Here is a 111,448-nt window from a genome sequence, read left to right as displayed (position 1 = left end):
GGTCCGGCGTACACGCGATCCTATGCTCCCAACCCCGCTTCTCAAAGCATTGCCACAGCCATTGGCTAGAGGCGGATCGACAGCTCCCAGATCTCCACCTTAGCTCCTCCCTAGTCTTGGCAGCCACGTATTGCCTTCCGAAGCCCTCCAGCCCACGAGTGCGCCTGCGCGTCTCTATCCTGCTGAGCTGTCTCAGGGACATGCTGGCAGGAAGTGGCGCTTGGGCAGGAAGTAGAGCTTCAGAGATACGCACAGGCAGAGGGAGTCCTCTTGACGTTTCGAGTCAGTGGTGCTCCCCTCCCAGGGTTCTTTTCCTTCTTTTCCCAGGATCTCCCCCTCCTTGCCTTGCTAGGTCTCCTCTTCCTAATCTAGGATCTCCATTTCCAACTCCTCCACCGCCCCTGCACACACAGGGACAGGATGCTGAAGAAGTTTGATAAAAAGGACGAGGAATCGGGTGAGTGGCGGACCCTGTGCAGAGGAGGGGCAAGGGATGGGGTGATGACAGGCTACGTGCTGTTCAGTGGTTTGGGTTTGCCTGTACTGTGGAGCCCGTATTCAGCTCTGCCTGACTGCTTGCCTTTCCCAATTAATGGTGTGCAGTTATAGTTTCTGTAGAAGCCCCTTTATGTGAATTACGGTGTGAAGGCTGTGTGAGAGAAGGGACCCGTCGTGGTTCATACAAGTTGTGTGTGGAGTTCTTTTTCTTTCTTTCTTCTCTGCTGGCTGTTGTTTGCACCAGAGAAACCTGTCTCCTAAGGCCAGCATCTTTTCTTTGAACCAAGTGCAATACAGTATACACTTTATGTGTGTTTTATTTTAAAGAAAAATGTGACAAAGGTGTCAAGCTTTGATCTACTTTATTTCCACAGTCACTTATGGTTGCAGTTCACAAACTGTTTAATCTCAATGAGCAGGAGTCCATTGGAAGATCATTAAGGCTATTCTAGAGTAAAGGGAAATATGGGATTAAATCAGATTAAATTCATTTGAATATTAGTGTTTTGCCTTATAGAGGTAAAACAGAGCATGCTGTGCAGCTGCAGTTGTGCAGCAATTAAAGCAATCCTGGTTGCAGAATGATGATTTTAAGTACTGTACACTGCTCCTTGTCAAGGCAAATACAATTCAGAGTGCTGTCTATACAAATACTGCAGGATCTCTACCACATTTGTGTTCTAGAGATATTGTATGTATTAGCAACCTGCCTGTCTCTAGCCATTGGTTCCAAAATACCACAAAAATGTTAAAAACATAATATTCACAAGTGCTGTTGGTTGACTTTACCAAAGAATACACATGGCATGTATATAGCATTGTTCTATCAAATCACATGGTAACACCTGGAGGAGGTAATGGGCTGGATGAGAGATGGAATAACAAACTGAAATTGAATCCCAATAAGATGGAGGTAATGATTGTGTGGGGTCAAGACTCGAGAGATGGTTTAGATCTGCCTGTTCTGGATGGGGTTACACTCTCCCTGAAAGATCAGGTACGTAGCTTGGAAGTGCTCCTGGATCCAAAGTTCTCCCTGGTTTCTCAGGTTGAGGCAGTGACCAGGAGACCTTTTTATCAGCTTTTGCTGCTACATCAACTATGGCCATTTCTAGAGGTAAAAAGGTAAAGTGTGCCATCAAGTTGATTTCAACACCTGGCACCCACAGAGCCCTGTGGTTTTCTTTGGTAGAATACAAGAGGGGTTTACCATTGCCTTCTCCTGTGCAGTATGAGTTGATGCCTTTCAGCATCTTCCTATATCGCTGCTGCCCAATACAGTAGCAGCGGGGCAACCTTCTGCTTGTTAGTCAAGTATTTCCCCGCTGTGCCACTTAAGGTGTGTAAATGACCTTAAAACAATAGTACATTTTTATGCTGGTAACCTCCAGGTTTGACTGCTATAATGCACTCACATGGGGCTGCATTTGTATGTAGTCTGGAAACTACAACTGGTACAGAATGCCTCAGCCAGGTTGGTCTCTGGGAGAACCCAAAAGGACCCTAACGCCAATTCTGAAATAACTGCACTGGGGAACTGGCTTAAGAGTGCCTTCTTTGTCATGAACTCTGCCACCTATTAAGATCATCCGGGGAGGTCGAATTACAGTTGTTACCAGCTCATCTGGTGGGGCAACTTGGGGCCAGGCCTTCTCTGTGGCTGTCCCAGGGCTTTGGAATGCACTTCCTGTCAAAATAAGAGCTTCTCCATCTCTGATTGCTTTTTAAAAGACCATTAAGACAAACCTATTTTCTTAGGTTTTTAGTTCACACTAATTGTAAACCGTTTTTCTTCTGTGAAATTGTCTTACTCTGCGAATTGTTTTTAACTGTTTTTGCTTTTATATTGTAACTTGTACAGTGCCTAGAGATAAATGTGCCAGGTGGTATATATATAAATAAATAGATTTAGCTTCCATGTATCTTGCCATTGCCTTTCTAATAAGGTGAATATTGTCTGTCTCAAGGCTGTCCAACATAACATTAAAAATAGGTGTTTATCGTATGTCCCTCATGATGAACACTGTGAGAGTTGAAGGGGGGGTATGTGACTGTGAGCATGTAATAAGGATGCCCACAGGATGCCCAGTGCATCCAGAAGCCAATTTTGGATTTTGTAGGTGTGTTATCTGCTCTGACAATGACTCTCTTCAGGTCTCAGGTAGCGGTCATACTACCTGATGCTTTTAACTGCAGATACCAGGGACTGGACCTAGAACCTTCTCCACACAAGACATGCACTCTAAGTGTCAAGCTATGCCATGTCCTCAAACCCATCCTGACTTACAGATGTTTCATCTATGTTATGTGGCGTTTTAAAACAGTTTTATCTATTTCTATTATTCCTCCTCTTCACTTGCGCCCCGTTCCCTCATCATTTGTGTAAGTCATTGCTGGAGACTTGTGCTTGTTTTTAATTGGATCACCCCAAATGCAACATTAGGTCACTTTACAGATGAATAAATAATACTGCATTGGTATGACTACTGGTGAAATACTTAACTTGCTGTTTTGCTTGACATCTCTCCTTGCCTCTGTCTGTGTAAGTGAAAATGCCTGCCACTGCATATTTCTGTCTCCATCATGGTTAAAAAAACATGGTGCCACTATATTGACTGGCTTTCTGCATGCCATCCGCTATAATTCATTGAAACAATTGGAATGCTGGTTGTATGGAGTTGTCCTGAGAACATAAAGGGACAAGTAATAAATTTGGATAATCAGGGCACCAATAATGGCGGTTTTATTGTAAATCTATAAGGTATTCTGTAGTATCTCCTCCTATCATGGGTTTTTCTGTACAAAATATTTTTCCCCGAGAGATGGGGAATCTTCAGTTGTCAAGGTAGCTAAACATTTGATACCAGTGTTTAAAGATTTTGAAATGTTTCCTTCCCTTGCACAGGACTGGTTTTAAGAACATACTTTTAATTTATGAAATCTGTCAACATCAATATTTGTCCTGATATGCACTGGGTTTTTACCTATACTGGGTGGGGAGGCTACAAATGTGGATTTAAATCCTTCTTGAGAATACCAAGGATGCTAAGAACTGGCCTTAATGATGTCGGTGCTGACTCACATGAAGTTTAGCCCATGGAGTAATATTCATGTTCTTCTTATCCCTTGCATCCACAAATCAGACTAAACAATTAATTTTATTTGTTACTCAGATCCACCATGGAGAGTAGGATAGAGAGAAATATGACCAGCAAACCCAATGGCTTCCTTAGCTCAATACAGGTAGCATAGAAGATTCCATACTAGGACCTGATTTCCTTATGTGCAAGCTACGCATCTAATCGGTAGGCTAAAAAAAGCATGATGCATTGTTTCATGCTAAGTAGGACATGTGGGAGGAAGTTCCTGCAAGGGAATTTCTGTGCCCTCTCCTCCCCACTGCAGCCCTCTGTGCCCCCCTGAAACTAGGCAGAGCAAAGCTCCACTCACACAAGGTGCCTCTGCTCAGTTTTTAGTCGTCCCCCCCGTATCCCACACTGTTCCTGAAGGTCTCCCAACTCTTAGGGGATGCAGGGGACAGCTGGGCAGGGATGGGAAACTTTCTTCCTCAGGCACTACTCAGAATACTGGCCTTTAATGGATATATTCTGAAATATGAATACATAAGCCTGTGTTAGACCATGTTTTACATGGATGATCAAAAAGCCAACCCAGCTTCAGCTCTGGCCACTTGATTAACAAAGGTGATGGGAGCAGTGGTAGACTATCTGCTTTGCATGCAAGGAGATGCTAGGTCCCTCATACCTCCAATTAAAAGATATCTGCTCGCAGCAGGAGTCACTGGAGAAGATCTCTGCTTAGGTCCTGAGAGAGCAATTTAGCATCCTTGGACTCTAGATACTGAGCCAGATTAACCAATATCTGACTCCATAAAGTAACTTCACTTACTTATGTCCAAAACCAAGGGTAAAGCCTCCTAAGTTGTTGTTGCTGAAAGGGTAAAGGATAATATAAACCAGAGCTCCTCAACTTTGGCCCTCTTGCATGTGTTGGCCTACAATTCCCATAATCCCTGGCTGTTGGCCACTATGGCTGGGGATTATGGGAGTTGTTGAGCCTGATATAAACAGATCATTATTGCATTAAAAGGAGACAGATTGCACTCCCTCTGCCACCCAGCATAGAGATAAAACTGACAAAATAGTCTGTGCTTGCCCTAGATATATTGGTGCTGGGGCGGAAGCTGACTATGTTGCTGCCAAGCCTCCATTGTTTCTCTCCCTTGTTTTTCTTTCCTTCTCTCTGCCCCTCATTTTTCCTTCATAAATGCAGTTTTCATCTTCCTTTCATCCACCACCATGTGGATGTCCTCTGCCCCTAGCCATCATGCCTTCTCCTTGTTCCCCTTCTCTGTCTTTAGATACACAACATTTTTCTCACTCTCTCCCACTCTCTCTCTCTCTCTCTCAACTGGCCAGTGTGCACATTGTCTATGAAGATGCAGAAACTGCCCAGTGGAGCAGGTATCCCTTGTATGGTACTAAGGAACAAACGCCCCTCCCTGTCATCTTGTGGATGGACTGGCCTTAACTGCTCATTGCATCATGCAGTGTTTAAAGCATTTATAATCCTATATTTTAGGGATTACAATCTTTACTGGACACGCCCCTGCACTGAGTATGAGAGGGGCCTTTATAGAAGTCTGTAGGTTATGTCTGATCATGGATCACAGTTGTACCACCCTCATGTAAGGTAGAAGTGACCGTCACAAATCAACAAATGTCTTTTTTTCCTACTGGTTTCAGTTCAAAACGCACCTTAGATGGGCCCATAATAGATGCCAATATAACTGTATTTCTTCTCTTCTGATCATTCTAGCCTTAACTACTGATCTCTTTCCTTCAGAAACATTTGTATTAAACAGACTGATTCAAATAAAGAAGCTGACTAGGGATGATTTCAAGAGGACACTTGGTAAGGACTCTGAGTTAGGGCCCAGTAGTGCAAGATAAATTGGTCTCAGGTCCTGCTCTTCCTCCCCAGTTCTGGAGGTTCAATTCCATACTGCTTCTTCAACTGCTTTAGGAGTGATTCGGTCCTCCAGAAAGTCCCAGTTCTCCCAGTTATTTCTCAGCTCCCTTTCTAGCACTCACTAACCAACTCCTTCACTTGCACTCTTCAGCTCTCCAACTTGCACTGCACTAAACTCTGCTGAAGGCAACCTCCTTATGTTCATTCATTCATCCGTTCAGTCATTCATTTGATTTCTATACCGCCCTTCCAAAAATGGCTCAGGGCGGTTTACACAGAGAAATAACAAATAAATAAGATGGCTTCTTGTCCCCAAAGGGCTCACAATCTAAAAAGAAACATAAGACAGACACCAGCAACAGTCACTGGAGGTACTGTGCTGGGGGTAGATAGGGCCAGTTATTCTCCCCCTGCTAAATAAAGAGAATCACCACGTTAAAAGGTGCCTCTTAGCAGGGTTCTCTTTTTCCTTCCAATTTTTTTCAAACAACTCAACACAACCCAAGCTCTCTCCATTATTTTAAAACATACCCAATAAATCAAACCCTCTCTTCCCTCCAAAATTAAATCCATATATTTCTTTTACCGCCAAACCAAACTGTAGAACAGGAGCTGTGAACCTGTGACCCCTGAACAGCTTTTTGACATAGGGAGTAAGCAAAGCCATTGCAATACAGAAAGATTATACTGTATGCAAAAAGTGGTGGCTCAGGCCTCATTCTTTCACACAGGCTTTCCACTCTGTTGACTTTTGCATATCCTGGGGGTGCATCTGTTGAAAATCCTTGGTCCTAATTGAGTTTAATGATCTTGTGTCACAGGTGGGGGTTCCAATCCATTCCAACACCTGGAGAAAAGTGCTGTGCTGCAAGAAGTAAGTGCCTAAAGTGTGCTGCTCTTTGTAGAGGGGAAGCCACTTTGTCATCTTTCTGAGGTCTCATTTGTGCACCTCTTTGCTCCTAGGCTCGAGTATTCAACGAGACACCCATAAACCCTAGGAAATGTGCTCATATCCTCACCAAGATTTTGTATCTCATAAACCAGGTAATGGGGGAAATTATTTTTAAATTTACCGTGACTTACTATATGAGTTAAAGTCAGACAGCCTAGTCTGCTTGTTAATTGAAATGTGAGTACCTTACATAGTATGGCTGGAGGAAATGACTTTTTCAGTCGTATCAGCAGCAGGTTGTGAATTACTCAAAAGCGACTTCTGGTTTTCCTCTAGACAGGCTGGGTGATGAAGTAGGTGGCAGCTGTGTGTTGTCACCAAACTGCTCCCACATGGTCTGAGGCAGTTCTGAAAGTGATTCTTTATGGAGAGGTAGTTGGCTCTTGCTGACCCTTCCTCTCAGCTGAGGTGAACTATTGACATGAGTTTTCTCTCTGTTGCTTAAGGCAATTGCTGACACTGTTGTGCTTTCTGAAGCAATGTTAAATGTTATTTATTCCATCTACTAGAAAATGTTTTTTCCCCATTCCAGGGGGAATACCTCGGAGTAATGGAAGCTACAGAATCCTTCTTTGCGATGACCAAGCTGTTCCAGTCCAATGATGTGAGCCCTGAGCTTATGCATGAAGCATGTCTGTGTCTATATTTATGTCTGTTTAGGAAGATAGAAGTGTGTGGGAACCCTGCCCTTAGTCAGTAGTCGTGGCCAATAACTAAGTTTGCCAGACAATCGCTTTGACTGTGGAATAGGGGGTGATGAGCCAAAACACGATGTTCCCCCCTCTTCAAAGGGTGTGGTGTCATTTCCCATTGCACGCCCCTCTTTTGCCTCCTGAGTGCGTCATTGTGGATGGGTCAGATAGCTCCTTTGACAGGGACAGATTTGGCCAAAGGGTCACCAGTTACTAAGTCCTAGTCTAGAAACTTCCCTCTGAAGGACGAATTGTTTCTCCCTCGTAGATTTAAGTGAAGAGAGAGAAAGTAGCATGGAGCCTAATGTCCCACTTATTCTGTGTTCCCCTCTCAGCACCATCTTTTTATTGTTCTTTATTCTGGGTGAGACGTCTCACCGAAGTGAAATTAAGGACCAGATTCAAAACTACACATTGAGGCTGTTCTGATGATCAGCCAAAACCAGGCTAAGAAAGCCAAGTCTGGTCTTGGCTGATCATTGGAACCACCAGGAGCTGCACGGCTCCTGGCAGCAAACCCACCTCCAGAGCCTGCCTTTAAAATGAGGTTAACCCAGTGGTTCCCAAACTGGGGGCCTCCAGCTGTTGCTGAACTACAACTCCCATCAGCCCCAGCTACAATTTATTGTGGTTGGGGATGATGGGAGCTGTAGTTCAGCAACATCTGGAGGCTCCCAGTTTGGGAACCACTGGGTTAACTCTTAGCCTCTTTCTTTTTCTTTTTTCTTTTAATCACCTGCCAGCCCTAGCTGCTTGCTCCCAGCCAGCTTTAGGGGAATCCCCATAATTCACTTGTGCAGTGCATTATGGGAGTTCCAGGGGCCTCCCAGCCCCAAAACTTCCCTGCTGCTGACAGCAGCCAGCAATTGTCTGGGTGGGGGATTCACCTGCCCGGCAAAGCGACCGAGATTGTCTACAGGTGAAGTAAGCATTTTGAGGCTTCCTCCCCTGCCCCTTCAAGCCCTTTCTCACGGATCGTGAGAAAGGACTCATTATATTAAACATGTAGTTTGGTCCTGTGTGCTTCCCGCCCCTCTAACTTAAATAGCAGCTAGAGGGCAGCGTTGGAACTGTGATGAAGGGGGCTTTGACTCTTTGCCCAGACCTCAATCCTGATATAGATCGATATCTCCCAGGGCAAAGAGCCTGGGGGCAGGTGGAGGGGGGCGCTCTCTGGATCAGGACAAAACCCTCCCTCTGCCCAAGCAGCAGTCCCAGGTCAGATGTCATCCAGACCCCATGGCTCCTTAGTTAGCAAAATAAGCACGCAGGGCCAAACTATGCATTCAGCATAATAGGCCTGTTGACACAACCACCAGCAGGATAGGAGAAGTGCCTAGCTTGGGTTGGAGAGCCATGCACACTTGCAAACATTAAGGAAAGAGGCGATGAGAATAACTGTGTGCCAAGTGGCCACTGGATAGGACAGTTTTCCCTCCTCCTGAGGTATTTTACCTCAGTAAAATACCAGGGAGAGAATCTGGGTAGGATGCCCTCGTCCTTCCCAGCTGCTGCCTCGCGCATAAGGTTTGCACGCCCAAGGCCAAAAATCAGGAGCTTGCATGGCTGTCCTACACTGGCTGGGTGCTTCTACCTTGCTGGAAGTCGTGCAAACAAGCCTAGCGTTTAGTTTGGACTGAGAGAGTCTGGCTACCCATTTACACAGGCTAACCAGATCCAGTTCAAAATTCCTATTCTGCTTTACCACAGAAAAATATTCTACACTTCTGTATGCAATTAGTCCTTGTGGTACACTTGTCATTCCAAACTAAGATCCTTCTTGGACAACTTGCTTAGGAGGGTGTACTGTTGGACCCCAATCTCTAATATCGCTCCCTTTCTCTGAAAGGCATCATCTCACCAATAAGGTTATTTGGGCTGCAAATCTTGGCACGTATACCTGAGAGCAAGCCCCACTAAACGTAGTGGGGCTTACTTCTGAGTAAACCTGCATAGGATTGCACTGTTCGTCACTGCATTTGAAGAATGTTGCCAGTCAAAGTATTGTATCAAACACTGAATTTGTTTAGTAAATAACAAATTATGCATCAAAAATATAGACACTTTAAAAAAGAAAGAAAAATACTTCTCTCTTCTGGTTCATCACTGAAGGTAGCCTGATGAAGCCAGCTCTAAAGTTTCAAATTGTAGTAGATTATAGAAGTTGCACCTATACTTGCATATTTCATTAGCTTATCTGGATGGACTCATTAAATAAATATAAATATATGCAAATGTGTCTGAGAAGATCACACTGGGGAATTCTGGTTTACTGGATTCGCATCAAGTTGTTTGCCTATCATCTTGGTAGGGAATGTTCTGAAATCAAAAGCGAGACTCACACTTGCTGTTGAGAAAACCTGGATACAATAGGTGGTAGACACCAATTTTAAAATGCAGGGTGGGAGGAGAGGACAGTGCCATTTGCAAGTGAGGCAAAAGTCCTATTCAGACATGATGTTTTTATGCATCAAGGTGTCCGTACACATGTTTCTGTGTGAATGACTGTATGTGTGTTCATTTTGAAAGTGAACCTGTGTACAGGATATTTCAAATGTAGGAAACAGACACATAATTTATTACTATATGTGCACTGGACATAATGTGTGTACAGATCTGTATGTGCAGACACTGTACATACGCTGTACACAGACTGTGCATTGAAGATAACATGAATAGTGCTAAACACTTCTTATTTTGCAAATGGGGATTGGAGGCTAAGAGATAATGAATTGCTCAAAATAGAGAGACCAGGAATCCACCATTGAACTCACTGATGCTGCTGAATCACTTTCATGCATAGAACCCAGAGAAATATCTCGTGCTATTAGCTTTGTTGAGTCTGCTTGTTCTCTTTTACTTTGGGAGAGAAAAATAATAATTTGCTTGGTTTTGATACTTCTCTGGTTGTGAGAGGGAGGGCCATAGCTAGAGCACATTATTTGCATACATAAGGTCAGACTTAGCCCCCAACATCTCCAGTTAATAGAATCTCAGTAGGGATGGGAAAGGCTTCTGCGGGAGACCTTGGAGAGTCTATACTGGGCTAGATGGATCAGTGATCTGACTTGATAGTAGGCATTATTTATGCACATCATCCTAAGACCCTTGTTTCTCAAGATGACTTCCTCTTCCTATTTGGGAGCTCTGCCTCCCACACAACTTGCAGGGAAATTTGTTTAGTTTCTATGCAATAAACCAGTTGCGGCTTCAAAAGTGTAATGAAGATTGCTTGGCATTCCAAGAACAGAATATTTGGTGCCTCTTGTTTTTTTCAGCAGTGATGGCAATGTTCTGCTCTAACAGGGATGTTCCTTGTCTTTCATGCCAGCCAATTCTCCGCAGAATGTGTTACCTGACCATCAAAGAGATGTCTAACATTTCAGAGGATGTCATCATAGTGACTAGCAGGTGAGTCCTTCCTGAGCTATTGTGCCTGTTTGCTTGTTTTAAATTGTAGATGTTCTTAGCTCTTAAAGGGTGGGCAGCAGTATCCATAGGAAATCATGGAGATGGGTGGTGCAATTAGTGAAAGGAAATGTTCTTTAAAGATGTGACTGGAATACAGATGCTGAAATCCTAACATTTTGGCTAGATCTCTCCTCTCCTCTCCTCACCATAGACTTTTTACTCTGTGGTTTGTTTTAACTCGAGGGTTCTCAAGTAATGAATGGCCTTTGGCCATTGTGGCTGGGGAAGATGGGAGTTGTAGTAAACATCATCTGGGGACCCAAGGTTGAGAACTCCTGTTCTAACTTATGAAGAGAATATTTGAAACAGACAGTATTTAACTGAATACAGAGCGTTGTCAACATTTTTAGGCAAACTTGAACAATAGTTGTGGGAGGTTGGTACAAGAGACCAGGCCTGCTCAGTGATGGTGCCCAAACTGTGCAATGCCCTCCCTGGGGAAATCTAGTGGGGAACTCTTCCTGTGTTTAGATGAGTTTTGCGGGCATTGTGTAAACTAATATTTAATGGTCTGCTGCTTTTAAACAACATCCGCTTTTAGACTTGCTTTCAAATGCTGCTATGGTATTGTTTCAGCTGCAGTTTGTATTTTTCTTGTGTGTGCATTGTGGTTTGTTTGTTTTTGATGGTTTTATGATTTATAAGCTGATTTGGGTGTAATGTGTTGTGTAAAAGTGGTGTATAGATGATGATGATGATGATGATAATTTCAGCATTTGTGTAGCACTTGAATAGTATGCAAAATGCTTCACATATATTAGCTTGATGTAACACTTACAACAACCTTGTAAGCTAAGTAGGTGCTGTTATCCCTAGATTGCAGGTGAGGGGCTGCAATTAAGATGATCTGCCACTTGGAATCTATGACTGTAGTGTTGCAGTTTTTATAGACCTTTACATGCTGGGATAACACTTGTTTACTTGTCCTATGTCCCTAGTTGTTAGATAGCATAGACAGTTTAATCAGTTCTTGGAATGTTACTGCTACTGTCTCCTGTTTGTGAAAGCTTGTGGGATAAATACACAGTACTCTTTCCTATCTTCATCCAGCTTAACAAAAGATATGACTGGGAAAGATGACAATTATAGAGGCCCTGCTGTGCGAGCACTCTGCCAGATCACTGATGTAAGTGCCAACTGCTTCCTCATTACTGGGTCCTTTTTCTCGGCTCCTGCTTCCCCCTGCCGCTTCTTCCAAGGCAACGTCCATGGGGTTCCCAGGCAGTCTCCCACCAGGCACTGACTAGGTCCAGACCTGCTTAGCTTCAGCAAGGTAGTTGCATCATGTGCCATCAGGCTGTGATGTGGGACTTCCCTTTTGGTCTTTCTTTTTTTTTTTAGGTTTCCCCCTTTTTATTCTTCTGTTGCTCCTACCTACTGCTCTTTGCCCCCTCTCTGAAATCCTGCCAGCTTTCCTTCTGCTTGCTCTCAAGATAATCTCTCTTGTTTTGTCTTCCCCTCAGACGACCATGTTGCAAGCTATTGAGCGTTACATGAAGCAAGCAATTGTTGACAAGGTGCCCAGCGTGTCCAGCTCTGCCCTTGTGTCATCTTTGGTATGTAGGTGCTTACAAAATCACTGCAGCGATTCATGGGTCTACACGCTTCGTACACTGTCTCTAATAACAACAGTATACAGCTTTTTTTTTAAATGTGAGATAAAACCGTGGAGTCAGTGGCTGACATCCTGACTAAGAAAGCACTTGCAGAAAGACATCGCACTAATGCAAAGCTGTTGCACTAGCTACTTGCGCTAAGTCTTGAGCTTGCATTCCAGACTCATGCTGTGCTACTGCAAGGATCTTTGCATTTCTGCAGCAGCGCGTAAATGGGGCAGGTCTAATTTTTTTAAGGGAACTTCTGTGCAGATTGTGCAATTGAGCAAATCTCTGGTTTTTTAGAGCAACTATATGACCTTCTTGGCTGGTGCAACTTTGTGCATTTCACAAGCACTTCATTAGTCAGGATGATTTCCAGTGCATTTTGAGATCCTGATGTCTTGGTGGCCCACTGCTCCATTTCTGGAAAAAGTGGTATTGTCCTATTTTTTTTTTTAACATTTTCTAAAAATGTAAATATTTAATATTTGGTCTATTTTAAATTCAAAACCCAACTTCGGGGTTTTCTAATCACTGTAATTGTTTAATTGTTGTTTTAAAATCTTTTTAAATTGTTAATTGTTATGTTGTTTTTTAATTTGTTTTAGCTCTTTACTGTTTTAGTGGTTTGATTTAATTGGAAACCGCCCTGAGCCATTTTGGAAGGGCAGTATACAAATCAAATCAATTCAAATCAAATAAATAAATAAATAAATAAATAGGTATCAGCTGTTGCCTACCTGCATGCTAGCAAGTCATGAACAGAGAGAGGGGAAAGACAGAATGGCTTTGATTTAATGCAACCCACAGGGCCCAAAGTGGGTTCAAGATCTTTCTGTACTCTCCTTTTGCTGTCACTGGAATGACTAAATTGAATTGCAAAGGCCTGTTCCTGATACACCTCTTGGCTTTCTTCCTCCACAGCACCTTCTGAAGACCAGCTTTGACGTGGTAAAGCGTTGGGTGAATGAGGCTCAGGAGGCAGCTTCAAGTGACAACATAATGGTCCAAGTAAGAATCATAAAGCAGCCTCCCATTTGGGAGCTGTAGTAGCCTTAGGTTTTAATAGTGCATTTGTCGTGGGTTGTGGGAAGACAGGGAATATAGAAGTAATATTGACCCTGGCAAACTTCAAGTGGGTTATGCTCTTTTTCTCCCCACCCCACCCCCATCTGCTAACCTCTTCAGTATCACGCACTTGGCCTGCTCTATCATGTGCGCAAGAATGACCGCTTGGCTGTCAACAAGATGCTTAACAAGTTCATGCGCCATAGCCTGAAATCACCTTTTGCCTATTGCATGATGATCAGAGTAGCCAGCAAATTGCTAGAAGAAGAAGCTGGAAGGTAAGGACATTTTTACATCTTTACATATCCCTCAGTGTTGCACCATATTTTCTCCAGACTTGCTTTTTGTGCAAAAAAGGGGATTTTAGGGGAATCAGAATGTTCCAAAGCCACCCCCACCCCACCATCACCTAACTTTCAGTTTTCATCTCAATTTGCTACTGTTCAGATCACTGCTGTAATTGGTTGCTACTTTGGTGCCAGTCTGATTTTACTTTACTTTTGGCCTTCTGCATCCTAGAAACAATGAAGCCATCGTGTAACCGGTCAGATTTAGTTGTATGATAACATCACTGGGGACAAGCAGATCTAATGGACAACACCCTCACTCTGAACAGCTTGGCTTGCCCTCAGTGATCTTGTCATGTAGCCAGTCTGATTGGCTACATGCTGCTTTCACTGTTTCTAGGAAGTAAAAGGCCAGTTCTTAAAACTTGGCACAGAAGCAGCAGCCAATTAGAATGGCAAACAGATGGTAAAAGGCACTTGGAAAGGAAGTAGCAAAGGTGTAGAGGGGAGTAGCATGATGGAGGGGAGAGGTGCTGTTGTGGTGGTGTACAGTCGCAAGTGTGAGTGAGCCATGACCACTGAAATACAGGAGGCCCTCTTTATTTACAGGGCTTCTATTCCTGCCAGTTAGTGCAAATATGGAAACCATGAATAAAGAAACCTTACCCCTATGGAATCAGGGTTAGGTTCCTTACTCTTTTAAAAAATGAAGCGGTTGTGGGGGTGAAGCAGGAAGGGAGCAGAAATAAGGGTAGAAAAGCATAGTACCTTGTTCTCCATGTCTCCAGGAATGCCCCCCAAATCCTCTTATTTTTTGTTTAAATTTGGGTTGTTGTTTTTTTACAAAAAAAGAGCCACAAAATGGTTCTGTGCTTCAAAATGTTCTGGTGTCATGTCTGCCACTCGGGAACCACAGATAGGCGAGAATTGTCCATATTTCCTGCTGCAGATAAAGGAATTGGGTCTCTAAGACCTATCTGCAGATACATGAACCCACAATCCACAAAACCGCGGATAACAAGGGTCTCCTGTACTGTTGGTGGTATTTCTTAATTGTTTCACATCACTTCAAAGCACGATGCTTTTTAGTGGAGCCAGGTTCTTCCAACTGCCAGTCATCAAGTGTTCAAACCTAGTGATTTACATTCATGTGTGGACCATATTCCTCTTTCTCTTCTATTTGACTGTCCTAGCCGGGACAGCCCCCTGTTTGACTTCATCGAGAGCTGCTTAAGGAACAAGCATGAGATGGTGGTCTATGAAGCTGCATCTGCCATTGTCAACCTGCCCAGCTGCACAGCCAAAGAGCTGGCACCCGCTGTGTCTGGTAATCTCTTTGCTTTCTGATGGCTGAATTATTGGGAGGGGAGCCAGGAAGCCTTGCTGGTTAACTTTGTGTGTGGCAGTTTGGCTTACTGATGAGATGGTGGTTTTACTATCTCACTGCCAGCAGAAGGTACTCCCTGCTGCATTCAGTGCAGGGTTGCCAAGTGTTTTGAGGCTTCTTCCAGAGTTTTGAGGGAGGCCTTGCATCAGTGGAGTGGCATTCAAGCGCCTTTTGCGTGAGATGCTGCATTTGGGCTCTTGAAAGAGTGAATACATGCAGTAAGAATGCCCCTGCCCAAAGATCACACCGCTCCTTGTGTTTTAGATTGTGAGCCCTTTGGAACAGGGAACCATCTAGTTGTTGTTGTTGTTGTTGTTGTTGTTGTTGTTTGGTTGTTTTTTCTTCTATATAAATAGCTTTAAGAACCTTTCTCTGCTGCTACAGTCCAAGGGCATCTCACATGTGAGTTATGCTCCTCCATATGACTCTAGAGGCAGGACTATGTAAACCAGGGTAGGCTTTTTAAGGCTGGGAGGAGCATGACCCCTCGAGTTCTTTTGGTCCTGAGTGGCTCTAAGGCAGCATTCTCTTTTCCCCTGAGTAGGAGATCCTCAGGATGGGTAGTGAACTGAGCATGCTCGAGACAGAACTGGACCACGTGACTTGTTTGTGGGCGTAGCCTCCTCCGTCCTAACCCCAGTTCCAGTTCTTTCTCTCTCGGGACTAGACGTTTTGTGAGAGAGCTCCTGTATTCTACATTCTGGAATTCTGCTTTCTGGTCTGTGGCTATTGCCTTTAATTCTGTGAACTGCCTTTCCGTGACTCCTATATTTAGTGTGTGCGAGGGGGGGAAGAGAGCTCAAGCTCCATTCGGCTTCATAACAAAACTTTCAAAAACTTACTTTTTCCTTTAAATTCAGACTCAATTTGTTACTCAAAAGTTTTTCAACTCGAGGAGACTGGAAAACCAAGGACGGTGAGGCCAGTGAGGAGCTATGAGAATAAGCTCGGCCCTCTCTAGGATCATCTTCTTGATTACTTTCATGATGATGGGAACTGGAGGAAAGGCGTAGAGAAGTGCTTTTGGCCATGGGGAGTGAAGTGCGTCCCTCACTTCCGCCTGGGTGGATTGGTATCTTGAATAAAAACGGGGAAGCTGATAGTTTTGTGCAGAGGCGAACAGATCCACCTGTGGATGGCCCAAGATCTGAGTCATTTGACAAAATACCTCTGGATGCAGAGACCATTCTCCCGGATTGAGAGACTTGCGGCTGAGCCAATCCGCAAGTTCGTTGTCCTCCCCTTTCAGGTGTTTCGCCGAGAGTGATAGGAGATTGTCCTCTGCCCAGCTGAAGAGAAGATCTGACTCCTCCATCAATATCTTCGATTTGGTGCCCCCCTGGCGGTTGATGTGGGCCTTCACTGTTACGTTGTCCGTTCTGATCAGAACATGTCGATGACGAAGGAACTGCTGAAAGCTGATAAGGGCCAGACGGGCTGCCCTGAGTTCTAGCCAGTTGATGGGTCGTCCCTTCTCCTCCAGACACCAGGAACCTTGTGTGACTTGTTTGTGGGCGTAGCCTCCTCCGTACTAACCCCAGTTCCAGTTCTGTCTCGCTCGGGACTAGTGGGCTCCCCACCCCGATAGACTAGCGTCCGTGGTTACTATCACTCGCGGAGGTTCCTCCAAGGGATGGCCCTGATTGAGGGCTGGGGACAACCACCAATGTAGGGATTCCCGGACCCGTTGAGTGATCCTGATTGACTTCCTGGAGCAAGCCATGATTTGGTCCTGCCAAGGGAGGAGCAACCATTGTAGGGGGCACGACTGCCATCTGGCCCATGGAGTGCAGAGGAGACAGGCAATCATGGACCCCAATGCTTGGGCCAGAATCATAATGTCCTCCGAAGTCTTGGAGAGGAGCGGGCGTAGTTGTTGGGCAACTTTCAGTTGGCGTTCCGGTGGCAGAGATACTGTCCCCTGGTTTGTGTTGAAAAGAGCCCCTAGATGAACCAGTTTCTGAGTGGGCTCAAGGTAGCTCTTGGGATGATTTACTACGAAGCCGTGATCCGCAAGTGCTTGTAGGGTGATGTGGACATCCTGGAAGGCTTGTTCCCAAGTGCGAGCTCTGACCAAAAGGTTGTCCAAATACGGGTGAATGTGTATGCCCTGGAGGCGGAGGTGGGACACCAGGGCTACCATCACCTTGGTGAACACCCGGGGGGCGGATGAGAGGCCGAAGGGGAGCGCGCGATACTGGTAATGGTTCCTGTCGTAGGCGAAGCATAGGTGTCTGCGGGAACCCTTTCTGATGGGAATATGCAGGTAAGCCTCCGAAAGGTCTATCGAGGCTAGAAAATCCCCTGACTGAATGGTCTCCTTTATAGTGTGTAAGGATTCCATTCGTACTCCATGTAAGGGTACCAAAAGGCAACCAGCAACAGGGCCTTCCAAAGGCCATTAGAGCATATGGGAACCCGCCCCTGAGGTCCCATTCACCGGTCTGCTCAGTGGCGCAATGGAGCTTCCTGGAACACTCAGCCCCCTCCAAACAGCTGACAGCTGGCATTCCAGAGTAAGAAGGAGTGATTGCCGCCATTTTGGAGCGCAGGGAAACAATCCAGGCACCGACCTCGATGCCGCTTCCCCCCAACCCCGTGGGCAGCCCGCCATCCGTGGCTGCATTCCTGCTACCCCTGCACGCTCCAAGAAGCCTCATGAGGCATGCAGACGACCACCAATGCCCCAAAAATCTAGCTACAGCAGTCAGAAGCCCCAAAGGAAAATGGGGGATCAAAAGGCAATAGCGGCGCCCAAAGGTGCAGGAGCGGGCCCAGTGGTGTCTAGAGCAGTGGCGGCATTCACTGTTGTGACCAGGAGTACAGTGACGGCAGCAACTTCCTATCCAGTGAGCCCAGCCCAAGGTGGGCCTTCTAGTTCTGCTTCTTCCCCCGCCCTGGGTCCCTCGGGGGCTTCCACACTCACTCAACCTACCCCAGTGAGTGAAGCTCTTTCACAGATGCCGGGAGATATGCCACCTACCTGGGGTGCATGGTTTGGGGACTTGTTGGCAGCTAAGGTCTAAAAAGAGCAAGTGGTCCAAGCGGGCTTTCTCCTCCTCCTCTACTGCTTCTTCTTCAGTCAGGCGCACCAGCCCCTAAAAATGTGAAGAAAAAGCAAAAACATGTTAAGAAAGCCAAAAGGGGAGGTCTAAGTCAAAACAGAGGGATAAAAGTGTGCATTCATCTGAACTCTCTGACCCAGGCTCCCCCAACCCCAGAGGCCCACTGCCAAGAGAGACGGGAGAGCTCCCCACTGCACCTGCTCAAAGACCACCAGAAAAAAAACCCAGGCAATCTGATCCCCATTATTCCACTTGATGAGGAACCCACCTCACTGGAACATCCAGATCTCCCTGCAGACCTTTTGCAGGGAGGTGATACTGATCAACCAAGAGAAGAGGGAGAATGGTTTGATGGGGAAGAACCTGAGAGCTCAGAAGCACCACAGAGACTTTTTCAGTCCATAGACTTAGCCCCGCTTATGGCAAAGATGGTGCGCGCCCTGGGGCTTAACCCCCTTGCATCTCAAGAATCCCAGCCACTGAGTAAAAGTGTGCTGGTGTTCCCGGGTTCAAAGCCAAGTAATATGCCTCTGCCAATTCCTAAACAATTTGTGGAAGTGGCAAAAAGTGAATGGACAGTTTCCACTTCCTCAGAAAGGGCTAATCCTATAGCAAACAAGCTGTATGCATTCCAACAGGAAGCGGGGGAGGTTTTCTACATGCCCCCCATGGATGCCCCCGCCGTGGCTATGATCTCGGGTTCGGTCCTGACTAGGGTTGGGAAATCTGCCCTAAAAGATCCCACAGACAAATTTATGCAGGGGGCCATGAAATGGACACATGCTTCCACGGAATTATCAATGAGAGCAACCGTAGCTGCCTCTATGGTAGCTAGAGCATCATTAATTTGGCTAGATGACTTGATTCAGGAACCTCCCTCTGACCCAATTAAGTTGAGGAAAACATTTTTAAAGTTGCACAAGGCACAGGCCTTTATGGCGGATGCTACACTTGACTGCCTCCGTGGTGGGCAGACACAGTTTATAGCTGAAATACTGGCAGGTGGATGCGGCCTCCAAAACCAGCCTTACTGCTGCTCTCTTTGATGGGGGGAAATTGTTGAGGGATGAGTCCCTAAAAGACATCTTAGTGGAGTCAAAGGATAAAAAGAAGGCCATGCCATCCTCCTCACGGAAGCAGGATTGCCCCCAAAGACGGCAGCCTTTTCAGTCCTTTCATCCCTTTAGATCACTCCTTGGGGGCAGGGGCTTCCGGTCACAGAGCTCCTACTGGGGCAGATCTAGATTGGCCAGGCAGAGTTTTGGTAGTAGGGCAACCTTCAGCACCCAACCCAAGCAATCTAAACAAAAGGCATGGCTCAGGGGTGGTGCCCCTAAGTGATTGCCTCTCCTCACATTGGTGCGTCTGGGAGGCCAACACCTCAGACCTTTGGGTTCTCACCACTGTAATTGAGGGCTACTCCATAGAATTGACCAAGCCACCCCCTCATCGCTTCCTTCCCACTCCCACCTTCAGCAGAAACACAAAGGTTTTCAGGGAGTGATTCAACATCTGTTAGCAATCAGAGCCATAGAGCTGGTCCCACTAGAACAACAAAGTATGGGTGTTCACTCTAACCTTCACAGTGCCCCCAAAAGACAGCTCCCTGAGGGCAGTGCTGGACCTAAAACACCTAAACCGCTTAGTGCGCACGAGGAAGTTCCGCTTAGAATCCCTGAGGTCGATTGAGGAAGCACTACAACACCACACACCTCAATAGACCTCAATGAGGTGTACCTCCCCATCACCCTGGTCCAGGCTGGTTAAGGCTAGCTGCATGGAAACTGAGCGGCATATCTTGAAACGACTACTCGGCCAAGGTGCTTAACACAATGCTCACTTCCAGACGACCCTCCACTAACAGAATTTATCAGTGTATGTGGTGGGCCTTCCTGTGATGGTCTATACAACATGGGGTATCATGGGAATCGGCCACAATGACACATCTCCTGCAATTTCTTTAAGACAGCTTAGACCAAAGACTCTGTGAACACCTTAAAACGCAAGGCCATGGCCTTGGTGGGGCTGATCTCAGGGACGTCACTCTAAACGATCCCTTCAATGTTACCCCCACCTAAGACATTTCCTGAGAGGCGCTACTTTCCTCCAGTGGTGCATCGCTTTCCTACATGGCGCCTACATACATTCCTGAAGGCGCTCCAGGGTCTTCCCTTCGAACCAGTAGCCACCACAGCACTACGCTTACTCTCTTTCAAACTAGTTTTCCTCGTTGCTATTACCTCAGCCTGTGGGGTCGCTGAACTCAGGGCTTTGTCTGTACATAAAAACTTAGTCCCACGGACTAAGTTAAGCTTATCCCAGACCCTTTTTTCCATCCAAAAGTAGCATCTCCCTTCCACATATCTCAGGACGTTATTCTTCCCTCTTTTTGCCCTAAGCCGGTTCACCTGGCAGAGAAGGCCTGGCACAGGCTTGACCTGCGTAGGTGCCTTAAGCTATATATAAAATGCACTAAGCGCATTAGGTCTACTGAATCCCTTTTTGTTTCCTTCTTACCACAAACCATGGGCCAGGCCATCACTCCCGCCACCTTGGCTAGATGGCTGAAGGCATGCATAGCTCTAGCTTATGAGTCCCAAGACCTCAGGGCGCCCACTAAAGTATTTTCCCACCAGGGCTGCAGCTACTTCCACGGCTTTCTCTACAAACGCCCCTGTACAGGACATTTGCAGGACAACCACCTGGCGAGCACCGTCTACTTTTACTAAACGCTACAAATTGGATGCTTTCGCCTCTGCCCAAGCAGCTTTTGGGAGGCGAGTCTGCCAGCAGGTTCTCCCTTCAGAGTAGGCGTGGGGCTCCCTCCCTGGTTGGACTAGGACTGTGCTGTGTCCCCACACATGAAACGCCCGTGGACTGCAGCAGCAGAGAATGGAGCATTGGTTATTACTCACCATGAAGGCTTCTTCTTGCTGCTGCATCCAAAGGTGTCTCAACCCACCCTGTAGCACCGGTGCCTATTCTACAGGGATCTGCTGAGAGTACTATTTCTTTTTATTTGTCCTGTTTTATTTGTCCTGCACGTTTAAAAAGCGGGGTGGTGGGGGGGACTTCTTTCTTCTTGTTCCCTAGGTAGTTCCAGTTAGCTCGCTTGTACTTAATTACCATTAGTGTACATAGTTTTTCTTTGTAGAGGTACTCTTCGCCTCTAGGCCTAAAAGAACTGGAGGGGCCAGGCTCTTCCCAGCCTTAAAAAGCCTAACGTAATTACCTGCCTCTAGAGTCACATGAAGGAGCATAACCCACACGTGAGATGCTCTTGGATGCAGCAGAAGAATAAGCCTTCACGGTGGGTAACCAATGCTCCATTTTGTTTTTTAAAAGTGTCTTAATAATTAATTAATTAATTAATTAATAGGAGTGGTACTGAAAAGGGAGAAGATAAGTTCAGTATAAACAGAGGCTGAAGTGAGAGGGTGAACAACCAGTTACAAAAACAGATAGCTTAGAAACAGTAGGCAAAAGCAATTCATAACCTATAATGTCCTCCAGTCCCCTATGAATGAGAGAAATTTGTCCCTCCTGCATATTTCTTATCTTGCAGTTTTCCCAATGCTGGGCCTTATTCAGGTTGTTACATTGAAAGTGAGTCACTGTAGCATTGAGACTGGTCTGTTTTGTATTGCTACTAAAATGGATGTTTTCTGTAGTGTTGCAGTTGTTCTGCAGTTCCCCCAAAGCGGCACTTCGCTATGCAGCAGTTCGAACCCTCAACAAGGTAAGGATCAAACATAAGTCAGTCAATGACTGATTGATTTGCCTAGTAGGAGGGAACTAAATCTGAGCCAATGAGTAGTTGAGCCTTTCCTTAGCATCTGTTTTTTATGCCAGAATTAGTCCAGGAATATGTGACACCACACTGTCGAACTAACTTTGTGTGCTGTGGACTGGGAAAGTGCTTGAAGAACATGTCAAAGAATTGGAGTTAGTTAGTTAGTCAGTTATTACATTTATATACTGCCCAAAACTTAAGTCTCTGGGCGGTTAAGTTGTGTTTTTACCTGTTCTGTGGGTGTGTTCACAGCCCACCATAGTCTGGCATATGAGAACAAGCAGGCAGAAGCATCAGACTCATGCAGTCCCTCCTCAGTTCTGGTTGGCTGCCAAGTAAAAATCATAGTTTTACTCCTCCTCCTATGCCAAATCACAATCATTACTCCTCCCCCTATGCTTTGTATCGAATATAAGTAGTTTCGTTAAAGGTATTTTGGGTAGAATAAAGTATATATCCTATGAGCAAAATTTATTTGCATTGACTAATATCTTAAAACTCCAGAAAATAAAAAGAGGGATGTGAGACTTTTTCCTTGGACATCTTACTTCAAGCTCTTGCATGTTTTTTCCTAGGCCATGGGTGATACCAGAAATTTCCCTTGTACCCTGTCATATTGGCTTTGATTTCTCCTGAATAAAGGCAGGATAGCCTCATCTGGCTGACTGTATTCCACATGGGTACAACTATGTGGCTGTTCAGTAGCAAGATGGACTTTGGCCTTGGTAAACAGAGACAAGCCTGCCATTTAACACTGGCTTACGAATGTCCTCCTCTCAACAGGATTGTCAGTATGCAGGAGCTGTTCCTTAGTGGTCTTTGTACTGGTGATATATTTATAGGCAAGCCTGAGAGGTGCATAGATGTCTTGTCATCCGGCTTGCACTGAGTGAATTTGACTTTCTGTCCATCTTGACGTAGGTGGCTATGAAGCATCCATCTGCTGTGACTGCCTGTAACTTGGACCTGGAGAACCTAGTGACAGACTCCAACCGCAGCATTGCCACCCTGGCCATCACAACCCTGCTGAAAACTGGCAGTGAGAGTAGTATTGACCGGCTCATGAAGCAGATCTCCTCCTTCATGTCTGAAATCTCAGATGAGTTCAAGGCATGGCTATAATTTATTTTGATTTGTTCTCAGCTCCTATTGAGCTTTATGTTGTGGGATGGGGCTGATGTGGGAGAGAATTCCAGTTGTTTAATGCTCTTGTTAAATTCCAAAATCTGACTAGGTTGTGGTGGTACAAGCTATCAGTGCCCTGTGTCAGAAGTATCCACGCAAGCATGCGGTCCTCATGAACTTCCTCTTCACGATGCTCCGTGAAGAGGTAAGCTGCTTTTGTATTGTTGTCGTTATTCTAGACCTGTGATAATGTTTGTTCTTTGAGTCTTACCCCAAAGCCATTGTGATAGAAATGACAGACATGATGCCACTGTGCTTGCAGTTACATGCTGAAACATACAACTACCTCAGCTTAGCGCATGTAGACCTACTACAGACATGCTCCATGCCTATCAATATTAGCCAAATAGCCTGGCAAGCATTTCCTACAAAAAGGTATTGTTACTGCTTATACCAGCCACTCTTTCTTCTGAACGCAATAGCCCTATTCAGACATTATGCTGTATGAGTGTACAGACGTCTGTACATGCATACATGTTTTTTTGTGAATGATTGTACTTGCGTTCATTTTAAAAGTGACCCTGAGTACACATGGTACAGATAGGAAGTAGGGATATGCACAAAACAATATTTGCATTCCACTCTGAGCTAGGAATGGAATGCAAATACCTGAAATGTTCCAATAGAGCAACCACATTCCGAGTCAGAATGTTTTGAGTGTCATTATGGACTCCAAAATATTGCTCTTCTAGCCTCTGCGCACATGCAGCAGCCATTTCTGTGGTGTTGCTGACCATGCAAATGGCTGCCACGTGTGCACAGAGACCAGAAGAGTGCCATTTTGGAATCCAAATGGCGCTTGGAACGTTCCAACTTGGAATGGGGTCATTCTGTTCCAAGCTCTAAACGGGCCCTTCATTTGAAAGGCATTCTGTTCCGAGCTTGAAACACTCGGAACACCCTGTTTTGAGTTGGAACGTGTCCCCCCCCACGGAATATTCTGCACATCCCTAATAGGATGTGTATTGCTGTATCTGTGTTGAACATAACATGTGGATAACTATATCTGTGTACACTGTATACTTGTATAGTGTTGAACATAACGTGTCAATATGGCTAATGAGTTGAGACAGTCAAAGACTGCATGGTGTATTTTTTGGTTATGACTTACACACACACACACACACTCATCCTACACTGCAGAGACTTCCTTACAACCTTTGTCTGTCTAACAGTGAACCCATTTTTGTCTTGTCCTCCATTATAAGTTGACTGCAAACCCTAAGAAGCCCCTTCCTGTCAAGCCAGTCCCCCTCCCTCAAGCAACCAGAAGTGACTGTTGTGGGAGATTTTTTTTTCACCTTGCCCCATTAGCCCTTGCAAGGTCTGTAGCTGGAGCTCTTGCTCCTCCCTGGTAAACTCCACACAGACAACCCTGTCTTGAGGCTGGTGCAAGAGCCAGCCTTCAACCAAGAATTCAGGAGATGGTTTAGACTCCCCTAGCTCCTGGCTTCCCACTCTCATTTATTTTATTTTATTTTATTTTATTTTATTTTATTTTATTTTATTTTATTTAAAATCTTTATATCCTGCCTCTCCAGCATACTGCATGTTATTGAGAACCTAAAATATATTAGTCTTCCTGACCTTTTCCAATTTCAGTGTTGCAGAGGAACTGGGGATTTCCACAAGCACTTTAATAGGCAGATCACATATTGTGTATTTTTCATAAATACATAAGTACTGTATTTTTCCAGAACTCATCTGGAACTCACTCCTTTTCCAGTGCCTTAGCACAACATCCAGTGTTCTGCATTTACTCCTGTCCATCTGACAATGATGTTTTCTGGCAAGAAAAACATACAGATTTGAATAACATTAAATCTGTTCAGGCAGAATTGTGTATCCCTCTGAAAATGGAATGCTCTAACAGATTGTGGGTGGGTGGAGATAATTGTTTGGGAGCCGTCTGGTTTCCAAGTTCCTTCCATTCAATTTTTGCTTCTGGGAATTGTAGTGACTCCAGGACAGGAAATTCAAAATGACCACAATTACAAGTATAGACCTAACCTTTTAGAAAAGGCATTATCGTTTTTTAATTGCTAGGGACATAAAATTATCTGGGTACAGGTTAGGACAATCCACTCTACAATAACCAGCTGCCGATTAGCTCAGGGAAGATGAAATTCTCTCTCTTCCCTGTTTTACATTGTGATCTGGTTCTCAGTCATTCAAATCTAGGTTTAAAGTTGGTAGCCAACATTAGCATGATTGTGCAAACCCATGCCAGGATTGCCAGTGATGTTTTGTGTTCTGAGATTCCTTTCGTGGTGTTGAATGTTTAAAGTTGGTAACTACACTAATGTTGGTTACTAACTTTAAATCTAGATTTCAATGATTGCGTGAACCAGGCCATTGTTTTATTTAACCCTCTCAGAATTCATACACATTCAGATGTGTGATGTAGAAGAGATTATTTTCCGATATGCCAGTTGCTAAAGGCTCAGATATCCTGTTGTCTTTCGCTAGGGCTTCATGAACACAGAAATATTAATGTTTGGGGCTAATGGCCATCCCATCTCCCTGCCTCTGCTTGCCTTTTGACTTGATACAGTTTTGTTTTTATTCCTGAAAAGCAGGCAACAGAAATTATGATTATAGATGGTATAGAGGGAATTAGTCCAGAATGCTCTGGTTATTGGAGGCTCCATTCAGACAATCTCTTATTCCTGCGCCTTTTAGTGAACCATTTCCACACTCTTTCCAAGCTTATATCCACAACTATAGGAATTAGAGATATTATTTATATTTATATTTCAATAGAAAAAATCATGACTGCTAACAAAAGAATTATAACATGGGTCAAAGCAAGCCCATAGAAGAGAGAGGGGAAAACGTTAATTTAAAGTTTAAATTCTCAGGATTCTGGAGTCTTTGTTTAAACAGTGAGCCGGGTCACATGGTCAAGAGACCCGGTTTTGCAGGGTGCAGGGGGAGAGCAGGCTAAGCCCGCTCTCCTCACACATGAGCAGGGTGGGAGCTCTAGGCGGCCGGATCGGCCGTCCACACGATTGCCGGCTCCGTCACGGAGCCAGTGGGGGCTGGGGAGCTCGGGGGCCGCGCGGCCCCTGAAAACTCTAGTATGCCCTGCACAAGCACACAGGGCATAGTGGGGAGACCCCCGGAGCCGGGAGGTGGCTTTTTGTTTCCCCTCTGGGGGTCTACTCGTGAGTAACCACGGACCCGCGCCGCGGCTACTCACAATCAGGAAGCCCAGGTTTGCAGAGCGCTCGCTGCTCATGAGAATAGCCCCAGTGTATACAGTGCTGCTGTTAACCCTCTTGCTTTGGAAATGTCAATGAAAATTCATAGTTGCTGAGTAGCTTTTATTTTTCAAAAGTCATAGTGCACATAGGGCCTTCATCCACTAATTTAGCTTTCTTACTGACCCATTTGTTTTGCTGCCTAGGGTGGCTTTGAGTACAAACGAGCCATTGTTGAATGTATCATTGGCATCATTGAAGAGAACTCGGAGAGCAAGGAGACCGGCCTCTCGCACCTGTGCGAGTTTATCGAGGACTGTGAGTTCACTGTCCTGGCCACTCGCATTCTACACCTGCTGGGTCAGGAAGGGCCCAAGACCAACCACCCTTCAAAGTACATCCGTTTCATTTACAACAGAGTCGTCTTGGAGCACGAAGAGGTCAGAGCAGGTATGTACATCAGAGAGAGACGTTCCCATTGAGATAATGAAACTTTTCTGACTCCAAATTAGATTAGGAACAGGGAAGCTAGTCACTTGGGACTTGAGTTCAAATTTTATAATGAGAGCCTGGTTTGATCCCTTCTGAACATTTGTCCATAGAAAGAAAACACCTCCACCCCCATTGGTGCTAATGCTGGTTCCCTCTATATAATATGTAGAGTATAGGCTGCAGGGCAGAGTTCAGATACATTTTGTTTCTTTTTTTTATTGATTTTTATACCGCCCTTCCAAAATGGCTCAGGGCAGTTTACAATTAAAACAAACCATTAAAACAGTAAAGAGCTAAAACAAAAATTAAAAACAACAATTAACAATTTTAAAACATTTTAAAACAACAATTAAACAATCGCAATAATTAAAAACCCTGAAACCGGGTTAAAATATTAAAACTGATTAAAAAACCCTGGAAAGCCAGGCCAAACAAATACGTTTTAAGGGCTCTTAATAGAGTTCCATTGCAGAAATGATTACGAGAGTCTTCAGACACTACAGTTCTGTAGTGTTCTTCTGATCTGTTCTTGGCTATGGCAACTTTAAAAATATTTATCAGGCCACATCGTTTATAAAGTCAAGATAATCAAATCTTTTGAGACTTTCTTCTCCAGTTGATCATCCCATTTTCCTTTTTGTTCTGGCTTGCAGGAGCTGTGAGTGCTCTGGCCAAGTTTGGGGCTCAGAATGAGGAGATGTTGCCAAGCATCCTAGTGCTGCTGAAGAGGTGAGTGATGGTGAGAGCAGTTGGATCACGTGGTGGGACACGTTAAGGACAAGTCTCAACAGCAGCTGCCTGCCCTCCTAGTTCAGTCCTGCAACACACAGCCAAAAGTGCAAAGAACTCTCTCTTTCTGCTGAGACAGCCCTGTGAGAAGCCAGATGTGCAGATTGTACAGCCTAAACTGGTCCTGAAATCATTTTGGCTGAAGTATGGAGAGACAGACAACAACATGGGCTGAAATCCCTACATATTTGGACTAGAGGAGTAGGGATGTGCATGGAATTGGGCGGGGGAAGTTGGAAGGGGGCGGGGTTGACTTTAAGGGCAGGGGAGGGTGCATTTATCCCTCCCTCCGCTTTACCCCCCGCCTGCACTCCATTTGCAAAGGGTCCGTCGGGGCAGCAGCATACCTCCCTGCCGCCCCGTTTCCTTGTTGGACCCTATGTCAGCAGAAGTACCCGACACACCTGCACACACACATCGCACTTGCACGCCTGATGAGCTCACTCATCATTCTGTGCATATCCCTGTTGAGGAGCTGAATATGGTGTGTAAGTACAACTGCATTCCCCAGGCAAGCAATGCTGCAATGAACAATGCTGCTTTCTGCTTTCTAAAATTGTTATTGTTTATTGATAGGTTATCTGTTTAATGGTGTGTGTGTGTGTGTGTGTGTGTGTGTGTGTGTGTGTGTGTGTGTGTGTAAGCTGCCCTGGAAACGGTTAAACTGAAGGGTGGGGCAGAAACCTAAATAAAATACTTCAGCACACAGGTACCCATAAGCAACATGGGGATTGTGCCAATCCCCACTAGTTCAAATACTAGTAGATCAGAACTGATTTCCTAGGACTAGTCTCCTTGAAGGACCACCTGTTCCCAAGGGTTTCTGCCTGTTGGACAAGATCATTGGAAGGGGCTCTGCTCTGCGTGCCGATGGTGAAAGAGGCTGGGCTGTCGAGCACGTGGGACAGGGCCTTCTCAGTCATTGCCCCCGGGCTTTGGAATTCTCTCCCGGCTGGCAGTTGCTTCTCAGACTCCATCACAGCTTTTAGAAAACTAGTAAAAACATGACTCTTTACCCAGACTTTCATTTAAATTTAATATTTGTACTTTTAATTGTGTCTTTGTATTTTTATTTATATTGGGATTATTTTAATGAAAAGTATATAAATTCAACAATAAAAATAAATTAGAAAGAGCCGCATGAATGTCACTGTTCAAAGGAGGGATTGCCATAGCCTTAAGGTCACAAAATACTAGGGGTGTTCACGAATGTTTTGGCGGGGCAGGGAGCAGTACCTTTTAAGCATGAGTAAAGCAGGTCCTTACCTGCTCCTTGGCCGCCCCGCCGCTTTTCCGGGTGTGGCGCTGTACAGCTCAGAAGTCCGCATGCGGCCATGGGTGGACTTCTGAGTGACGCCACACCCGGAAAAGCAGTGGGGCAGTGGAGAAGCAGGTAAAGACCTACTTTACACATGCTTAAAGGTACTGCTCCCCACCCCGCCGAAATCAGTTTGGCACACCACTACTGGATGTGCCGAATCGATTCGTGCACATCCCTACCAAATACTGCCAGCCACTGCAGATTCTTTTGTTGTTTTCTATACATGGTGGTCTCTGGGTAAGCAGCTGTCTTCTGGAAATTGTTCGCACAGATGCTTATTGTACACTGCTGTTCTGCCTACTGGTGGTCCAGTACTCTGGGGTGCTCTCTGGTCTGCCCACTAGGAGACAGGTTCTCTTGGGTCAACGTTCTGGATAGGTCCATGTGAAACTAAAGGGCTCACCGTGAACAAAATCTGATTTGATTTCAGGTGTGTGATGGACGATGACAATGAAGTGAGAGACAGGGCCACATTCTACTTGAGTGTTTTGGAGCAGAAGCAAAAGGCGCTCAATGCCGGCTACATTCTGAATGGTAACTGAGATGCGGATTGGGTGGCTTCTAAAAACCAGTCACATTTATTGCTGGAATTTCCCGATGCAGATCAGGGGAGCCTGGGGAAGCTTAAGCACCCTGTAGATCAGGGCTGTGCAACTGCAGTCCCCCAGCTGTTGTTGGACTACAACTCCTATCATCCCCAGCCATAGTGGCCAGTAGTCAGGGAGTTGTGCAACCCTGCTATAGATTATAATACAGTATAACATGTGGGTGCTACATATGGCTTAGTGGGCTATTTTTTTGTTGTCGTTGTTGTTCTTGCTTTTATTTTAAACTGGAACCTTTTTTAAAGTGAACGTTCCAGTTGCTCAAATTAGGTTAAGAGGTTGGTTTAGATTTGCAACTTGCCCTAGCCCAAAGGACAGGAATGTGGTTTGGAGGTCAGGATGCAACACCCTTGCTGAAGCTAAGCACATCTGGGTTTGGCCAGGATCTGGGAATCCCACATATGCTGTTCCATTCAGTGGAAGAAAGGAAGGAAGTTATAAATAGAATAAAGGGTTCAGGGTAAGTGCTATACTGATATTAAAAAATGCTCACAGTTCTGTAAGAAAGGTGAGCACACTCATGGAAAAACAAAAGAAATGACACATATTAAATACTCAAATCCTTGACTCTCATCCAAGGAGCTCTTAAAGTACTTAACTCATCTTTAGTACTCCCTTTCCTCAGATCACACAACCTTTAGCATCCCTTCCCATCCCCATCTCACATTACACCAAAGCTGCATACAGACTGACTCTCATTCTCTCTGGGTCTAGAAGTCTTTCCCTTCCAGTCAACACATCATTTACAAGATGGGACAGTGCAGTCCCCCTACAACAATGGGGCTGATTAAGAACAAGGAACAGAACAAAGGCAATATAAAACTCCTAAATCTGCCCCACCCACCCACCTGCTCCCCACAATAGCTGCTACCTTTTGCTGCAGTGTAGCAGTAATAATTTAAATATATGCAAGTTGGAATGAAATCAGGGAGGCTTCTTTGAGTTGTAGACAGTTACAGCTTTTTTATGTCTGTAGGTCACCAGAAATGGCTTAACGTTGCATGAAGGGCAGATGGGAATTTGATCCTGATTTCCCTATCTGCTTCCTTTTGTGGCAGTATTAGGTGTCTGAGCAGGCTGTGTTATGATGCATGGCAGTGCCTCTGTGCCCCCTGCTTTGAGCTCTAAATGGGAACAGATGTCTGCCAGATGTTAGTACACTACTCTGGGGAAGAGAGTCATTTCCATAGGAACCCTTTTGGGGTTATGTTTTTTCCTGAAATGCAGGTATTTTGTTGGGAATGGATTTGCTGCTGAACAGATAAGTACCACTGCATCTGGATATAGATATTCACTGCGGGAAGTTGTTCATGGCCCAGTCTGCAACCCAGTTAAGCTGTGGGGATTCATCTGGCTAAAATCCAAGCTCTTTAAATAGGTTTTTGGATGAGGCCATATGGAAGAGCAGATGTGGAGGGTTAATTGTACTCTGATTTATAAGCCTGCAAAGAGTTCTGTAGTTCCCAGTAGATTTGATTTTGTCACCATTTCTTTTCCAGGATTGACAGTATCCATTCCTGGCCTGGAGAGGGCACTGCATCAGTATACTTTGGAGCCCTCTGAGAAACCCTTTGACCTGAAGTCAGTTCCCTTGGCAACAGCCCCCATCACTGAACAGAGGACAGGTAAGTGTAGAATAACATGGAGAAGCTTTCTTATAGGTGTCTCACACAGCTCATTGCTTGGAGACCTTCCAGCTCTCTCTCCCCCTCACAAGATGTCCCAGCTAGGATTTCATAGGGCCCTTTCAGCTCTAGTATCTATAATATTATGAATTGTTTAGTTTCATCTCATTAGACATTTGGGACAGTGTCCCCCCCCCCCCCGCTTCCTTACTCCAGCCTAGATGACTCCACCGCCATCTCATTAAAATTTTACTGTAATCCTCTTATGTTACTATAATAAACCTGATGTTTCTTCCAAATCTGACTTCCTCCCACTCTTTTCTAAACGGGTGTCTAATTTAAAACACACTTTTTTCTTTTCTTAATTTGGCTTCATGTCACAAAATGAAATGCCCCTTTACAGTGAGAGGCCTGAGCCCCTTTTGCATTTCTGCAGTACATCTTCAGGTTACTAAGTTTGTGAATCACACACTTCTGAGTTTTTGTTTACCTCCCCACAGAAAATGCTCCTGTTTCTGCAGTCAAGCAGCCAGAGAAAGTTGCAGCAACCCGGCAAGAAATTTTCCAAGGTATGTTTTCCTCTTGTGCTTGGGCAGGAGGTACAAGCAGTTTCTGGTATGTGGTGTTATTCCTTCAGCCTTTTAACATCTGAGACACTTCTGGGGATTAGTCAGGTTTGTTACATAGGAACACTTACCAAGCGAGAAGTCCTGGGATGGAAGCCCAGACAAGCTCTTCTTGAAGGGCCATCGCTCCTTGCTACAGTACTTGCTTTACATGGATAAGGTCCCAGGTTCAGTCAGCAGCAGCAATAATAAAAGCCTGAAAGGATCTCAATAGATCTCTTCCTAGCCTAACTGGCTAGCAAAGACCTCTACTTGAGAACTCAAAGAACCATTGCCATTTAGCATAGAAAATGCTGGGACAGAGGGGCCCAATAGTCTGATTTGGTTTAAGGCTGCTTCAGTGTTCACAGTAGACTGTAGAAACCTGATGTAGGTTATTGCTGCCTGCTTGCTATAGTGTGTTTTGCACTTGTCCTTGAGGCAACCACTGAGGATTGTAGGATGCTCCGTTTGGTCCAACCATTCAGTTGATCTAGTCCAGGAAGACAGAGCTCCCCTGAATAATGGAAAATAACTATGCCCAAGGCGCCTATAAATTTGTGTACTCCATGAAAGATTGATAGCTAGACCTAGCTCACAGCTTGCTGTGAACTATAATATGATTGGGGTGTGAGTGGTGTGTTTTTACATCAGATGTGGGGCCCTGCTTACCACATGTTTACCTGGACTCTGTCCCTGTGCAAATCTGCACTGCACGTTTTACAAGTGAAAGATGCTCTGGTGCATTTTTGAATTGTTCCTTTTTATAGAATTTACAGTTATCTCCTTTTTCCTCACAAAAATCTTGTCATGAGGGAGTTTCCATTTTATTCATGTTTTATAGATGGGGCAGGGAAACAGAATCTAGGAGTGAGCATTCTCCCCAAACCCAGGCAATGCATTCATGGCTGAGGAGGCTTTAGACCAGGCCTTCCTGGTTCAAGTCCAGTGCTCTAGATGCTTGATCACACTTGCATTGATTGCTAATGGACACTCCTAGAGGCTCTTCTCACGATCGGTGAGAAGAGCCTGGGGAGGGTTAGCGGGGAGAGCAGACTTAGCCTGCTCTCCCCGCGCACGAGCAGGCAGTCTGCTCCAGGTGGACGAAGCAGCTGCCCACATGACTGCCAGCTCCATTTCAGAGCCAGCAGGGGCTGGGAAGCTTGGGGGCCACATGGCCCTTGGAAGCTCCAGCATGCCCTGCACGAGCACGCAGGGCATGCTGGCGAGACTCCCGTGACTCTACTCGTGAGTTGCTGTGGCACGGAGCCGCACCACAGCAACTCACGATCGGGAAGCCCAGGTTAGCGGAGCGCTCGCTCTGCTAACCTGGGCTTAGGGGAGGGCTATTTAAGCGGGTGACCCGCTTAAGAACCACCATGCTTGCAGCCGAGCCTGGCGGTCCTCACGATGGTAGAAAATCGGGCTAGTGGATGCTAGCCCGATTTTCTATCATCGTGTGAATAGCCTCCTAATGTCTAGTACTTAAAAGACTAGTTCTATGGTGGGAGAATGGTACTGAATGTCCATGGGAGGAATTGCCACATTTTCTGTATTCCTGTACTTTTGAAGCCTAGATTTTTTCCACCTGTTTGACTTATTTTTTTATGTTAATATAAGAACATGGGTTTTTTTAAATGCAGGTTTTGAGGGAGTGGAGTTGGCCAACGTTGTACAGTGCAGCATAGGCAGTTCTGAGTTGCCCACGCTGCTGCAGGCTCCTAACGAACCACAGACCATTGTGTGCTTTTGTGCAAGAGTGCAAAGCAGTACTTGATGTAGCTCAGCCACGCTCTGGGAGAGCTACTTACATTGTTTCCAATCTAAGTTGTGTTCCCAAAGTGCAAATGCACTTGTATTTGTGCTCTTGTGCAAAAGTGAAAGACCACCGGCAATTCCTTTGGTGACCACAGCAATGTGGACGGCTCAGAACTGCCCATGTTACACAGTGTAATATATCAGCCATTATTTTTTAAAAATAGAATCCTTAGGGTTAGTAATTATAAGCAGTAATGTGAAGATGTTCTTGTACTGCAAAGGTGCTTCAGCTTGCAATTCTAGGTTTGTTGCAAGCTCAGCACAGCAGAGCTAGCTAGAAAAGCAGTTGTATGTGTTTTCTTCTCTGTCACCATAATATGAGACACCCATTTTCATTCTTAGCAATATCCTTCACAGTTGCCAAGAAGTGTGTCTTGAGGAATGGATAATGCTGATATTCAGTCTGTATAGGCAGAATAGTGAGCAGAAGAACACCAGCTCAGAGTGAGGGAGGGATCTCTTGCACAGTCACCCAGAATGTTTGTATACTCCCACCAAATATGTAGAAAAGAGTCTCTCTGTGGACAGGCTTTCTAGTGCAACAGAGGATATAAAACAAAGATATTGAACAGATTTAACAGTTGACAGCTTGCAGCTGGCTAAAGAAAGAAAGGCCTGACAATGAATGGAAACAGAATTATTTTTCTTTTTTATTATATTTTAGAACAACTGGCTGCTATCCCAGAATTCCGTGGACTTGGCCCATTGTTCAAATCCTCCCCTGCGCCAGTGGCTCTTACAGAATTGGAGACAGAGTATGTGATCCACTGTACCAAGCACATGTTCACCACCCACATGGTGTTCCAGGTGAGTACTGGGTGCTGAAGTGAGGTTATACACATTGAGGCATTTCACACGACCCGTGTGAAATGCCAGATGGGGTTTGGCGGGTTCCATGCGGTGCCCCCCCCGAACCCCAGGAAGGCACCGCGTGAGTGTGTGGTGCTTTCCTAGAGCCCCACCTCCCCTCCCCCCCCCCGAGTGTGTCAGCCGCAGCTGACGCACAATCAAAAGGATGAAGTTAATGGAGTGCTCGCTCCGTTAACCTCGTTTAGGGGTAGGGGGCCAGAGGCGAGCTCGCCCAGTGGTTCTCTGGTAGCTAACCCGCCTAATTACCCCTCCCCATAAACAAGGTTGATGGAGCGAGCGCTCCATTAACCTCATCCTTTTGATTGTGTGTTTCTCACGACCACACAAAAGCAGGCTGGGCTGTGTTAGCCCGCTTGTGTGCGGTTGTGTGAATAGCTTCATTATCTTCTATTGGAGGTTATGTCAGTGGTGGGGGAATCCAGGTGAATACATTTTTAAGGCCAAACTAGAGGTCCAGGGCAACTGCATGCTTGTTAAGCACGTGCTTGCCCTGTTCACCTATTAAATGGCCTCTCTGCCTTGAGGCTGCCCTGGAAAAAGATGATTTATACATTTAAATAAGTAATTAATTAGCCAGGGAGGTCTGCTTTTTGTACTAAAAGGAGCTTGAGGGGAGGGGAGATTAACACATGCCTACACCTCCATGGCATGGTGGGAAAATAACTTGCCTGGCGAGCAAGAGATTGCAGGGTTGAATCCGCTGGTATAACCCCTATATTGGCCAGTAGCGATATAGGAAGGCATAATCTCATACTGCGTGGGAGGAGGCAATGGTAAAGCCCTCCTGTATTCTACCAAAGAAAACCACAGGGCTCTGTGGGCGCCAGGAGTCGGCACTGACTCGAGGGCACAACTTTACCTTTACACCCCCACCTATCAGACCCACCCACTTACCCCCAAACTTCATCACACTCAATTGCTTTTAAGCAGTATCACCCTGCCCCCAGCCCAGCTCCAATACTGGAAGTGAGCTGGTCAGGGAGAAAACAGCTTAAAGCAGCAAGCTAAGGTGGGGGCAGGTTTCTCTCCTCTTCCCTGCACACTCCGTTTGTTATAAAAAGTAGACTCCACCCACTCCTCCTTTATAGATGCAGAGCAAGCATGTGTTTAACAAATATGCAGTTGCCCCAAACATTTAGTTTGGCCCTCTTGTAAAACAGGAATGGCTCAGATTCCAACTGCCACAGTCAGGAGATATCTATTACAAGGATGTCTGCATGCTCTATGTCTAAAAGAAACACTCATTTAGTGGCACTGGCCTACATGATGAGGGAAATTACTCAAAGTAGTCCCACTACTTTGAGTAATTTTCCTCATCAGATAGGCCAGTGAGTTTATTCATAATGACTAAAGTGACTCATTTGGGACTACCCCTTACAGAGACCTCAAGTATGAGGATTTTTCTTAGCTTGACGGGTTAAGAGAACTACTGCATGCAACACAAAACTGAGGGTATGTCAGATCAGTTCCTGACAGGGTATATACTTCTGTTTATAGCTGAATGATGCAAGGGAAGTTCAGCCCATGTAACTTCTCCCATTACAGCACTGACAAGGACCGCTTTGATATTGGTCCTAAAATCCATGCAAATATCAGTCAGCATGCACTCTCAAACTCCTATATACCTCCAAAAATACTCATCTCAGCAGTGAAGCTGCTAGATATGTAATCTTTATTTAAAAGACACTGTGTTCAGCTTGAGAATGTGTTGCAGGCCCAGAAAGAAAGTCTGATGTGGCATAGGAAGCCATCACATTGAAACTGCACCTCCATAAACTGCAGTATAGATGGGTGGAGGGATCCACACCAGGTCAATATGGGCATCATGCTTGCACAGATTGGATGCACCAAAGAAACACATCTTTTTCTTGTAAAGTGTTTTCTGAAGATATGCTCCTTGTAAAAAGTAATGTTGGACACTGGCTTACGTGATGCATAGCATACCTTCATGCAAAGCTCCTCCCCAGGGCTGCTGCAGTTTTTCCCACTTGCCATAATGAGAATAGCTGCAATAGCACTGCTCACGCAACAGTGTTGGGACTGCTTACTAGTCCACAGCAGCCCTGGGACAGAGTGTATGGGATGGTATGCTGCACATCATGTCAGCCACTATTTTAACATTTGCAAGACTGAACATTGCTGTATTGGGCAAGTAACTCTTCCATCTGAAACAAAATCTGGCCTTATAGTATGTTCACTGTTCAGTGGACTGACTTTATGCTATGATGTGCTTTCTCTGCTTCTGGAGAAGGACATCTTCTGTGGAAGAGGACATCTCTTCTGTTGGAGGAGGACATCTCCACCTCCTTCCTATGTGCTCCAGAGGCAGAACTATGCTAATGAACTGAAAAGCTTTAAGAACCTGGGAAGGATACCCCAACCCAGTTTCTATATTCCCGCATCCTGCTCCAGAGAGCCTTCTCTCCTACCCTTTCGAAGGCCTTTACCTCTCTTCCTCAGTCTTTAATTCTTTCTTTTGCCCCCACTGCCTTCTTAACCTCCTTAATTCTCATTGTTATTTCTCCTATATTAAAAAAAAAAATCCTTTATTTTTCTTTGTTCACTCCTGCCTTCTATCCCTGGACTCTTCTCCATTCTCTTTAGGATACAGAGACAGGTACCACCAATCTAGAATGTTTTACTGCCAAAGGGTAGGAACCACCCCATCGGCCCTCAAGCGCGCCAAGCACCACCAGGTCCTTGTCGATGCTGCCACCACACATACACACACCCCGTGATCAGCCTGACCCAGGAGAGGGTTCTTCAGCAACTTTCATCCCGAGGTGGGAGGGGAGAGCCTAGCAGGGGCCACAGCCAGAGGGGACTCAGCAGGGCATACTTGTCCTCCTCCCTCTTATCGGTGACCACCATTTTGCAGCCTGAATTCGCACTAGGGGGAAGAGCAAGCACAGTCAAGGAACAGCCAGCAGGGCCTACCAGCTGAGATTGGCTATAGCTAGGCCAGCTGATAGAAGTCCTGCAGCGGCCGCCACCAGCACAAGCAGCGGGAGGAATGCAGCAGCTGGAGTGTGATCAGGGCTGGAGCAACTTGCAACCACTCTGCGCTGCCCCCCCGAACAACGGAGGAAGCAAAAAGCCATCAGGCAGCAGAGGTAGCGCCCGCATTATGCAGGCAGCAGCAAGACAGGCTGCTACTACACCAGTTGAGGATATCATCCCCATGGGATCTTCGGAGCTGGTGAGACCTGGGTCATCTGGCAATCATCTGGCAATCCGCCTGGGAACCCCCTCATAGATTTGACTCAGCCAGCACCGCCAATCCCAGCGGGGAGCAATCCAGTGGGCCCCGTAGCACCTGATGTAAATCCCCTTCCTCAGTCAGACCTGAATAATAGGAGATCCTCAAAAGGGGGGGAGCATGAGCACAGAAGGAGGGAGTCTTCTTCTTCCTCCTCATCCTCTTTCTCTAGTCGAGCCTCTTAAGAGATCTAAGCAAAAAAAAGAGGCATTCTAAGTCCCATCGGGCAAACAGACATAAGCATTCTTCTGAATTATCTGACTATGACTCTCCTGACCCCCATCCAAATGTACCAGAGGACCCTGAAAGGGCAGATCCAGGGGGCCTAGACCCAGAACCTAACCCCCCCAGCCATTCCCATGGACATACATCCTTCATCTCATTCTCCATCAGGAGACCCTGATGCGGAACATCACTCCAAAGCGGATGGGAAATGGTCTGGTGACGATAATGATGATTCACTTACAGGAGGGCCAATATTCATTGTACCATGGATACAGAAACCACAAATATCGAGGCACTGAGTCAATGGGGAAGCCTCCACCTCCGACCTATGGGTTCAGATCTCAGGCTCAGTGGGGTGGAGGAGTCTGTTCTATTTTATTCTCTGTATCCAAAAAAGATGGGTCTCTAGACCTAAAATTTCTGAACAAGTTCATCAAGCGATAGAAATTTAAGATGGAGACAAATCTCACAGAGGCATACCTACACGTTCCCATCCATCCTGCAAGCCACCCCTTCCTTCACTTTTACTATGGAGTTATTGATTATCAATACAAGACCCTTCCATTCAGCCTCTCATCAGTGCCAAGGGTCTTCTCAAAGATTCTGGTAGCCCTTTGTTAGCCCATCTAAGGTTAAAAGGAGTCAGGATCTTTGCCCAACTAGACGATCCCCTCATAAGGGCTCCAGATTTGCCAGGGGCTTACGAAGACATCCACATGACAATACAGACTCTGACACAGCACAGCTTCCTCTTCAATCTGGCCAAGAGCCATCTCATCCCCACCCAAAGGATCCAGCACCTGGGAGTCATCATAGACACTATTATGGACAGGTTCCTTCTCCCCCACCAGAGCACACCCAGAAAATCTTAGACATCACACAATTGATTCCACTAGGCCAAAGGGTGTCCCTGCTATCTCTGGCTCACCTACTGAGCCTTATGGTGGCATCCCTAGTGGGCTCAGTTTCACCCTAGACCCCTGCAGTGGTTCCTCCTTCCACATCAGAAAGCCATAGTGCAAAAACGACATTTGGAAAAGCACCTTTTGCCACATGCTTCCCAGTCCCTGTTCTGGTAGACCTCTCCGGGACAGCTAGAGCAAGGCAAGCAATTTCTAGACCCACCCAGGTTAATTGGGTGGATGCCAGTCTCACATGTTGGGGAGCGCACTGCCTCCACCACTCAGCACAGGGCAGATGGTGACAACAGGAATGCATGCATGTATCAGTTGGCTAGAGTGGAGGGTGATTTGCATTGCTTTATTAGTTTGCATGCAATTAGTCAATGTATAGACTGCCAATGCGACCACAAAAGCCCATGTAAACAGACAGGGCAAGACCAGATCCCAGTCCTTGCAACAAGATGCCACCCTCCTTCTCCAGTGGGCGGTATCGAATCTGTCCTCCTTGTGGATGCATCACATCAAGGGGACTCTCAACTCCCAAGCAGATTGGTTCGGCAGACAGGACATTGATCCTGCAGAGTGGCGCCTCAGTCACCAGATGTTCTCCATTATCTCGGAGCACTTCGGTCACCCACAAGTGGATCAGTTTGCCTCCCTGAGCAAAGCTAAGATGGACAGATTCTTCAGCAGATTTCCATCCCAGGGAGCGGAGACGCTCTGTCAAGCCCATGGCCCCCAACTATGCCTTCCCTCCAGTACCTGTGATAAGTGAGTTCTTATGAAAGTCAGTTCTTACACCTGGACAGGACAGAAATGATTCTCATTTAGCCTCATATTGGCCCAGGAGAGTCTGGTTCCCGGAGATTCTGCACTTAAGCACACAAGACTCCTGGTTTCTACCAATAATCCGAGACCTGCTCCAACAAGGCTGTCTCCAACACCATGACCCAGCTTGGTTGAAGTTAACCACCTGGAGACTGAGCGGAACTTCTTAAGCCTCCATGGGTTACTCACCTAGTGTGCTCAACACCATCTTAGCTTCACTACAGCAACCCACAAATCGTATGTATCGATACACCTGGAGAGCCATCTTGCATTGGTGCACTAAACATCAATTTCAATGGCATAAATGCGGGGTCAGAGAACTCTTGGCTTTCCTCCAAGAGGGGCTAGACAAGGGACTGAAAGCCAATACCTTAAAAAGGCAAGCAGTGGCTATAACTAGAGTGCTATCCATGCAGGACAAAAAGAACCTATCCAACCATCCTCATCTTAAGAAATTCCTCGGAGTAGCCACACTCCACTCTCAACCTTTATACATCGATTTCCAGCTTGGAATCTGCATACGGTGCTAAAGGCATTACAAGTGCCTGTATTTGAACCCATACGTTCAGTTCTCCTAAGGCTGCTGTCATTTAAACTGGCCTTTTTAATCTCTATCCTGTCTGCTAGGAGAGTATCAGAATTATAGGTCCTGTCTGTTAGCAAACATTTATGTGTTTTTAATTGGGATTCAGTTCGACTCATTCCAGACCCCTCCTTTTTGTCCCCAAAGTTTCATCAGTCTTCCATTGTTCACAAGACATTTTATTGTCTTCATTTTGCTCAAATCCAGTCCACCTGGAGAAGGCCTGGTACAAACCAGGTGTGTTCGTGGGTGCTTACAGACTTATCTCAAGCACACGGTCTCCTTCTGTTCTTTGGATTAACTCTTTGTCATTCCTGTCTATCTCCATGGGTCAGAAAGTATCAGCAGCTGCCATAGCCAGGTGGATCAAAGCATGCATAACCTTAGCCTAAAAAACACAGCATGTGAGATTGTCAACCACTGTTACAGCACATTCCACCAGAGTGGCAGCAACGTTGGCAGCATTTTCCATCAACGCACCCATTTCAGAAATCTGTTAGGCAGCAACATGGACATCTCCATCAACATTCACAAAACATTACAAGTTAAACCCTTTCAGATCTGCTACCGCATCCTTCGGCAGAAGGGTATTGCAGCAGCTGCTTCCTCCTCAGTAGTCCGGGCACCCCCCCAGGTTTCTTAAGCTGTGACAAGTCCCACAGGAGTTGTCCTCCTCCAGCAGCAGAGAAGGGAGCATTGGTTACTTATCGTGAAGGCTTCTTGCTGCTGGAATGGAGGACATCTTGACCCACCCTGTCGGCTTATCTGGATTTCTGAAGACACCGTTTTTTTCATTTGCATAAGTATATAACTACTTCTGTCGGCTGTTTTTCTGCTAATAACAGACTCTGACATTAGACACTGGGTTGGGCTATCCTTCCCAAGCTCTTTAAGCTTTTCAGGTCATTAGCATAGTCCTGCCTCTGGAGCATGTGAGAAGGATAACCCAGAGGAGATGTCCTCCATTCCAGCAGCAAGAAGAAGCCTTCTGGGTAAGTAACAAATGCTCTTTTTTGTTTCCCCTTGTAGTTTGACTGCACAAACACCTTGAATGATCAGATCCTGGAAAATGTCACAGTGCAGATGGAGCCAACTGAGGGCTATGAGGTCATTGGTTACATACCTGCCAAAAGCTTGCTGTACAATCAACCTGGTTCTTGTTACACATTGGTTGCATTGCCTGAAGAGGACCCAACAGCAGGTTAAGAGTCTCTTCTCTGTTTTCTTCCTCTCTCCTTACCTTCTCGATAAACTGACGCTCTGTTGTAGTTTTGAGCCATATCCAGGTCCATTTTCGTAGGCACTAAAATGCATAAGTATAGCTTTTACACTATGCAGCATGGCTTGCTGATGGAAATCTTCTTTCTCCAAAGTGGGTGTGCTGTACAGAATTTGAGTGAGGCTGTAGCAGGCCTTTGTCTCCTGCTTCTAAAGTCATGTGGATTCCTTGAAATAGAAGCTCCTGTTGATATACTGCTGGTTACTTGTAGGCCTTAATGGCACAGTCCCAACATCAATAGAATCATGGTTTCATGCAACATTCACAAGCCTCTGGCTTGCAGTGCTGCCTCCTCCCCTTCAAGTGTGAAGAGAGTAAGTTTTAAAATAGCCACTCTGGTTTAGAACAAATAAAGATCTGCTATGATTTCTGAACACAGCAGACCCTGGGATTGAATCCTAGTTTTGTGTCCTAGCTTGTTTATAAATTCTGGTTACTAGCCAACCCGCACAGAGCATCTGTGCGCTCTTTGGGGCTGGGTGTTCCCTTCTCCCTCCTGCCACACTCTCCCTCCCTCCCTCCCGCCACACTCTCTCTTGCCCGCCCTCCCCCTCCCTTCCGCCCCACTCTTTCTTGCCCTCTCCTCCCTCTCACCCTCCTGCCCCAGTCTCTCCTGCCCTCCCTCCCCTCCCCCTGCTCCTCTCTCCTGCCCTCCCCCCTGCCCCACTCCCTCTTGCCCTCCCCCTCCCCTGTGCCCCACTCCCTCTCGCCCTCCCCTGTGCCCCACTCCCTCTTGCTCTCCCTTCTCCCCTCCCCCCTGCCCCACTCCCTCTTACCCTCCCCCTCCCTCTTACCCTCCCCCTGCATTTTTTAAAGTTCTACTTACCGGGCCACCACTCCTCCTCCTGGGCGGCGAACAGGAAAGTCCCACTGCCCAGTTCCCTCCCACCCCAGGCTCCCACAGGTTCCTCCTGGCCTCGGCAACTGGTCCCGGCGCCGCCTGGCTGAGAGCCGCCTCCATGGCCGGTCCCGCCGGCAGGCCCACCTCGCCAAGTGCTGCCTCCGGGGTCTGTCGTGCCCGCTGCCACCGCTTGCCAGTCTTTGCGGCCGGCCGCAGGCCAGCCACCTCTCCCTCCACTCCCACCTTCTGCCCTGGTATCAGGGCTGGCCGCCCGGCCGCCCAATGCTTCACCGCCTCGGCCCTCAGCTGGGCCCGCCACCGCTTCGCCGCAGCCAGGCCGGGCTCGCAACCACCACCCGTCGCCAGGCCGGGCCCGCCAGCGGCCTTGGCTCGCAGCTGGCCAATTCTCCTTCTCCTGGCTGTGCCAGCCAATCAGGCGCCTCCATAACCCAGCCAATCAGCTGGGCTGCCGGGACGCATTTTCCCTGGCACACCCAGGAGAAATATATATATAGAAGATAAGCCAGAATGTGCTGGATGTTGCCTTCATGGCAAGTTCGGGTTTGTTCTAAGGAAGCAAAAAAGAGGTGATCCACAGAACCTGAAAAATGAGAGAGGGATATTTTATTAAATTCTTTCCAGAATTTAATAATATATTTTTAAAAGAGGCTAAAATCAATCCACCTCACAACAGCTCTGTTACTATTGTATCATACTGTTTTTAACATGTTTTATTAAATTTTGACAGAACCCTTGAAAAAGGATATAATCCAAAATGTCTTGCACCTATTAAATATAATAGTGAGGCATCTGAGGGTCCCCTTTATTTTTTACTTGGTGGTACCTTCACCTTCTGATTTGTTCTGATGCAGAATCAAAATTTTAAGTTCCACTTGCATGCAAAGAGGAATGGGGTGGGGGAATGTGGAGAATCTGTTTAGTTGTGATTATTGGTGGTTAACAGCTACCTTGTTAAGAGGAAGTCTAATCTAGTAAGTCTTGCTAGAGATGTTGCTGGGGTGTGTGGCTTCAACTAACCTGGTTTAGTTACAGAGAGTGAGTGAGTTATGGATTATCAGTTGGGGGTTGACTGAGAATGACTAGGGTGAGCTGGTGTATGGAAGAAAAGAAAATCTAAAAGAGTAAAATTGTTGAGGTCCCCAAGAGGAAAGCCCAGAGGGATACTGTAGGGAAAGTGATGATGTCCCAGGAGAGGGAGCTGAGTACTTTCTGAGGTGAAAATCTCATTCCTGCTGTTAAAGTAACAAAATAGAAGTTAAAGACCAGCTTCCTGTTATCAGAAAAAAGATAAGGAATGACCTTCATTGGACAGCTAACTGACAAGAGTTCTAAAGCAGAAATATTGAAAGAAAAGGGGGGAATTGGTACTGTATTTATCTGAATCCAGGACTAGTTTTTTCTAAGTTCTTTAATGTTAGAAATCACTATTATTATTTGAATAATAGTGTTACAACAATACAGCATGATTTAATGAACCTTGCTCACTGTCCTGCATTCCTACTTACATGTTCACTTGGATATGTGGTAGTTAATGTGACATCTTCTGTTTTCCACAAAAAAGCAGGGGCAGGGGGAGAGATCCAGTAGAATGAGAGATTTTTCAAAATGTCATCATTTGGGATTAGGTTATATACTGCAGTGTACAAACGCCAAACATTGAGATTTCTATCCCCCTTCTGTAAATAAAGGTTCCTCTCTAGAGAAGGGTTGGTAAAGCTGACTTGTCCATCAGTGGAAAATCACAAGGCTTTGCAAGTAGTCCTCCCCATCCATCGAGCCTTTTAATAAATGAGCAGATTGGGCCTTAGAAATAGAGAGGCTCTTCACACAATTCCTGTGAAGAGCCTCTAGGGGGGTTGCGGGAAAACAGTCTGCTCTGGGCGGCCACAGCAGCTGCCCACACGATTGCCGGCTCCGTGACGGAGCCGGCCGGGGCTGGGGAGTACATAGGAACATAGGAAGCTGCCATATACTGAGTCAGACCATTGGTCTATCTAGCTCAGTACTGTCTTCACAGACTGGCAGCGGTTTCTCCAAGGTTGCAGGCAGGAATCTCTCTCAGCCCTATCTTGGAGAAGCTAGGGAGAGAACTTGAAACCTTCTGCTCTTCCCAGAGCGGCTTCATCCCCTGAGGGGAATATCTTGCAGTGCTCACACATCAAGTCTCCCATTCATATCAACCAGGGCAGACCCTGCTTAGCTATGGGGACAAGTCATGCTTGCTACCACAAGACCAGCGGGGGCTGCATGGCCCCCGGAAGCTCCAGCATGCCCTGCGCAAGCGCACAGGGCAAGCTGGAGAGAGCCCCAAGCCGGGAGGCTGCATTTTAGCCTCCCAGCCAGGGATCTACTCATGAGGAGCTGCAGCGCAGCTGCTCACGAGCAAAAAAAAGGGTTTAAGGGGAGGGTTACTTTGGTGGGTTAACCGCCTGGAGGTTCAGACAGTCAGGCAAAATCAGGCTAGGCCCTCCTAGCCCGATTTCGCCTGATCGTCGGAATAGCCTCAGAGACCGGAAGAAGAATTCAGCATTCAGATTTCACTGTAACATGACTTCTGCTTGTGTGCTTGCCCTCTCTGCAGTGGCCTGTACATTCAGCTGTATGATGAAATTTACTGTCAAAGACTGTGACCCAAACACCGGTGAAGCTGAGGATGAGGGCTATGAGGACGAATATGTGGTAAGAAAGAGGCTTTGTTTGCTTCACTGTTTCTTTTCATTGTCACCTGAAAAATAGGGTCAGGTAGCAACGTTTGTTCAGGAGGTGAAATGTCAGTTGTTGTGTTTCTTGTGGGGAGCTGTAGCTTATTCCAAGAAGGATGGGCTAAAGGATGTATGTAATTAGGTTCTGAGTGAAGAAATGGTTGAATCTCAGCATGTCCAGATGGCTAACTGTCAAAACAGGAGCATCCTGTCAGTGTTGTTCATGCATTGATTTGGCTTGTCACCAGCTGAATTTTGTCAGCCACAGACTTGAAGGTCATGGGATGATTACTAGCCTAGGCTACCACAGGTTATCCCCACATTTCATGAATAAAATACCTTGCCAAAACTGTATGTTACTTGTGATCGTTGGGTAGGGTGTTTTAGCAATAAAATGGATACCTCCACCTCAGACACAGACTTTAAATGCCAATGATGCTAAAGTTTCTCTTTTGAAGTAAGAGTACATGGCAATGTGTTCTACAGAGAGCGGGGCTGACTTACTGAATGAAGTAAGTCAGGATGAACCAGTTCTTATCCTCGGTGGATTTCCCTGTATGTGTCAAAGCCATCGATTTCCTGTCAGCTTAGGGCACCATTGAAAGGTCTTTGCTGAGTGTCAAACCTGAAGGGACTATTTCTTGGCTTCTTTAAATTCAATATTTTCCCCCAACATTGCAAAACAGGGTTGTTTTACACAATCTTGAACAGAGGTCAGTTATGCCAACAAACTCAGTGACTTCAGACAGGGTTGTTGTTTTGTTTTTACTGTGAAGAGCAGAATGCACAGTGTCACTTGAACCCTGTTCTGATCCTCTGCATCTTCCTCCCTGCTGAGTGTCTGACTGTGGACATTTAAACCAAGGATTATGTCTACTGCATGTACCGTACTACTCAAAATGTTATCATTAATAATCACAATATTTTGAGAATGGAAAGAATTGACAGCATTCAGTCTCCTTGAGCTGTATTAGGGGAAAAATTCATTTTTTCTAGTAGCTATATATTTATTTCTCCTAGGTGTACCCGTCACTAATCCCATGTGTGGCAGCTCTCGCGAGAATTCACGAGCAGTTGCCAATTAGTGATGGGACGAGGAGAAAATAGGGATGTGGCCGTTGGCGGGCTGGCCGCCAGGAGCCGCTGGGAATGGGCGGGAGGAGGTGGCGGGCCAGCTTTCCAGCCAGCCAGAAACTGTGGACAGGCGGAGAAGTGGGCTGAAACCGTAGGCAGGCGGAGGGGAAGAAGCGGGCTGCTCCCGCCAACGGCCGGCTGGAGCAGGTGGCGGTGGGAGCAGGCGGTGGGCCGGCCACCAGGAGCAACAGGCAGCAGTGAGCTGGACTTTTGTATAACCAGAGATGTCTGGAATTGTTGCCAAAAACCAATCAAATCCCAAGCCAAGGAAACCTAAATGTTGTACTTGAATCATGCAAATTAAGTAAGGTTGCATAGATTTCCCTCTAAGGACTAGAATGAGATAAGGTGTGGATGAGTGGAGGTTAGGCTTGAGCACGAAATGTTTCAGAGGCCATTGTAGAGGCCTCAGAAATGTTTCAGCAGCTGAGGCCATTTCAGTGGCGGCGGTGGTGTTCCCTTAAAGGGCAGGGAAGGGTGCACTCACCCCTCCCGCCACATTTCCCCTGCCGGCGCTTCATTGTTTTGAAGCCCCTTGGGGAGGCAGCGTTCCTCCCTGCCGCCCCATTGACCTCATCGGCCGGAAGTGGCCAGAAGTACCAGGCGCGCGTGCCCGTCTGCCGTGCATGCGCAGCCGGTGCTTCCAGCCAATGAGGGCAACGGGGAGACAGGGAGAAATGCTGCCACCCCGAGGGGCTTCAAAACAACAGAGTGCCACCAGGGGAAAAGTGGCGGGAGGGGTGAGTGCACCCTCCCCCGCCCTTAAGGGAACACCCCCGCCGCTGCCGAAATGTGGCGCAGCCGTTTCGGGCTCAAGCCTAGTGGAGGTGTGTATTTATTATTTCTTTATGTAAACCGCTTTGGAAAATTTTGTTGAACAGCAGTATATAAATATCTGTTTGTCTTGTTGAGTTTCATTTCAGCATAGGCCCACAAGGGGGGTTGAGGCTAATAGGTGGCTAATAAAGGGGAGAGGAAAGAGAAGTGGGGCCTATTGGGTATTGGAAAGAGAGAGGGGCAAGGCAGCGGAAGCCTTGTCCACCATCTCTTTACTGCGCCTTTCACAAACCACCTAGCCGTGTGTCATAAAGTATTTCTCCACATTCAAGACTAGAAACTTGTTTTTATTTTTTTTTCTCCAATAAATGAAAGCTTAGATTCTCAGGATGCTAAATGTTGCACCAAATATACAACAGTGTGGTTGCATATTTAAACAATTGGGTGGATAGAATACCAACCATCATGTATATGACTTTCACTTTATGCTAATAGAGTGAGAGTGCTTTAGGTCTGCGAGTTAGCACATTTTCAGAAAAAGAACCTCAGCACTTTACAGCTGACTGCCATGTATGGTAGCAGATGTTTTGTAAGTTTTTTAAGTTAAGGCAAGCTTTCCCTCTTTATTCTGAAAGTCAACATCCAGTTCAACTTTAAAAGGTTCAGTGATATGCAAATCTGGCCTTTCTGCAGAATTGCACTGATCATGAAGAACCAACGGTTTAAAAAAGGAAACGTTATCTCAAAGTGGTGCTGCTGACTATTTTTCTTGTTTGTTTTGGGTAGTGTTTCTTTTTCCATTTTGAATCTCCACTGAACATCTTAACTTGGGCATGTTCAGATTTGAGTGAGAAAAGTGCCCTAGAGAGCTCCACATGAGAAAGAGCAGAGTGTTTTTTTCAAACACCACACACCACAACTCCAATGTTAGACCAAAATGTTACTGCTTTATAAAATGAACAGATATTGAGGCTGTTCTCACAAGCAGCCAAGCCCAGTCTTAGGCAGCCAAGGCCGGGCTTGGCTGCCCGTGAGAACCACCAGAATCCACGCAGATCCCGGTGACCAAATGGTGCCAGTCCCAGTGCCAAAGCCCAGCTCTTAGCTGAGCTGGGATCGTGTGTCAGCACAAGCTGCTCAGAGCCAGGTGCCTAGAGTGCCCATCCCCTGGGTGTACCTCAGTGTGCAGTGTATTGTGGGATACTCTGAGGCCAGGATAATGAGTCTCAGCTTCTGTCGATCTGTGCTGCTCCTGGCAGTGCAGGTCGTGTGGGTGTGCAGCTTGCGTGTGATCGTCTGGGGGAAGGTTCCAAGTTCCCTCCCTGGCTTCTCCAAGATAGGGCTGAGAGAGATTCCTGCCTGCAACCTTGGAGAAGACAATACTGAGCTAGATGGACCAATGGTCTGACTCAGTATATAGCAACTTCTTATGTCCTGTGTTCCTGTGTAGGTTGAACCCTGTCTGCCTGCACGGACATGTGAATAGCCCCATTGTGTGGGAAGGTGATGTGCGGGGGGGGCGGGGGTAGCTAAACTGCAGTGGAGGCTTGTTGGGGAGCTGGATTAAAATGAATATGGTCGTTGTGATTCAAGGAGCCAGTAGTAAAGCTTGTCTCAGAACAAGGATCATTTCAAATACCTTTATTTACTGTATTAGCTGGAAGACATTGAGGTAACCATAGCAGACCACATCCAAAGAGTTCTGAAACCAAATTTTGGAGCAGCCTGGGACGAAGTCGGTGATGAGTTTGAAAAAGAAGAGACTTTCACATTATCCACTGTTAAAACATTGGAAGGTGAGGTAGTATCTAATTATAGCAGAGCTCTTTTCCTTCCCTCAAAAAGTCTGCTTTATCTTAGATTGTTGTGTGTTTTCTCAGGTAGCTGGTTCTTCTTGAACTGAACTGTCCACAGTCCCAGACAGACAAGCTGGGTTCACACAATCACAGAATGGAACCTGGTTATCGATCCTGGTTAAATGCTAGTTTACTGGACCAGTTTGACCAGGATTGCTATTAAATTCCAGGTTCTCACAATCAGTTCCACTGGGCTCACAAATCCTGATTAACTTCTTCACCAGGATCCATGTGATTGTATAAACCGAGCCATATTTTGGGATAACAGTATGATTTAATGCAGTATCCTTAGTGCATTTCCATTGAAAATGCTGAGTGGCCTGCTGCACATAGCACCAAATTTGATTAACAGATTGCCCTGAAAATTACTTGGTCCACTGGCACAAAAGAAATCTAGGACAATATCTTTCTGTGTTCCAGGAACCATGCTATGGTAGAGAATCAGAGGCATTGCTCTCGAGCCCCTTGACGTTCTCAAGTGAGCCATAATTCCATCCTAGAAGGGAAGCCAAAGGTTCACCAATGAAATACAAGTATAGATAATTGCTAATAGTTGTAGAGACCTTGGAGAAGATGTTTGAAACCAGAAATGAAGAAACATGTTTACAACCCTCTGACTTTCTCCAGTAAAGCAAACTGGATCATTGATATTTAGTTTCCATACAAATACATGTGAAAATATTTAACAGTTACCAAAAATCAGTAATAATTTGGTGATTCCGTGAAATTGTCAGCAATAGTCTATGGATTTGCCTGTAGCTCCCCACCACCTCCTCACCATTCCCATTTCTAACATCTCTCTGAGCAAATCCATGAAGCCATTTTACCATCTTTTAAATCACTCTTCTAAGACCCATAATGAATGCAAGACGACTTTTTTTAATCCCATCAAATCAGAACATACTGGGGCGAGTCTCACGATCGCCCTGGGCAGGCAGGCAGGGCGCGGGGCGGGGGGGGGGAGGCTGCTTCCCACTTACCTTCCCCCCACAGACGACCAAGCAAGTCGGCTTCAGCATGCCTCCCATGCGGCCACACAGACAGCCCTGCTCTGTGCAGCGCCATGAAGCACGGAGCAGGGCAGAAGGATCTGGGGCCGGAACTTGGTTGTTCTGGCCTCCAGGCATCCCTTAATACAACATGTGGCACCTGCCTTGCATTGAGGATTTCCACCCACCCTCAGACGGGTGTGCTATGTGCCCGTCTCTGTGATTCCTCAGGCTGCACACAGCCTGAAGAATCACACGATTCCCGGTAGCCGGGTTAAGGGTGCAAGATCACCCTTAACCTCAGCTAAAATCCGGGTTTATGAAGGGGGTTAGGCGGGAGAGGAGTGGAGGAATCTGCAAGGATCCTGCCGCTTCTCACGAGCAGCCTAACCCTGCTTGGGGCAGCCTCACTCTCTTCTAGCTGCCTTCTTAACTTATAATATTTATGTTGCCTTTCTGTGTCAGACCTTCTTATGTTTATGGCTCTTGTAAAATCCCACCTGGATTGTATTTTACATTTAGATTTTATTGCTAGCCAGAGCTCTATATTCTTACCTCTTTATGCAGTTCAGGCTGCTTGGGCGTTGCCTGGCAGGGCTTACGCCATCTGCTTTTATAATGGCTGCTGAAGCATGTGTTTAGATGGCAGTCGGCTATCCTGTGCCAAAAGGCCATTCCCTGGATTTGTCGGAGGTCTTAAGTGGGCTCATAACCTCTCTGATAATGGAGTCTCCTACAAGCACTTTGGAGTTTAGCAGCGGCTTCATACAAAAGTCTATTGCATTTTGAGGAAACGATGACAAGAATAGCTATACAGAAAGGTGAACCCAAATATTTTCTTTTCACAGAGGCAGTAGGCAATATTGCGAAGTTCCTGGGGATGCAGCCCTGTGAACGCTCAGATAAAGTGCCTGAAAACAAGAACTCTCATATATTGTACCTGGCAGGTGAGCTATTTTGTCGTCACTTTTTGTGGTGAATCTAATGGATCAAGTTCATGCTAAGACTGCACAGCCATCCCTATATTAATTTGCTCTAAATTCAAGACACCTCTTAGGGCAGTGGTTCTTAACATGGGCTCTGCCAGATGTTGCTGAATTACAGCTCCCAGTATCCTCGGCCACAGTTTATTGTGGCTGGGGATGCTGGGAGTTGTCGTTCAGCAACATCTGGTGGACCCCACCTTAAGAACCACTGTTCTAGGGCCTTTCCAAACTCTGTCCCTTTTATGCAGGCGCGGCTCATGAACTCTCCTCCAGGGGGAGGGGGCGGGGGCGGGCGGCTTCTTTAAGGTAAACGGAGCCGGTGCTCCGTGCCGCCCAGCAGCCCCCACAGCAGGGAATTTCCTCTGCCACTCACCTGGCCGCTGGCAGGGGTGCGCCTCCGCGGGAGCCAGGTGAATGGTGGAGGCGATTCCCCGCGGTAGGGGCTGCTGGGCAGCACAGATCACCGGCTCCGTTTACCTTAAGGAAGCCGCCGCCCCCGGAAGCGCGTTCCCGAGCCGCGCCTGCTTTTTTGGGTGAATTGCAATGCCATCAGTAATCTGCCTGAGATAACTTCTGTTGTAAGTGAATCACTGCTTCCAAGCAGTCAAATAGCTAACTACACTTGCTGGGAATTCGTGATTTTTGTCTCAGCTGGCATCACTCTTGCCTCTGTTTTATTTTTTCTGTAGGTAAGATTGTTGTGCTAGTGAAATGGGCACTGACTAGATGGTGCCCATGCCATAATGTCCTGCCATTTCACAAGTCCCTTCCTTGCTTCTCCATGCCATTTTGAATTGCCTGTGTACTTCCCCACTCCAGCACATGCCTCCTACAATTAAAAGCCACCACCCACTTTCCAAAGCAAAGTTCACATCAGTTCCTTCCATGTCATGGAGATGGAGAGAGCCACACTTTCAGAGAGCCAGTATGCTGTAATCATTAGAATACTGGACTGCGGGCAGGGAGATGCAAAGCCAAACTATATGTGACATTATATTCAACATGAACAGATAGGCTTAAAAGAGGAAGTGGACCAGAAATGATCATTTTATATTGAAATACAGCTGCAGGAGGCCCCAATCTGGCTAATTCAGTTAACACTTTTTCCATGCACTTTTTGTGTGTTAAAAATTCTCCATCTGAAGCAACTATTTACCCGCAAAATGACTTAATCGTGATGTAACTGCTTCAAGAGGGGTGCTTTTCAATGCAAAAATGGTGCAGGGGGGAAATGTTACACCCCCACCCACCCCCCCCATTGCATGCCATAGTCTGAAATAAAGACCATCTATAGCTATACATTAAAGGACCACTTATAATTCACTTCCTTGTTTAAGCCCATTTGTTTAACAGGTTTAATGTCACTTGTCATTTCACTCCCAGGTTCAAATCCTCATGAAGTTCACTAAATAACCTTAGACCATAACCATCTTTCAGCCTAACCTACTTCACTAAGTGGTGGGGAGAACCTTGTATGCCACCTTGAGCTCTATAAAGGAAGGGTGGAGTAGAAATTTAAAATAACAATAATAATATATGACTAATGTAGTGGTTCCCAATCTGGGGGCCTCCAGGTGTTGATGAACTACAACCCATCATCCCCAGCTACAAGGCCCCCAGGTCAGGAACCACTGGACTAATGCTAATACAGCACTAAAAAGATGAGTGTTATTCTCCTGGGGAAAAGAGAAAATCGGAAAAGGACCAGCACTGTTTGAATAGAAAATTTATGTAGTGATGGGAAGGATTTGAGGGAGAACTAAGCCTCTCTTAGAGCAACTGCTGGGAGGGTGGGCCTTTCCTAATAACGAGGAAAGACCAAGAAATGCAAAACATAAGGTCTAGAGGCCTGGATGGGAACTACACACACAGCCACTTACTGAAGAAGAAAAAGCTTTGTTCTGTTAGTTCTGTCCCAGAAGTGCTCTGAGGAAGCAGCTGGCTGAGAGCTGCTTGGGAAATGGGAAGGTGGCAGCCTGTGAGTAATAAGTTAAAGACCAGTTCAGTTAGACATGTCAGGGAAGTTTTCCTTTATTGTATTGCTTGAAATCTGAGTTGCCTGGTTAATGAAAATTCTCTCCCTTAAAATCTGCTTTATGAAGAAACAGTTGTTCTTATTACATAATCTTGGTTTTTTTTCTCTCTTTTAATCTAATAATAAACCCGTGCTGGTGAAGTGTGCTACTTTTCATTCTGCCTTAGTCACTTGCCTTTGGAGGCCTAGGACTGCTCAGCCCTTCTAGGGAGGGTTTTGCCACTTTAACCTCCCCCAGGAATCTTATGTGGAAAGAGTGGTTTGTCCCACATTAAAATAAAGTGGATGGTATGAATCTCTTGCAGTCAAGGATTAACCTAGTGAACTCCTCCCTCCTCCTCTGACTCTGGTTGGAGTCATGACAGCCTTCCTAAAAATCTTTGATTAAGTAGCCAGGAGTGAGTCCCACTTGCAAAAATAAGCAGAGGTAAAACAGCCCATGGAACTAAAACTACCTTGAGTTGCTTTTTAATTTCACCCAAATATTATAACTCTAGTTGGGCATTGACTCAAAAAATGCTGGACGTTATAAACACACTGGCTGACATACCGACTAATTCTGTATGCATGCTTCTAGCAGCATGCATGCAGCACTAGCCCTTGGGCTGGTACTTGCACTTCTGAAGTGTGGGCACTCCTGCACAAGAGCATGACTATGTTTGGCATGCCCTCTACACTCTGGAAGTGTGAGAACACGTCCCTGACCATCAGGGCTGTTGTTAGAAGCATGCATACAGCGTCTGTCAGGATGTCAGCCATTCTTATGTCTAAGAATGGAGCACTCTTCTCATGATCACTGAGAAGAGCTCCCTGCAGGGAGAGCAGGTTTGCCCAACCCTCCCTGCAGACAATCACTTACCCTTCCCTGAGCGGGCGGGTCACCCACCAAGATGAGCGTCAGCTCACCGGCGGTCTGCCCATGTCTCGCCCGGCAGCTCCAGGGGTCAGGTGCAGAGAAATGGTGCCCCAAGCCCTAATAATGCACCCTTAACCTCATTTAACGAGGAGCACTAAATGAGGTTAAGGGAGCACTCGCTCCCTTAACCTCATTTAACGAGGAGGCTACTTGGGCGGGTTTGCCGCCATGTAGCCCTTAGCCCGATCAAGTAGCCCAATCAAGTAGCCCTTAGCCCGATTTTGCACACTCGTGTGAATAGCCTTATTGCGTTTCCTGAGTTTCTTTGGAATGTTAAAAGATGGTGAAATCATAGAATTGTTCCAGCCACACAAGCATTTGTTGATAGATGAACTAGTGTCACTGTGTTTCTCATCTTGTATCTGCTACAGGTGTCTTTCGGGGTGGTCATGATCTTTTGGTTCGTTCTCGCCTTGTCCTGACAGACACTGTGACAATGCAAGTCACAGCACGAAGTGGAGAAGAACTTCCTGTGGATGCTGTCATGGCCTCTGTTGGCTAAATTCATTTTAGGACACTGCGCTTCAGACTCCAAAGCTGAAGGGGGTGCTGGGAAACTCTTCCCTCTATTCTGGACCCTGGGAGAATCACTTCAACATTAGTTTCGGCTCTTTGTCTAATTAGAAGGGGGGGGGGATAGCATTGTGCGTTTAAAGCCAGAGGAGCATTTTTAAGTTATGATCAAAGGTTTTATGAAACAGTGAATGGGTGGTTTTTCAGAATCTCTAGGCCACTTCAAGAGAATCAGTTCCTCTTTCATACCGAACTGCAGGACTCCACTACCCAAAGATCCTATACTTCCCACCAGCTTCTGTTGTGGTAGCCTCATGTCAAATCCCTTCTGTGATCAGTACACTGAAAAATCTTTAAAATTAGTGCATTTAATTATTGCCAGTTTGTGTGATTTATAATTTTTAATGCCCTTCAGAATAGATTATACAAATAAAAGCATGACTTCTTTTGATCATGCTTCTAGAGTTTAGCTTCCTTTCAATAGCATTAGAGTATCAGGCTAACCTTCCTCTAATGATATGTACCCCCATATGAAAATCCAGGAAAAGATGCCTTCCTGTTGTATTTGAAGAAAAATAAGTGCCTGGAGAGGTAGCATCTCCTGCCCACATCAGACTGAAAAGAAATCCACAAAGTACGATTGCTCGGGATATATTGCTTGATAATCAAAACTGGCTGATTCAATGCCTTCTTCTTTTAAGAGAGTTTTCCCAATACCAGTTTTTGTTTGAGTCCTAGAAGGGAAGTTGTAAAACTGCATATAAATGTAGCCTGATGGTCTTTGGGGTGGCATAAAAAGCTGATCCAGGAGGCAACGATTAGCAGTTAAAAGGCTGTGGATGGCAGAAGATGCCCTTGCAAACACACATTTTGAACCCCACAGGATGATCTGGAATGGAGCAACAGCAGATGGAGAAATCACCAGGGCCAGATGGCATCCACCCAAGAGTTCTGAAGGAACGCAAATGTGAAATTTCTAATCTCCTAGCAAAATTATGTAACTTGTTCCTACAGTTAGGATCTGTACCAGAGGACTGGAAAGGAGCTAATGTAACTCAGATTTTCAAACAGGGATCCAGGAGGGATTTGGGAAACCATAGGCTGGTTAGCTTAACTTCTGTGCCTGGTAAACTGATGGAAAGCATACTTAAGGACAAAAGTATATAGAACAGGCTCTGCTGAAGGAAAACCAGTATGGTTTCTGCAAGTATTGTCTTACTAAACTTTTGGAGTTCTTTGAGAGAATAAACAAGCATGAGGATAAAGGTGATCCAGTTGACATAGAAGTTATTCACACGTGCAGGCAAAAATGGGCTAAGGAAGCCCAGCCCAGTTTTGCCTGCATGTGTGCACCGCCAGGATCGGGCCCAATCCTGGCAGCACCTCAGCAGCAAAACCACCTAGGCAGCCACCCTCTAAAACGAAGTTAGGACAGCAAGTGCTCTCCTAACCCAGTTTCTGTTATCATCTGCCAGCCATGGCTGCTTGCAGCCATGGCTGGCAGATGGCGGAGATTCTGGCCAGCTCCAAGGAGGGGGGATCCCCATAATGCACTTGCACAGTGCATTATGGGTACTCCAAGGAGGGGGATGCATCCTGCACCTTAAACCCCCAAGCTGCCGGCAGCAGCCAGTAATCATCTGGGCAGGCACTCCGTCCCCCAAAGAGGGAGCCCTGGATCGTCTGCAGGGAGGTAAGCTTTTTAAGGTTTCGTCCCCGCTAACCCTCTTGCTCTTTTTCACTGCCCATGAGAAAGGGCTCAGTGTATACTTGGACTTCCAAAAAGCTTTTGATAAAGCTCCTCACCAAAGGCTCTTGAGTAAACTTAGCAGTCATAGGATGACAAGTTAAATTGTGATTGGTAACTGGCTGAAGGACAGGAAACAGAGGGTAGGAATAAATGGACAGTTTTCACATTGGAGAAAAGTGGGGATCCCCAGGGATCCCCCTTCATTAGGAAGGGGATTGAAAATAAAACTGCTAATATTATGATGCCCTTATACAAATCTGTGATGCAGCCACATTTGGAGTACTGCATACAGTTCTGGTCACCATATCTTAAGGAGGACATTGTAGAACTGGAAAAAGTGCAGAAGAGGGCAACCAAGATTATCAGAGGCCTGGAGCACTTTCCTTATGAGGCAAGGCTACAACATTGGAGCTTTTTAGTTTGGAAAAGAGGCAACTATGGGGAGACATGATCAAGGTGTATACAATTATGCATGGAGTAGAGAGAGTGGACGGATAAATTTTTCTCCCTCTCTCACAACACTAGAACCAGAGGTCATCCCATGAAACTGATGGCCAGGAAATTTAGGACCAACGAAGTTAAAGGTAAAGTCAATTTTGACTCCTGGTACCCACGGGGCCCTGTGGTTTTCTTTTGGTAGAATACAGGAGGGGGTTACCATTGCCTCTTCCTATGCAGTCTGAGATAGGGAGGCTATTCTCACAGTCATACCAAATCGGGCTAAGGGACCCTAGCCTGATTTGGTATGCCCATGGGAACCACCAGGCTCGCAGCCAAGCCCGGTTGTTCTCAAGCGGGTCACCCGCTTGAATACCCCTCCCCTTAGCCGAGGTTAGCGGAGAGAGCACTCCACTAACCCGGCTTTTTTTATCGTGAGTTGCTGCGGCACACCTCCGCACCACAGCAACTCATGAGGAGACCCCCGGCGGGTAGGCTGAATGCAGCCTCCAGGCTCAGGGGGTCTCTCCAGCACGCCCTTACGCACTCGCGCAGGGCATGCTGGAGCTTCCAGGGGCTGCACAGCCCCCGAACTCCCCAGCCCCTGCCACCTCTGTAATGGAGCCGGCAGTCGTGTGGGCAGCTGGTTCGGCCGCAGCCGACTGACGGATCGTCTGTGAGGAGAGCGGGCTAAGCCCTCCTTGCAAACCCCCTATCGGCGGTTCCCACTGATTGTGGGAACCACCTCCATGACTTTCAGCATCTTCCTATATTGCTGCTTCCCAATCTAGGTGTTTCCCATAGTCTGGGAAACATAACAGCGGGGATTTGAACCGGCAACCATCTGCTTGTTAGTCAAGCATTTCCCCCACTGCATCAGTTAAGGACCAACAAAAGGAAGTTATTTTTCACACCGCGCATAATGAATCTATGGAATTCTCTGCCATGGGATGTGATGATGGCCACTAGCTTGGATGGCTTTAAGAGGGGCTTAGGCAAATTCATGGAGGAAAGGACTATCAGTGGCTACTTGTCTGGTGGCTGTGAGCCACCTCTAGCCTCAGAGGCAAGATGCTTCTGAATACCAGTTGCAGGGGAGCAACAGCAGGAGAGAGGGCGTGCCTTCACTTCTTGCCTATGGATTTCTCAGAGGCATCTAGTGGGCCACTGTGTGAAACAGGATGCTGGACTCAGGCCTTGGGCATGATCCAGCAGTTTTGTTCTTGAGGCGATCCTCACGATTGGCAAAAAAGTGGGCTAAGGGAGCCTAGCCCGCTTTCTGGTGAGCGTGAGAACTACCCGGCTTGCAGGCAAGCCCGGTGTCCTCAAAGCGGGTAACCCGCTTACGGAGCCCTCCCCTTAGATGAGGTTAGCAGAGCAAGTGCTCCGCTAATCCTGTCTATTTGATCGTGTTTCGGCGCAGTGCCACTCTGCACCGCGGCAGCACACGAGAAGACCCCCGCTGGGAGGCCGAAACAAGCCTTCTGGCCCTGGGGGGTCTCTCCAGGATGCCTCACGCGCTTGCACAGGGTATCCTGGAACTTCCAGGAGCCACACGGCTCCCGAGGATCCCCACAGCCCCTGCCAGCTCCTTGACGGAGCAAGCAGTCATGTAGGTAGCCAATCTGGCTGCCCAGGGCTTCCTGCCTGATCGTCTGCCTAACCCGCTCTCGGTGAGTCTCACTGATCTTGAGACTCGCCTCAATATGTTCTTAGAGCTAGGCACCCCTCGCTTCGCTACAAATCACCTCCCAAAGCAGGTGTTCGTGTTAAAAAAAATAATAATCACATGTTACCATAACATATAGTTTGGCTAGAAAACATCAGGTTATTATGTAATTAGTCACTTTTATATTGCACAAGATCTGGAAAAAGCAACGGCCCAATAAATTACTGATCTCTGAAGTAATTTCATCTAAATGCAACTCACTTTAATAAGACAGCCTGAGTTTTTATTCTGTGACAGGACATCCACTATTGTTTTGTAAAGTTACTTTGTGCTTGATTTGCAATGGTCCTCCCACAAATATGGCTAACTCCATGGTTTGTTTTACTTGGCCTAGTTTTGTACATAAAGTGCCACATAACTGAAGATTAAATTACGTATATTGCATTCTTGTTGAAATATATGTGGATAGTTATTGTAGTTAAAGGATGGCTGATGTACAACCGCATTTCATATCTATAGACTTTGGCAGAGAAAGGAACAGTTGTAGGGCTGCATTTGAAGAGTTTATAGAGGTGATAAAAGGACCATTTTGCCCATTATGGAGAAGCAAGCATGCATTTTCTACCTCCACTACAATTTCACACTGTAGTCAGTTTGAGTTTCTGATGAATGTACCTGTATGATATCTAGATTTGCACACATTGTGACATTCACACTTTACATGTTTAACTTCTTGTGCCCCAAATTATCTTGGATGTACACCTAAAAATGTATTGTGAGAAATGGCTCCAAGATTTGTCAAAGATATGTGGTTTACACTTACAACTATCCCAGTATTCCTATCATTCATTCTCAAGCCTTTGTTCTGGATTTTTCTTCTTTGCAACAAACATACATATTCTTTCAGCTTGTCTATACCGAACTCTCTCATTCCACAGCTGAAACTTCTTAGGCATTGGTTGGCGGGGCTTCTGCCATTTGCTTTTATAGCTGCTCTTTGAAGTATGTTTACATGGCCATGGGTTATCAAGTACCAAAAGGCTGACCCCTGGATTTGTCCATTTGACTGTCTTTCTATACTCTGTGGATGAAGATCTTGCTTGCCTGCCAGCTGCACTTGCATATTCATCCTTTCAGACTCTGTTGAAAGCGTGTGCAGCAATCACATGCAGCTGTACAGACAAAATAACCATGTGGAAAATAATCTGGCCTAAATCATGGCCACCTGATGTGCCAGGTGTGATGGCTGCCTGCCAAATGTCTTAATGGCCTAAGGAAGGAGTAAACACAGGTGATCCTCTCAGCAGAAACAATGATAAGCAGAGCAGCAGAGCCTCTGATCAGTTAAACCTAGTTTAATTCCTGTTACTTTTAGGTCTGCCTGAGTAGTTCAGGCCAAGCAGATTTGTTTTTTATTTGAGGCAAAATCCAGTGTAAAACTTATTGCAGAAGACTGAGGTAAGTATTTCCATGTTAGGGCTGGGCAATAATTAAATCATGTTTAGCTGATTAATGGTCAATTTTAAAGTGAATATGCATATTATTCATATAATGCCTTTTTGAGATTGTGAAGAGAGCAAGGATTTATAATTTTTCAAACAATCTACTGCTTGGTTGCTTTTCTTTTTCATTCTCTATTATAACATCAACAACAAAATAGCCTCAAAAATGTATGCCTTAACTCTGCTTCACTGGTTAACATTGTCCTTGCATATTAAAATTAACCCCATCAATGTGATTGGCTGAAACTTTTAAGAATTTGCTGGTTAAAAAGATTAAACTTGCCACTCGGATCTGACATTAAAGGAATCTGGCCACATTAAAGGAATTGTTTGGCATAACAGAGCTTGACCCCCTGCTCAGTGGGTATTCCTACAGAGTTAATACCCACTGAGTTGTGAGTATTCAGAACATCTGTAGATGCAAACTTCTACAAAATGAGGAGTATGGTGAAAAGAAAGCTGAAAGGGGAAATCAGGAGAGTCACTTTGCTCCAGAATGCATGGAGTTTACTCAAAACCACAATACTAGAAGCCCAGTTAGACTGTATACCCAAAAGGAGGAAAGGTGCCACTAAGTCCAGGAGGATGCCAGCATGGCTAAGAGGTAACGTCAAGGAAGCCATAAAAGGGAAGAAGACTTCCGAAATTGGAAGGCCTGCCTAAATGAGGAGAACAGAAGGGAACACAAACTCTGGCAAAATAAATGCAAGGTGACAATAAGGGAGGCAAAAAGAGAGTTTAAGGAACATTTAGCCGAAAAGAATCAAGGGGAATAACAAAAACTTCTTTAAATATATTTATTATTATTATTATTATTATTATTATTATTTTACATTTATATCCCGCTCTTCCTCCAAGAAGCCCAGAGCGGTGTACTACATACTTGAGTTTCTCTTTCACAACAACCCTGTGAAGTAGGTTAGGCTGAGAGAGAAGTGACTGGCCCAGAGTCACCCAGCTAGTTTCATGGCTGAATGGGGATTTGAACTCAGGTCTCCCCGGTCCTAGTCCAGCACTCTAACCACTACACCACGCTGTCTCTCAGATGCAGGAAATTTCCTGCATATCAGATGCAGGAAACCTGCAAGGGAGGTAGTTGGACCATTAGACAATGAGGGAGTGAAAGGGATTATTAAGGAGGATATGGAGGTTGCAGAGAAGCTAAATGAGTTCTTTGCATCCATCTTCACGGCAGAGGATACTGAGCATATACCTGTTCCTGAACCAGGCTTTTTGGGGACGGAGGCTAAAGAACTGAGTCAGATAGAAGTGACAAGAGTTGATGCTCTAAACTGTCTGGAAAAACTGAAAACTAGCAAATCGCCAGGGCCGGACAGCATCCATCCAAGAGTCCTCAAAGTACTCAAATGTGAAATTGCCGGCCTCCTTGCTAAAATATATAACATCCCTGCAATCAGGCTCTGTACTGGAGGACTGGAAAGTAGCAAGTGTAACACCAATTTTCAAAAAGGGATCCAGGGACGATACAAGAAATTACAGGCTGGTTAGCTTAACGTCCGTTCCAGGCAAACTGATGGAAAGCATCCTCAAGGATAAAATTGTAAAGCAAATAGAAGAACAGGCCCTACTGGGAGAGAACCAGCATGTCTTCCGCAAAGGTTAATCTTGCCTCACAAACCTTTTAGAGTTCTTTGAGAGTGTCAACAAGTGTATGGATCAAGGTGATTCAGTTGACATAGTATACCTGGACTTCCAAAAAGCTTTTGATAAAGATCCTCATCAAAGACTCCTGAGAAAACTTAGCAGTCATGGTTTAAGGGGGAAAGTACATGTGTGGATTGCTAACTAGTTGAAGGAGAGGAAACAGAGGGTAGGTATAAATGGAGAGTTTTCACAAAGGAGGGAAGTAAGAAGTGGGGTCCCCCAGGGATCTGTACTGGGACCAGTGCTTTTTAATTTATTCATAAATGATCTATCATCGTCATCATATTTTTACACAGCCCAAAACGTACGTCTCTGGGCGGTTTACAACAAGATTAAAAATAAAACATTAATTAAAAACAAAAAATATATAAAAGCAAGAAATTTAAAAGAAATTTTAAAACAAGAAATTTAAATCTAGAAGTAGGTGTAAGCAGTGAGGTGGCCAGATTTGCAGATGATACCAAACTCTTTCAGGTAGTGAAATCCAAAACAGATTGTGAGGAGCTCCAAAACGATCTCTCCAAAGAAATGTTGGAAATGTGGACATTGTGAAGGAACTTTTTTTCATATGTGGTGGTCTTGTAGGAAGGCAAAGGCTTTTTGGGACATGATATATGAGTTAAAAAAAATATTTTTAATGACATTTCCTAAGAGCCCAGAATCCTTCCTGCTGGGAATAACGCAAGGAGAGTTCTCCACAAGAAATTTAATATTCTTCATGTATGCAACCATGGCAGCCAGAATAGTATACGCACAGAAAGGGAAGGACAATGAACTGCCCTCAAAAGAAGATTGGCTGATAAAAATTTTGGAATACGCAGAGATGGCAAAACTTACAGTACTAATAAGAGATCAAAATTTGGAAGGTTTTACAGAAGATTGGAAACCATTTTTACTGTACTTAAAGAACTATTTTCCTAATATTGATTTTTCAACAGGGTTTGAAATTTAGCAATATTAGCAGGTTGAGTAGACTAAAATCGAGTTTGGTAAAGTATAGGATATATGTTTTGAATTATTATAGCAAGGGTTAATTGTATAATTAGTGATTCGCACTGATTAGTGAGCTAGAAGTCAGTTTTGTTTAATGTTTGATGTAATGAGATTCTTAAGATATTGTTAAAATCAATAAAAAATTTAAAGCACAAACTAGGGTAATAGGTGACAAAATATCAAATGCGGTCCAATATTGGCAAATGTAAGGTGATGCATATTGGGATGAAAAACTTCAACTTCAAGTATACGCTGTTGGGATCTGAGCTGTCGGTGACTGACCAGGAGAGGGATCTTAGGGTCGTGGTGGACAGCTCATTGAAAGTGTCGACTCAATGTGCGTCAGCTGCGAAAAAAGCCAATTCCATGCTAGGGATCATTAGGAAGGGGATTGAAAATAAAACTGCTAATATTATAATGCCCTTATATAAAATGATGGTGTGGCCACACCTGGAGTACTGCAATTCTGGTCACCACATCTGAAAAAAGGACATTGTAGAACTGGAAAAGGTGAAGAGGGCGACCAGATGATCAGGGGCCTAGAACACCTTTCTTATGAGGCAAGGCTGCAACACCTGGGTCTATTTTGTTTAGAAAAAATGACTGCGGGGAGACATGATAGAGGTCTATAAAATCATGCATGGTGTGGAGAAAGTGGATAGAGAGAAATGCTTCTTCTTACATAACACTAGAACCAGGGGTCATCCCGTGAAATTGATTGCCAGGAAATTTAGGACCAGAAAACAGAGGCACTTTTTCACACAACGCATAATCAACTTGTGGAATTCTCTGCCACAAGATGTGGTGACAGCCAACAACCTGGATGGCTTTAAGAGAAATTTGGATAACTTCATGCAGGAGAGGTCTATCATCAGCTACTAGTCGGAGGCCTATGGGCTACTTCCAGCCTCAAAGGCATGATGCCTCTCAATACCAGTTGCAGGGGAGTAGCAGCAAGAGAGAGGACAGGGGCGGAGCCACCATTGGGCCAATTGGTTCAAAGAACCCGGGCCGCAACCAATCAGGGGCCGTGAGAGCGGCCCCGACACACACCCCGCATCTGATGTCAGACGCGGGGAGGCTAGTTTAGCTCCCGAGCGGGGGCCTACACTATGAAAGCAGCACCAGCCTTCATTTAACTGCCGAAGGGGCCACGCAGCCCCTTCGGCAGTTAAAGGGCAACTCTTGCTCTCCCCTCTCTGCTGGACAAACGGAGCCTCAAGGCTCCGTTCGGCCACACCACACCCCCGCGTCTGACATCAGATGTGTGGGCGTGGCTAGCCCCAGCGCCAGACGTGGGGGCAGGGTCAGTGGGGCCGCGGCGGCAGCCTCACACATGCCGCCGGCGGTCCCACTCCGCCACTGAGAGAGGGTGTGCCCTCAACTCCTGCCTGTGGCTTCCAGCGGCATCTGGTGGGCCACTGTGTGAAACAGGATGCTGGACTAGATGGGCCTCGAGCCTGATCCAGCAGGGCTGTTCTTATGTTTAGATGCTTTGGGCTATGGCCCCACTGCTGCAGCAGATGTTGTTGTAACACAGTAGATTGATCCTTCTCCTCTTATACCCTGTTGCTGTTATGGTCTGTTGCATCTGGATTAGATATGCTCCCCAAAATGGTTCTATATATATATATTTTAAAGCTTCTTTTTACAAGTGTGTGGAGTGGGGTAGGAACAAGTGTTAACAGTTCAGGTATGCAGTCATTGTACAGCAGTACCACTGTTCTAAAAAAATAATCTCTTAAATTGATTTAAGCAGAGGGAAAGCACAGGTTGACGATGGATGGATGATGATGATGAATTTGATTTCTATACCGCCCTTCCAAAAATGGCTCAGGGCGGTTTACACAGAGAAATAATAAATAAATAAGTTGGATCCCTGTCCTCAAAGGGCTCGCAATCTAAAAAGAAACATGAGATAGACACCAGCAACAGTCACTGGAGGGATGCTGTGCTGGGGGTGGATAGGGCCAGTTACTCTTCCCCTGCTAAATAAAGAGAATCACCACGTTAAAAAGGTGCCTCTTTACCAAGTTAGCAGGGGTTATGCCAAGTTAGCAGGTGTATGATGATTCAATGTGAACCCCAGCAAAGCATGAGTGAACAAAGTGTGGCATTCCCTGGCATAAATATGGCAATACACTTGTATTAAATGCAGAGGCACTCTTACCCCTGGACCTCTGGGCCAAAGTCCAGGGGCTCCATAGCCCTTGGGGGCCCACAAATTATCTTTAATTTGTGCTGGGTGGTGTGGTCACCTGGCAGAGTATGATGATGCCTAATTTGCAGGGGAGTGGTGGGGGCCTCCAAGGGCCTTTAGGTCCAGGCTCCACAATCACCTAGGTGCACCTCCGAATCTGATTAAATGTGACTCCAAGCCCTGCATGGGGAGATGAGCACGGGCTTCCCCGCATCAAACCCAATTTTCGAGTCACTACCCCCCACACGACATGTTTGAGGTACAAAGTGTAGGTTAAGGTGTGCTGAAAGAAGCGGGGGTGGGATGATGCTCTGACTGCACATGAGCGATTCTGCTTCACATGCTCTTGAGCGGAGCCTTGGCGGGGGTGGGTGGGGGGACCTGGGGCTGAACCCGGACTCCAAACGCTTTTGGTCGTGTCGTGCGGGAAGCACGGCCCTTTAGCCGCGGCACACGGCGAGTCGGGGACCCAGATCGACTCTAGTCTAGACTGGTTTCCGCAGCGGCCCGCCGGCGGCGCTGCTGCCCGAGCGTCGGACTCGGGGAGGAACCAGCGCCGGGCCAAGGTGACGTCACCGGACCGGAGCCGAATGGAGAGGAGCGAAGCCCGCGCGCGACCCAGACACAGGCGCCGGAGGAAGAAGGCGCGAAAAGGCTCCGAGGGGGAGGGGCCGCTGCACTCTCCCCTCCCTCGGCCCAAGAAGTGGGAGCGAAGCCTCCCCTCTCCTTCTTCTCGCCCCGTCACGTGAGAGCGGATCCAGCCTGTGTGTGGTGGCGGCAGGACTCTGTTGGGGGGAGCGTGCCGTTTCAGACGTGATAGCAGCCCGCAAGGTAGGTGTCCCCCCCCTCCTCTCCACAGAAGAGCCTGGCTGCTGTAGCGGGGAGTTCCGCCACCCCCTTATTTCCTCTCTCCTTCCTTCAGTAAAGGTGGGAACTGCCCTTTCTCCGCTCTCTCTCAAGACCTGTCCGGTAAGGGGATTCTTCTTAAGCCCTCCGCTCCTTCTCCGTTTTCCTCGGATCTTCCAAAGGTCTCAACCGAGTGTCGAGGCCAGGCTTGCAGGGAGAAGGGGCAGGAGACGGGCGGCTGCAGCAGTCATGCTTCCTTATGAGGTCGCCAATTCCCGTGACTTTATAATTGCACAGATTGTCAAAGTCCTGATATTGCACCCCACCCCCGGAGCCCCTTACCTGGGAGTAATAGTATGTTTGTAGACCTGACTGCATCAAGTAGTAAAGGCAATGTTAGGTGAAGTATCTGTCAGATTCTTTTCTGTTCATATTTGAAACCTACATGTAATGAGCAGGTTGGTGTAGTGGTTCAGGTGTCAGATCTGAGTCTGAATCCCCCACTTGGCTATGAAGCTCACTGGATGGCCTTGGGCCAGTCACTTTCCCGGCCTAACCTACCGCACAGGGTTGTTGTGGGGATCAAGTAGCAGGGAGGGCCATGTACACACAATAAATAAGGTGTTGACCTGAGCTGAATTGCATATTCCTTAGCTCCACTTTGTGATAGCATTGCTTTCCCCAAGCTGTCTGATTTGAGGTGTCAGTGTCCTGATCTCTCAGCTTAAATCTGTAGCCTTAAGCAGGGATATTTGAGATGTAATAAACATGTTAAAGCAGCAGCTTCCTGTGAAGATACTCTAAGAATGGTGCTTATTTAATTCAGGCAATCTGTGTAGGCACCACATATGTTTACCTAACAGCCAAATTGCACCTCAAGAGAAGTTGTTTATGGATGGCAAAATCTTGAAAAGCATCTGTTTTTTTAAAAACTGCAGCTTGAAGGGTACTTTTAGAATAATAGGATTTATTTCTGCATTCATGTTTTTAGAACTGGGGTGCCAGCCAGACTTTTAGGCCACTGATTTGAGTTTACCTGTTTTCTGTAGACCACTGGTGAATAATGTGTGGACGCACAGCTGTTACTCTGGGAGCTGAGGGTCTCCGCCGTGCTTGTGAGTACCATGATAATCAAGGGAGGAGAATGCACCCTGAATGGAAAAATGCTGACAAATATAGTCCGTCCTACAATAAGAGCCCACAATCTAACAGCCCTGTGCTTCTTTCTCGACAACACTTTGAAAAGGTGAGCCCCAAAGTCAAATTTCAATCTGTTATTTAACTTTTAAAAATTGTATTAGGTTCGTACCTACCTTTTTACTGGTAAAGATTTGTGTAATAACGACGGCTACAAGATTAAAAACTCCCAAATAAGGGGAACTGTAGTGTCTGTTCCATGAACTTCAATGGAGTGTTAGTATTCGGGATACCCATTATGTTCTCTGGGTCTGTGATCTTCTGAAAAGTTGATGTCTCTTAAAATAAGACAATTGGCATCTTTTACTTTATCATGAGACCAAATTTAGATCAACCAGTCTTAAGGGCATTGGGACCAATGCTGCCTCCCCCTGTGGTCCTGGCAACACAGGCATGGTTGCAATCGTCTGTAAACTCCCAGTGTTTCTCCAATATTGTTTGGGGATGTTTGGCAAATGTATAGTATATGAAACAAGAAGTGTCTGAAGGAGCCAATAGTTCCTGCTCTGCTTTCACTAGCTATTTTATGTTTACAAATAGCATGGAACCATAACACACTTTCCCCAGATTCCTTTAAGGTTTATCAAAAACAACTGGAGAATGGATTTCTGCATGCCTCTGATGGGTACTCTTTAGTGCCCAAGCCATTGCTTGTTGGCTGTGTGGCTCAAGAGTGGGACCTTCGTTTCGGGCGTCTGTGTGAAGATTTCCTAAAGGTGGTGAAGTTATATGTTGTTAATTGCAGCACAGATCCAGCAAAATTCTCACCATTCTGCAGCCTGTTGAACAAGTTTAAAGCTTATTTGGAAGCACCAGATCACAAGTGAACATACTCTGATGCCATCTCATCATGGGAAGCCCTTGATTCATGTTGCTAGCAGCCTTACCAAAGCAATAAAGACTAAATGCTTTATATGGGGGGCATTGTGCATGCATCTCACACACATGTGGATGCTGGCACCTGAGCAGTATGCTGCAACACACAAGTAACACTCTGTTCCTTCTCCTAAATTGCAGATTGAGCTGCCCATCTGTTTGGAAGTGTGAAGGGGAAAATTTGATGAAATTTTCTGCCTGTGGCAGAAATGAATCTTTACCTGTAATGGAGAGTTACAATTTAAGATTTCAATCCTATGCCTACTATAAGCAAGCCCAGTTAAGTACTGTGGGACTTACTTCTGAGTAAACATGCATAGGATTGCACTGTAAATATGAATCTCTCTAGTTGTATGTTTCCATTTCGGTGCTGTACATGCAATTTTTTTAAAAAAAATTTGCATCCACAATTCAGGACTGTCTAATACATACATTTACTCACATGCTCTCTCTCACACTTGGCAGTTTACCATGTTTTCCTTTTTATAACAAAGTTAACTGCTCAAATCTCAGAAGATATGCACCTGCCCTAACATGGTTCTCTTATAGAATAAGAATAAATAGGTTAAAAGCGACATTTTAAAATAGAATCCTATGATCAGTGCACATGCATAAATTCAAAATACCCACACAGTTACTTTCTCAAGCATAACATTCTGCAGACTATTTCTTCTTTCGCTTTCCTGCCCAGACAACTCCAAACAGGAGTTCACCCAAATATTGTAACCGAAATTTACAAAGAAAAATTAGTTAATATATACCGCTATTCAGCTATGCAATTTGCCACTCTCCTGGGATTAATGGCAGTTGTCCCTTGGCAGGCAAAATGTCAAATGCATCTGCTTGCCTAGCCTTGACTGCCGTCTCCTGCATCTGCCACTCCTGGCTCCATACAGCTGTTGTGCCTCCCTGGCCAGTGAGGGAGCATCACTGCATCTGCCAATCCCTGGCGGGTGAAGCACTACACAATAGAAAATGCATTCTCCAGGCAGAGTGGAGGAAAACCACATGAAGCAGTGACAGGTGTGGGGAAAGATAGAAGGGAGGTGAGTGAACTGGAGATGGGGTGAGTGTGACTCTTTAGTACGTAAGTTGTACCTCTTGCACCATGAATACAGACACACTCTTGCCACATAGCCACCGTCATAGAACTAGCTTCAGTGCATTTTATCATCAAGAAAAGGTACACTGATTTAATATTTAATTTTGGATTCATGAGCTTGTCTCCTTTTCTGATGTTTAGACCTGTGTTGCAAAATTTGGAGGCAGTCAGATAAATCTGATATTTGTTTTCAACTTGGAGACAACTTTCTAAAAGCTACCGATGCATGACAGCGCTGAAAGCGAATTTGACTAGAAACTGTCAGAAAGAGGAAGTGAAATCCTTTTAGTCTGTTTCAATTGTTTCATCTGAGAAAAATGCAAGAAATAACTAATAAATAGTGGAAGGTGAACTTTGAAGTTGGTAAAGAATGGTTTCAAAACTTTAGGTTACTCAATTTAGGATACTGTTTAGATGCATTCACGTGTGCTTGTGTGTGCAGGTAGTTTCTTTAGAGCATACAGAACATCTTAAAGAGCTGAACAACTCCTCTATAGTCAGTGACAACAAACTAGAAAATAGCCTAGAGATAAATACATTAGTTTTGTTTTAAGTAGGAGAGAATTAATTTATTGCAGCTTCCGCCTTTGTATTGCATAATGTGTGTGTTCTGTTTATAACTGGTTTTCATATGGTATTCGGTAATGTATAGTTGCCTAGCTATAATTAGTCAGATTTACTTGGAACATTCTGTTAGTCCTTCCACAGAATGTGGAGTCATCCTATACAGCGTTAATATTCCTACCAACAGAGAACTGGAGCAATCTTTAAATAAATAAAAAATGCCCACAGACCTCATGTGTCAAGTGATACCTCATATGGCTTCCTTCTTTAAATAGAAACACTGGGATGTGTATTGTAGGGATGTGCATAAAACTGATTTTGTGTTTTGTTTCGAGCTAAAAACAAAATGCAGATGGTTGAAACAGCAGTTGACCTGGTTGTTTTGATTAAACAAATTCAAATCATTATGAGTGTTTTGACCATAGGGAACAATGGGGAAACACCCCATTGTTCCCCATGGGTAGCTCCTAAGGACACCAAAGTGGGTTAGGTGGTAGGGCATGATGGGTGGTACCTACCACCCAACCCACAAAAGAAATGGGCAAGTGGGCAATATTTTAACCACATTTTTAACCTTTTCCCCAAACTCCTATAGGATGGGGGGGGTGTTTGCTGAAATGTTGAATGTAGGGAAAATTGCCCGCTTGCCCATTTATTTTATGGTTTGGGTGGTAGGTACCACCCACTATGCCCTACCATACAATCCACTTTGGTGTCCCTAGGAGCTACCCACAGGTAACAATGGGGTGTTTTGAGGTTCCCCATTGTTTCCTATGGCTGGACAAGCTGCACTCAAAGGGTGCACTGCACATGAGTTTTGCATTGCAATTTGCAATGCATTTTGCAACCCTGGCCTGAAACACACTGCAGAAGCACACAGTAGAAGGGAATCTGTCCCTCCCAACACAGAACAAACATTTCAAACACAATCCAAAAATGGCCCAAAAAGAATCACTGACCCAGAATCCACTGCCAGCTACAGTGCTTGTGCTGTAGTAACATCATTGGCACAGATTTCTCTCTCATACACAATGATGACTCCTTACGTTCCTGGCATTGCAACAGCTGCCACAGCAGCACCCTTAGCAGCAAGTATAGCCACAAGCTCAACTATAGCAATTTCAGCCCCATTTTGACTGAGTACACCTTGCAATGCAGATTGCAGAGCAGACCAGAGCAGTGAGTGATGCACAAGTTAATCTCAAGATCAGACGTGAAGCTCATCACAGCAGTCACCAAGAAATATTATATATATACACACACACACACACAGCGCTGAGCTGCCAATTGGCAAGAGAAAAACAAGTCTCCACTATGGTGCTCAAAACATTTCGATTGAAATGGGGTTGTTTTGTTCTAATCTTGAAACAGGCCCTCTATTTAAAGGGCATTTTGTTTTGAGCTCAAAACACTTGAAGTCCTGAGTTTTGTTTTGCACATCTCTAGTGTGTCATCAGCAATCATAACTGAAACAACTAGAGTCTACTGTATCCATTATGTCATGGAAGAGAAGGAAAGAAGTTAGAATGCCCTCTGGCCCCACTCCAGGTAGAAGCTACATGCATGTGGGAACTGGCTTCTGTGCAGATTCTGTGCTAGCCATTCTCTAGCTAGATTGTGTGCATGAACAGATACTGCACACACAGTTGTCCTCCCTAATCAAAACTCCAGGGCTGTACATGCACTGTACTCTCTTTATAAAGTAAAATCTAGCTGATTGGAAAGGAGGAAGCTGGAACTGGTGTCTCCTTCTTTTAGCTATGTCAAAAGATCCCTGTTTTTGCAGCACCAACACTTCTGCATGCACTATTGGATTGGAGGTTTTAATTGCTGAATAATAATCTTTCTTTGTCTATAGATACTATTTTTCAAGATTTCTTTCTGCTTTATCAAAGGATGTCAGTTCTTCTGAACGTATTCTTGTAGCCATGCGTTGGGGGCTGGTTCCAGCCTGGTTCAAGGAAGCTGACCCATCGAAAATGCAGTATAACACTTCCAATTGTCGCAGTGATACCATGATGGAGAAACTCTCCTACAAGGTTAGTTTTGTGTAGGCTTCCTTTTGAAAATAAATGTTTTTCTCTCCTTCTGACCATACCATTCATGCCTTCTGAATTAGACACAAAAACTGAAACTTTTCCTAGGGGTATATCAACAGTTGCTCTACAAAATGTAAATAATTTTGAGCTGCATGCTGTGAACCCAGCATCTTGATTTTTCTGGAAAGGAAGAGCACAGCAGGTGATAGCTTTTCACGTGCTGTGCTTGACAGAGTGACTTTGAGATAACCTGCTGTTTGGTTTTTTGTGCAGGTTAGATTAGAGAAAACAAATGACAATAGCTCTGTGGAAGGTTTTTTGGAAATATGATAGTCTATCCATAAAAACTCACTGAAAGCTTTATTCCAGTTGCTTTGTTCTGCGGTCAGTCTGTTCTGCATACATTCTACTAGCTGCACGTGCACATGTTAAGGCAGTCTTCTGGGTGGGATTCAGTTGCGGGGAACCAAATGGCCACTACCAAGTGAAGAAAACTCTCTTGAAGAAACAACCCACTTTCTGTCAACAGCACACAGGCTCTTCTGACTCTAGGCCTGGATGGAAAAGCTCCTTCAGAGACATTCTAGGATGACATAGTAGCTTAGCCAGTGTTGAAGGGAGTGGTGCTTGGACCTCCCTACATATTTCTCTTAGTATCCACTTCTCTTAGCACCTTGTTTTTTCTGTCCATCCTTCCCTTGTTCCCCTGGTCCCTTCCAAGCATTGGTGCTATCTGCACTCCTATTCTCTAGGGGTTTTTTGTACTTGCATGTAAGTTATTCTTCTCAGGGGATGGAGCTGCTCTGGGAAGAGCAGAAGGCTTCAAGTTCCCTCCCTGGCTTCTCCAAGATAGGGCTGAGAGAGATTCCTGCCTGCAACCTTGGAGAAGGCGCTGCCAGTCTGAAGACAGTACTGAGCTAGACCCACCAATGGTCTGACTCTGTATATGGCAGCTTTCTATGTTCCTATCCATTACATTAATAATAATAATAATAATTCGACGATATCTATAACAGCAACAACATTGACAATAAAATTCAGCAATCCCAGATCCTTGGGAAGGACTCGATGTCTGGATAAAACGAACCAGTCAATAACACCTGTATGACTGTGTAAACAAGAAATAATAATAAGTCGAATCAGAGACATTTCTACCAAAGCATAGAAGGAGAAACTGCAAGAAAGTTAGAAACACCAAATAAACAAGAAACAGTACAATTCTGGGGGAAACTATGGGACAATCCAACAGATTATAATAAAAAAGCAGGCTGGGTGAAAGAGATAGAAAAATGTTACCAACAAATTCAAGATCTAATGATAACACCAGAATTAATAAGTGAAAGAGCAAAGAAAATTAAAAATTGGACTGTACCAGGTGACGAAGAACTGCATGGCTTTTGGCTTAAACACCTAACAAGCCTCCATAAACAACTATCAAAACAGTTCAATCACATTTTGCAAGGAGGTGATATTGAACAATGGCTACCAACTGGGAAAACTCATCTCATCATGAAAGACCCAGCAAAAGGTGCAGTTCCAAGCAATTATAGACAGATAACCTGCCTGCCAACCATGTTCAAATTATTAACTGGAATAATAGCAGATGAAGTAATGCAACACTTACATAAGAACAGCCCTGCTGGATCAGGCCCAATGCCCATCTAGTCCAGCATCCCGTTTCGCACAGTGGCCCAACATTCAGATATTTAGTTAAAAAGAAATGAGCATGTGGAGTACACAGTTAACAATCAATGGCGAGACACTTGGACAGGTTAGCATTAGAAGAGGTATTTTCTACGGGGACTCACTATCCCCTCTGTTGTTTGTAATCGCCATGACTCCACTTTCACAAATACTAAACAGAACAGGCCTCTGATACCAAACATCTAAAACTTCAAGTAAAATCAACCATCTGCTGTACATGAATGATCTGAAGTTGTATGGAAAGTCCCAGTCAGAAATTGAATCACTGCTAAACACTGTCTGTATATTCAGTAGCGATATAGCAATGGAGTTTGGACTAGACAAGTGTGCTGCATTAATAATGAACAGAGGAAAAATAAGAAAAACAAACTCAATCGAAGCAACATCAAGAACTGAAATGAAAACACATAACACATTAAATCAAAACAGACCAAAACTGGGGGCGGGGGGGGGGGCTGGGAGATACAAAATACCATACAAAGCAATTTTAAAACTCTTTTAAATAAGTTAAAAATCAGATTTGAGAGTCAAAATTTAAAAGCCCTGAGTGAACAAAAAGGTACCTGGTGTCTAAGAGAACAAAGTGATGAAGCCAGGCGAACCTCACTGGGGCGGCGGCTATTCCATTAAAGGGGTGCAACCTCCGAAAATGGCCCTTTCCATAGTAGCCTCACCTCATTTGAGCAGCCACATCTCACCTCATTTGGCAGGGGCACTCGGAGGAGGGCCTCCGAAGAAGATCTTAAGGTCTGGGTTGGGATATATTGGGCAAGGTGCTCTCTTGGGAAACCCAGTCCCAACCCATTTAGGGCTTTAAAGGTTAAAACCAGCACTTTGAAGTGGGCCTAGAAATGGACTGCCTCATCCTCTCTGATCCTCTTCCGCGAATCCTGTCTCCCTTTTCCTTCCCTTTCCATTCTGACTAGCGTCTGCTTTGAAAATCAGTTTATAGAGTCTTATACATGATAGTTTTAAAATGTGTATTTGCTTGCCATTGAAACTACCACCCCCATGGATTAATACTTCACCTGCTAATGCTCCTCTCTTTTTGTTTCAAAAGGGACCTCTTGTCAAAGGCAAACGTTGTGTGGTGCTGGCTGATGGCTACTATGAATGGCAACAGTGCAATGGACAGAAGCAACCCTATTTCATTTATTTCCCTCAGGCAGAACAAAAAAGGGTACAATAGTGGTGCATTAATATTTAGTGTTAAAGTGCTCACTGGTTCTTTTTTTGTTTTTGGTAACTTTCTCCCCTAAGCTCCCTCAGGAACGCCTTGGTCTTTCATTCTGGTCCTGTCTACACAATAGTTACAGATACTGACTGGTGTTGTGAGAAAGAAATAGCTCATGCAAAAGTCCCTACCCAATTGGATATAATATTTCTTCAGTATCTCCTGTAAGGCTTCAGTTGCTTCTTTAGGAAGAAAGGGCATGGGATGAAGACAACGAGCAATATATCTGTCAGGCGTCTCAGAATGGGTTGGAGATAGGCAGCCACCATGCAGCCTGTGGTTGGGAACTGCCCCCCACTCTCCCCCTTTTGTCACCTGCCTCTGCAGTGTGAGCTAAGGATAAGGTCAGTCCTGGAGCATGACCCTACTTGCAACATGGTTACAGCAGAGGCTTGGATGAAATGCTGTGGGGTGAGTATTGTGGATGTAGAGTTGTGGGGTGACACTGGCTCCCTGAGAGCCTCTCGTCCCATGAGGAGAGGCTACTCCGGGTAGCCGTTGCTTGGGGAAAGTATGACTTGTGCATCTTTTAGTCATTCTAGAAGTTTAGTATGACCAGGTGACAGAAGTGCCTTTTATACATGTGATGGTTTTGATAATGTGGTTCCTATTTTTTCCAGTTCAACAAACCAGATGTGGAGGAGAACGAAGATTCAGATGGCCGGAGGTTACTCACCATGGCTGGTATCTTTGATTGCTGGGAGCCCCTCAGTGGAGGAGAAACACTGTACAGCTATACCATCATCACAGTAGATGCTTCTAAAAGCATAAGCTCCATCCATCACAGGCAAGGAAGAATAACTGGATAGGAGTTTGTTGTAGAATGTACTATAAAATGGAACTAGCTGAGAATAATGCTTCATGATTTACATGTCTCAGCACCTAATTTGCTCTGTGTAACAGCTGGTGTAGTGGCTTTCTCCGCCCCCCGCCCCCCCACCTCCCTGCATGCAGTTCAGAAGATGGAGGTCAAAAGTTATTTGTTTCTTTCATATTGTTCCTCTTAAAAAAGAGCATCTGAATATTACTGGCTTATTTCAGGTGACAAGTCTTGGCCTTCACATAAGTCACCCTGTCTGTGCTATCTTTGGTATTTGAATTACTCCAAGTCTGTTGTGTAGCCTTGTCACTCAGAAATTAGGTCAGTTTGACAAAATAGATATAGTGGGCATAACAGAAACCTGGTGGAATGGTGAGAACCAGTGGGACACGGCTATTCCTGGATAGAAACTCTACAGAAGGGACAGGGAGGAGAGGATTGGGGGTGGAGTAGCACTGTATATTAAAGAAGGGATAGAATCCAACAAGCGAGAAAACCTAGGAGGACCAGAGTGTTCCATAGAACCATTATGTGTGACAATACAAGGAATGAAAGGAAATGTGTTATTAGGGACATGCTATCGCCCTCCAGATCAAAACACTGAGAGTGACCTGGAGCTGGAGAAGTAAATAAGAGAGGAGTCAAAGAGAGACAGAAAAGAGGCTAAATTTCTAGACATGCTAAATGACTGTGCCTTAGAATAGTTAGTTGCGGAACCAACCAGAGATGGCGACCTTGGACTTAATCCTGAGTGGTGCCCAGGATATGATGTGAGATGTCAGAGTTGCGGAACCATTGGGGAACAGTGACCATAGTATGATCCAGTTCAGTTTATATGTGAGTGGAGCATTGCCAAAGTAGTCCAACACTGATGTGTTGGACTTCAGAAGAGGAAACTTCTCAAAAACGGGACTGGTAAAAAGGAAGCTGAAAAGGAAAGTCAGGAGGGTTAAATCACTCCAGAAAGCATGGAACCTATTTAAAACCACAATAATAGAAGCTCAGTTGGAATGTATACCAAGAAGGAGGAAAGGTATCACCAAATTTAGGAGGATGCCAGTGTGGCTAACAAGTAGAGTCAGGGAAGCTATAAAAGGGAAGAAGACTTCCTTGAGAAAATGGAAGTCCTGCCAAAGTGAAAAGAAAAGAAAGGAACATAAACTCTGGCAAAAGAAATGCAAGGAAATAAGGGATACAAAAAGAGTTTGAGGAGCACATAGCTAGAAGTGTCAAGGGGAATAAAAGACTTCTTTAAATATATCAGCCACAGAAAACCTGCCAGGGAGGTAGTCAGACAGATGATGAGGGCGTGAAAGGGATTATTAAGGAGGATAAGGAGATTGCAGAGAAGCTGAAAGAGTTCCTTGCGTCTGTCTTCACGGTGGAGGACACTGACCATATACCCTCTCCGGAACTGAGCTTCTCAGGTTTGGAGGCTGAAGAACTGGGCCAATTTGAGGTGACCAGAGGATCTTCTAAACTCTCTTGAGAAACTAAATATTAACAAATCTCCAGGGCCAGATGGCATCCATCCAAGAAGGAACTAAAATGTGAAATTGCTGGTCTCCTAGTAAAAATATATAACTTGTCCCTTCAGTCAGGCCCTGTACCAGAGGCCTGGAAAGCAGCTAATGTAATTCCGATTTTCAAAAAGCGATCCGGGAAATTACAGGCCAGTCAGCTTAACTTCGGTGCTGGGTAAATTGATCAAAAGCATACTTAAGGACAAAATTCTTACACACAGAAGAATGGCTTCCACAAGGGAAGGCTTACCTCGCTAACCTTTTAGAGTCCTTTGAGAGTGCCAACAAGCATGTGAATTGGTGATCTAGTTTATTTATTTATTTAACATATTTTTATACTGCCCCAAACTTACGTCTCTTAGTTGACATAGTACACTTGGACTTCCAAAATGCTTTTGACAAAGTTCCTCTCTAAAGGCTCTTGAGTAAACTTAGCAGGCATGGGATAAGGGGGCAGGTTCATGTGTGGATTGGTAACTGGTTGAAGGACAGGAAACAGAGGGTAGGAAAAAATGGACAGTTTTCACAATGGAGGGAAGAAAGAAGTGGAGTCCCCCAGGAATCTGTACTGGGACTGTTATTCTTTAACTTGTTGATAAATGATCTAGAAGTTGGGGTAAGCAGCAAAGTGCCCAGTTTTGCAGATGACACTAAATTACTTAGGGTAGTGAAATCCAAAACAGATTGTGAGGAGCTGCAAAAGATCTCTCCAAACAGGTGGAGTGGGTGACAAAATGGTAAATGTGGTTCAGTGTATGCACATGTAAAGTGATGCATACTGGGGCAAAAAAACCCAACGTCACATATACGCTGTTCGGATCTGAGCTGTCAGTGACTGACCAGGCAACTTCCATTCTAGGGATCATTAGGAAGGGAACTGAGAAGAATGCTAGTATTATAATGTCCTTATACAAATCTATGGTGCAGCCACATTTGGAGTATTGTATACAGTTCTGGTCACCATATGTTAGGAAGGATAATGTAGAACTGGAAAAGGTGCAGAAGAGGACAACCAAGATGATCTGGGACCTTGAGCACCTTCCTTATGAGGCAAGGCTACAGCATCTAGGGCTCTTTAGTTTGGAAAAGAGGCAACTATGGGGAGACATGATTGAGGTATATAAAATTATTCCTGGAGTAGAGAGAGTGGTCAGAGAAAATTTTTTCTCCTGCTCTCACAACACTAGAACCAGGGGCCATCCCATGAAACTGAAGGTCGTGAAATTTAGGACTGACAAAAGGAAGTACTTTTTCACACAGTGCATTATTAATCTATGGATTAATTCTCTGCCATGGGATGTGGTGATGGCCACTAGCTTGGGTGGATTTAAATGGGGCTTAGACGAATTCGTGGAGGATAGCTCTATCAATGCCTACTAGTCTGGTGGCTATAGACCACCTCCAGCCTCAGAGGCAAGATGCCTCTCAATACCAGTTACAGGGGAGCAACAGCAGGAGAGAGGGCATGCCTTCAGCTGTTGCCTGTGGGCTTCTCAGATGCATCTGGTGGGTCACTGTGTGAGATCGGATGCTGGACTAGATAGGCCTTGGGCCTGATCCAGCAGGGCTGTTCTTATGTAATTGTTCGACTCCCCTCAAACACTCCAGGTTTTCGGACTCTGGTTCTTACTGATACTTGGACTGTGTATATTTTTCAGTTATTTAAAATATTTATATCCTGTCGCTCCAGTACAATATTGCTGGGGGCAGCTCACAACAGTAAAACAATAGATGTAATATAAAATTTAACACAATAAAACGAAACTAGCTCATCTCACACAGAACATCTGTTACGCTAGGACTTTATTACTCTCCTTGCCTCCCCCTGCCGCAGCCCCTGCTTTATTGCTCAGTGTCAGCCTCCCCTTCACTCACCCATTCCCTCAGCTCCAACCGCCGGCCTCTGACGCCCCACCGAGTCTCCTTGAAAGGAGGATGGCCGAGCCGGGCCTTCCCTTCCAGCCTGCTCAGATGGCCCTGGGTATGCTTGGCCATCCTCCTCATAAGGAGACTCGGCAGGGCGATGGAGACTGGCGGTTGGAGCCAACCTAGACCGCCGTGATGCTGCTGCTCAAGGTTCTTGGAGAGGAGAGCTGGTCTTGTGGTAGCAAACATGACTTGTCCCCTTAGCTAAGCAGGGTCTGCCCTGGTTGCATATGAAAGGGAGACTAGAAGTGTGAGTACTATAAGAAATTCCCCTCAGGGGATGGAGCCGCTCTGGGAATTGCAGAAGGTTCCAAGTTCCCTCCCTGGCATCTCCAGGCTGAGAGAGATTCCTGCCTGCAACCTTGGAGAAGCCGCTGCTAGTCTGTGCAGACAATACTGAGCTAGATGGACCAATGGCCTGACTCAGTATATGGCAGCTTCCTATGTTTCTTTTCTTTTTTTAATCATGCTTTTTGAGGGAGGGAGCATGGTGAAGCTCTGCTGGGATGGCATTCAAGAGCTAAGGGGCCACAACCAAGAGGCCCAAAAAACTTGTAACTTTTGTGTTTCCGACCACCAATGAGATCTGTGTCTTTTCACTTGTTTAGGATGCCAGCCATCTTGGATGGAGATGAGGCTGTTAGAAAATGGCTGGATTTTGCAGAAGTACCCACAGAGGAAGCCCTTGCACTTATCCATCCCACAGAGAACCTTCTCTTCCACCCAGTCTCAACCATAGTGAACAACTCCCGAAACAATACACCAGAATGCCTTGTACCTGTTGAACTGGATCTCAAGAAAGTAAGTCCTGGTGGTAAAACCTTCCTGGCATTTTAACCACCTTAAGATCTTATATAAGCCTCATATATTTATATATAATATAAGCCTCTTATATTTCAACTGAGAATGTCCTTTTACAGGCATTGAGAAGCCCTCTGTGAAGAAGTAATATGTTTGTTTTACAGATTGGAGAGCAGCAGGCACAAAAAACAAAAAAAGAGATTGCAGGTGTTTTGCATCTTTGTTCAGTGTGACTGCTCTCCTGGAATCCAGAGAGACTGTGCCTCTATCATTTGCTTTAAAACCCTCCTGAATTATTTGGAAAGGACTGTAGCTACCATCCTCAAAAACAGATTCATTTGGGTATTAATGTTCTAGGAAGGCTGAAATTGACATTAGCTTTATTTCCTTTGTACAAAACTTGTTGGGAAAATACTAGTCTTATCTTTATCTATATATTTATTTCTCTAAGACGCACCCGTGGCTAATCCCATGTGTGGCAGCTCCCGCGAGAGTTCGCGAGCAGCTGCCAGATAGCCACGAGTATGGGGAGAGAAAATGGTGGTGGCCAGCAGGAAAGGAGAGCCCCCGCTACCAGCAGGGAAGAATGACAGGGAGAACTAGGGGCGCAGATGGTCTGCGCGAGGTCATCTAGTACAATATATTTCACTTCAGAAGAACTTGCTTCGATAAAACACCCATTAATCTGCAGGTTCCCATGAATGTCAAAATGGTGATTTATTTATTTATTTTATTTTAATTTTATTTTTTTGCGTGTGTCTTCTAGGAGGCCAGAGTAAATGCAAGTAGCAAAGTGATGTTGAATTGGTTAAATGGATCTCCCAAGAAAAAGGAAAAAGATGACTTACCAAGATGGTCCAGCCAGTTCATCCAGACAGCAGCAACCAAGAGAACCAGTGCAAATATAATGCACCAGTGGCTCAAGAAGGAAGAGGGGGAACCTTCTGCAAAGCAGTCAAAAACATCAGTGACCTTTTAACCCTTTCACTTTATTTGTATGTATACAGGCCCAGTAAACTTGTTCTTAGACATGTGTGCTTGCTGCACTGAACATTTAAATTTGGCCGTCTACTTACTTGAAATTGTGGTGTGGAATTGCAAATGTAGGATGGTAGGATCTGCAGTTCAACCACTGACAAGCAAAGGTTGCCTCTACCCCTACTCTAAACCCTTACATGGAGAAAGCTAATCACTTTTGATGGTTTGAGCTCTGCTGCTGCTTCCACAGAATGAAAGTAACTGCTATTTTGGTGTGTTCTTGAACCAGTACAAATGGCTTTTTGTCCCTGAACTTATTTTACAAGACCTGAAATGTCTGCTTTATGCACTTTGCTTATTTCGAAGGATGGGCTGAATCAGTGGAGAAACTGTTCCAATAAAGAGCAATATCAGCAGCTAATATTTTAATTGTAGTTGTCCAAATCTGTAATAAGAGGATGAGTGGCAACGCTTCAATATGCTGGCACTGCAGGAGGAGTGAGAGTTTTGACCTGCCTTGTAAGCAGACATAAAATAAATGATAATCAGTGGGAATTAAGTGCCTCACACTACTAAAATAGCTTTTGTGTTTAAACAAGTTTAAATTGTTCAAATTTCCTTCTCTTGGGTTATTAGTTTTGAACTTGCCAGTATTAATCTTTGCGCAGGGGGTGGTAAGTGGGTAGAGAACCAAACAGCTGCATCCACAAGTCTGCTTTGCAGCCACCTTGTCAAAGGAGGGACTCTGAAAGTGGAATGGAAAGCATTTATGCTACAAAGAACACAATTGCTCTTTTTATGAGGGTGAGAATTATCTCTGAACTTGTTGGAAAATGTCCTGTTAAAAGTTGATCTACAGAAACGATGAAAGCGATTGTGTGTGGTGTTTGGTCTCAAGTGTTTTAATAAGCAGTGAAAACTCTTACTAAAGCTGACCATTTTAGTGAAGACTTTGGAAAGAGAGCATTAGTTAGTTGCCTTTTAAACAATGGTTGTAGAAAATAAAAAGTATTCAACTAGACTACTAATGTTTTTGTCACTGAATTCCAGCCAATTATCAAAACACAAACCTATTTACTATGAATAATATTGTCTTGACAAGTATTTTTTCACATAAACTTGTGAGAACTCTGGCTGCATTCACATTGTACTTTTCCTTAATTATTTAACAAAAACTTTAAATACTAACCTATTTAATGCACAAAAACAGGATGTTAAAATACTTATAAATTTACAGACATGTAAGCAAAGCAAATGTTTCAGTGTAAAACATTATCATCAGTGCTCTTTTTGGCATAATAGCTGGTAACACCAAGCCTTAAATTCTTCTCTCTTGGCAGATGGAGAGCCAGCATGGTGTAGTGGTTAGAGTGCTGGACTAGAACCGGGGAGACCCGCGTTCAAATCCCCATTCAGCCATGATACTAGCTGGGTGACTCTGGGCCAGTCATGTCTCTCTTAGCCTAACCTACTTCACAGGGTTGTTGTGAGGAGAAACTCAAGTATGTAGTACACCACTCTGGGCTCCTTAGAGGAAAAGCGGGATATAAATGTAATAATAATAATAATAATTAAATAAAACAAAGTAGAAACAAATTAGAGCAGAGAGAAGAAAATGAACAAACCTTTTAACCCCTTCAGTGACCAATATATCTCATGGCTTATTTCATCCTTTATAATAATATTGGGTTGCAACTTTTCGGGAAGAGAGCTGGTCTTGTGGCAGCAAGCATGACTTGTCCCCTTAAGCTAAGCAGGATCTGCCCTAGTTGCATACGAAAGGGAGACTAGATGTGTGAGCGCTGTAAGATATTCCCCTTAGGGGATGGAGCCGCTCTGAGAAGAGCATCTAGGCTCCAAGTTGCTTCCCTGGCATCTCCAAGATACTGAGCTAGATGGACCTATGGTCTGACTCAGTATATGGCAGCTTCCTATGTTCCTAACTGCTCTATAAACTTTGCTTCCTTAATCTTGTATCTCATTAAATTCCCAACTGCCTATATTGACACTTTTGTTTGTGTTGCTTCTCCTTGATATTTTCTCCCTCATGTGCATTGCCCACAGTTCGATTTTTATTACGCTGCATATCAGCCAAATGCTCTATATCTTTTCATTAATGGCCTTCCTGTTTCCCCAGTATAAAATGCTGCACATTCCACATATTCTGCCTTATACACTGTCCCCTTCCACGCATAAGATAGAATGTGTAGTACAATTGCTCCAATTTTTGAATGTGAGTGATACTGGAAAATCATTTGGTAGTGATGGGGGATGTTTACATGAGCTCCTGGGATCTCCACCACACTAGATGGTGGTGGAAGAAGTCATTTTCTTACCAAGCTCCAGATCATGGAGAGATGGGAGTCTCTCCAATAAGTCTTGCAGCTGCTCAGAGTAAACTCTGCAACTTCCTAGAGCTCTAGCTAATGATCAGATGCTCTTAATGCGGCTCTTAACCAGAGGTTTGTGACTCTCTTCATGTGCTTTGGGAGGATCAAGGTGAGCACCTTCTTGCTGCATTTCCTTCTGACCAAAGCAACCATTCTTAAGAACCTTTTCTAAATTTTTCTTCAGCCTTTTCTTTTTAGTGCTAGAGCTTTTTCTTTTTCTTTTTGCTATATCTTCTTTACCAACACTATCAAAAGTATCATGTCTCTCATTTTCTGTCTTTGGTGAGCACTTTTTTGTTGTGTTCTTTCACACACCTATGGTACAGTAGGCAGCATTTAAGTGCCAGCTGTTGTTACTGAGGTAAAGTGCTTAGGAAGAACTCCAGCTAGTATATGCTGGCCAAGGAAGTAATGTCATCAGCTAGCAGATTAAAAGCAGAAGTGACTTCAAAGTTTCTCTTCTTCCCTGACTGAAGTGTCTGATCCAGAGCCACATATGACATGTTTTTTCTTATTGATCCAGAGCCACATATGACATGTTTTTTCTTATTGATGTTCAATGGGCTCTTACCCACGGACTTCAGGGCCAAAGTCCAGGACCTCCACACCTCCTGGGGGGCCCCCAATCCTCTCTGGTCTGTCCTGGGTGGTGTCACCACTGGCCCACACTGTGCCTGACGGCCGAGTAAGATTATGACCTGTGCTGGGTGCTTTAGAGACAGAGGGAGGAGTGGGGAATGAAATATGTGGGATGGGAATATGTTAAGTTATGTGTTGAAATTCTCTGCTGTCACATATTTGCATAAATATACATTTTTTATATTACATGATTGAGAGTTCAGTTGCTATTTGTGCTCTCAAGAACCCACATGTTGGGGTGCCTCCAAAGGCCTTTAGGTCCAGGCCCCCAAATTACCTAGGTACCAGTGTTCCCTCTAACAGGGATTCCCAGATATTGTTGACTACAACTCCCAGAATCCCCGGCTGCAATGGCCTCTGCTTGGAGATATGGAAGTTGTAGTCCATAACATCTGGGAATCCCTGTTAGAGGGAACACTTCTAGGTACGCCTCTGATTGGCATTGTCTCTTCCTTAAGATTGTCTTATCTTGTTCCCTTTCAGCCTGTGTCAAAACAGAATTTGATTTGTAATTGCTGGGACTGTTTTGAGGGTCTTCTGTATAGGCTTCCTACAGAGAGTTTGAAAGTGATCTCTCTGCCAAGTAATTTATTTTTCTAGGCAGTAGAGCTGTGCTCTACTCAGTCTTTTCATGCAATGGCAGGATGAGGCAAATATGCCCTGACCCACCCTGCAAAAAACAATTGTATAACTTTAAAATGTTACTTCTTGGTGGGGCGGGGGGGGGAGCAAGGAGAGTTGCAGAAAGGAGGAATTTGAGTCCTTATTTTCCTGTCACATTTCTACAATCCAGTGTCTCCCTCTGCCATTTTCCCCATTTCTATAAAAAAGAAAGTTAAACTTAGTTTTAACATTTCTCACTCAATAGCTCTTCAAATGTCCATAAAAGACTACCATCTTTCTTGCAAAGCTTATTAATGTCTAGTTTTGCTAATTTGTCCATATAGTTGTCTGTGGCTCTCTGCCACTTAGACTTTCCCCCTTTTGGGTTAGTCAGATAATCGTCACTTTCCTGTCATCTCATCAGTACTGATCTGAGAGTCTTGGGTGAGAGACAGCTTTCAGAAATAGTGTGTTTTGTGCCTCCATTGTATGGGGAAACGTAGGAAACATTTGAAGAAACATCTATAAATGCACTTTTATATATTTTCCAATGCTTCTCTAAAGCATGAATGTATTTATATTAACATGCTAATAGATAAAGGATTGAGACAAATCCAGCATAGATACTAAAAAGTCTGGACTGCTTGTCACAGTTACTCTGTGTATGTTTGTGCCTCTGTGAAAGACCTGTTTCAATGATGATCTGTACTGCCATAAACCTAGGAGTTTTTCTTAAGATATGGTGTGTGCTGAATTGTCCATTACAAGTCTTGCTAATTCAAATTTTGCAAAGCCTGTAGGAATTAATAGCCTCTCTTCTAGATTAAGTAGAAGCAAGTAAGATGTATACAACATCCTTAAATGCAAGAAATAAATAGATTAGCTGATTTTTAAAAAATTATAACTAGTCAGGTTTTTGCTATTGCCCTGGCCCTAGAAGTCACTCACTTCTCTTTCAGCTGTTCAGTCTGCCCCCTATAGTCCGTTCTTGAAATTATTCTGCCGCACTTCACAAAAGTCTGATAAATTTAACCTGAATATGCCTCCTTGTATTGTAATTTGATAATGTCCTGCTTAGTGCAACAACCAAAATGCCTACCCTGATGCAGTATGTCGCAAAGATAGCTGGTTGGACAGCTTGTTCTAAAAGCAAAGTACGGATCATTTTACTAGACAAAACAAAGCCAGGTCCAACATACTCAAGTGACACAGCCCGTTTAGTAGTGAAAAGCGGTATAGAGTATACTCTAGGAGCAGTGGTTAAGAGTTTGCATTGCGAGCCAGAAAGCAGCTGGTTAAAAAATTAACTTTTAGGTGACTCTTGGCACTTCTTGGTCTCCCATCTACAGACTAATTGCATTTACATAGTGGTTGTAATATGTAGAGAACGTGAAAGGCTTTGTGCACTATAAAAGCACTATATAAATATCTAGTAGTTTGGTTTGTTTCAGTTGTCTTAGGCAGATCAGTTAGGAAGCAGATTTGATCTTTTGGTTGAGGACAGGTTCATCTGCCTTCTGGGTGGGCTATCATCTTTTTTTTATTATTGCTAATTAGGTTTCTTGGAGGAAGACGGAAAGGAAATCAGTACCCAATAGACAGAACCTGTTAACATCTCTCTACTGTACAAATAAATGTAAGAAGAAGCTGGAAGAGTGTCATCCTGTGATTTCAAGTGCGAGGTGCTCATTTGTGAAAAGCCGAAATTTCTTTGACTTGTAACTATTATTGTGCTTCTATTGCGGGTGGGAAAATGCACCCGCTCTTTCTTAAGCCCTAGAAAACGAGGCCGCGTTGATCCTAAGCGACGTGTTTGCACCTGTCGGGTAGCCCCCAGCTGGTGGTGGGAAGACAAAGTATTCCAGGAAATTGAACTTGGGAGAGGAGGGACTGGTCATTATTCTAAGCTTGGCTCCCCGTTATTCGAAGGGATGGCTGCTCCGGCGGCGTTAGAAGAAGCACGCCAAGAAGCCCCACTTCTCTTCCCTGGTGGCTGGTGCATCCCTTTGTCACACAGTGCCAAGACCCCCGCGTCTCCCAAAGCTGCTGCTACTGCACATTAATATGCTTCACCAGCAGCTCTCTTTGCAGGCGGCCAAGCCTGTGTGTCTGTTGCTGTTCCAGCGCTATCGGAGTCCGAACATGGACGACGCGAGCTCCTATGCAAATCAGGGATCGGAATACCCGCCAATTGCAGCTCGACTCCGCTCTCCTCGCCGCCAATGGGAAACCGCCGACAGGTCGGGCTTGGATTTATATCCTCCAGCAGCTCGCGCTTGTTATTGTCATTGCAGCAGCGGCTATCTGGCGGGGCGGATCGGGCTTTGGCAGGCAGCGCTACAAAGCCGGCCAACGGTGAGGCTTTGGGTCCCTGAGCAGGGCAGCCCTCATTAGCGGTGGCTGGGTCCAGGAGGTGGCAGCCTCCCTTAATTATCCCCGTCTTGGGGCACCAGCCTGGGGTGGGGGAGGGGCTTTGGGACGCGCGGCCGCGTCGCGGGTTCGGCTGCTGTGGTCCAGCGTTCCTTCTCTCGCTTTCTCCTCGTTCTGCATTACTAACACGGAGGTTGCAATTTCCCCCCCGCCCCTTCTTCTTCTTTCCGCTCCTCTCCAGGCGAGGCCGCATTTCTGCGACTGTTCCACAAGCGAGTACCAGGGCTCGGTGTTTCTAGTCTTTGCTCAGCGCCAGGCTTCTCGCTATGTCCGGCCGCGGGAAATCGGGAGGCAAAGCCCGAGCTAAAGCCAAATCTCGCTCCTCCCGAGCCGGCCTGCAGTTCCCGGTGGGGCGAGTGCACCGGCTGCTACGGAAAGGCAACTACGCCGAGCGGGTGGGTGCTGGAGCTCCCGTCTACTTAGCGGCTGTCCTCGAGTATCTGTCGGCTGAGATCTTGGAATTGGCCGGCAACGCGGCGCGGGACAACAAAAAGACCCGGATCATTCCCCGGCACCTCCAGCTGGCCATCCGCAACGACGAAGAGCTCAACAAGCTGCTGGGCGGGGTGACCATTGCCCAGGGTGGGGTCTTGCCTAACATTCAGGCTGTGTTGCTGCCCAAGAAGACCCAGAGCTCCAAGAAATGAGCCGGGCAGAATTTTTTTTCGAAGGAAAGCAATCGTTCGACTGTGTGTCCCCCGCGCCCCACCTGCAGGATCCGGTGCAGTGGGTACCGGACACTTTCTCCCTTTATTTTCTTCATTTGGTACAGCCAGCGCCGCGCAGAGCTCTTTACCGCATCCTCTGCCTTGGTGCAGGCAGCCGCGCTGGGCCTTCTGTGCGCGCTGTTTCTCTTTCTCTTTCTCTCTCTCTCTCTCTCTCTCTCTTTCCCTCCCTCCGCTGCCTGGTGCTGTCATCGCTGGGTTTCCAGTCTCTCGCCATTCTCCTTCCCCTCTTCCGCTGAATAAGCCTGTCCCCTCTCACCTCTTAGCACTCCTGTCCCTTTCAGTCCTAGGGATTGGTGTGGGAAGAGCGGTGGTCATCATTTTCCCTGTCACGAAAAGGGCACGTGCTTCGGGCCTGGCTGCCACCTAGTGCCCTCCAAATTGATTTCTTTAATTTATCTTCCTCCTGGATGATTTAGCTACAGATCCACTGCCCTGAAGCTGCTTAATCTGCAGCATCTGTGCGATTAGGCTTTTCTCCCCCCCCCCCCTTAAAACCCTTTTAAGTCATCTAAGAGGAGGGAAGAAAGCAAAAACTGTTTGGGAACTAGAAGAATGATTTGTGCATTTCTATTTTTCTTGACCAACTGGGAAATTCACTAACTGGAGGAGAGCGAGCCACTAAGCCCAGTGGAAGCTTCAAGCCTACAGGGGAAGGCAAGAGATTCTGCTTAGGCAGTGTGCCACCACTTGTATCAATGGAGATCTCCTGTCTGCACACCAGTACGGTGGGAGTTGGGACTTACGAAGAAGGGATAGCGTCTCCATTGCATTATTATTTTGCATGAATAGGTAACCTAGTCTCTTAAAACTGCTCTGTCCCAGAGCGTAGAATGGTGATGGATCTATCTACCTGATGTTGCTGCACGTCCCCATTCAATGTGACCACAAACTTAAGGAGGGGAGGGGGAGGGGAGGTGCCAGGGAAATCTTAATGTGAAAAGAAACTTCTCTTGGTGAGAAAGTAATAGCTTCATATGCTAAGGGTTTTTTCCCCTTGTTTGCTCAATGATGAGGTATCATGTCACTGTATTTGTACTCCATTCCTGATCATGAGATCTCATTAACTTCTGAATCTTGTTGCAAAGCCACCTATTAGTCTAGCTCATGTAGTGTTGAGCCTTAGGCTGAAGGCAAACAATAGCATGTCAGAGAACTGAAAGTTGTTTGTGAAGGTTTTGCTTCCTATGGTATACACAACTTTGTCCTACTGAGGTTTTGTAGCTTTTAGAATAAATAATGCAAAAAGCCTACAAAATCTGTTTAGCTGATGCAAAAGTGTGACAAGTGTGCATGCCATGAGCAGTGATCTCTGTTTCAAACTGCCCATAACTCTCAGTGCCGGTGGGGGAAGCTAACAATCTGTAGCCTTGATGTAGTGCAAGATCCTCTGAATGTGCTTAACAGCTTAACTGGAAAACCATTTTAAGCAAGAGTGCTTGGATTTAAGCCTATTTCTGTCCTCCTGACGTCAATAGAACTAAAATGGCTTAAATCAAAGTGTTTTCATGTAACACCTTGTGTGGTTTTCCTCCTAAATAGTAGTATAAGGTCAGAGGTGCTCACTGCTTCTGTAAACAGAAGCAGTTGTGATGTGTTGTCTGTTCCTATTCCCTATTGGATCATCGGTGATGTTGCAGAAAGCCCCATAATGACTGAAGTTTAGCATTAGTTTGCACTTTACACTATCCATAGTGTGTTTTTGTTTGAGCATTTCACTTCTTTAAACAAAAAGTGCAGGTTTGCTGTCTGTTTAATTGTAATCCTCAGTGGGTTAATGTTTGGGGATTGGGTTTTTAAGAAGAGAACTAAAATTTATATGAGTAAAATATCTAGTTAATGTGGTGGCTTACTGAGTAGGTGTTTGGATAATGTATGAGCATGGAAGCTGGCCTAGCTGGTTCTGTGATGCACATAGTAGCTGTGGTCTTCTAGAAATGATATCGGAGCCCAATCTTGCCTGCTTAGGTGAAAAGTTGATAGAACCAAGTGCATGCAGCAGTGTCTAGGTGACTGAACAAGTAGAACTTGTAGTAATATGTATGGACAACTGTGTGTGCTGTAAGTAGCATGTGTTCAACCTATCAAGTGAGCTGTAAATCTGTGGATGAAGTATTGTCTTGCTCTGCTTCAGCTAATAATACCTAGACTAGTGGACTTTTTGGATGCCTCTCTAATAACTGGATAACGAAAATGGCTTGTTCACTCCATTGATGGTGTACTGTCTTCTTTGTGATACCTGAGAAGTAGAACCTTTATCTGCCCTTGTGTGATAGTTTTGCCTGTCTCCCACTGCAGACCCAGAAAATGATTTCTTGTTTTGAAACAGCTATCTCATTCCTCTGGCACTGGACCAGTGTAGGGCTCTTGCTTGCTTTCAGAATGAATGTTGATTGCATCATTGAAGGGAAGGGATTATTTAAATGCAAATAATTGCAGGATAATGGGGTATTCTGAATTTGTGTATTCCAGTGTCTTTCTGTCTTGTTTTCAAGATCAGTATTTTGTTTTTTGTCAAAGTTTGCTTTGTATTTATTAGAAAATGCAGAACTTGTGGTACTGGAGAAGTGCAAAAACAATATTATTAAACTGATTCAGTCTTGAATGCACATCAAACTTTGACTTGGATCAACACATCACTTATTACCTGCTTGGGGTTGCTGGATCATGGAAAGACAAATTTGTACCTATAATGTGCACTTATGCTTTCAAGTATTGTGGGGAGGATGAGGGGAAAGGTGGGCAGCCAAAGGTTTAGTTTAATAAGCCTGACTACTTGCAATATGAGCCATTCATCTTTTAGCATAAAGTTCCATTTTTTCCACCTAAGGGAACAAACTAAGTGCAGAAGAACAATCTGGAGTCACAATAAATTGCTTCAAGTTCCAGTCTAATCCAACTTCATTTGTATTATTTAGCGATTACAAAACATCAGAAAAATAACTTAAAACCTGAGAAAACAAATTGCTTTTAAAAGTCCACTGCCTTTGATGACAAATCTTGCTTGTGTCTTGGTTAACACCAGATAATGGGAAGCAACTCTTTTAATTACCCTAAAGTTTATTGAAATGCAAGTAAGCTCCTTTAGAAGAGCAGACCATTTAATACACTTTAAGAAATCAACAATGTCTTGTTCTTATGCCTTTTCATCAATGAGTATTCCAATAACTGGGGACTGTTTGGAGTTTGTTTTGGCCCAATTTTAGACACTTGTCTGACCTATGCAGCCAAACGCCACCTCCCTCTTCCCCCTCCCTGTTGATGAAGCACGCCAAAGATTCCAGTATTAATACAGAACTTGGTACAAGCAAACGATTCCTGATAACCTTAACATTGATTGAAATGCTCAGTGCACTGAGATGTTCCTGTCATCAAAATGAATGCCAAAGCCCCTGTATGTGATGTGTTCTGAATCTGCATTTAGAGCCCCATCATGCTCTGATCTGAGTCACTCCTCAACAGTTTGAAAATGGTACAAGTAGCATTCAGACTGCAGTCTTCCACTCTGATCCTAAGGAAATGTATACAGTTGGTAACAGTATTCCAGGTAAATGTGGGCAAGTCTAGCCTGTGCAATGCAGACCATATCTTACTGAAATAAACGAGAAGTCTCCCATTTCTTTACAAATCACTTCCTAAAGGAAGCTCAGAGCTGCTTAAACTGTGCTCCTGTTTTCCATCCAAACAATAACTAGAATGAACTTGTTAAGTCGTAGCTCTGTCTCATCCTTGCAAGATGTCCCTTTGATCAGGGATCCACAAATTTCTTCTTTAAAATGGTAGTGGAAATGAGACCTCTGGTCAGGAGAACTGTGTAGTGCTGGGTGTCCTGCCCATTGAGGGCTGGGGGCACCCACAACTGATGAGCAAATATATCTGTAGATGCCTGCCCTTGATTGATTGTTGTGTATCAAACTCTTAAAGGTAAGCTTGGCTACATCAATAGCTTGTCAAAGCTATTTCATATTAGAAAAAACTTTAATTCCAAGAAGATCCTCTGCTCTTCAGTGCAAAGAGCTCCTCAATCCTATGTGAGGGCATCTAAAAGGTTATTTTGCCAGACTGACAGGGACAATGTTTGTTCCTTCCCTACCTATTCACCCCCACCCCCAAAAGAGATACAAGGTAAAATCCAAGAAGTGAGGGGTGGTAAGCTTATCCTAAATTGTGTTTTTGTTCCAAATAATGGTTTCTAACCTCTAACTGGAATAGGGATCTTAGTGCTGGCTATATAAAGAGTGTATGCTTGTAGTGATGGAATAATCTGAAGATACAGGCCTCTGATCACAGTAGCAGAAAAGGGTTGGAAAATGAATTATTACACTGGAACCTTGTTTTTAGTATAATCTACATTGCTTTTATTGGGTGCTCTTTTCCTGTTGAGGTGGTGAGTGAGTGATGCATATTAATATAACTAAAACCTGGCAATTGGTTAGAGAAGTACAACTGAGGTAAGAAAGATTAGGTACAATCCACTTGAGATGCAGGCTGGAGGGAGGAGTTCAGTGAATGATACTCTACATCGGTGGGTAAGTATCTACATGTATAATGTTGAGCCCTAAACAAGTGTGTGGGACTCTCAAAAGGGTAGCTTCTGAAGCTTTTCTATTCCATTGGTGGGTGGTGGTTGTTTTTAATGGATTGATTGCATCATTAGCTGGCTTTTACTCAAGTTCTTGGCCAGTATGAAATCTGTGTTTGCAACATAGTCATTGAGGACTTGCTACTAAACTGGATGAATGGTGAATTTAATGCCCCATTGGGCCAGAACCATCCATGACTTAGTGCATGGGGACCAGTCAATTTTCAGCACATTAATTATTGCATTACATTATTAAAAATACTAAAGAAGTTTTAGTTACTTGTTGATCTCCCCTGTTAAGGGACCCACAATTTTTAATTAAGGATATTGACCATAAAAGAGGCCTTATCTTTGCCGAGACAGTGGGGCACCTGGACTGCATGCCAGCCCCAAATAAATGCTCTCTCCTCTCGCTAAATCAGTGTCACTCAGGGGCGTAACTACTATTAGGTAAGGGGAGGCAGCTGCCTGGGGGGCCCCCATGCCTCGAGGCCCCCCCCCAGAGGCAAGTCACATGTGAAGTGTGTGTCTCAGCGAGGGGTCCATTTTAAAATTTTGTCTCTGGGCCCACTCCAGCCTTGTTATGCCCCTGGTGTCACTTTCAGGTTTCAATCCTAGTCATGCTTACTAGGCAGTAAGCTTCACTGAGTACACCATGGGACACCTTTCTGAGTAAACATGCATGAGACGGTACGGTAAGGCAGTTTCCAGCTCCTATGATACTGCAGGATATTCCTACCTGGGGGCCAGTTAAAAAAAGTCCCTGCAGGCTGGATCTGACCCTCAGGTCTTATGTTGTGCAGGCCTGCCGCCTGCCTTAACTGCTGTCTACTTCTTGCTACTATCACTTCATGTGTATGTGAGACAGATCCTAGATTTAGTTAAGAGTAAGTAGTCTAGCTTCCTTCTCTAGAATGAAGGTTTCAAATTTTATTTTATTTTATTTATTCGATTTCTATACCGCCCTTCCAAAAATGGCTCAGGGCAGTTTACACAGAGAAATAACAAATGAATAAGATGGACCCCTGTCCCCAAAGGGCTCACAATCTAAAAAGAAACATAAGATAGACACCAGCTGCAGTCACTGGAGGTACTGTGCTGGGGGTGGATAGGGCCAGTTACTCTCCCCCTGCTAAATAAAAGAGAATCATCACGTTAAAAGGTGCCTCTTTGCCAAGTTAGCAGGGGTAGTTGAGGAGAGTGTGCCACCAGCTCCTATCAGAGTCTGCATCTTGCTTGAAATAGTAACTTGAATGTCTGCTCTGCTGCCATGATGAAACAAATAAGTGTCAATGTTGGCTATTCCTTTTCATACAAGCAAAAAAAGGGAGAAGCTGGTGGTGGGGTAGAAATGAGAAGGAAATTTGGGGTGGGGGGTTGTGAAAAGAAATAGACTTGAACAGAAGTGACGAGTGCTGTAGTTTTCATTAAAAGTTCAGATACCTTTTAGAAGACTATATTTTTGGACTGAGGATGAATGTAAAAGCAGGGGTGTATCTAGGGGTAGGGCAGGCAGGGCACGTGCCCTGGGCGCCACTTGAAGGGGGGCGCCATTTTGTGAAATACATTTTTTTAAAAAAATGGCTGCCAAAAACAAAATGGCCACCGTGCATGCTCAAATGGCCTCTGTGAGGCTCTAGGTCATGCCAGGCTTTGCAGAGGCCATTTGAGCATGCGCGGTGGCCATTTTGTTTTCAGTGGCCTTTAAAAAAAAATTATTTTAAAAAACGACCACTGCACATGCTCAAATGGTCCCTGTGAGGCCCTAGAGGCCAGCGGGGTGAGGGGGAATCTTTGCAAACCCCCCCCAGCCTTTAGGAAGCCCCCCAAAGGGGCTATGGGTAAAAATAATAATTATAAAAATATAATATAAAAATATAAGTTATCTGAAAGATGGGTGTCAGATGCTTGGACAGGGGGCGCAATTTCAGTGTTTGCCGGTGCTATTTTCCCTAGATACGCCTCTGTGTAAAAGCCTTATTCTGGTTTGGTGTTTTGTTTGCTTTTGGGGTGGGGAAGTTGTAAACAGGGATGGCCTGCTAATTTAGGAAGTGGTTTGCTTGGACAACAGTTTGGTGCAGGCCGGCAGATCAGGTCCTCCGCTAACCTGCTAGCTTGGTTGCCTTGCAAGGCCCCTGTTGCCACTCCCCTCCTTGTCCTCTCCAACTTGCCCACAGAAGACTAAGTGGGGATGCTGGAGCAGCAAGAAGTGATGAGAAGCATTCTGCCCCCTGCTGGGAGGTAGTGCAGAGAAGAAGGGGATGGAGATGGCAGCAGTGGCTGCCGCTACTACCACCACATAGACAGCCACGGAAGGAGTTCTAGAGCATAAAGGCTTGTCTGGATCAGATAGGGAGCTCCTGATCTGACCTTTGCAAGCCTTTGGCACCTGAGGTGAGGATAAGGGGATGCTCTCTCTGTGCTTTTGCAAGGAGAGCAGGGAGATGGAGGTTGCCAGCAGCCTCCCTTCCTGGCCCTGTTCCCCTTGCAAAGGGTTGGAGTGATCCAACCCTTGTCAGCCTCTGAAAGGGTGCCCAGGGCAACAGAGGCTGCCTTGCAGGGGGAGGGGTGGGCCCAGGGGTAAAGCAGCATTTGGTGCCTCTCCTCCTCGGCCCTGCAAAAACCTTGGGCTGCCTCTGGATTTAAAGCTGCTTGTGGAATCTTCAGTGAACAATGTGGATCCCCTCCCTGAAGACCTTGAGTATAGACAAATAAAAGATGATGGTCACCTTGATGAAGTGGGGAGTTGCATTTAAAAGCCTGCTTTCTCCTCCTCGTTCTGCAGAATACGTACTGAATGAAGTCTGACTTGACCTTAGTAAGTAAGCCAGACTTGGAGCTGTGTTGCCAGCTAATGCTATTTCATTTGGCACTTTGAAAAATGTGCTTTGGGTCCTCATATCATTGATTTAAATTAGTAGGTAGCAGGCAGAGAGTCTGGGGGAGTGGAAGGGTGGCTGAGTTTCTGGATGACATGCTGAGGAAAATTACTCCAAGTAGTCCCATTGAAATTAAAAAATGATAACTTGTCCTTTTTTAATAGGACTACTTTTTCAATTGGAGTAACTTTCCTCAACATGTCGGATCTTGAATTTAAAAACAACATTGCCCTTCAAAAATCCAACATTCTGCGCTATCCCACTCTTCCGATTTGACTCTGCTGAAGAACTTTGTGAATCATAAAAGTGTGACTATATTCTTCCTCTTCCCTTCCACCTCATTCCTGCAAGATGCTGCTAGATAGCATTTCTATTTTGGCAAAGAATTGCACTCCATGACCAGCAGAGCTGACCACAGGAACAGCGTTTGTCATTGTGTGATGGGCCACGGGGTTTCCACAATGTTTTCAGGGATCTACTCTCTGTAGAAAGATTGTTCCTATTCCAATTTAGGAGCACACTGCTCCTTTGCGGTAGGCTGCTAGTGGCTGAAGACTGGCCTAAAGCCACTGACCAGGCTTAGACACAGCTTCAACAACCTAGAACTGTCTGGCTTGGGACAATTGGCACATCCACAGAGCTCAACTCTAGACAATAAACTAAAAACAAATCTATAAAAACAAGTAATCACTCAGTAGTGCATTACCTTACAAGGCACATGGAGAAGAGTTTTGCAAGTAACCCTCCAGTCACCTTTTAAAAACAAGACTGAAGCCCACTTCTAAGTGTGAAATTTATTAAGAGATAAAGGTTGCACACAGAAAGGAACTGGGGAAAACAGGAAATTAGGAATAAGGAGAGGCACACAGGAATTCAAAAGAAAACAATAATAATAAAATAACTGGTTAACAAATAACCAGTTAACTAAAACTAGATACCTAAGTCCAGCAAATAGGTGGGTTCCCTGACTGAGTGTTAATCTCTACAACATCTCCCTTTCTGGAGAATAGTAGCAGATGTTGACTGGTGACAACATGGCTGGGGGCTTGGCCCCTATTTTAGTGATTAAACAGTGGGAAGGCTTCCCCACTCTTCCAGAGAGAGACAATTCTGGGATCCAACGGAAAAGAGCTAGTATGTATCTGATGTAACACTGGATTTAGGCCAATTCAAGCTTGAGATTTTCCCTCCAAACTGGAGGTGGTGGTTCCTCAATGGACTGAACTTGCATGTCTTAAGGTAGATCTGGTTTGCACCTATTGTGGAAAAAGAGGCTCCAAGTCTATACCTTGATTGCTTTCTCTTTATGACAGGCAAGAGATTGACTTATTCAATAACAAAAATGCCCCCCATTTGAGAGCCTTCAGGTACAATGGAAGTGTTGGGCATTTTTGAGCTTAGATGGAGACTTGCATTTTGTTACACAGTATAATGATGATACTCTCCCCAGGTGACCAGTGATAAAGGTTTTCTGGAAAATTTTGAATTGGAAATTTCTCCCATGCAGGTTGTTTCTCATAGGCATAAGTTTAAAATATACTGATCTGCAGGGGTGTAACGAGGCTGGAGTGGGCCCAGAGACAAAATTTTAAGATGGGCCCCTCGTTGATACACACACACACACTCACTTCACATGCGACTTGCCTCTGGGGGGCCCCTTGAGGCGTGGGGGCCCCCAGGCAGCCACCGCCCCTTGCCTAATGGTAGTTACGCCCCTGCTGATCTGATTTGACAAGTTGTTTGCAGTGATGTGGGGTAGAAAACTTTCCAAGGAAAACTTTGTAGATGTGACATTGCTTGAATATTCTTCAAATTGTCATGATAAACATGTTATCTAATACTCGAAGTCAGGGGTGAACATTAAGTAGCTGGGAAGTTATTTATTTATTTAACACATTTATATCCTGCCCCATATAAAATCCCAGGCTGGTTTACAACTTTAAAAAACAGTAGCTAAAACCTAAAAATTGTATTAAACAAGTTAAAATTAACATAAATAAAACTTCAAAACCATAAAACATAACATAAAAGCCTGATGAAACAGGTGTGTCTTCAAAAATCGCTTTAAAAACAATCAGAGATAGAGAGATTCTAACTTCATTTGGGAGTGTGTTTCGGAGTCCTGAGGCAACTCTAGAGAAGGCATGGTTTTGGGTTGCCACCAAGCAAGTCAGTGACAACTGAAACTGAAACTCCCCCAATTTTAATAGGCAGCTGGGTTCGTGAAGAAAAAGGTGCTCCTTAAGTACCCTGGCCCAAGATGTTCAGGCTTTATAGGCAATAACCAGCACTTTGTATTTTGCTTGGAAACTAATTAGCGGCTAGTGTAGTTCTTTTTAAATAGGAGTAACTGTATTCTACCAAAGTCAACCACAGGGCTCGATGGTTGCCAGGAGTTGACACCGACTCAACTGCACACTTTACCTTTAATGAGGTCTCTTATGGGTGGTCCTGGAGACCAACCTGACTGCTGCACTCTGCACCAGTTTCAGCCTCCAAATTACATACAAAGGCAGCCCAACATAGAACACATTGTAAAGCTTGGATGTTACCAGCATATGCACCACTGTTTTAAGGTGGTTTAAGGTTCGAGAAATGGACGTAGCAGGCATATTGGCCAAAGCTGATGAAAAGCACTCCTGGCCATTACTTCAATCTGAGATTGGGGAGAGGTTAGGGTCCAGAAGTACTCCCAAGCTACAGACCTGATCTTTCAGGGGGAGTGTAATCCCACCCAGAACAGACAGATCTAAACCACTTCCTAAGTTCCAGCCTCCCACAATGAGTACCTCCATCTTGTCTGGATTCGACTTCAGTTTGTTCTCCCTCATCCAACCCATTACCAATTCCAAGCAGGCATTTAGAGAAGTTAAGTCATCTCCTAATAAAGTTGATATGGAGAAATAGATCTGGCTGTCATCAGCATATTGATAGCACCCAGCACAAAAACTCCGCATAATAGTTCTCACTTTGAAGAGCAACAGTTTCCCTGAGACACTATCTGGAATCTACCAGAGAGGTAGGGATGGAACCATTGCAAGACTCCCACCGCCAACCCTTTCAGGTGGTCCAGAAGGATATCATGGTTGGTGGTACTGAAAGCCTCCAAGAGGACCAACAGGATTACACTCACCCTGTTGATTACCAATTCAAGATCATCCATCAGGCCGACCAAGACAGTCCACCTCATAGCCTGCCCGAAAGCCAGTTTTAAATGGGTCCAGATAATCTGTCAAGATAGACTAGGGTTGAGAAACCACCCTCTCAGTCACCTTGCCCAACCATGGAAGCTAGCTCTGAGGGATCCAATGCAGGTTTCTTCAAAAGTGGTCTAACAATTGCCTTCTTGCGACAAGGAGGCATCCTGCCCTCCCTCAGAGAGGCATTGATAATACTAACAAGACCTCTCCAATAATTTCCCTGCTAGAGTGTATGAGCCATGTAAGGCAAGGGTCAAGAGAACAGGTGGTAAAGCAAACTTCTCCAAGCATCTTGTCCATGCCCTCAGGAGTCACAAACTGAAACAGATCTAACCTAACATATAAGAGGAGTTGCTGGACACCTTCATAATAGACTCTGTGATAATCATGGAATCTACCTCGGCTTGAAGTTACTGGTGGTTCCTAGGCTTATCTGAAGTAATTGTCCAGCCTTTTGAGCTTTTGTCCCTCCCTTCCTAGCCAATACTGCAAACTTAATTGGCTGGCTTAGAGAGGGTGTGGCCACACTATTTCTCTCTGAGTGCTCAGGGTTGTCTTGATTTTTCTCTCCAGGTTCTTTTTAAGTTCTCCTGGGATCTAGGAGTTTTGATGTTAAAATCCTTTATTCACCAAACTAAATGTTTGTACAAAATCTGCCATTTTATAACTGGCTCTGATTCCCCAAGCTACTATTTTGTGCTGGTAGCTCCCAAGGCTCTGGCCTAATTTATTTATTTTTTAATTTAAGTAGCACACTATATTTAAAAAAAAAAGTGAGCATGCCTTAAGCATGCTCATCCCTGCTCTAAGTGGTGACTTCTGGGCTTGGCATGGTACTTCCCCCTGCCCTTCTGTGCATAGGTCTATTGGCATGTGTAACTTAGTTTGATGCTGCTAACTGTAGGTCAGCAGTATAACTGTTGTAAGTTATCCTAGGATGGATTCGGTTGGAGAGGAAGATCAGTCAGTCAGTCATTCTTATTTCAGTCATTGACCAGAAGCATTATCACACACAGCAGAACATAATTTACATAAAATATAACAGAATTTAGCCGCTGAGTTGGTGTACTTATAATTAAAATTTGACAATAAAAATTTTAAGAGAAATTCATCTAAGTGACCAGGAAACATCACAAGATAAGGCAAAATAAGAGTTGAACAGTCATTCTTGTAAAGGTCACAATATAAAATTTTCAGTAGTCTCAATATCACCAGACCCACAAGGACAAAGTCAAGATGCATAAGGAATCCCCCTGAACCTCCCACAAAGCACTGCATTTAATCGAGCTAAAGATAGCTGCCTGGACTTAGAAAAGGTGATATTATTTAAATATGCCACAGGTTTCACGCTGAAAAGCTGATCTCCAAGGTATAAACCTTATGGGATTTTAACAACTTCAAGCTGTAAATCGGTGTCAGAAATGCGTGGGGGTTTTTTAAAATCAGTTTCTCAGAGCAGTCGTGGCCCAAACTAATAAGCATATCAGGCGAAAACCCATAATATTCGCATTTTGTTTTAACAAGTTGCTTCCCAATAGAATTGAAATTATCAATTAATACTAAGCAGGCAAGTCCAGATTGAGAAGAGACTAATTTTAGCCAAAATGCAAAAATACATTTCCAGTATTCTGCTTCCAGAGAGCCAAGGCCCACCTCACGCCTAATGACAGCATTAGGAACACATCTAGGAAGCTGTAATAAAGATCTAATGAATTTCGTTTGGATAGCTTCCAGAGTGACAAAATTACCAAAAGGACCGAGCTGAGCACCATATAATAATTGTGGATAGACCTTGGCATGAAATAAAGGTAAGTAAATGCCAGTTCCAAGGAGGGATTCCCTCCCATCTTTTAAGTGTCTCTACAGGTCTATCGATGACTACTAGTCTGGTGGCTATAGGCCATCTTCAGCCTAGGAGGCAAAATGTTGTAAACCGCCCGGAGAACTTGTTTTGAGAGGGATAAAAATGTTGGATAAATAATAAATAAAATGCCTCTAAATACCAGTTGCAGGGGAGTAACAGCAGGAGAGTGCGGGGAGGGCATGCTCTCACCTCTTGCCTGTGGGCTTCCCAGAGGCATCTGGTGGGCCATTGTGTGAAACGAGATGCTGGACTGGATAGGCCATGGGCTGTTCTTATGACCTATATTTTCTTTTTAAAATGTTAAATACTTTGTAGGAGTGTGTCTTGACTGCATGATAGTACCAATGGGAAGGTGTAGGGTGTGGGTGGGTGTTTAAAGACTCTTGTCATCTTGATCCCATAGATAAATATGGAATCACTTCCATAAATGATCTTCATTAAATGCCAGCGTAACCTGTATTCCACTACAGTAAGTTCCAGACCACAAAGCAGGACACGTGTGCCACTAATCTTCAACCTGAAATACTCTAAATAGTACTTCTTGGCATTTGTCTAGCCCTCTTCAGGCATTATGAGCACCCTGGCTGCTCAGATACAGTGGGCAAAAGTGGAGAGGAAGTATCCCACCACCCAGCTGTCAGTCACCCCCTTGTGCTGACCATAGGAACATAGGAAGCTGCCATATACTGAGTCAGATCATTGGTGGGTCTAGCTCAGTATTGTCTTGACAGACTGGCAGTGGCTTCTTCAAGGCTGCAGGCAAGAATCTCTCTCAGCTCTATCTTGGAGATGCCAGGGAGCAGGGGCGGAACCACTATTGGGCGAACGGGTTCAAAGAACCCAGGCCACTAATGGGAAAAGGCCGCCAAGGCCCGTGGCTCGGGCTCCATAGGAGCCCAGAGCGAACTCCTCCCTCCCACGCCTGGGCCGCCGAGAGCCTGGGCGAACTCTTCGCCAATTATTTCAGGCAGCTCTGACTGCCTGATAGGCCCTCTTCCCCTTTCTGATAGAACGTTTGGATAGAACGTTTTCCCCTTGCCTGATAGAACGTTTTCCCCTTCCTCTCCCTCTCTGGAGGGAGAGAAAGGGGAAAAGGTCCTATCGGGCTGTCGGAGCTGCCTGAAATAACTGGTGAAGAGTTCACCCAGGCTCTCGGCCCGGGCATGGGAGGGGGGAGTTCTCTGGGCTCCTCCAGAGCCCCAGCCACGCCCCTGTGCATGTGACATCACGCGCATGGGCGTATTGGAGAGGGCTTGAAACCTAGATGCTCTTCCCAGAGCAGCTCCATCCCCTGAGGGGACTATCTTACAGTGCTCACATGTAGTCTCCCATTCAAGTGCAACCAGGGTGGACCCTGCTTAGCTAAGGGGACAAGTCATGCTTGCTACCACAAGACCAGTTCACCATCACAGTTATGGTGCCATTTGTCATGCTTTACTTGAAGCATGACTGGTAAATCTGTGAGCTGCAACCTGGGTCCAGCCAGGCTGCAGTTTATGGGTTTGCCGCAATCACACTTAACTGTAACGATGATGGTTGGGGTGAGGGGGTGATTGACAGTGGGGTGAGGGGACTTCCTGCCTGCTTTTGCCCACTGTAACTGTGAGCACCTGGGGGTGCTTATCCCATGCAGGGTTGACCATTTCTTCTTGTGTACAGTCCTCCTTCACGGTCTGAACTCTCCTTGCTGGTTTTGCATGTGTGTGGACAGTGGCATAGGGATGGGCAGGAACACAGTACTGGTACTTTTTTTCCTCCCAAGTTCTCAGCAGGGACACAAAGCTTGTTACTTTCTAAATGGAAATAATATGCTGCTCTTGCTATTCCCACAGCTGTTATATAATTGAATATTGGACTGCAGTTGCTCTTACTACCTTCTGTTACAAGGAGTATCTTCTACCTTTTGTGATTGACGATACAGATTACTTTGTTGAGTGAATAACCAACCACATGAGGCTCAATCAAGCTCTGTAGGGTTAGGATACTATCCTTGATTTATTGTAGCAAACTCACCAGACCATTGCAACTGAGGAGGGCATGGCTGTCGGGGTGAGTGTCTGCACTTCTGAATGTGTGACTACATCACTGGTTATGAATACCTACTGGTGGTTATTGCCTTCATTAAATGAGAGCCAGCATGGTGTAGTGGTTAGAGTGCTGGACTAGAACCAGGGAGACCTGAGTTCAAATCCCCATTTAGCCATGAAACTAGCTGGGTGACTCTGGGCCAGTCACTTCTCCCTCAGCCTAACCTACTTCACAGGGTTGTTGTGAAAGAGAAACTCAAGTATGTAGTACACCGCTCTGGGCTCCTTGGAGGAAGAGCGGGATATAAATGTTAAAAATAAATAAATTAAAAACCATAGATGACTGACACAACTCTCCCCCCCTCCCTTACTTTCCTTTTTAAAAATTATTTTGGTGTGTAGGAACATAGGAAGCCTCCTTGTACCGAGTCAGACCATTGGTCCATCTAGCTCAGTATTGTCTACCCAGACTGGCAGGGCTTCTTCAGGGTTGCAGGCAGGAGTCTCATATATCAACCAAATCTGGAGATGCCAGGGTGGGGATTTGGAACCTTTGGCGAGTGGCCCCATCCCCTGAGAGGAACATCTTACAGTGCTCCTCACATGTAGTCTCCCATTCAAATGCAAACCAGGTGGACCCTGTTTATCAAGGGGGGCAATTCATGCTGCTTGTCACAAGGCTATGCCATTCAGGCATCTGCTTGGTAACCTGTGGTGATTTCTTTGAAAATGGGAAAAGCAACAATTCCAGGCTTTGCATTTCAGGAATGTCCTATCCTCCTGTGTAAATGCTAAGCTATAGGGAAGCACCTAGCTGAACTTCTAAATGTCTGGTATCTGCTGTCTTTTAGTTCAGGGCTGTCTATGCTATTTATGAGAGCCAAATAATTTTGTAGAGAGATTAGGCCTGCTACTACTCTATAACTGATGTTCAAAAAACAATGAGGGCAGGAGAAGATATGGGTGGGAGAAAGTGAAGCATCTGTTTGACCAGGACCTGCTATGCACTTCCCTCTGTGTGGGTGGGAAAAGCAGCTGGCTTATATTTGTGTGTCCAGTACAAACCTTGGCAGGTTTACTCAGAAGTATGGCCTAATCAGGTCGGTAAGGCCTGTGCCACAGTAAGTGTATATACCACTGCAGTATGATGAGTTCACAATTAGCCTGTGTGGCTGATGGGGGGAAAGGGGCTACTACAACCCTGTGCAACCACGCTTCTCTTTGGTTAACCAGGCATATCTTTCCCATCCACCTCGTCCCTCGCCTGATGAGAGCTCAAGCCCCGGCCCTTCCCCCCTGTTAATTGAATCCCCGCCTCTGCCGCCTCTGTAATACCAGATGGAAAGATGAGTCACACACGCCCCCTTGTGTCTTGTTTGATTTTCGGAGCGCCATTTTATGTTGGGAAGAGTAAAAGCACAGCAAGGCTGCACAAACCTGAATGGCGCACAAACGCATCTGCGATCATCAGTTCCTTGAGCGCTGGCGGCGGCTGAGGAGGAGAGGTGCTGTGTTGAAGCCTGCGACTGAATTCGATTGATGCCTTCTACAGCAAATCCAAAACAGCCGCCCACGTAAAGGGGTGTGTGGGAGGAAGAAACCGATCGATCTTTTAAGCCCTACTTAACTCTGCCAGTTTTACAAAAGCGGGGGCTATAGGGGATGAAGGTTTGGAAGTGGGTAATATTACAGGGTTGTCGTAAAACACTTTCCATATACACACGCACACCTTTTAAAATACACAATCTGATGGTAAGAAGTCTAAGTAATGCAAGTGGAAGGAGGAGATCGTGTAGAGCGCTGCAATCTTTAAAGCTGCAAAGGAAACGATGTGGAGGTCTTTATTAGGCGTTCTATAGCGGAAAGGAATGACGAACCATTATGGGTTGAGGTTCTTCCCCCCTCCTACACACCGCTTAAATCTCTGCTGCTAGAAACTACCTGGAGCTCTTGCAGGAGGGACGGGCTGCTGCGACCACCCAAGGAATCATAGTGGCTTGACGTAATCGGAGTAGCCAGCCAACCAGCGCAGACTGCTCTGGTCCGCCCTGGTGCCCAGTGACGTTTGCAGCCATAGGCAGGCAGGGAAGGGAAAGGCTTGCGGCTCTCGCCAGTTGCAGGCGCGGCTTTGAAAGAGGTCGCGGATACACGTGAGAAGGGGGCGGGGAGGCAGCAGCTGGCAGGACCAGCGATTGCTGTCGCTTCCTACAGCGCCGCCCCGCCCCCGTTTTGTAATGAAGTGAACCCCCCAACTTGCAACCTGGTTTCGATGGAAGCGGAGCGGAAAGAGGGCAGCCTGGTGCTTCCTTGCTCGACCCTTGTCTCGGGGAGGCCACAGCAGGCAGCAGCGACATCCACCCACCTTTAAAGAACTCCAGGCGACCAGGAGAGCGGGGGCAGAGTGGTGGCGTCCCGCCCCAGGCAACCGCAGCTCCCTCGACCTGGTCCTCGGCGCAGCAGTCCCCCCCGCCCCCTCGTGCGCACCCTCCCACGCCTCCCCCTTCCCCAACGCCGAGCGACGCAGGTTACTTGCAATACTAAGACACCGAGGAAGCAGCAAGTAGAAAACAAGGTTTTAAAACGATTTATTGAACAAAAACAAAAGGCAAGGGCGGGGGGAGGGGGTGGAGGCCATTGAAGACTGGACCTCAAAAAGCAATACAAGCTCTTCCAGAAGAGGAGGGCGACTTGCAATCCCTCCACCCTCCCTAGATTGACGATACGTAGCACTCCGTAGGTCTGCCCAAGGCAAAACCAGCCCAGCCGCCGGTCACTTGGTCCCACACGCCCTCCCACTCCGCATGCAATGTTGCCCGCAATTCAAAGAAACACACCCCCCCCCGCCAAGGTGGTGTTTTTTAAATATAAAGGAAAAGCCCAGACGTCCTTGCAACCCGGGCCGTTGCCATGACGGCACAGCTGCATCGAAGAGGCGGCGAGACTGGGGTGGCTATTCAACCCTTCTTCGGTGGTAGCCACCCCAACTAGCGACCCCCTCCCTGCATTGTGTGGGAGTTGCAGGGAAGGGGGTGCACGCGCCTCACCCAGATTCTGGGAAAGGAGAAAGAGACCATTTTTACAAAGCGGAATTAAAAAAAAAAAAAAAGCAAACCCCGCACTATCCCCAATCAATGGCAAAAAGCACTCTATTGAAGGGCGGTGGCTGGGAGAGGCCTGGGACGAACAGAAACAGGTGGCCCCAAAGCGTAAAGGATATGAAGAAGAAACCCTTCCCTTCCCTCCCTAGCCGCAACACAACTGCAGAAACAGGGCCCAGCTAAACAAAAACCGAAGCAAGTAAGATGGGTCTGTTCAGAGCCAGAGTCAATGTCTTGGGGTTCGAGAGTCCTGGAGGGGCGCCAAGGAAAGCGGCCCCCCTTCTCGCTCTCGCGCTGCTGGAGAGGCTCACTTTCTGCTCTTGAGCGCCTTGGGCTTTGCAGATTTCTTCTTCTTCGCGCTGGGGGAGACGGCGCTTTTCTTGGTGGCTTTCTTGGTTTTCACCTTGTCTTTCTTCGCGGTCCCGCCGCTGGTGCTCTTCTTGTGCGATTTCTTCTCCGGCTTTTTGCTCTTGGAGACGGGCTTCTTCTCAGGCTTGCGGGAAGTGGAAGCCGCGATTGCCTTCTTGTGTGATTTGGCTTGAGAGCTGCCGCCGCCAGCGCCGGTGGGGCCGCCTTCGCTGCCCCCCTCGAGCTTCTTCCTGTTGAGCTTGAAGGAGCCGTTGGCGCCGGTGCCCTTCACTTGGAGCAGGGTGTCGTTCTGCACCAGCGCCTTGATGGAGTATTTCAGGTAGGTCCGCCCGTTCTGCTGGTCGAACCAGGCCACTTTCTTGGCTTCCTTGTATATTTTGGCCAGCGAGGAGCCATTACGCTCGCCCAGCTTGCGGATCGTCTCTACCACCAGCTGGCTATACTTGCCCGGCTGATTTTTTTTCTTATTGTTTTTCTTCTTCTTGGATGGGGAGAGAACCGACCCGGCACCTTTGGCCTTCTTGGAAACACCTTTCTTCTCGGGAGCCAGCGGCGCCTCTTCTGCCTCAGTTAGGGGCAGATCAGCTTCTTCCAGTTCCACAGACATGCTGGAAAAGCAAGCAGAGTTTCTGCAAAGGAGGGAGCGTCGGAACAAGCGCTAGGCTCGGACACCGTGCAGCTTTTTCGGGCGGTACTCTTGGCAGCCCGGGCTGGAGACTGCAAGAGCAAGTATAGCAACGGAGCACTGCCACCCTCTACTCCGGCTGAGAAAAGCAATCTGCCTGGGCGGGCTGCGACGCAGCTCTTTATATGCTCAGGGAGCGGACCACGTTGAGAACAACAACAGGGAGCTACAAGGCAAGCTCCAAGTTGTGCTTTTTGGGGCCCCTTTGCTGGGGTCTCTCTCCGGTGCCCTGCGCCCTAGAGACGGCGTACCACTGCCATTCCCTGCTCCCGGCGGTGCCTGATCGAGCTGCCAGGGTGCCACAGCTCTCTAGCGCTGGGAAAGGCCCCGCAGAAGCGATTTTAAAGGCGCACCCTATGCTGGAGAGAGACGGAGGATAGGGGCGCCCTGTATAGAGGGCTCTGTCTCCCCCAAGCAGAGGCGCTTGGGAAAGCCAATGCATGGATCGGGTAGAGAAGAGGGAGCTGCAGGCCACTGGCTAGTCGTGGGGCGCGGGCGGTCCCCGGGGAGAGCACCAGCCGGGGGTTAATTTGTTGTAACTAACACACTGGACGCCCTCACGTGGTCGGCTGTAGCAGCACGGAGTTGGTGAGCCGATTCCAGGGGGGGTCCCCGCCTGATCTGGAGGGGCCGTGACTCATTGGGCTGCGGGTTTCAGAGAGGGCAGGATTCGGCCACCCTGGAGGATTCTCAATTGTAGTGGGGCACCACTCTCAGTGTAATTCTAGGAGTGGTTATATCTCCTCCCACACCGATTCAAACAGCTCTGAGGGAGCCGCTTTTCCTTTTGCCTACGAAAGAAAAAGGGGCGCTTTGGAGGGGTCTCCAGAGGGGTGCTCATAATATACAGAAATGGGAGAAACCCTGATATTAGGGGGGCGAAGGAGATCCCTTCTTGAATAGCCGGGCTGGTGAAAGTGCAAAAAAGGGGTTGGGTACCCACATATTTGACTACTATGAGTTTGGGGGCTGCGCCGCAACGTGAGCATCTGCGTGCGAGTTCATTCCTGCAGCTTCCCTAATATTAGGTGCGGGACGTGGGGGCCACACCGAGTGCCCTGTGACTTAAGAGCTGGAAAGAAGATGCGTATTAAGTGCACACACAGGCCGCGGATCCTGCCCAGCCCACCCGTTTTAAAAACACAAATAGAGAGATAACGTTGCAATCTGGACAAGGAGCGTGTGTGGCGTGGCGTGGCGTGGCGTCCAAGGGAGGCACTGGCAGCGATGGACAATGTTGCCCCCCCCCCGCCCATTTTTTTGATGAGCTACCTGGAGAGGGGGCGGCGCCCTTTAGTTGCTTGCTGGTAAAGAAGAGGAGGAGGAGGAGGTGGGAGGCATACAAAAGGGAAGACGAGCAGCGCGACTCTTTGGGGAGGAAATGGCGCTATACCTTGATTGCTCAGGATTTGATTTTGGATTGTGTGGCAATTGAGCCCCATTTGGAGGAGCCTCTAGCTCTCTGGCGGCGAGAGGCGTCTAATACCCACACGGGATGCCAGTTCTCCTGGCTGCCCGTCTTCCTTCCCGCCCCCGATTTAGGCACAATTCAGCCTCCTTCCCACCCACATATCTCCTGTAGCTATCTGGCGAGGGAGGGAGAGCCGCCGTGACTTGCAGAATCCCAGCGTTTGAAATTGAACAAAAACCCCACGCCCTGGGAAAGGAGGTGGCAGGGAAGGGGGCGGCGGCGAGATTTGCTTTTGAGGGGCACACAGCTAGGAGAAACGTACAAAAGGCGGCGGGGGCTTTGGGGGAAGGACGGCGAGATTTCTCCCGAGCAGAGAAGAAAGCGAAAGCAATATTTTTAGCAATGGAATCCGCCTTCTCCAGCAACTTCTCTCGCCCAGCCGCCCTTTAAAACTGGTTCACTCTCGCTGTTGCGGGGGTGGGATGGAGAGGCGCATTACACCCTCAACTGCAGCTTGTGCGGGAAAAGTTCTCCCCCACCCTGCTGTGCTTTAAATCAATGTGCTTCTTATACCAAAAGGCAGTTCAGCCCTGCGAGATGATGAGCCACATCGCAGCAAACCCGTCAACTCTTCTGTCTGCTCTCACCTCTTCGCCCCTCCCTCCCTCACTCCTTCTCGCTCGTAAACTTGACACACGTCCTCCCACAGTTTATTCTTGTCTCCGCCATTTCTCTTGCATTGCCTCCCAATTGCATTGCTTTAAATCGCCCGTTTTGTGCAGAAGGCAAATAGCAAACTTCTAGCTCGCTTTTTCTAGTTCATTTCTGATGGACGCCTGCTGATTGCTGGGATTCTTGCAAAGCATGTTGGGACTAGGTGGACATTGGACTGATCCAGCAAAAGGGCAGCATATGCTTTTGATTAGTTCTGCCATAATATTTTAGAGACTCGACTGTGCATTCTTGCTTTATAAATTTAAAGACAGACTGATGATGGACTATGTAGATTCTAGTTTAAAACAAAAGGTAAGCAAGGCTAAAGTTAGCCTGCCCCCACTTTTAGTAGGAGAATCGGATTGATTGTTTCCTGGAAAGTCACAGCCTTCCTTCTGAAACTAGGATGCTGATCCCAAATTAGGTCCTCCCGTGCCAGCTCTGTGCCCTCCTGTCTACACTTAGTGGGTAGTCATTAACTCTTGAAAGTCCCTTCAAAGCTCTGCATTTGTATTATATGTTTCCCTAGTTCTGCTGGATAATCTTCACATTATCTGCTGTGAAAACTGATAACCTTTTGTTAAGAAGTGATATATAAATATTCAAAATAATCAGTAAAGAATGTCTAACTAGTTTTATTGGTTTCACAAAATTAAGGAACATATAAAGCAATACCATCTGTTTCTTACCTTTAAAAAAAAATAATGAAGGCAAGCATTTGGAGCTATAAAGAATTTTTATTTGGGTTTTGGTGTTCAGCATAGCCCCCACCTCAAGTTATGTTGTGAAGCTGGGCCAAAGTTTATACAGCAGTCTCTTGCTCCTCCTCAGGACAAAAAAGCAAGGGGTAGGCAGAGAAACAGATACTATTCTCATTCTGTTACAAGTACTTTGCCTCTATCCATTTAGGGATTAAGGCTATTAAGATACATTCATATTCCCATGGATTCTAGATTACATCACACATTATAAAATTGCAACTTTCAATGCACATGCACTTCCCCACAGTTATTTCTTTTCTACACCCCCAAAACATGTGCTGGAAAACCAGGGTCAAGGACATCTCTTCCCAACAACACACACACCCATTTCCATGATGAGCACAGGGAGGAGAGGAAATTTGTGTTCAAACATTAGTTTTAGCAGGTATACAATGTAGGCCTGTAGCATGTATCCATTAAAATCCATGAAGCAGCTCTTAAACAGCTTGGATTACACTGAATAAATGTATGCTTAATAATGGCACAATATACTTTGTTTGCTGCATTCATTGTAGCTAAGAACGTCTGGATTATCTTCATGGTAACCATACATATTTCTGCAGTATCACCATTTCCTCCCCTCCCCCAAGAACCAAGAAACACATAATTTGAGTCACTGTGACAGGCAATAGAATGAAGCATAAGCCTCATAAATCTAAAGCTGGACCAAAATGTAGTACCTTATATCCCCTGTAGATAAAAGTCCGAGTCACATGTTATGTTCAACACTCGTACTAAGTAGAGGTACATCAGTACATTTCCTATCTATACTACTCATTTGAAGGGCCTGTATCCAGGTTAAGTTTTAAAATGAATATATAAGTAGTCAATAACACCAATACATGTATGCTGAATGGAAAGAAGCATATCATTGATTCTGTCTCCATGGTAGTGTGGGAGGGAAAGACACATAGAAAAAGCTTCTATTGGCAAGTATGAATTGGCATTTAATGTCTTGCCTTGCTAACCTTTTGGAGTTCTTTGAGAGTGTCAACAGGCATGTGGATAAAGGTGATCCAGTTGACATAGTATACTTGGGACTTCCAAAAAGCTTTCGATTAAGTTCCCCACTAAAGGCTCTTGAGTAAACTTAGCAGTCATGGAATAAGGGGACAGGTTTATGTGTGGATCGGTAACTGGTTGAAGAACAGGAACACAGAGTAGGAATAAATGGACAATTTTCACAATGGAAGGAGATAGGAAATGGGGTCCCCCAGGGATCGGTACTGGGACCAGTACTCTTTAACTTGTTCATAAACGATCTAGAAGTTGGGGTGAACAGCGAAGTGGCCAAATTTGCAGATGACACTAAACTATTTAGGGTAGTAAAATCCACAATGGAGTGCAAGGAACTCTAAAAAGATCCCTCCAAACTGGGGGACTGTGCAACAAGATGGCAAATGTGGTTCAGTGTAAGGAAGTGTAAAGTGATGCACATTGGGACAAAAAAACCCAACTTCACATATATGCTGATTGGATCTGAGCTATCAGTTACTGACCAGGAGAGAGATCATGGGGTTGTTGTAGATAGATCATTGGCTCATTGAAAGTGTCGTCTCAGTGCATGGCAGCTATGAGAAAAGCTAATTCCATGCTAGGAATCATTAGGATGGGGATTGAAAATAAAAATGCTAGTATTATAATGCCCTTATACAAATCTATGGTGCGGCCACATCTGGAGTTATGCACATCTGGAGGTACAGCTTTGGTCATCATATCTTAGGAAGGATATTGTAGAACTGGGAAAGGTGCAGAATCGGGCAACCAAAATGATCACGGGCCTGGAGCACCTTCCTTATGAGGCTAGGCTACAGCATCTGGGGCTCTTTACCTTGGAAAAGAGGCGACTAAGGGGAGACATGATCCAAGTGTATAAAATTATGCATGGAGTGGAGAGGGTGCACAGAGATAAATTCGTCTCCCTCTCTCACAACACTAGAACCAGGGGTCACCCATGAAACTGAAGGTTGGGAAATTTAGGACTGACAAGAGGAAGTACTTTTTCACACTGCGCATAATTAATCTATGGAATTCTTCACCATGGGATGTGGTGATGGTCACCAGCTTGGATGGCTTTAAAAGGGGCTTAGATTCATGGTGGACAGGTCTATCAATGAGAGCTGGTCTTGTGGTAGCAAGCATGACTTGTCCCCATAGCTAAGCAGGGTCTGCCCTGGTTGCATCTGAATGGGAGACTTGATGTGTGAGCACTGCAAGATATTCCCCTCAGGGGATGAAACCCCTCTGGGAAGAGCACCTAGGTTCCAAGTTCCCTCCCTGGCATCTCCAAGATAGGGCTGAGAGAGATTCCTGCCTGCAACCTTGGAGAAGCTACTGCCAGTCTGTGAAGACAATACTGAGCTAGATAGACCAATGGTCTGACTCAGTATATGGCAGTTTCCTATGTACCTAATGGCTACTAGTCTGGTGGCTGTGGGCCATCTCCAGCCTCAGAGGCCTGATGCCTCTCAATACCAGTTGCAGGGGAGCAACAGCAGGAGAGAGGGCATGCACATATCTCTTGCCTGTGGGCTCCCTAAAGGCATTTGGTGGGCCACTGTGTGAAACAGGATGCTAGACTAGATGGGCCTTGTGCTTGATCCAGCAGGGCTGTTATTATGTTCTTAATGTGCTGTAACTCGGGTAAGTAATTGTCCCTCACACCTACAGCCATCTGTACACTCAAAGAGCATAATGTCTGAATTGGGCTAAAATGTGCACAATATGTCAATCACCTATATGAACTGGGATGCAGTGCAGAAAGCTACTTCTCCTCCTCCCCGCTTCCCGCACCTCAAATTAAATCACAAATTGCTTTTGAATCAGCATCCTGAACTTGAATTGCAGTTTGCTGGGCAGCATGGGCACTTGATGTTTGAGAAACAGAAGCTTTATGTTGGAAAAACCAAAGCCCCTTTGACCTAGTCATGAAGTTCATAATTTACTGTAGTCTTACTGTTACCTGGCATTATCACAGTACAATTATAAGAGGCCCACAAGAATGGAGAATCTCTTACATTAAGCGCAGTAGATAAAACACACAGTATGAAAAATGTGAAATAATTTATGAAAAATCACATTA

The 111,448-nt window shown here is 45.6% G+C and overlaps 4 protein-coding genes and 1 long non-coding RNA gene across 6 annotated transcripts; 3 read left to right on the top strand and 2 right to left on the bottom strand.

Moving 5' to 3' along the window:
• Positions 1–229: 229 nt before the first annotated feature.
• On the top strand, positions 230–58,463 carry COPG1 (COPI coat complex subunit gamma 1). The gene is made up of 24 exons (XM_053297968.1): positions 230–457; positions 6,312–6,364; positions 6,454–6,534; positions 6,975–7,046; positions 10,466–10,545; positions 11,656–11,731; positions 12,069–12,161; positions 13,128–13,214; positions 13,392–13,549; positions 14,752–14,885; positions 21,682–21,749; positions 22,725–22,913; positions 23,038–23,133; positions 26,398–26,641; positions 27,337–27,412; positions 29,224–29,327; positions 30,898–31,023; positions 31,524–31,592; positions 34,111–34,253; positions 41,143–41,314; positions 44,836–44,933; positions 48,525–48,663; positions 50,561–50,659; positions 54,021–58,463. The coding sequence occupies exons 1-24, from the start codon at positions 421–423 to the stop codon at positions 54,149–54,151; spliced, it is 2,625 nt and encodes an 874-aa protein (XP_053153943.1). The 5' UTR covers positions 230–420; the 3' UTR covers positions 54,152–58,463.
• Positions 34,529–42,906, bottom strand: LOC128345665 (uncharacterized). Its single transcript, XR_008316572.1, has 3 exons — positions 42,219–42,906; positions 41,237–41,416; positions 34,529–37,765 (listed from the first exon to the last, which is right to left on the bottom strand). It is a non-coding gene; the product is annotated as an uncharacterized LOC128345665 (long non-coding RNA).
• A 6,489-nt stretch (positions 58,464–64,952) lies between the features above and the next one.
• HMCES (5-hydroxymethylcytosine binding, ES cell specific) lies at positions 64,953–81,010 on the top strand. Of its 2 annotated transcripts, none has more exons than XM_053300461.1 (7): positions 64,953–65,210; positions 66,275–66,471; positions 70,823–71,003; positions 73,768–73,887; positions 74,562–74,728; positions 78,819–79,011; positions 79,778–81,010. In XM_053300461.1, exons 2-7 carry the CDS (start codon positions 66,350–66,352, stop codon positions 79,988–79,990), a joined length of 996 nt encoding a protein of 331 aa, XP_053156436.1. In that variant the 5' UTR covers positions 64,953–65,210; positions 66,275–66,349; the 3' UTR covers positions 79,991–81,010. The 2 variants fall into 2 exon arrangements, with proteins under 2 accessions (XP_053156436.1, XP_053156435.1); XM_053300460.1 differs by having other exon boundaries at positions 64,956–65,210; positions 70,860–71,003.
• A 4,815-nt stretch (positions 81,011–85,825) lies between these two features.
• On the top strand, positions 85,826–89,670 carry LOC128346196 (histone H2A type 2-B-like). The gene is made up of 2 exons (XM_053299196.1): positions 85,826–85,976; positions 86,233–89,670. The coding sequence occupies exon 2, from the start codon at positions 86,318–86,320 to the stop codon at positions 86,696–86,698; it is 381 nt and encodes a 126-aa protein (XP_053155171.1). The 5' UTR covers positions 85,826–85,976; positions 86,233–86,317; the 3' UTR covers positions 86,699–89,670.
• Positions 89,671–103,889: 14,219 nt separating this feature from the next.
• On the bottom strand, positions 103,890–105,587 carry LOC128347307 (histone H1.10). The gene has a single exon (XM_053301754.1). It carries the CDS (start codon positions 105,400–105,402, stop codon positions 104,734–104,736), a length of 669 nt encoding a protein of 222 aa, XP_053157729.1. The 5' UTR covers positions 105,403–105,587; the 3' UTR covers positions 103,890–104,733.
• Positions 105,588–111,448: the final 5,861 nt, after the last annotated feature.

The sequence above is a fragment of the Hemicordylus capensis genome, chromosome 2 (assembly GCF_027244095.1).
Source record: "Hemicordylus capensis ecotype Gifberg chromosome 2, rHemCap1.1.pri, whole genome shotgun sequence".
In the NCBI taxonomy this organism is placed as follows: Eukaryota; Metazoa; Chordata; class Lepidosauria; order Squamata; family Cordylidae; genus Hemicordylus; species Hemicordylus capensis.
The sequence above is the reverse complement of the archived record's forward strand: the minus strand, read 5'-3'. Positions and strand labels throughout refer to the sequence as shown.

Coding starts and splice junctions, on each gene's coding strand:
- LOC128346196 (XM_053299196.1), top strand. CDS start 86,318: ATGTCCGGCCGCGGGAAATCGGGAGGCAAAGCCCGAGCTAAAGCCAAA.
- COPG1 (XM_053297968.1), top strand. CDS start 421: ATGCTGAAGAAGTTTGATAAAAAGGACGAGGAATCGG. Junction 7,047..10,465: donor AGCTGTTCCAGTCCAATGAT/GTGAGCCCTGAG, acceptor CTTTCATGCCAG/CCAATTCTCCGCAGAATGTG. Junction 23,134..26,397: donor TCACGATGCTCCGTGAAGAG/GTAAGCTGCTTT, acceptor TTTGCTGCCTAG/GGTGGCTTTGAGTACAAACG.
- HMCES (XM_053300460.1), top strand. CDS start 66,289: ATGTGTGGACGCACAGCTGTTACTCTGGGAGCTGAGGGTCTCCGCCGT. Junction 71,004..73,767: donor TGGAGAAACTCTCCTACAAG/GTTAGTTTTGTG, acceptor TTGTTTCAAAAG/GGACCTCTTGTCAAAGGCAA. Junction 79,012..79,777: donor TTGAACTGGATCTCAAGAAA/GTAAGTCCTGGT, acceptor TGTGTCTTCTAG/GAGGCCAGAGTAAATGCAAG.
- LOC128347307 (XM_053301754.1), bottom strand. CDS start 105,402: ATGTCTGTGGAACTGGAAGAAGCTGATCTGCCCCTAACTGAGGCAGAA.